This window comes from Manis pentadactyla, chromosome 10 (genome assembly GCF_030020395.1).
Source record: "Manis pentadactyla isolate mManPen7 chromosome 10, mManPen7.hap1, whole genome shotgun sequence".
Classification (NCBI taxonomy): Eukaryota; Metazoa; Chordata; class Mammalia; order Pholidota; family Manidae; genus Manis; species Manis pentadactyla.
In genome coordinates, this window is record NC_080028.1 from 15,402,572 (window position 1) to 15,546,750 (window position 144,179).

The window sequence follows — 144,179 nt, forward strand, 5'->3', positions numbered from 1 at the left end:
TTGATTCAATCAATTTGAAAAAGTTCAATGGGAACTTTGCTTTTTAGTTTCCATGTCAGTAAAATAAGGGCAAAAATAGTATCTATCTTATAAGGCTATTGTTACTAAGTGGCTTAAATGTTAGGTCTTTGGAACACTAATACATGTTCAGTTAATGGTAGTTATTCTTCCTTTTCATAATTCTATTATCAATCTAATCAGAGAGACAAATAGGCCAAATCTCACTGTGTACTAGTATCTATAACTCATGAAGGGCTATGGAAACTTGCGGAACAATAAATTCTTTTGTTGGGACAAAAGGAAAAGCCTTATACGAAAAGGAGTTTTGGGAGTGGGAGCAGGTGCAGGAGAAACTGGGGAAGGAGAACCAGCAAAGGGCACAACTTGAGCAGAGACACGGATGTTTGGGAACTCAAGGTGTATCAAGAGGACCATGGAACCTTGAGAAGGAGAGACAGGAGGTGAGAGTGGGCCAGCTTTATGGGAATAACAGGGACTTCTGAGTAGGCAAGCCTGAGTTCTGAATCCTGGTTCTGCCATATACCACCCAAGGCTTTCTGTTAAGTTATTGACTCTGTCTGGGTCCCTGAAAAAGGGCAATAATTTCACCTGTGCCATACAACCCATGTTTCCCAAGCCATCCCAAAGTGGGGGAAAAATGTGTGTCACCAAACTGTCCCAAACAATCTCTCTCTACTCTTTTCCCCTTGTATTTTGTGGAACCACAGACCAGTTCAGGCTATCGCCAACTAGTTCTGGAGAGCCCCATGAGAAATCAAGTCAGTATTCAGAGTCCTCTCAGCTGCCCGGAGCCGTGCACCACATCCTCCTCTTCTCTCTGGCTCTTGTGGACTTGTCTGCTTCTGCTGGAGCTGCTCTGTCAGTGCCAGTTTGAACTCTCCAGGTCTCACAGTTATTCCAGTAAAACAGCCCCTCTGACTACTCTCAGTGCAGCCCCCTTGTTTCTGGGGCTTAGGCATGAGTCAGAGATAGGGAATAATATTTCATGCTCAGAATCATCCTTTCCCCCCTAAGCCTGGCCCATTGCCCTGGGCCCTCTCCTGGGTGCTTACGCTCTCTCTTCCAGTGTTACACCGTGTGTGTGTGTGCGCGCGCGTGCACACGCACATGTGTACACGCACCATGAACCCATTTGGCAGTTCAGAAAAGCCTATAATTCCCTTCTCAGTGTCAGAGTCATAGATGCAGCTAATACTACTGTGGTTTGCTGCCCACAGTCTGGACAAAAAATATGTTATATTTCAGTTAAAGGTTGTAAAAATAAAGATATAATTTTTTCTTCAAATGTATGGATGTGCTGAATTCTACCCATATCCATGTTGGGATATGTGGACCCCTGATGCCCTAGATGTCTTTTATGCTGTATAATAAACAACCTCAAAACTTAGTGTCTTAAAACAACATTTTATTATATCTCACAGATTTGTGCACAGGAATTCAGGCAGGGCTCAGCTGCATGATTCTTCTGTTCCACCTGGTGTTAACTAGACTCACCTGGTGGCATTCGCATGGTGGCTGGTCTGATCTGGAGGCCCTTTAAGGCTAGACCAGAAATGGTATAGTGTCACTTTCACTTATTTGTCTAGAAGGCTGGCAGTATATGAATAATTAGAAAAGAGAAGAGGCAAGAGCCAATCATTTCTCTGTGCTCCTTCACCCCTAGTCATTTTCACCCTTGTTAACTGACATCAGGGCTGTAGTCACTGTCACCCCAGAGATGTCCTAGATGACTTTCCCAGGAATTTACAGTCTATGATTGTAAAGGTTGGGACAGAAGTATATGGAGTCCACACATGTATAAAGTTCAAGTGTATTGTACAGTGCAAAGTCGTAGCTGTTTGGTGGAATGGGATGGGGAAATCGTAAGCTATAGCAAAGAGCTACTGTTTTGCCCTCTGGAGAGCCAGTCTCTACTGAAGCCTAGACAAGGAGGGAATTGGTGCCTTACCCGAGGGTGGCGAGGGAAAGATTCTGGTAAGCTAAAGTGGGCTGGCCCCAAATGTCCTTGCTGTATGTTCCCTTGGTACTCTGAGTTGTAATTTCTGTGTAATAGGATGTTAAATTTGAGTTTTGGTATTTTGGCAAAGTACCCAAGGGTTGAGACCATCTGTGTAGTATATGCTTAGATATTGTGACATCAGTTTTTATTGAAAACAATTCTCAGCTCATCACCCACATGGAGCACATGCAGTGGGGTGTGTGTGGGGTCAGTAGAGAGGGGTTGGAGAGTCTAAGTAGTCAGAGTCAGGGAAGGGAGGGCTGTGCTACTCTTCTCCAAGCCAGAGGAAGAGGGCTTCTGAGAGTCATGTGGAAAAATCCTTGGCATTGAGGGGACTTAGTGACTAGAGAACAGCTCATGCCTGGAGAGTTTAAAGAGAGAGGCCGCCAGGAGCTGCCATGATGAGAAGAGAGGAAGAAGGACATGCTGGTGTGAGCAGTCCTCCCAACGGCAATGGGGGCCTGGACGGGGTCCCAGGAAGGGGAAGACTTGAGTCATCTGGAAAGGGGTCCTCATCCCAGAGATCCCTTGGGAGGCCCAAGGTGGCCCCAGCAGGGAGTGTCGGAATGGGATAGACAGCTGGAGGCAAGGCGTTGGGAGGTCAGCTGGGGGAGATGCCCACAGCAGGGAGTTACAGGAGGCCAATCCTGTCACTGGCAGAGGGAGTGGAGAGGCAGTCCTCAGGGGAGAAAGAACCAGCATCTGGACATCTTCGCCAATGAGGACATTCGGCTGGTACAGATGACCCTGGTGCCGTAGGACCCGCTCACCTTCTTTACCACTCTCTTCTCTCCTTCCTGCTCCCTGGGCCCTTTGCCCTGGCCCAGAGAAGCCTAAAGAAGCACAGTGCATGGGGGAGAGGGGCACGAATTAGCCCACTGCAGCTCCCAAGCCTGAGCAAGTCCCAGGACAAGAGGGGAAAGAGCTTTTTAACTGAATGAGAGATTGGAGTTTGGCCCTTGGCCTGAATGGAACTTTAAAAATCACCCAAAACATGGCGCTTTTCTTTAATACCTAAGAGTGACCAGGTAGATACAGGATCCATCTAAGATACCTAAGATTTCTAGGGAACACAGAGAGCATGTTTGAAGGGGCAGCAAAAAGAAACAAAAACTGCTTTCAGCTGCATCCAGCTGAAATGTAAAATGCAAAATGTGAAAATGTAAGCTGGTTACCTTTTTAGAGATGTTCTGTGCTGCTGCCCTGTGAGCTCTGAGGGCAGGATTCCATGATAGTGTGTTCTCCCCGAGATTCCTAGCACCAGGTACAGTGTGTAGCTCATAGTAGGTAGGTGCTCAGCAAAATCTTGTTTCATTGCACTGAACTCAGTTGAGGGGTTTGGACAACAGCTGGGTGAATGCAATGGCAAGTCTAGTGGTTTAGTGGGAGAGAAAGAAATCACCTTTTTCCAATTAGGATTCCAGTGAGGAATGTGTGATATGATAGCAAGAGGACCATATTGTTTGCTTGGGTTCTAGTCCTGACTCTTCTGCCATCAGGCTGGTTGCTTTGGGAACCTCACTAGAACACTCTGGACTGTAATTTTCTGGTTTGGAAAACGAAGATGTCAGTGGGATTGGTAGGTGGATTCCAAACAAGCCTGCACATGAGAATCATTTTGTGTGCTCTGTAAACATAGATTTCTGGACCCAGTCCTATTCCCATTCTGATTGGCAGGGTGTGGTATCTAGAATAGGGTCCCAGATTCTGTAGGGGTTCCTGGACAATTTTGACATACAAGTCAGGTTAGGAATCACTGGTTAAGATGACTATGAAGGTCTGCTTAAGCCTTTAAAGGGTCCTAATCACTTTCCTTACCTGAAAAATGGGAATAATCTTAGTATCTGCCCCATAAGGTTGGTGTTAGGCGAAATGATGCACGTAAAGGGTTGAGAGCAGTTTTTGGCACATGCTACTTACTCAGCAAATACTATCTCATAAGTTATAAAAAACAGATATTTGCCAGTAGAGCAGAACTGTCAACTTTTAAATTGGTTTTAAACCCACAAATATAATGCCAAGTCTTTTCCTGTTTTCATTTTATTTTCTTACACATTTCTAGCCTGGGCCATGCCCTTTCTCCCTGTCATGTGTTTGTAATTATTTTCTCTTTAAAATGTTTCCTTATCCCATCCCACCCACAGCCCATACTTGCATTTACATTTCCCCGTACTCTGAAATCATGGACATTTCTCACGAATTTTCTAGTTCTCAGGCAAACTTCCACAAGTACCTCCATCCCAGTGTCCCTGGAATGAAATGTTTTAGAAAGTCCCCGGTGTGCGAGGCAAATTTTCTGTAAGTTGCCAAGCAAGTGGAACAAGGACTTAGGTAACTGAGCAGGGTAACTTAGCTTCATGGTCAAGGCCTGATGGATAGAGGGCTTACTGCTGTTGTCCTGGTGAATGTTGATCTTGGTCACGCTCAGCTTCCCGGCTGGTTTTCATTGCATCCTGACTTGGCCAGAGTCACACATTTTGTGCTGGGCCAGCAGTTGTGCAATCCACAGCAGATCCAGTGTATTGTGTGTCTATTTTTAGATGCTGTGTCCTCTGGGCCATAGAGAATGGGGGTTCTGTGGTATTTCGCTGCTTCTCTCGGGCCTCCCTGTCAGGGAGCTGACCTCATTTTTCACTCATCATCAGTAATTGACTGCAGAGCCATCTCTGGACTTCTCCAGAACCATCTCAGTCTTTCCGCCCACATCCTCCCCTTACTGAGCTACAAGTACACAGCCTGGCTTCTTGGACAGAAATTGATTCTGGCCTAGGGCACTGCTCCAATACATTCCTCTCCAGCTGCAAAGAATAGGCCAAAGGTCAGTATATGCAAAATCTCTGCAGGTCCCTGCTTTTGATCAGCTGTTAAGACAGGGATGTTTAAAATGGAGAGAGTGGGCTTGGGCAGGCTTATTCCAAGGTTTGTCAAACCCAGGACAAGGCAAGTGGTAGAAAATGTGCTTTCACTCTCTCTGTCCTCACCTACCCCTTTACTTATCAGTATTGTAGCACTTAGCAGATTTCCTGGTGGGTTGCCTGTGAATTTGTCTGCATTTGATAGTAAACGACCACAGCTCAGGTGCATGGTGGGAGCTCAGACAGTATCTGCTGAATGAATTTTGAATGAGCCACATTGAGAACTCGGTCTTGTTCATGGTTTATGCTCAGTTTCACACAGGCCTTGGAGGGGTAGGTGCTCTATCATTGTGAATGACTGAATTTCAGCATCTGTGGCTTTGGAGTCTGGCAGGTGTGGTTTCAAATGCTGGCTCCACAGCTGAATGGCTAAAATTGATTAGTTTCCTTTTCTGAGTGTCACTTTTCTCATCTGCATGATGGAGATAATAGTAGAGAGCTTATTTTGAGTGTTGGATTAGCTAATGTACCAGCTAGTGAAGAAATTAAGTACATACCCTCAGGGAATCAGTGGTGATTTTGGGAGAAAGGAAAATTAAGATAGTAGAGCAACAGGGAGAGGATAGGAAGAGAGGCAAAGATAGGTAAGGACCAGTGAAGGGTATAGGATTCATCCATTTTTTTCAATTAGTAACCATTATTGGTTGCCTAGTCCACCCTCTCTTTCTGGATCAGGGACTTAGAGGTCCAGCTGGGGGGCTGCAGAAGGTTCCTGTCTGGCCCCAACATTCAGCCTAGGCCCCTCAAATCCACTGAGCCAGTCTCTGCTGGAAGTGGTTCTGGGACAGGAAGCAGGTCCCTGGGGTCAGTGGAATCCCAGGATGTGGGGAGGCTGAGCACAAACCCCAAATGCCCTGCTCAGATCTGGAAGACCAGGCCTGGTTACACCAAGGGGGATGGGCCTTCAGACTGTGACTTCTCCTAAATTCTTAGCGTCTGTAATTGGTTCTATGCATTCAGTGTTTGAAGTATGTTATATAGAATATTTGGCTGCTCAAAAATCTAGATAGTACCATGAGATAACAGGGCTTCCCTTTTATTTTGTGTATTCTCAGGAGGACTGTAGAAAGGGACTAGGAAGGGAAGAGAAGCATGTCTCTTGAGAAAGATTTAAAGAAATTCCTAATTCCCCAGGGAAACTCATGTAATAAAGGTTATACATGTTTCAGATCGCTCAGTGTCTGACACCTTCTAGGTATCCAATAGCCTAGCTACTGCTTTTCCTTCTGCGGGATTAAAAGCTGGTAAAAAAAAAAAAAAATCAAAATTAACAAAAGGGTCCTCAAGCTCCAAATCCAAATCTAAATCTCTAAATCCAGAAATATTGCAAAATTCTGATTTCTTACATTTGTGTCCAAGGCTCTGTTCAATAGCTTTCTGTTCTCACTGGGTGCGCCTCGAAGTAACAAGCTCAAATAATGATATGGGAAAATTTTCTCTCTCGCTCTATCGTGCAGCTCTCTATGCTGGGAAACGCACTGCATGAGTGCATGGAAAAGGACAGATGGAGGACTGGGAGCGGCCTCTCCTCCCCTGCCAAAGTGGAGCAGCCGGGGAGCAGCTGGGGTGCAGGGAGGAGCTCTAGTCTGGGAGCCAGGAGGCCCAGAACCTCGCCCTTTCTCTGCCATTGGCGATCTGTGTGACTGTAAGCAAGTTACTTAACTAATCTGGGCCTCAGTTTCTCCAGCTGTCAAATGCAGTTAATCAGAAGTAGTTGATCCAATTATTGCTGATTTTCTAGTAAGAGAAAGATACATCCCTACCCGCTACCACATAGCTTCCAGGGCTTCCACTGAGGTTGGGCATGGTCATAGACTCACTTTGGCCAATGAAATGTGGGCATACATGAGAGAGCCACTCCTGAGCAGAAGGTTTAAGAGCCATTAGGAGTTTCTTCGTTTACTTAACTGAAAAGTTGAGGATGGAAAAGAGTCAGGACTCCACCTCTTTTCATCTCTCAAATGTGCTTCCCCATGTTTGGTTTTATTCTCAGGCTTTATATGGCAGCAAGATAGCTACCTTCGCTACTTTCTCTACCCTTAAGCCCTTCTAGGTCCAATCTGGCCTGAAAGAGACACTCTTTTACCAATAGTGTTACGCAAACCCCACAAGAGGAGCTGCTCCCCAGCCTGGAGCCTGGGATGGGGAGGACACTGGAGTGAGCCACAGAGCCAGAGGTCCTCTGCAGCCAGCACAAACTGATGTCTCCACCTGATAAAATCCCCACCCTTCTCACAGAGCAACCTAGTGTTTCTGAGCTGATGTTTCCCCAGCTCGACTCTTGGAGGAGGAGCTAGAGGCCCTTTTCCTCAGATGCAGTTTCCACTGCCCCTGTATTCATTAAATCTTCCCTATGGAACCCAATGCCCACATTTCCTTCCCAACTGGGGGACTGGCTGGGGAAGGAAAGGTTTAATGAGATGCTAAAGACAGTCTCATTTTTCTGTATTTTCCTTGATACAAATACCTGATCATTTAGAAAAAGGGCTTAGCGGGGTCTCTCTCCAAATCTGGAGGAAAGGTGATCACCGACTGGCTGAGTATAAGCTACCTGAGGACAGGGCCCAGTGCTCTGTGTCCTGCTCCTAGTGTACATTAGAGATCCCACACTTTTTGAAGACAAACTGGTATGAAAAAGCAATAGTTAATGAAGGTTAAGATCTCAAGAATGAGAAACGGCAACGCCTGATTCTTGCTCAGGCCTAAGGCCTTCATTTGGGTGTTTTTATTCATCAAACCAGTCTTGCCTCTTTATGCCCCCTCTTGCTCCCACCCAATAACCTGTCCTAACTAAGTGGTTTTGTTTTATAACCTGGCACCAAGAAACGACAGGAGCCACAGACCTCCCAGTGAGTACCTGATCCTTATATTTTTTGAGTGAAAGGACTGCCAGACTCCATGGAGGGGCTGAGAATGCATTTATTCAACAACCTAAGAGGGAAGAGAATACTGGCTTTCATATATTTCCTTTTTACCACCCAAACGTTACAAAATAAAATTGCAAGACTGTGCAGCTTGTTTACACTTTTATCACTGGGCCCTTTTACTCAGGCCTCAGGGCATCCAGTCCAGTTGTGTAGCAATTTGGTTCAGATTTAACTAGGTGGCTCTTTTGAGGTGCCACTTTTGTTCTAGGCAAGCTATTGATTTCCTCCCTGAACCATGGGGCTCACCAGGTGATGTGGCGCTCCTTACACACTGGGTTACTGAGGTCTGGGGACCTGCCGTTTGTAGGGTAGATGAGAAGTCCTGGCAGGTGGTTGGTTTGTCCCTCAAGACATTTAAAGCTTTGGGAATAAAAGGCCTGTTTTTATGCAGGAGCCCAGGTTGAAAAAGACATATGCACCCCTATGATATGATATTGATGAATTGATAAAGCAGATGTGGTACATATACACAATGGACTATTATTCAGCCATAAGAAGAAAGCAAATCCTGCCATTTGCAACAATATGGATGGAGCTAGAGGGTATTATGTTCAGTGAAATAAGCCAGGTGGAAAAAGACAAGTATCAAATGATTTCACTCATATGTGGAGTATAAGAACAAAGCAAAACTGAAGGACCAAAACAGCAGCAGAATCACAGAACCCAAGAATAGACTAACAGTTACCAAAGGGAAAGGGACTGGGGAGGATGGGAGAGAAGGGAGGGAGAAGGGGAAAAAGCGGCATTACAATTAGCAGACATAATGTCAGGGTGGGGCACGGGGAAGGCGGTATGGCACAGAGAAGACAAGTAGTGACTCTATAGCATCTTACTATGCTGATGTACAGTGACTGTAATGGGGTATGTGGTGGGGACTTGATAATGGGGGGAATCTAGTAACCACGATGTTGCTCATGTAAGTGTATATTAGTGATACCAAAATGAAAAAAAAAGACCTATTTTTAAAAGTTAGGAGACTTACATTAACAAATATGGATTTCTAGCCTCTTTGGGAAAATTGGAAGGCCTGGAGATACTGGGTCCACTGTCCCACATTCCAGTGCCTGGCTGGTGCTGAGTATAGTGCTGCCTCTGTCAGACGGGCCATGCTTCCCCTCTGCCCACAGCCACCCCTCTGCCCTTTATATTACAAACCCTCCAGGCTTCCCATTTGCTTTTAGGACACAGATCAACATTCTTTCCCTGGCAAGGCCTGCACAGCCTGACTCCCACCTAATTCTCGGACCTCATCGTGTGCCAGGAATAATAGCAGCAAATACACACAGTGCAAAACATGGCCCAGGCTCTTCCAATCCTCACTTTACAAGTGAGGAAGTGAGGCACAGAGAAGTCAAGTAACTTGTCTAGTAGCACACAGCTGGGAAGAGTAAGGGCTGGGATTAGAACCCAGGCAGACAGCCCCTTGGGGACTCTGCTCTTAAGCACTCCATGCCTTCTCTGCATTCCAGTCAGACAGGTCCCTCGCACCACAGGCCGTTCCTCCCCCTAGAGTGCTTTTCTGTCCTTCCTCAACCTTCTTTACCCCTGGATTTCCTCCCAGCCTTCAGTTCCAGCTCACATGCCACCTGCTCAGGGAAGCCTCTGAGCGTCTGAGCCTCCAGTGCTCTTCGTTTTGGTTCCTTTCCCTCTCGAACAATGCTCTCCGAAGGAAGATTCTGTGATGGTGGAAATGTTCTATGTTTGTGCTGATCAGTATGGTAGCCACTAGCCCCAGTGTTGGTTGGGCACATGGCTCATGTGACTGAAGAACTAAATGGTTCATTTTGTTGAATTTTAACTAATTTGAAGTTGACTTTGAATAGCCACATGTGGCAAGTGGCTACCATTATTGGGTAGCATTTGTCCCACGCTGGGATCATACTCCTTCACTCCTGGAGATTAGGTCTGTGTCTATCTCAGTCACAGGCCATAAGCTTCACGGGCGTAGTCATGACACCTTTTGTTTCCCACAGTATCCTGGACTCTGGAGTCAGTGCCTGGAACATCCCAGATATTAGCTCAATGGACAAACTTCACAGCTTTTGTCTCCACCAGAGAAGAATGTGCCAGCCAGGGGCAGTCCGAGACCCAGTGGGAAGTGATATTGCACACTGCAGACTTTGGGGGGCAGAGCTGCATTTGAGTCCAGGCCCCAAAGCTTATGAGTTCTGTGAGCCTCAGTTTCTCATCAGGAAAATGGAAATAGTAATAATTGCTATCTCAGAGGATTGTTGTGAGGAATAAGTGAATAATTGTTAATAATGATAGTTAAGATTTATGGCTAGTTTACCGTGTCTTCTAAGAGTTTTCCACATATCATTTCATTCAGTCCTTTCAGTGAGCAGAGGCACAGAGGGTCTAGGTGACATGGGGACACATAGGGTGGCACAGCGGTGTGGCTGTGTTTGACTTTTGTCCTTCCCAGTGCTTGCTCTTAATCTTCGTGTAAAGAGTGGCTCATGGCAGAAGCCCTAGAATGTTGCCCACCCCTACATCTATCCCTCTTCCCCATGCTGCCTCCTCCCTGGTCCAGATGCAGCAACGAAACCCCCTGTTGGTGTGAACCCCTTCTGGGGTTAGCTCTGGGCAGCCAGGCCTTTGTGGGGTCCAGGTGGCTGAGCCCAGCAGGTCAGGAGGACCCCTCTCTCCCAACAGCTCCAGAGGTCCTGAGGCTTGGGGAAGGGCAGGGTGCCAGGTGTCCGTGAATGGAGTGGCAACCCTGTTCAATCTCTTGGGTGACCCTGCTGCTGCCCCTGACCTTCCATGGCTCGGTTGGTCACTGTGAGCCCCCAGTCTAGCTGTGGGAGGTCAGTTTTTCTATCCTCAGACAGGGCAGCTTTTATTTAGGCTCCTTGGAGATTCCTCTTGGTGGGGTTCAGACTCTGAGACTGATAAGGTGGGGGTGGGGAGGGGAGCAGAGAGGAGGAGGGAGAGGGGAGGAGGGAATGAGCCCTGTGAATGAGAGGTCAGCTCATTCAGAAACGAGGGCATCTGGGGATTTGTAGTGTCTTGGGCAGCACTTTGGCTAATGCTGATAATGAGAACTAACATTTTTCAAGCACTGGAATGTGCTGGGCATTGCTCTAATCACTTCACCCTTAAAAGTAGTTTCTATGATTTAACCCATCTGACAGATGTAGAGACTGAGAAACAGAAAGGTTAAGCAACTTGTCCAGGGTCACTCAGTAAGTGGTGGAGCCAGGATTCCAACCCAAGCAATTGAACTTTAGAACCTGTCTCTGTGAAATAAACCCAGATTATCTCATCACCCAAGTGCTCATTGGGCACCCCAATGATTAGCTGTCCAGGATACCCTATTTATTTCATAGCTGCCAGATCAGAAGTCTGGATAGGAGGAGTCATGAGAATTTGCTCAAGGAAATGTGACCAGAAATGGAGCTGAGGAAGAACCTGGCCCCTGACTTCTCCTTTACTCACATGTTAGAGAAGAACTAGACCTCTCCTAGGCTAAACAACCAGTATTCCACCTGTGTCATGACTTAATAAACTCCAGTGGCATCTCTCCGGAAGCATGTCCTGTGAGATGCTCTGGGAAAGAAGGGTCCAGAGGTGGGTGAAGTCTGGGCAGTGTGGTGGAGAGATGCACAGTGCGTATTTGCTTACTAAAGGCCAACTTCCCACACCAGCTTGATCATGGAGTTTGGTAGATGCTGGATTTAGTGGAACTTAGCAAGAGAGAGAGAAGGACTAGCTGCAGCTCAGGTTGGGAAGAAGGGGGTAGACATCAGATGAAAGTGGGAGGGCCTACAGCATGGGGGAAGGCCACGGTCTTCAGAGATGGGCAGACGTGGGTGTGGAGCCTGCCCGTCTCTGTGATGTTGGGCCACTCCTAGAGATTGTCGCCTCACCTGGACAACAATGGCTGTCATGTCTGTGTGAGCAGAGAGGAAGTCATTGAAACACTTAACACAAAGGAGTCCACTTGGCCGGTGACAGCTATTAATACTCTTAAAATAATTAACACCTGTTCCAAAATGTATTTTTAAAAAAGTTAGTTCTTTGGGAATTAATAGGTATTACTTGACAAATGTTTCTGTGGCCAGATAAGTTTAGAAAAATCTTCAGTGAAGCAAGGGACACAGATTTCTTCTGCAGGACTGCTCAGTGCCTTTAGTTGGGTTCTTATTCAACTCCATCTCTGGTCACATTTCTTAGGATTACTAATTCTCATTTTTTTAAAAGGGAAATTTAATTTTTCTATTTATTTTTGATGACTGTTTCCACTTTGTGTCCTCTAAGTCTTAAAGTACCTGGAATCTTTTGTGGTACTTTGAATGTTACCCAGTAAGGTATCCTGAGCTAAAGGGGTGATTGATATGTGTGTCGTGCAAGATGTCATGGGAGATAAACCAGCATATATTGAGTGCTTCCTACGTGCTGGTTACTTTACATAACATAATCTTACTATTTCTCACTGAAGTCATGTGTAACTTTTATTTATCCCCATTTTATAGACTGGGAAGAGGAGGCTCAAAGAGCTCAGGTATTCAAGGCTACCTAGGTAATTTACAGCCACACTGGGCTTAAAATCCCAAAAGTATGGCTGATTCTAAAGTTGGGCTCTTGGAGTGGCAGGTAGAACATGGACTTTAGGGAGGTTGGGAAATGAAAAGTAACCAAACAGAGAAACGAGAAGCTCCTGGGGCAACGAAATGTAAACAGAGGAGCCCCGAGGGAGAAAGGTGAGTTAGCATGGCCACAAGATTTCCCCTGGCTGGAGTGCTGGGGCTGGCCAGGTAACTGAATAAATGAAGAACAGGGTCAAGTTTTCTAAGGGTTGATAACCCCAACCTTCATCTAGATTAGGAGATGGAAAATGGGGGTAACTGAAAGAAATTGCCTATGTCAGCCTCTTTTGGCTGAGCCCTGGACCTTACATGTGTTACGTTTGGATCAATTCTGATTTTCCTGCCCCGATCTAGTCTTTTTTTCTGCTTTTTTCCTAATTTCTGAAACATAACTTTGGAGCCAGTTTCTGAGGAGACCTTTTTCATTTTACATGGGGTTGCTTTAATAATTTAGTATTACTTATTGTCATTTGCGGTAATCCCTTGAATATTGGAAATAAATTCTTTAGGGAGCTAAATTCTCCCATTATGGGATGAATGATTCTTTTTCTTAGAACAATGACATGGAACTTGGGAGAGGGAATATGGGAAGTGGGTTTGAAGCCAGAGTGTTCAGGATCTAATCCTAGCAGAGCTAAAACAGAGTTAGGACTGGGTGCACTGCTTGGCTGTGGGATCTTGAGCAGGTCTCTTTACTTCTCTGGGTGCCAATTTCCTAATTTGTTAAAGGGTTGAAACAGTTCATCTCTAAGATTTCTTCCAACTTTAATATTCTATAACTATGATCTCATTGTGTGTGCATGGGATAAATATACAGTAAAAACTCAGAAATGCTGGTAAGATCAGGCTTGGGGTGTGAGTCTGGGGACTCCTGGGGGCGAGGTCTGTGGGAAGACAAGGTCTCCATGACATCAGCCTCAGAGGATTAGAGGTGTTCCCCCCAACTCTGGGTCCTACACCATTCCTTCCAGACTGTGTGACAGAGTGGGTACAAGAAGGTTTGAGTCTCAGCCTGGTCAATGCTGGCTGAGTGACCTGGCCAAATGACATCATCATACTTTAGAAAAGTATCCCAGAGTTTGTGACCCAGAGTTAGGTTTGGGAATTCCAGGTACTAACCAACTCTCAGCTGTTTTCTACCTCTGAAACAGTTTCAAGTAAGTTATTTTCTTAACCTATGATACTGGACCAAAAAAACTCACAGACTCAAAATGAGGGCAAAGTGACCTAATGTGAATAGTGCTCTGTACACAGTGAATGCTCAATAAGAAAACACAAGCATGATGTAGGTGCTCAATTAATGCCTGTCTATGTACTCTGCACATATGACTGTAGCCCCCCACTCCTGCCTAACCCCGGGCCATTTCTGCATCGCTCCCCCGCCCCAATACCCAATTCTTCTCCCTCACAGATGTCCCTGTTGTCTGCTCTGCCTTCTCCTGTGAACCTTGGTCCCAAGGCAGCTGTCCTTTCCCTGACACCCGCCTGTTAGGCTGACCCTTGGGCAGGCCAGTGTTGCAGTTTTCCCAGCATGCTCCAGTTCCCTGTCCTCATTGTCTGAGACTGGACTTGCAATGTTGGGCTTTCTTTTAAACCAAACAAAGTTTTTCTTCTTTCTTATACTAATGATCCATTCTTACAACTGAAAATCTGGAAAGTAGGGAAAGATGCAAACATTAAATCATCACTATTCTAAAACTAAGAGCCAAATACAGTGACTGTAAGCCCTTAAATCATATTTTCTCATGTACTTGTTGTCTACTTGAATTGTTTTTGAACATAATTGGGATCATATAATTCATACAATTGTGTATCCTGATTTTTCCCATAACTTTATAAAGGCACTTAAGATATCACAAACTCTTCTTGAGTGCACCTAGTAAAGGGCATCTAATACTCCAACAAGATGGGTGGCTCCTAATTTCCTTAACTATTTTCTTTTTGTTCATCTGTGAGGCTGGGCTGGGCACTGTGTGAACTGTTGGACACTTAGGTTGTGTCCATTTTTCTGATAATATACATAGTCTTGGGGTGAACATTTTGTACATAATAAAGTTTTTCCCAAGTTTGAGATTCTCTTCTTAGGCTAGGTTCCTGGAAGTTGGAGGCAGTTGACAATGATTAATGGAAAAATCATAGGTCCCTAAGTCAGACAACTGGGGCCTGTATTCCAGTTCCACAGTTCAGTAGCTGCATGACCCTGGACAAGTCATATACCCTCTTAGAGCTTTGGTTTCTCATCTCTGAAATATGAATTAGAGAGACTTCCTCTCAAGATTATTTTAACGATTCAGTGATAATTGCTGGAATGAGGCTTGGTATTTATATTGAACAACCACAAAATATATCATAGAGTTTGTGCATATGAACATTTCAAGCATCCTTTAGGCTTTTTATCAATAATAGGTCAAGACATCTCCTGATTACCTTTCTCAGCCGTCACTCTGGGCCTGGGAATGTCTTAACCAGCCTCTTCTCTCTCTGTAGTTACCAGGGAACTTCTCTCTGAGGCCCTATGGAAGGAAGTTAGAGAACCAAATTATCTGCCCCCCTAAACTGTCTCCCCCGCTGGCTTCCCTTGGTGCCCAATGTCTTCGCTATTAGGGGATTCCTGTGGCCTAGAGAACAGCTCTGGCTGGAAGCCTAGAGGCAAGGGCTCTGGACTTATGATTAGAGGGTAGCGTTTGAAATCTGTCTCTGCCCTGGAAGATCCTGGAATGGAACCTCCCTGAATCGAGTCTCTTCTGCCTGGAGGGGCCAATGCTCCCTTTCCTGCAAAGCCGAGAGGAGCCGAAGGGGTGTGGGCAGGCCCCCGGCTCCCGTGGCGTCGGATGAATCTGACGAGGTTTGGCTGCAGGATTCCTTCACCTGCTGCTCTCCTCCGCTCAGGTCCCGCTGACGTTTGCCCTGTGGGACTCTGCCCCAGTATCATCAGATCTGAGTTTTTGAAAGATAAGCCCAAACCTCTGGATTTAAAAACAAAATAATCTCCCAAGTTTTAAATGTGAGCAAACTTCCTTTTCCTTCAAGGCTTCCTCCAGCTGGCCCCTCCTTGGCCCGCCAGGCTCCTTGTCGCCCACCATGCCCTCTGCATCTCTTCATCATCGCACCTCACCTTACATAACCTCCCATGGGCTGCCTACCTGTCTGTCTCTCACCTTTGTCCCTGGGTTACTTGGATGCAGTCACCTGGTCTGACTCATTCATTTTCTTTGGGCCTTGCACAGGGCTGGGCAATAGAGGCGCTCAATTAACTTCTAGAATGAAACAATGAGTCCATGACTGATAAAGAGACAAAGTGGGAGGATGCTGTGTTATGAGGCAGCACTTGCAAATTCAAGGACCAGGCTGGTAGAAACAACAACAAACATTTTTGAAGCTGGCTGTGCTTGAGACAATAGGGGCCAGTCTCCTTGTAATGTGAACAATCCAGTTTCTGCCCTATTATGTGTGTTAAGCTGCCCGAGAAAACACACCCTGGGGCTGCTACTCTGCCATTCTCATGTATTCCTAAATGGAAATGGATTATCCATCCCACTCTAAAAATAGCTACACCCATGTGTAAAGGTGAGAAAAGGAAACAGGATATAAATGACATCACTTGCTAGGGTAGCTAGGTTACTGGTGATGTTCTTTGTATTAAAACATTTGTTATTGATAAGAAGAATGATTCATTTACTTTGGAAATAATCGTGATCATGAAAAATGCAGAATGGTACGAAGAATATCATAACAAATATCCATAAATCCACCACTGTGAATACTGCTAACATTTTCTTATTTGCTTCAAATATTTTTATATGAATGAAATTATTAACATGACAGATAAAGTTGAGCTTCTCTTTTCCTTTCTTCTGGTCAACTTCTCCCCCACTCCTTCTTCTCCCCACCTTACCCACCTTGGGCCACAGGTTTAAGGACGATGCATTCAGTGGGTTTTCTTTCCATCTCCCATTTACACTTGGCCATGTTGTTATGAACAATAAAAATGAGACACAAAATAATTTTACTTCTGTATAGCCAAGCTTTCTTCCGTTAGATACCAAGATGAGAGGTCTAAAGTCTCAGTTTTGGGAACTAGAATATTCTAGTAGGCATCAGTAGGAAGAGCATGGTTCTTAGATGTAGGACGTACCTTACAGGGAGGACAGTGTCAGCCGGTCGGTGGGACTATACGTGCCAGCCACAAACAGAGAAGTGATGATCTATTTATAGTTTACAGCATGGTGCAAGTGCTGTAAATACCTAACCTCATTTAATCTTTCCAGATTAAATTTTCCCGTGGGGTAAGTATTTCATCACCATTTTACAGATGAGGTCACTGAGGTTTAGAGAGGTGTCAAGATATCCCAGGCCACTCAGCTAACAAGCACAGCAAAATTCGAACCCAGGTCTGTTCTACTTCCGCGGCCATGCGGATGAGAGAGTGACACAGGCTGCATGGGGCTTCCCGCCTGCTGGGCAAGGTTCCTGTTCTCATTAAACAGGACTACTATTTGGTGCTGTTTTCTTTCACTCACTCATAATTTTTCTGAAAATTCCTCTCCTTAGGGCAACAGTTTCCATCACAAAAGGTGATTTGTTTTGGAAAAGTTTGAGTAAAGCAGCTCTTTAGTTCTTGCTTTCCAGAAAATGGAAAAACACATGCTATTCAGTTGTATTTTGAATAGCTACTTTAAGATAAACAACACACAGACCTTCACATAAATTACTTCTTCTTTGTTAATCACCCAAATGCCATCCACAGTGTTTCCAAAGAACACTGTGAGTTAAGAAGGAATGTGAGTTAAGAAATTAAGATATCGAGTAATTTCTTAAACATATATTTTCCCTATGAAATATGTATCCTCTGCTTTAGAAAAATACATGTGTTAATTATTTCTCCACTGGGAGTTCTTTAATATTTTCCAAGGACCAGCAGACTTCCAGGTACCTTGGGAGATAGTCAGGTAGTCATGGTTCCTATTTATGGGACTTTCAACTTAATAATCTCCTAGACAGGCAAAGATACAGAGGAATATGAATTTCAAATACAAGGAATATGAGTGAATAATGGCCACTATTTTTGTATAGTGTTGTACAGCTTAAAAAGTACATTCACATGTAGTATTTTATTCTTAACCCCGGGGGAGAGAAGGGGAGTGTGTTATTCTGCTTTTACTGCATAGGCAAGTGGGATGTTCCCTGATTGATTGACTGCATTAGGTCACATGGCTGGCAAATGGCAGAGATACCGTCCACCTAAGGTCTTCTGACTCCTGGATCCATGCTCATTCCACAGGGAGATAGATCGACTGGGCTTTGGGTCCTGACTGATGCTTACCAGATGTGTATATTTGACAGGGGCTTATGCTGTCTAAGCCTCACATCTTCATCTGCAGGAGGAAGAGAATGCCCATAAACAGAGGGGAGGAGAAGAACCAGGGAGCTGAGGAGGAGCCTGAAAAACACGGATGTTCAGACTCACCAAGCAGCTTCAGCACACGGGGGGTCCAGTGGGAGGATCCTGGTGTGGCTCATGAAAAGCAAGTATGTGCTCTCTCTCTCCTTACTTTTTCTCCAGTTCCCCCCATCCCTACCTATAGCCCCTCACCCTGACTGTCCATTCTCTTCTTCCCCTACTTCCCCTGGCTTTCCATGCTTCTCTGGGCACAGGACACATAGTGGCCATCTCAGCAATTCCCTGTCATTTTGGTTGGAGCATCAATAGAGAAGAAACAGAATTTCTGAGAACCTGTTACAAACTTTAGGAAGACAAAATTCCAGTTGGCTCAGCTTGAGTCAGGGTTCTTGGGGAAGGGCTGTGGGGGCATGGGGCAAGAGGCCAGTAAGCATTTCACAAGCCCTCAAGTGCCAGGCAGGGTGCTTACTGCACGAGCGGATCAGATTGTTAAACTACTGTTAATCAACTGTGAGTCAGATACTGAGTCTTGCACCATGATTTCATTTCATCCTCACAGCAACATTTGGGGGCCACATTATTAGCCCCATTTTTTTTACACACGAGAAAGCTGTAGCTCAGAGAGATTATCAGCGCAAGGCACATAGGTAGTAAGAGCAGAGCCAAGGTTCGCACTCAGGTCTATCCGACTCCAGAGTGGACAACGTAACTACCAGGCAGTGTAGCCGGTAAGGCAGGTATTACGGTAAGACATGAATAAAAAAGCGAGTGACTCCCTCACTATTATCTGGAAGATGTGTGAGAACAGGAGAAGGTATAGTTTCCTACTCAAGCTTTTGTACAATCCAGTTTGCATTAAGGTCATTCCTGGGTCCGAGTTTCAAGCACTTTTGAGCCTGTTGGTACTTTGTAGGCTCTCGGACTCCCTCCTCCTTCAATCCCAGCCCCAACCTGAGGGGCGAGACTTCCTGTCCGCGCCCAGAGACACCCTGCCCTCCAGCCCGCACTGATCTTCCGACCTGTGCCTCTGCACCCCTCCGCGTAGGACAGCTGAACCGTACCCAATGGAACTGTGCCTTTTTTCAGACCCTCCTAGGAAGGCAGGTCTTGGAGGGCGAGGGAGACGTCTGTTCCCTGGCTGCAGGTACTCTCAGGAAGCCTTGGGGGTCATGGCTTCCTCCCCTGGGCCGTCCTCAGGCCCCTTTATGGGACTCTGCTTGGGGTGGTGGGGGCTCCCTGGCCAAAGTGGTAATAAAACCCTGGAGAAAACTTTTGTCCTACAGTAGCTAATAAGAGAAGGATTCCCTTTGGGGAGAGAGTTGGTTTATTTGGGAGAACACCGAGGAGACTGACTGGGGTGAGACCCCTGGAAGCTCATCCCCAGAGTATCAGGAGCCCTCCACAGTCATGGGCAGCCCCCTTTTCTAGGATAGGCACAACTTTGTCATCTTTTAAAATGAGCAAGAAAGAAGAAGCTTCTAGACATTAGGATAAGCAGCAACCACCAGGGAATGTCTTTTCTGTCCCTCAAGGCCTAGCTCCTGTGTCACCCCCTCCAGGAACCCTGCCCAGCTCTCAGGCAGAGTGAGACTAAATTTATTCTCTGCTCCCACAGTCCCTTATCCTTTCTCTTCCTGTAGATCTCCTGGTAAGTGAAATGTTTATTTTTATGTCTGGCGCCCTAAACTCACTTGAGCTCCTTGAAGGGTTAACTTCACTTTACTCGTGGTTGCATTCTTTAATAATGGAGGTTCTGAGCCATGGGCACAAGGCTGTCCAGAATAGTCATTTTCCAGCTTTCCTTCCAACTAATGTGGCCCTGGGATCAAGCTGGGATCAATGGGCTATGACTGGAAGTGAGGGAGGCTGTCTGCCTGATTACCCCTTTCTCAGTCTCCTTTGCTCCGGCTGGAATGGAGACGTGGGTGGCAGTGAACCATTCTGGACCATGTGGGTGAAGGCAGCATCTCTCTATTTGTTTTCTGGGGCTGCTGTAAATTTAGTGGCGTAAGCAACAGAAATGTATTGTCTCTCAGCTCTGGAAGCTGGAAATCCAAGATCAAGGTGTTGGCAGAGTTGGTTCTTCCTGAGGGCAGTGAGGGAGATTCCGTTCCAGGCCTCTCCCCTAGCTCCTGGTGCTTTGCTCCCATCTTTGGCATTTCTTGGCCTGTAGAAGTGTCACCTCAGTCTTTGCCTTCATGGTGTTCTCCCTGTGTGCATTTCCATGTCCAAATTTTCCCTTTTTTATAAGGACACCAATCATAATGACTAGGGATCCCCCATACTCCAGTATGACCTCATCTAAGCTTAGCTGATTACCTATGCATTGACCCGATATCCAAATTTCCAAAAAATAAGGTTGCATTCTTAGGTACTGGGGTTAAAATTTTGACATGCAAATTTTAGGGGTAGAGGAGTAGAGCTCATACTCGATATAACAACCGTAACAACCTCACAGTGGACGCTGGGCTGCGTCGCTCAGATTGACCTTCCAGGAACCAGAGAATTTATTTCCACAGATGCCAGTTATCAGCTCTTGCTGAGAACTGCCTTCAGGTGGAGAGTTTTCTGGTTCAAGGTCACATCCCTTCCCCGTGTGGGGGTGGGGGCAGCCAGTATCCAGTGGCGTGTGTGTGTGTGTGTGTGTGTGTGTGTGTGTGTGTGTATAAAGGTGCAGCCCCTCACCTCACTCAGACAACACAGGAAGGCCATTAAAACTTCAGAGTTCCCCAGGGTGTTGGCTGAGGCCTTGGTCATGACTACACCTCAGCCCACTGGGTTTCAGCCCCGGACAAGTTTGCTATGGATTGAATGAGACCAAAGAAATGACAATGGAATGTTCTTGGGGTGAAAGCATTTATATCCAACATTTTTCTCACAGTGGCAGGTCAATCACTAGAAACCCGTCCACTCAGAGCGAGTCTGCATGCAGCACCTGGTCTCTGCCTCTGGGCCTCTCTGCCCCTGCAGCTGTCTCAGTCTCTGTCCTTGGCACTGCCACCACTCTAGCCTCGTCTCTGCTCTCCTACAGCTGTGCCACCGTGTCGCGCAGAGCACTGGGCGGAGCTCTTTATATAGAGTCAATTGCCACATATTGCCCACACGGGTGCAGTGAGCTAGGCGAGAATCCGGAGCGGCGTCGTTAGTTCTTCCTGAGGGCAGCGAGGGAGAAAGAAAACTTTATCCACAATACCTTTTCCACAGGTATGGAATCTGCATTATCACCTCCATCCTGAGTCTGCTTCCTGGGGGGCCCAAACTGTGGCACACCCCAAAGAACCCCAAACAGAGAAGAGTCCTGTGTCCCCAACCCTAAGGAGCTGCCCTATCAGCCTTGTGCTGTTTCCACCCGGACTGTGATATGACAAAGAAAGAAACCTGCTCCTTGATTCAAGCTGTTACTATTTGGGGTCTCTGTCACCGCAGCAGAACCCTGTCCTAAGCACTTGCTGAGGCTGCAGAGGCGTGATTTTGCCCTGAACGGGTGACGGCACACCATGAGCTCTGGTGGTCCTTCCAGGCTGCTGTTTCCAGGATTCCCAGATTCTGTGAACATGCAGAGTGGGTAGTGGTCCCCAGATCACATCACTAGGGAAACTAAAAAATACTTATTTGGGGTTGCATCCAAGACCTCTATCATCATCGTGGTGGGGCCCAGGTGGCTGCGAGGCAGCCATCTGGGCAGCCGTCTGCAGATGGCATTTGGGACGCACTGATGTGGGAGAAACTCATTGAACTTTGCTTAGGGGACTTAGTTCCAGCTCTGAATGCCTCTCCCCGCCTCTCATTTTCTGGGCTTTAATTTCCTTATCTGTAACCCAGGACTAGATTACTTGGAAGTCTTTTACTCTGCCTACTTCAGAATGTTGCACGAGGCCAAATGGAGCCCAGATGAAGGACTTTGAGAGGTCAGTAGTGCTGTCTAAATACAGAAGGTGCCATGACCATGATTGGTACTGACATTAAAAGGCTGTTTTGGTCACAGGTTGTGTGAACCGATGCCTAACAGATGGTGTTCCTGTAGCGTTCCCAGGGGCCTTGTCACTGGGGGATTTTCCAGTGAATGCAGTTCTCTTTCAAAGTTTTGTTTTGAAACCAGAAGGCTAGTGAGGAGCCTTGGTTAATCCTGGGTGTGGGCTGAGCCATGCAGCCAGCTGACCATGGGGCTGGCCTTTTATGGAGGCCTGGCCCTTCGGTTGACCTGGGAAGGGAGGCTCTTTCAGTCCCCAAGACAGCTGGCCACGGTTGACCAAATGTGAGTTGCAGGCTTATTGAGTTCCCAGAAGTCCTTGGATTGAGTAGAGCTAGACTCTCTGCTTTTGCCTTGATATGCATTCTTTGGAGTTGGGCGGTGTGGGTGGGGTGGGGGGGTGTCTGTGCATGTGTACCTAAGCACACACAGGGAGAAGGGGAGGAGCAGGGAGAGGAGAGAGAGGGAAATCGGAGCACACTGGAGCTGGAGAGGACCTTAGAGCCAACTAACTCAATCTTCATACTGCCAGTCATAACACAAGGCTCAGAGAAGCTTAGTGTCTTGCCTAACACCACACAGCAAGTTAGGAGACCAGTAGGTACAGAACACAGGACTTTTGAACTTCTAGACTCCAGGCGGTTTACCACCCACAGCGGCTGCTGACTGCAGCCACCTCAGAGGCATCACAGAGCTGAGGAGTAGAGCTGAAGGGCCGGATCATTTGCTTGAATCCAATTTCACATCTCAATAACTGAGTCCTGCCTCTGGCGCTGCTGTATGCTTGTTAAATTAGCTTCTCCTCAGAAGCAGCCAGGGGCCGTGATTCGCTGACCCTGGCTGACCCTACTTTGAAATGCAGTAGAAAGCTGATTATGGTCTGGTGGGAGGGCAGCCGGACACCCTCTGCTTCTCAACGGACTCCCCAAATTGAATTGAGCCCTAGTCTGCCTGAAATTCCTCCATTAAAGGCCCTCTTTAGGTTTGCCTCTCTAGGATTTCTCTACTTAAAACCTAAGTACCCCTGGGAGCACAACACCTTTCCATCTGACCTGTTGTTGTTTCTCAGAGTGTCTGGGACCTCCGGGCAGGTCCCGAGAGGGTGCTGAAAGGGGCATGTGAGGAGGTGGGGGTGGGGTGGCAGGGAGAATATGGAAGTGAGGGCCTGGCTGGTGGGAAAGGCCTTTTCCTCACTGTACAACCCCTGAGGAGGCCTGTGGGGTCTGTGGGCCCAGCCCCTGCCTGGCTGAGGGGCATTTGCCCTTCTTGCTTGGTGATACTGATCTGACCCCAAACTTCAGCTAGGCTGCCTGGGAAGTGCAGGGTCCCCTTAGAAGTGGGCTCCCTTTGGCTCCTCCCACGGGTGGGAAGCAGGTGACAGAGAGCCTCCACACCTGAGCGTGGCGGGGCCAGGGGCTCAGGCAGAGGGCCAGCTGACACTTCTGGCCATTTGGGGGCATGGAAGGGCCCTCCACGGCCTCAGGATAGTCTTGGTGAGAAAGCAGGGGCGAGCTCAGAGCTCTGTTGGCCAGGGAGGAGCGCCAGGAGGGGTCGTTGCAGAGGCAGGGGAGGCCTCCCTCCTCCTAATGACTTCAGAGGAAATGAGAACATCTGACTCCTAAATACATTCACCCCCACACCGCCCCTGCCCCCTCCCATTGGCTCTGTCTTCTCACCAGTGGATCAGCATTTCTTTGAAAAAAGAAAGAGCATATAAAAAAATGTAAAGTCATGAATATCATTGAAACTGTAGAAATACATAAAGAAAACACAAAAACAATCACCAATAATCACATTGCCCAGAGAAAACCACTGTGAGCATTTTGATTTGTCTTCCCACATTTGGTGTGTGGGTAAGTGTATGTGTGTGTACATGTGTGTGCACATGTATGTGTGTGCACAAATGCATATGTATATGTGTACACATTTGTTTAGGTGTGCAGCACACACATGTATATGTAAGCACGTGCACATGTGTGTGTGTGTACATGTGTGTGTAGGTCCAACAAAAACAGCCTTCTTCCCCATCTATCTGAACCTCTTACAAGTGTCTGAAAAACTGGCAGGGAAGATCTAACTGAAGAAAGAGAGCATTACAGAGGAGTGAAAGGACTTCAGGAACAGACACGCAAGTGTGTGGTACTCTAAGGCCGGCAACAGCTAGAAGGGCTCGCCTCCCTTACATGCTTACAGATGCCAAGAAGGCAGAGGGATTTAACTTGGAGAAGCTACAGCCATAGAGGGGGTTACAGGGCAGGATGCACGGCAATCGAAGGCTGCAGAAACTGCCGGCGATAGGGCCCTTCTCGCCCTCTGACCCTTGCTGGTGCCTCCCGTTGGTCTCACCCGCTGAAAGCTAGAGGTCAAGGGGGACCTGATGATGTAGCCTACGGGGGCCAGCCTCCCCCGGCCAGAGAAATAATAGAATGGGTCAGTGTTGGGTGGGAGTGCAAAAAAAATAGACAACAGAAACTTCCTTCCCTGGGAAGGAGTGAGTGAGTGGCCGGAGAGGCTGAATTTGATGGACGAGCTACTCCACAAGTAGGTAAAAGTAGGTAAAATAGGTATGGTGTAAAAGTCTCGATGCCTGGCCCCCTCCCCTCCCCCAACTGTCTGCCTGTCTATGTATCTATGTACAATGTATACCCATCTCTAAATTCTTCTAGGAGAAAACTGTAGGCAGTATAGGAGTAATAGCTAAGGGCAGGCTTTGGAGCCAGACCACTTGAGCTGGAGTGCCGGCTGGACCGCTTAGCAGTTGCGGGAGTCTGAGCTGGTCATTCTGCCTTTCTAAGGCTTCTCTTAGTGGGACCACTGTGGGTAGGGAGGCTCAGATGAGTGAGTACACGTAAGGTGATTAGAACAGTGCCTGGCACATAGCACGTGCTCACTTTGTATGCCAACTATTCACTGACTCAAGAACTCATGAATAGTTGGATAACACTTCCTCCTGCAAAAAAAAGGGAAAAAGAACAAAAAGCCAGTCACTGGGTTATGGGGTGAGGCTTGTCCCCCTCTTCCCTGGTTGGCTCACCCCAGGCTGGGTTCTGTGCTCCCAGTCAGGGCCCCAGTGGTGACCATCGAGAGGGTCTTTCTGGCTACTTCTTTTCTAGTTCATGACTTTGACCATTAAAATCCTCTCTGGGAGGGAGCTATTCTTGCTGAAGTGCTGAGCATTTGTCAGATCTTAGCAGGAAGGGAGAAGACATTTAGTGGCTCAGACCCAGAAAGGAGAGAAAGGAGAAGGGAAGGAAGAAAGAGGAGGAGGAAAGTGTGGTCAAGGCACAAAGGGGACGTGTGAGTCGCGAAGACCAGCGCTCCTGGGGCCAGATGTGTCCTAGGTTTCCCCCCACTTGGCTGCCTTCCCGCAGGTCACCACTGTTCAAGATTCAGTGAGGTTCAGTGGGGTCAGCCAGGCCTGCCTCAGGTCCCTCTCTGCCATTTAGGTTGCAAGTCATGAAAAGAACCTCGGTTTCTTCACTTTTAAAAACCCCTCATATGTTTGCAGGAGGTTCAATGCAATGTAGTAAAGCATCTGCTAGAAAGCCTGGCACAAAACATGAAAGCAGCATATGGTCACAAAAAGTAAAACCAAGGGACCTGAATAGACATTTCACCAAAGACATACAAATGGCCAACAAGCACACGAGAAGATGCTCAACAGCAGTGATCATTAGTTAAGTGCAAATCAAAAACACAATGAGCTATCACCTCACACACATTAGGATGGGTATTATTTAAAAAACAGAAAATAATAAGTGTTGGTGAGGAGAACATGGAACCCTTGTGCATTGCTGGTGGGAATGTAAAATGGTGCAGTCACTGTGGGAAACAGGATGGCGGTCCCTCAAAAAATTCAACAGAATTACCATATGATCCAGCAATTCCATTTCTGGGTATATACCCAAGAGAAATGAAAGCAGGAACACAAAGAGATATCTGCACATTCATGCTCACAGTAGCAGTATTCATGGGAGCCAAAAGGTGAAAGCAATCACGTGTCCATTAATGGATGAATGGATAAGCAAAATGTGGTCTATACATACAATGGAATACTATTCAGTCTTAAAAAGGAATGAAATTCTGACAAAAGGCATAACACAGATGAGCCTTGAAGATGTTATGCTAAGTGAAATAATGCAGACACAGAAGGACATGCTTGAATCCTCTACTATGTGGTACCGAGAGGACTCAAATTCCTAGAAACAGGAAGTAGAATGGTGGGTGCTGGGGGCTAAGGTCAGGACGGAATGGGGAGTTCATGTTTAATGGATACAGAGTTTCAGGTGGCGGAGATAAAAACATTCTGGAGATGATGGGTGGTGGTGATGGTTGCTCAACAGTGTGAGTGATTACATCAAGTTCACTTAATGGAGTGAACTCTACACTCGAAATTGACCTAAATTGTAAATTTTATGTTATGTATATAGAGCCACAAAGAATGAACCAAACCAAACCAAGGACGTTATAATAACAGTGTTTTATTAACAGCAACTACTATTATCTTTCTGAAGGTGGGTCCTGTTTATTAACACTCTCGTCTTCCCCAGCCCAGCACAATGTCAGGCTCCCAATACATGAAAGCTTCAAACAAAACAAAACAAAAAACACTGACTGAAGAAACAAAAAGCAGGGGTGTTATAGAACTTTCTCTTCCTCTTTGTCTTCTTCATTTCCGTCTTCCTCAGGTCAGGTCCTGTGTCTTTTCACAGCTTTATTTCTAGGGCTCACCATAGAATTTTTTTTCAATGAAATATGACAACAGTTCTTCCTAAGAAAGGGTTTATCTCTGTCCTCCTTGTTACACTCCTAGAAATGCATCTTGAGTTGTATAAATGCAGCAGAGCAATTAAGGAGCTAATAAAAAGACAGCTCTTCTCTTCTGGAGGGGTCAGAGCTATCTGAGTCTATTGTGATAGAGCCCATTAGGTGAAAATCAAAAACTCTGGCACAGAGGAGCTAGGGTTTGGTGAGAGGACAGTAAGTGTCTCATCCCTTTCTAGAAATGCTGAGTCCTTAATCACTAACCAGAAAAACAGACAAGTGTCCTCTCCAAGATTCAAGTCACTTCCAAAGGGATGGGCTTCGTTTCCCTGAATTACATAAGAGGCTTTGTTTTCATTCCTGGCACTTTATTTTATTCATTGAGCATTCCTTTGAAATGTTCTTATTTCAGGAGACACAATAATCACTGCTTGGTAGACGAGAATTTATCTTAGGGTTTGAGAGCTGGTGTGTTAAAACCTGTGGGGACTGGAATGAAAGAACTGTTTTCCTGCTTGACTTATTTCCACGGAGTATTGGAACCACTGTGGCCCTTTCTCATATGGCGACCACGTGACAGGCTTTGGCATGAGAGCATGAAGGAAGATACAGAATTGGGGTCTTTGACCTAATTGACAAGGGCAGCAGGTGGGCTGGTTGTTGCCCCACTTCATCTTTAAGAGGGTCTCTGCGTGGTTACTGCACTTTTCACTACCATCCTGGGCATAACAGGGTTGCTACTTGTATTAGTTAGTTATTGCTGTGTAACAGAAGACTCCAAAACTTAGTGGCTTAAAACAACAGCCACTGATTCAGCTCAGTGACTGTGTGTGACTGGTTGTTTCTCTTATCTGGGCCAGGTGGGACTGATGGCTGTTGGGCTCATGCATCTGTGGTCAGCCACAAGATGGCCTGGGGGCTGGCTGGTCTAGGATGGCCTCAGCTGGTTTGGCTCATCCATGTTCCATGCAGCCCCTCATCCTCCAACAGGCTGGCCCAGTTCCTGTGGCTGTTGTCGAAGGCCTCAAGAGAATGGAAGTGAACAAGGTCCCTTGAAGTCTAGGCTTGGAACTAGGAAGACATCACTTCCACTGCATTTTATTGACCAGAACAAGTCATAAACCCAGATTCAAGCAGTGGGGAAACTGATTCAAGGAGGGGAAAGATTGCTGACTTTTTATGTGTGTGAGAACAATCACCATTCTAGCTTTACACATTTGCTGTCATTTGAGATATCATGTGAATGGTAGAAATAATGAACTAGCCATGTAGTACTAAGCCACGTTCATGAAATGTTGAGTAAGTAAATGAAAGTATTTTATTAGGCAGAGAAGATAATAGTAAGAATAAGATGCAATGCATGCCCTCAAGAATCCTAGAGCCAAGAGGCAAGACAGACTCATAAACAGATCATCCTAATACAGTGTGGTCTGTGTGGTGATAGCCATTTGTGTGGGGTATTGCAGACAATGCGGCTTTCCTCTTCCAGCCTGGCAGTGGGGTGGGGCATAGGAGAGCCAGAGGCAGGAAAGGATGGCAGTTAAGGGCATGGTTTCCAGCTATCTTGCCCAAGTTGAAGTCCAGTTCTGCCGCTAGCTGTGTGACCTTGGGAAAATCACTTGACCTCTCTATGCCTCAGTTCCCTTATCTTTCACGTGTGGATGTTAAGAGCTGTGACTACTTCATAGTAGTATGATTGAGTTTTAAATGAATTAATATTTGACAAGGGCTTATAATAGTGATTGGCACATAACAAGCATTATATAAGTGTTAGCTGTTATTATTAGTTGTTTTTAATAATTCGTAGATGTTAGTAGGATGGGGGCCTGGAAGAAGTCAGAGCGATCTAGCTGTTGGGGGTTTGGTGAGATCTTGCTCAATTCTCCTCCCTTTCACAGTGTGAGCTGACTGAGAAAAGGACACAGGAATCAGAGAGAAGTGAGGGAAGTTTTACCTACAGGTCAAGTTGGACTGGAGATCTTAGTTAGGGCATGGCCCTGTTCCTTTGCCACCTTGATAGATGGGGTTACTCACCTTTAGCAGGGGTAAGTCCTGCCCTGCTGAGTTCATCACAGGGCAGGAGGAGGGGAGAAAAATAAGTTGGGTAGTGTGCAGGGAGAGACCCCACATGGGACTGTCCCAATATCCCCCCTCCCCACTCAGAAAGCTGGGGGTTTAGTGACGGGAAGTCATCTCTCAGCACTGTTCTCTCCTGAAGGGTGAGGGGAAGCCGTCTTGAGAAGCGGTACCATAGAAGTAAACGGTGTCTCTGCTTATCAGATACTCATCACCTGTCCCCCTTCTCTGTGGGAGGAGTACACACTTCTGCCCCACAGATGTTGGCTCCCCAGTATGACCCAGTATGACTTGCACTGGACAATAGAATGAAGCAGAGTTGATCACATCCAGCCAGAGGCTTGCAATGTGCTCCCATGGCTTAGCTTCTTGAGCACCTGCCTCTGTCACGTGTCCCAGAGAGCAGCTTCTCTTTCCGTTTATGCAAGAAGACACATGGAACAGACTTGAACCTAGCCTGGAGCCTGGAGCCAAGCTGGACTCCACCCAGCAGAGCCTCACGGTCAGAGAGCACAGGCATAATCAAGAGGGGCTTATATTTATAAGTGAAGTGGGGAGTCAAGGATGTTGCTCTAAGCTGGATAGTTATACCAAAATTCATCCAGGGGGTATCTCAGAACATAGATTCACTGATCTACCCCACACATCACATAGCAGTGGTTTCAGTAAGGCAGACATTTCTCATGGAACCGTCTGGTTATAAGCAGTATAGGGAAGAGGGCACAGGTGCAGTACAGTTTGGCTGGGCTGCTGCTGTCCTGGTGTCCTCCGTCTATAGGAGTTCATCCCTGTGGTTCATTACGGCTCATCACCAGATTCACTTTCAAGATGGTGGGAAGGGGAAGATTCCATTCTCTCTAAGAGCACCACCAAATCTGCTCATATATCTTGCCCACACCCCATTCTCCAGGACCTAGTTACATGGCCAACTGGGCCACAGGGAAGACTGGGAAATACAGTCTTTATTCTGGGTGGTCGTATACTCAGTTCAAAACCAGGAGTTCTACAAATAGAGACCAAGAGGAGAAGGAGGGTGGTGTGGGACAACCGAGCATCCTGCCTCAGAATAACATTTCCTACCTGACAAGTCGTTCTGAGGATCCAGTGCCCTGATATGTAAGGAAAGCTCTGCTTTAAAGCCTAATATAACAGTTCACCTCAGCCTTGGTTCTATGAACCAGGATAGGAAAACCTTCTTATGAATTGTTTGTAGTCCAATGTTGGGGTGAAAAGACTTCACTTTGGAGTCAGACAGGACTTCATCATTTATTATTTGTGTGCCTTGGAGTGAATAATTTAAGGTTTCTGGGCCTTAGTTTCATCAAAGATAAATGGGGCTAACAGTAGTGGCCCGCTACGGTTATTCAAGAAGCACTGAGAAGATCAATTGAGACAATATATGCCAAGGATTTACTACTAAGCTGGCAAATTAGTGTTCAACAGGTTATCATTGTTTATATTTCTACCTTGAAGTTAGTTACTTGATTCCCAGATTGAGCTCTAATTGAATTTTGACATCTAATTGAAGTCAAATGTCAGAGAACCTTTCTTAGATGCCTCCCTAGCAGTTACCCCCAACCTCCTTTCTGCTTCTCTGTCTCCCACTATGGAGCCTGAATATGCCAGGTATTTGCTTTCCTGGCCTGTGTAGCTATAGTTATAGCTAAGTGGAACTATGTGACCAAATTCTGGTTGATGGGGTATGCTGGGAAGTATTTTCATCTTTCATAAAGGGAGAGAAAAACATATGAAGGGAGTTCCCTTTGTGCCCTGGCTGACCCCTCACCTTACCTCTTCTTACTTCCTTTGAATACAGTTGTATGAAAATGTGATGTCTGGAACAATGGCAGCTATCTGACCATGAGGTAATAACCCAAGGGATTAAAAAGCCAGTAAGCTAAGAAGTGTAGAGAAGAAGAATAGAAAGAGCCTGTGTTCTTGATGTCTTTGTTGAACCGCTGAGCCAACCTTGGAACAATTTACCTCCAGCTTCATGCAAGAAGCTCCACTGTTTAAGTCACTTTTACTTAGTTGTTTTGTTTCTTGTTTTGAAAAGCACTCTCATATAAATCCTCCCATTATAGGAAGAAGGTATAGTGGGAAAAGTGGAAACTAAGGCTGTTCAGAAGAATGTATCACACAATAAAAGGCTCTTCCCCAAAAGGGTGCAGCAGGTGCATGCTCGCTTAAGGTGACTGCTCTGAATGGGCACCAATCATTTTGCATTTATTTATTCCAATGTATTTATTAAAAAAAATCAGTCTCATTCCTTCATAGTTACACTCCTGGGCTTTAACTCAGCTTAGTTCAATATTTACTTAGCACCAACTGTATCAATAACATTAGTGACACACAGTGGAAAAGAGAGCCAGACACTACCTTTAAAGAGCTCACGGTCTCGGGGGTGACCAAACAGACAAACAGATGATTCCAAAAAATGGAAAGGGCAATGATGGTATGGAAATACAAAGGAGGGGAACCAGTCATACTGGGGGAGAAAGAAGGGAGCAAATCAAACCAGGAAAGAGAATATTTATTGAACACCTACTATGGGGTGTGTAGAGTGTATGATGATACGCTTTTAACTTGAAGTCCCAGTTGTGGGACCAACATCAGCAAATGAAGCCTGCCTTCCTCCCAGCAAGGACCACAGTTATCTATGTCGTCAGCATATTAAGGTAGCCTAATTTACACATCTATGAAAGAGAGATGGGTGGGGGAAACAGCCAACCGTGGCACAAATTAACATATCTAGGAAGAACATTAATTAGAGTTTGCTTGTTTGTACATAGCCAATCAGAGCAAGAGTGTGAACAGCAACACTGCAGGGACACCAATGGCAGAGAAGGAGCTCCTGGCTGCAGAGCCCAGGTACCCTCAGCTTTCAGAGTGAGAGGGCCCTTTGAAGATCTTTGGCCGGAGGCTCTGGCTCATACTCTGTGGGCATTAAGGCACTGATAAGGCCTTTTATCCCAAAGGATTGTGGATATGTGCATTAATGGGATGATTTAGTCTTGATAATTTAGATAATTTTATAGTGGAATAATTTTTAGTGTTAAATAATCCTAATTGTGTGTGTGCATATGTGTGTGTGTGTGTGTGTGTGTGTGTGTGTGTGTGTGTGTGTGTGTGTGTGTGTGTGTAAATTGAAAGTCCTCTGATGGGTTTCTACTTATGAGCCAGTGGAGTGAACAAAACACAGCTTCCTGTAGCCTTAGAACCCTGGAGCTCTGACAGGGTGCTTGTAAATGTGGACTAGGCCAGGTGCTTCTGCTAAAGTAACAGGGATGGATTTTGTTTAGTCCACTGTCTCTGCAATCCTGTCATTTGTAGGATTCTCTTGTGAGGCCAGAGCCACAGTCAAAGTTAGACCACAAATCCAAGAAAACACTCTCAGAGGACAGGGTTACCCCTGACCAACATTGCCATATGCCGCTTATTTGCAAAAGTGATGGGAAGTTCTCCTTCACCGGCATTGACATTTCTCAAGCTCATCTGTTATGTTTGAAATTCTGTAATTAGAGTTTTATCCTATTGGTTAAAGCCAAACAGGCAATCAGTGTCTTAGTAAAATACTGTTAAAAAGACACAGGCCCCACAAGGGGTCATTTCTGCTCAACCACGTCATCAAACCAGGGCCTAGTACTTAAACCCAATTACAGTTTCAACCTGCTCCAGAAATGTAGGAAATTTCTGGGCACCATCATTGATAAGATAATCTGTCACATCATAGATAAGCCTTCTCCATTTTCCCTTAAAGAAGATGGGGTCATGTGCATTATAAGACCCCCTGCTCTTCCTGCTAAGAGAAAGTGACCTTGCCTGAAACAAACCCTTCTTTACTTTTTCTAAGTAACTCCTTCCTGTCTATAAAAACCTTCCATTCTGTGCAATTCCTCAGAGCATCTCTCTACTTGCTAGAGGAGAGACTGCCTGATTCATGAATCGCTTAATAAAGCCAAGTAGATCTTCAAATTTACTTGCATGAATTTTATTTTTTAATAGTACATTCCTTGGGAGCAAACCTTTATGCTTAATAACCTCAAAAGTGATCTTCTCACATAGTCTCCTCTCTTTGGATGCCCTTGGCAACCCAGTAAGACAGGTGTGGTGATTGCATCTGCTTAATTGATGAGGAAACAGAGGGCCAAACAGAAGCCAGAATTTAAAACCTTGGCTTGAATTGTGAATTTCTATGGATGATGTAAGCTGTTGGGATTCACACTGATCATTTGTAAACTGGACACAATAATGTAATAGCATAACTGCCTTGGATATTATCAGGAAGACAGAAAGAAACACATTACTCTTGTGCTTGTTCATCTGTTCACATTTAGCAAGTGGTTCATTATAGTCCTGATCGGAGGGACAAAGGACTATTCAAGATGCCTGAGGAAAAATTGCTCCCCTAACAGTAAAAAATAACAATACCCCTGTTAACTGAGACCTGATGATGTGTCAACACAAGGCATAATTTAATACAACCCTCCCAAAATTATATTTATTAGGTATTGGTCCCATTTTGTAGATGCAGAAACTGGGGCCCAGAGAAGTTAAGCAACTTGCCAAAGGTCACACAGCCAGCAATGGAGGGAGCTGGGATTTGACCTGGACCTGACTCCAGAGCTTTCATTCTCAGTATACACAGCCTTTCGTACATTGGACTTTCTCTGTGCTTTATTCCCTTTAACTTTGGCTGGGTTTGTTTAGATAGATGCAATCGGATGCTGAAGAACCACACTGTCAAATGGAGGTCTGAGGCAGAAGGTAGGGCCCTGACCCAAGAGTTTGGTGCGACATTTTACATATAGGTTGAAAGAACACACTAATTGCAGTTTCCCTGGCACTTTATTCCTACGAGCTACTCCTGAAGGTGATGCCAATAGCCGGTGGCCCTGAGGGAGCTCTAGGCTGCCAGCAGCCACCCCCTTACCCAGCTTTGGAGTCCAGCCTGCTCCTTCCCTCGCAGTGCTTCCTGAGGAAGAGTACACGTGGGAGGGGCCCAGGGTGGGGGGACTCAGAGCAGCCAGTGCACTGTAGGGAGACTAGGGCCTGAGGGCGACAGGACCAAGACAGCCCATGGGGACAGGTAGAGGGCGTGGGGGCCCAAACTCTGGATAATTGCTGCGGCTTGCTGTGGCCGGGAGTGCCGCGTGGGCTGCTCACTTTCTGCCTCAGCAGCAGATTCCTGCTTCCCTGCACCGCCTCCCCAGGTGACTGCTGTGGTCGCTCTGTCAGCGCAGGGATCGAGTCCCTCCGGCCAGAGGCCGCTCAATCACCTGCCATCTGCCTGACGTAAGTGGCTGGTACAAGGATAAAGAGGAAGCCAGCTGGTAACCCGAGAAGGGCCAGAGGTGAGCAGCAGAGTGCAGGCCAGGAAGGGGAATGTCGGGTGGAAATACCCAAGGGCACATTAATTTCCCTAAATGCCCCTCGGGCCTATTGAAGGTACCAAGAATCCAATCAGCTGCCTTTTAAAAGAACTTTGAGGTGGCGGCTTGTTTTGATGGAGCAGCTGAAGCCAGTCTGGATTTTTTGACTTTTTTAGTCCTTTTTCTGGCTCTTCATTTTGGCTTACAGTGTTCTGTCTGGATGCTAAAACTCATGACATTCCATTCATTATAAAAAGGAGACCAGACCCTGCAGCCAGCTACAACAAAGCATTTTACAAGCAGCTTTCACAAACATGACTTTTTCCCCTATTTTGACAATGTTCATATGATGAAGGGTATCATTATCCTCATATAAAAGATGGGGAAACCGAGGCCCGGAGAGACTGTACAATGTGGTGGTAAGTGTGAAGGATGAGGAGGTGGGGATGGGGATCCTAGCCTGGTTCTAACCTCATAAATAACAATGGACTCAAATGTAGGCCACTTCACAGTACAGCGCGTCTGCATCTAATTTTCAGACTATCTATGCAACACACCTGAGTGGGGGTTTGACTGCTCATATGGTCAGTGACAGACCTGGTCCTCTAACTTCATATTCTCATCTCTTTCCATCATATCACTTCTGCCTGAGCTCCTCAAGTTCTCTGAGTCGCTATCTTAGGAGCTGGTCATGTTTTCATAAAGGGCAGAGAGTAAATGTTTTAGGCTTTGATGGTTGCATGGTCTCTGTTGAAACTACTCAATTCTGCTTTTACAGCTCGAAAGCAGCCAGAGATGTACACAAATAAATGGGCGTGGTTGTGTTCTAATAACTCTTTAGGGCACTGAAATCTGAATTTCATATAAAAGGTTCTTACTTGTTTGGCCAATGATCTGTAACATCTTCCTATGTTGACAGATAGTAACTGCATTAGGGAGGGTGAGGATTTAATGATATGGGTAGCTACTAAACCACTGTGTTGTATATTTAGAACCAATATAAGATTATATCAATGATACTTCAATAAAATGTAAAATCCATTCTTAGCTTGTGTCAGGCATAAAACTGGGGGTAGGACACGGAGTGCTGGCCCCAGTTCTATCTTCATCTATGAAATTGGGGATCAGTGGTATCTCTCTCTTAGAACTGTATGGATTAAATGAGATCATAGGTAATGTACTTTGCACCAAATACATCATTGCCCAGTGCTTGAGCAATGTGTACATTTCACACTGTAAGAGCACAAACTTGGCCTCAGTTTTTCCATCTATAAACAGGGAAGGTTGGCCACTTGCAGCCCTAACAGTCTATGATGTTCTGCCAAATTGCTTCGTGATAAAGAGCTTTGACAGCTTGCCTTCTTGTCCTGGAGACACTGGCAACTTCCTGGCTCTCCCTGGAATTTTTCCACCCAATCTTGATTCTGCCAAGTTCTTTTTTGCCTTGGCTCACACTGTGGTGAACTAGATTACTTCTGCCTCTTTCCTAGAGTTTTTAATGGCCAGAGACTCAGCCACTTGGTGGTGCTGTGGGAGATGTTTTTGTCATAAAGCCACCCACTTGTTTCTCTTGGAAAACTTCAGAATTAAAGGTAGGGACAGCAAATATGGTGCTTCAGGGAAAGAGATCTGGTTCATACCTGTGCATGTATTTCCAGCATTTGTCCACAACCTGTAAATTTGGGCAGTTGGGCCTGAGGTATTAGATATTCTGAGTGGGGTGCTTGGATTGAGGGGCCAGGGAGAGAGAGATCTGGTGAGGCTCCCTATTCACCCAAATTCTTGGAAGTTTCTCAGATGTCCCTTTCTGTCGTGCGGGGGAGAGAGTCAGTCTCTCTTCTCCCCATGGCTAACATGCAATTTCTCTTTGGAGCCATTAGATATACAATCAAATAGCCTTTATCTTTCAGGGAGCTGACTTTCTGTGATTTTTATAGAACTGCATTTTATGAGATGTGATGTTTGGATTCTAGCTGTGGTGTCGCCAAAATACTCGAGTTTGAATCCTGCAGCTCCATTTGTGATGTGAGCTTTGAGACCTCAAGTAAGGCCCTCCAGCACATCAAGTGAAATGTGGGGAAAATAAAATATCTAATCGCAAGTGAAATATCATTCCAAAAATAGAAGAGGCCACTCGTGTGAAGGTGTTCTGTAAACCACAAAGCCTGGGGTCTCCCTGAGGGCAGAGGCCATTTCCTATTAATCTTTATCCCCAGCTCTGGCACAATGACTCTATGATCATAGATGCTCCAGCAACATTTGTTGGCTGAATGAATGAACAGATGGATGGAGGGCATCACAAAGGGAAGGGCAGATTGGAGGCGAGCCGGTTTAATGAAGGGCTTCAAAGGACAAGGCTGGAGAGGGAGCAGGCAAAGCTTGCTCTTGAGAGGAATTTGGGGCAAGGGCTCGTCTGTTTGGTAGGCAGCTCATGCATTCCTCACCAGCTGGCTGCCTGCACAGCCTGGCTCCTCTTGGCCCCAGCTGCCCTGCCCTGGGCCGTCTGAGGCTTGGGTGACCGCTCCAGAGCAGGTGGGCCAAGAACTTCTGCCGTCACAGGCAGGCTGGTGCTGCCCTGGAATGCCCTGCCTCTCACGCCTGCCTTTAGAGCCTAAGTACCTGGTGACAGTAAACATGATGGCGTGGGGCCCTACACTGAGCTGCCCTGGGTCTTGGCAGGGCAGGGCTGAGGGACCTGTATGCCATGGTTAGAAATAACAAATAAAAACAGGACAGGTAAATATGGGCAGTTATGTAGGAAATCTAGACCCTGAGACTATTTTTTCCTGACCTAGTTTTTTTTGTTTAGGACAAAATTACTTGGGAAACTGTGTTGCTTTACATGGTTGTTACAGGCCCCATAGAATTAATCTAATAATATTATGATTTCAGCAATAATAAGAGCAGCTGTAATTTAGTTCAGGCTTACCATGTGCCTATGTAGGTCTATGCTAAGCACTTCATAGACACAATCTTAATTAGTTTTATAAGGTAAGCATTAATCCTGTAGGGTAGTATCACTCAACTCTATGAGTCATTACTATGATATTGATTTACAGATGAGGGAAATGAGGTTTAATCTTTAATTATTTACTGGGGTCATAGAACTAGCAGATGAAAGGGCTGGAACTCAACTATTCATCCAACTGTTTATTCATTCCACAAATAATTATTGAGCACCTATTATATATACCAGGTACTGAGGATTCATAAGCAAATAATATAGATAAAAAATGTTTGCTTTGTCTAGACAAACACAACAAAGAAATAGATTATTTACATTACAATGTACAATGCTGGTGAACACAATGGTAAAGAATGGAGGAGGGAAGGGTATAAGGTGCCCCAGTGGTAGGAGGGAAGAGAACTCAGGGAAGGCCCTGCAGATAAACCGACATCTGAGCAAAGAGGTCAAGGTGCTGGGCTGCTGAGCTTCACAGGTCAGAGAGTAGAACTTTCATGTCTTTAAACTTTGCCCAATGAGACAAATTGAAAATCTGGAGCTCAAGGAAGATGTCTATGGATTCACCTTTCCATTAAGTTCATTCTCTCTTTCCTGGGCTATACATTCCCAGAGTGAGAAATACGGAAGGTAAACTAGGGAGGAAGTAAAGGTAGTAAATCCATCCAATCCATTCATCTGTCTGTCCAGTCATCCGTTCATTGTTTATTTGGTGCCCATTACAAGCAATTTCTATACTTCTGTTAGAAAAAGAAAGTAAGACCTAGATGTATACATACTGTTGGGTACAGTAGCCACTAGCCACATGTAGCTATGAAGCATTTGAAATGTGGCTCTGTGACTGGAGAACTAAAATTTTAATTTTATGCAATTAACTAAAATTTAAATTACCCCCCCCCCGGATCAGTGTAAAATATTTTTCTGTTAAATACAACTTTATTGTAGCGCTAGGATTACATTTTGGTTTAGCCATTGCAACTTAGCTCTGAACTGAGATTTACTGTAAGTATAAAGTACACAATGGATTTTGAAGACTTACTACAAAGGAGGGATGTAAAATATGTCAATAGATTTTATATTGGTTGCCTATTGATTGCATATTGAAATGATAATATTTTACACATATTAAGCTAAATTAAAATACATTATTGAAATTCATATCTCTTTTTTACCTGTGTTTAATATGGCTGCTAGAAAAGTTAAAATGATACAGGTGGTTTACATTATGTTTCTATTGGACAGTGCTATTTTAGGCTTGACTATTGTGGAGCTCCTAGGCGACTGGGTGGAGCTGGGCTCATAATTGAATAATTGTCAATATCATGAAGTAAGTGCTATAACAGACCCAGGAACTCTGGGGACAGAGAACTGAGCCTTCAGTTCTCTAGGACTCCAAGATGAGGAGGAGTTTGTTATCTGAAGTACGGGAAAGGTGGGGGTCCCAGGCATTGGGCACAGCATGTGCAAATGCGGAGAGGCATACAACAGTGAGATATGCCCATGGGACACATGGTACTTGGCGGGAGGTGGTGTGGATACAAATCGGGAAAGAATCATGAGGGTCAGACCATGCAGGGAAAGTGAAACGAGCATCAGCCTAAGAGAGCTAGGCACGTTTGCTGGGCTCCTGTGTGCCAGCCAGTATGCCAGATGCTTACATCAGTTCATTCACTGACTGCACCCGTATTTGTTGAGTGCCTATGTGATATGCGTTGTTCTGGGTGCTGAATATATATATATAGTAAGGAATAAGACAAACGTAGTCCTTGCTCTCATGGAGCTGACATACAGGTAATAATGTCCATGATAGGGAGGAAAGAAAACAAACCAAACAGAGAAGGTGTGTGACTTGGGCAAAGTCTCCCAGCTGATGAACAGTGAGGCCAGGATTCTGGTCTGGGTCTTTCTGATGCTAATGCCAATGCTTTCCTTAACGTCATGCTGCCCTTAGTGTCAGGATAAGGAGTTTGGGCTTCGTCCTGAAGGCATAGGAGATCAGCAGACTTAGAAGAGGGAGATACAGGGGCAGATAGATCTGTTGTTTAGGAATGAACTGTTGTGACCAACCACATAGAGGAAGGTGGCACTGAGGAGCTACAGTGTTGTACTTCTGGCAGGTGCCTCTCCTTTTAGCATTTGTCGTAGCCACCTTTCCCCCCTCCCCAAATCATTTCCTTCCTTCCCGAAGTCTATATTCAATGTAGTGGCCAGAAGGAGACTTTTCAAAACCAAGTCTGAGTATGTCACTGTTCTAATCAGAATGGGCCAATGGCTTCCTGCCTGACTCAGAATGAAACCCAAAGTGCTCACATTATTCCACAAGGCCCTACAGGATTTGGCTGGTCCTCTGTTAACTTTCTGTCCCGACTCCTTCCATTCTCCTAGTTCACTCCATTTGCAATAACCTCCTCACTATTTAATGAACATGCCAAGCACCTTCCTGCCTCAGGGCCTTTGCACTTACTAGGCTCTATGCCTGGGGGAGTCTTCTCCCAAATATGCATATTATCCCCCAGATATCCAGATCGTACACTCCCTCACTTCTTTGGGGCCTCTGCTTAAATGTCATCTTATCAGAAAGACTTGTCCATACCAGCCTTAGCATTCTCTACCTACTTAACTGCTTTATATTTCCTCCTAGACATTTCCTTACCATTATCTGACATACAATACAGTTATTTGTGCATGGCTCATCATTATCTGTAAGCCTAATGAAGACAGGGACTTCAGTTTTGTTTATTTCTGTGTCCCCAGAACCTAGAATTGTGATGGGTCCATGATAAGCACTTAGCTAATAGGGTTATGTGCATTCACCCATTCAAGGAGCAAAATATAGAGAAGAGCTCTTTATATCTTCTCCAACCCATCCCAGAACCCCCATTTAAGCTTAGTGAAACCCAAAGGCTCTTCCATTGCAGCCCATAGGTTATTCCCTCCATGGCTCTAGCTCATCCTTGCATGTGACATATTTACTCTCTTGACCTCCTGGTGGCTACTCCTTCCAGGGTGGCGTGGTGGTATTTTCTGCTTCTGGAGTCCTGCCAGTACTTTCACTGTTGATGGGGAATTTATCACATTTCAGTTTCTTTTCTCAATAGAAACTTGCAACAATTCCCCACTGTTTTATTCCCTCAGGAAGAAGCTATCTTGTTTTTCAGTATAAAGTTTAGGACAAGGAAAACAAAGCAAATGGAACTGTGGCCAATTGTCTGCTTGTCCCATTGTCTTCACACGTGCACAAGGAATGGGGGGTGGGGGAAGGAATGTGCAAGAAACAAAACTGAAATCAAAAGGCGTCAACAATCATCAGTGCGGAGGGTTATCCGCAGATCACCTTGCCGGATGACGTCATTCCACAGAGAGGCCAAGGTGCCTGCCCAAAGGACACCCCTGTTACAGCAGGGGCTAGAGGTCCTGTCCCTTGTCCTGTCGTTTGTCCCCACACTGGGGTGGATACCCAAAATAATGCTCTTCCCAACAGGATCCTTCTGGCCAATCAGTTACCAGATAGATGAGAAAAACTATAAGTAAGCTCTCTATCTGGGTTATCTTTCAAATGAATCCTGTAATATCAACATATTCTGCTTCCTGGTGTCATTGATCAGCCCCCAGGAAAAGGCCTTCCCTTGTGTCTTTTTATACATACACAAAATAGAATACGAGGAGGAAGGTGGTAGATGAAATTAACAGCTGGCACTTATTGGGTGCTACTATGCATCTTGTGTTGTTCTTAGTGATTTTTTTTTACATTAACTTAATCAATCCTCAGCAAAAGACCTTGGAGCTAGATTTTATTAATGTTTGCATTTTAAAGATGAGGAAACAGATACAAGGAGGAAGTTGCCCAGGATGACACAGCTTGAAAGTGGCAGAGCCAGGATTTGCACCCAGCCAGTTTTGATTCTGGAGTCAATGCTCTTAACCACTATTCTTACTGTTTCTCTAGCTACTTAGCAGGGGTAAGAAACATAGCTTTCTGTTTTGATTTGTGAATAAATTTTATTTTTAACTTCCTTCTAGTTATGGATTCTACATTCAAAGGGCACTGGTTCTCCCAAGAAGTTTGGTGGCTGGAGGTCAACTGAATGCTGTGAATTGCATTTATTACCCACAGGCTGGAAGCATGCCTATCTTGTCCCTATGCATCCTCAGCCCCAGATGTCTGGTACGTAGTGGGAAAATAAGAATGAGTACACTTATTTCTTACTGTTTTATGACTATTGTACACTGCTCTTATTTGATCCCGGTAACATGTAACCCAGGAAAAACTAAAGGGAAAAGCTCTGGCTCCAAATATTCTGCAAGTAGACAGAGAATGTAAGTGGCATTTTTGGTTCCCACTATGAAGATGGTTGTTATAATCTTCCATTTTGCTTTTTATATCTAAATACACACTTGGTATAACCTGTGTTAGTTAGGGCAGTACTAGCTGCTGTAACAAATAAACCCTTTAACTTCAGGGGCTTAACATAATAGAAGTTAATGTCTTACTTGTGTACCAGTCCAATGTCCTGGTCAGCAGGTGGCTTTATTCCTCAAGTGATGCAGAGGCACAGACTTCATTTATCTAGTGGCTCCACCACTCTCTGGGGCTTTGGAGTTCCTCTGCTTCCAGCTAGGCAAAGTGGGGAAGGCACACCCGCTTCTTTAAACATGCTAGTCTGGAAGTAACGAACATCCCTTTGGCTCATATTCCATTAGAGAGAACTAGTCACACGGTCAAACTTGGTTGCAAGGGAGGCTGGGAAATATATCCCCAGCTGAGCAGCTGTCAGCTCTCCTGTGAAGAATGAGTATTTGGTGGGCAGCTAGCAATCTTCTGCCACAGTGAAGTAAATAAGCACCTTTTAGGTTGCTCTTTAATGTGAGATGTCTACCAGACAATACACTTAATAGCTTAGAAATGTCACAATCTCTGGTGCTTTCCAAAACCTCATCTAGAAAAATGGAAAACTAATGTCAACCAAAGCAGGCATTCATTGCTGTGAGCTGAATGGCAGGCACCTTGGGATAGGGATTAGAGCAGAGTATTAGAGCTACAGACTTGGGTTCAAATCCTGACTCAGTTACTAACAGCCTGATCACAGAAAACTTAACTTCTTTGAGATTCAGTGTTCTTTACAGCCAAATGGGGATCATATACCCACTCTGCTGTTTTATGATGATTAGAGGTAATATGTATAAATATCCTGGAAGACAGAAAACAATAATTGGTATTACTGTTTTCTGAACAAAGATTTCTCCAGAAAGCAAGCATTCTTTCTTTTAAACTGTTTGAAAATAGGAAGTATAATAAAGAACAAGTAATGAGCCTTACATAAATAAAAGTTGTAGGACACTGTGGATGTCATGCTTCCAACTGTGGATGTTACAGCCTCTGTCCTGTATCCAGAATGAAGACAGAAAGCAGAGTCTAATCAAGCAATGTGATTAAATTACTTATAATTGCCTGAATGCTAGTAGGAGCCATGGAAGATGAAAAAAATATATAATAAAAAGATTGATAACTATGATTTATTCAGAGTATACATCATATCCTTTAATCCTCATACCAGCCCTCACACGTTATTGTTACCACCACCAATACCACCCATATTACTACCATTGCCATTTTTCAGATGAGAGAACCAAGGCATACAGAGGGAAAAGAATTATCCAAGACAGTCAGTTACTAATGGTGGAACAGCAATTTGAACCTGGGGAGTTTGATTCCACAACTCAAGCTCTTTATCAAGAAGCCTGGGCTCCTGTTGGAGGAAATGCTTTATCTGTGTGAAAGCATGCAAGCGCCATGCAGGATAACATTGTGCCATTGTGCTGAAGTGTGGTGTAAATTATAAATGCTACAGGTATTCAGTTGGGAGGGGAACTCCCAGTGCTTGGGAATGACTGTGTGCCAGGCATTGTACTGGGTGTTTCAATCCTTCCCATTTAAGGAGAGGTAGCCCTGCATATGTGGAAGAGGAATACAAGCTTTGGAACTAGACAGATAGGGTTTAAATTCTGGTGCTATTTACAACCTGTGTAACCTCAGGCATATTACTTAACCTTTCTGAAATGGTTTCCTCAATTGAAAAACAGGGATTATAATAACTACCATATAGAAGAGGGTTTACTGTCATGAAATAGTATCAGCATATGGTAGGTGTTACTCATTCAACAAATAAGAGTAAGTCTCAGGCGCTTGGGAGCAACACTATCAGCCAGAATAAGCTAGGTTATGCTGCTATAACAAATGGTACCTGCAAATCTCACTGGCTTAACACAAGTTTAATATTTGCTCACACTATTTTTCCAGTGCAGGTTTGCTGGGACTGCTCTGTCATTTTTACAGAGACTCAGGTTGGTTGGGGTGGGGATCTATCATTGTTCTTCCACAGCTGTCAAGATAAGATCACCAGGATTCAACTTTCAGGATTGTCAAGACATGGGAATTTGCCCAGTGGTGATCCTTAACATTTCTACCTGACAGCAATACATACCACCTCTGCTCTCATTCCATTGGCCTAAGCAAGTCATTTGGCCACCATCTCATTTCAAGAGGTTGGGGTAGTGAATTCTTATCACATGCCTGGGGAGGGAAAGAACCAGAAAATATTTGGGCAACAGTTTTAATTACTACTATAAACAATTTGTTTCCCTGTAAAACAGACCCATATTTTAATAAGAAACAAGCTCTGAGAGGTTAAGTCATTTGACCAAGGTCACACAGCCTATACACTAGGCAGACAGGCTCAACTGGCAGGTTACTCACTCTGACTCTTTAATCTACATGATAATGTCTACAAACTTTGTGTAAGCACAGAATACAGTTCCAGGATGGGGGCAAGAAGGCCCTGTTAAGTGTGGACAGAATAGGCACTGAATAGACATGGCCTTTGTGTTTGTGTTATGCAATAAGCCGGAGAGCTCTTGGGACAGGCAGGAAGGGGATGCGGGGTTTGTGTCAAACATCAGTAGAAGAGAAGTTGGGCGGATACGGATACCAAGTACGAGAGAGTGTGGTAGAGGCACATGAGTGAAAGGTAAGATGCCTGCAGTGTTTCGGGCCATTCCAACAGCAGGGAGGGGCCCTGGGAAGAACAGGGTGCTGCTGGAGTCCAGGGTAAGGTGATAAGGGTGTTCAGAAGTGAAGACAGCAGGCATGCAGAAGGGATGAAGCTGGGAGATTGCAGAGGGTTGAGCAGGGCTCAACTGATGAACATGTTAAGAATCACCAGGCGATCTGTACAAGGCTCCAGACATTCTTCATACCTCACTCTTCCTATCCCAGTCTGGTATATTGCACCATTTATAAAAATAATCCCCAAAGGCCTCCTTTTCTCTTGCCTTCTTATTTTTTCCTTGCTGCATCCTAAGAGAAGCAGGCAGCCTTACCGCGGTGGGTCAGAGGCCCTTCCTGCCTGACCCTCAGCTTGTGCGGTACCAGTTGCTGTGACCATCTTCAGGATCTGGCCCTGGGAAAACTCCCAGGGCCCAAGGGGGCCAAGAGGCCTGCAAGCCGCCTCTTGCTCAGCAGTCCCGACCCTGCTCCACCCGAGGTCCCTGGTTTGCCCACCTCCAAAGGCAGCCTTCGCAGGCAGGGTGGGCGCCCAGCACCGTCCTAGCGCCTCTAGCCCCCATCTCTTCCATGCCCCCAACTGTCCTCCCTGCGCAGGCTGCCGGCCGGGAGTTCTGGAAGGTGTCGGAGGGCCGGCAGTTCCGCGGCGGGCCCCGGGTTCTGTCTCCGCGCCGCCCTCCCCGACTCCGCGTTTCTGTGGGGAGGGCGCGGGGCCGGGGTCAAAGCACCCCTCCAGGGACCCTCCGGGGAGCACAGCTGCCCCGGGCGGGCAGCCCTTCGCCAGCCGGAGGTGGGGGCTCCCGGGGCCGGGGGCCAGCCGCGGCGGGGCGGGAAGGGGGCGCCCAGCGGCTGACGGGGCCCGTGACTCACCGCCTGTAACCCAACACCCGCCCTGCCACCCCTCCCCCAGCTGCTCCTCCAGCTCCGGCCTGGCGGCCGCGGCGGCACCTAAAAGAAAATGAAGGGGCGCCTGGGCCCTTGGCGCCCCCGGCCGGATCGCGAGCGGGCCGCGGCGGCCCTGGGCTCCCAGCGCTCTCGCTCCTCCCGCCCCGGCGCTCGGCGAGCCGCCGCCGCCGCCCGCGCGCGAGCCGGAAGGAAGGCCGAGCGGCGGGAGCAGGCGGCGGCGGCGGGCCCGCGGTAGCTGTGGCGGCGCGCCCGGGGAGGGGGCGCCCGGGCTGGGAACCCCTCGGTCCCGTCCCGGCCGAACGAGGACAAAGCCCCCCGGCCGCCGCTGCGGCCTCCACGGCGCGGCACAAAGGGCGAGCCGCGACAGGCCCCCATCCCCCTCCCGGCTCGGGTGGCCCCGGGGGGCGGCCGGGAGGTGGGGGAAGCCCCGGCCGCGCCGCCTCTCGCTCCCCCTCCGCCGCCCCATCGGCCGTCCTCCCGGGAGGGGTCGGGGGGCGCGGCGCCCCGCATAACACTCCCCCTCCTGCGCAGGGAGCCGCCCCTCTCCCCTCCCTCCTGCAAACACCACCGCCTCCGCTGCCACCGCCGCCACCTCTCCCGACGCTCCGCAGCTCGCCGCGGCCGGTGGGCGGTGCGCGGACCGAGCGCGCCGGGGGCGCCAGATGTGCGGTCCCCGCGGCCGCCAGTGACCGAGCCGCAGCCGAGCGCGGGCGGACCGCCTCGCCAATGCTGCAGGGGCCACTTTGAGCGCACCCCGGCTTCCCTCGGCGGGGACCCCGACACCCCGAGCGCGGTGCCCGGTTCTGCCCTCTCCAGCCCGGCTCGCCCCGCGTTTGGACATGGAGGGGGCCGCTGCGCCCGCGGCCGGGGATGGCCCCGACTTGAGGCCGGGGGCGCCGGGCTCTCCTCCCGAGGCGGGGGCGGAGGCGACTGCAGCCCCCGCGGCGGCCCCGGAGCCAAGGAAGCCGCACGGGGTGAAGCGGCATCACCACAAACACAACTTGAAGCACCGCTACGAGCTGCAGGAGACCCTGGGCAAAGGCACCTACGGCAAAGTCAAGAGGGCCACCGAGAGATTTTCGGGCCGAGTGGTGAGTGGGGGAAACCCCCAGGGGCGCAGGTTTGACGCGTCTGGGGACGGGGGGCGCACGGGGCGAGGATCTCTTGTCCGGGGGCTCTCTTGCCGGCTCGGAGGCTCTCTTGTCCGAGAGGGGGCTTCCGGGGAACCCCCCTGACAGGCTCCTCACTCTGCCAGGCTCCCCGTGACTCAGGCGTGTCTCTCTCCGAAACACTTGTTACATCCTGTCTGCGCATATTTTGGGGGTTTTTATACCAGCCCGCAGCAAAGTAGTATTTATGATTTGCAAACACTTTGCAGTGATAGGACCGCCGGGGTCTCCCTCGCGGGCATGCATTCAGACCATGTCCTGGAATGCCTTATTGCTCTACCTCTGAACAGACCCTGGTGCTCCAAGTCCCGTGTCCTGTAGATGAATGTGAGCTCTGCCTCTGCATCCTCCCAACCAATACTCCGCATCCCCTTGATGCTGCGGGCGTTGCATGTTTTTAAGAGAGAAGGTTAGGAAGCAAAAGCGAAGGCTGCTGCATGCCTAGGGTGGTGACAGTTTTGCGTCTGGCTTCTGGGAGGACTGAAATGTCCAGGACCGGAGTAGCCTCACACATGCTGAGTTGCAGCCGGCTCAGTTGCACTGCAGGTCCTGGCTGTAGGGCTACTAAATTGCTTTAGGGGTCTGGCCCATCTACCCCACTCTTTGTGACAGCTGAAACCTTGCCAAGGTTCCAAAAGCATTTGCACAGCCTCAGGGAGCGCCTTGAATGCCTCGGAGTCTCTGCCGTCCGTTGTCCCAGACTTGGTTGGTTGTCATTTTCCTTTCTGCAGAACAGGCCCTTGAAATCCACACTGCTTGTGGCTAGAGGGCTGGGCTCAAAGTGACTGACTATTGCAGAAATATTTTGTGTGGTGTGTGGCAGAAAATTAACGCGGTTCTTTGGTTTGAAGCATATCAGATGTATTTTAATCGATTTAGGGCCAAAGTCAGGAACTAATTTTGCACTCCTTGTGTGCACTTTGGGGAGTGTTTTGGCACCCAGGGTTCCCTATAAACTTAACAAATGACCATAGGAAAAAAGTAAAATGAACTGTCGAATGGAGTGGTAGGTTGATGTTGGTATTTTTCTTTTGCATCTATCCAGGGACAATTCTGTTGAAAAAAATGGGGCACCAAATCAGAAAGTTGAGCCCCTAAATTCTCGAATATTTGGATGCCTGCCTAACTCCCTCGTTGCAAGCTTTGCTGTTTGGGTTGGTGCAGCTTTATCCTACAGCTTAAAAATAAAGTCTGTTACAGGTTAATTGGAAATTTGAGATGTTGTTGTATTTTTAAGCTGTCTCCAATAAACAAATTCTATAACAAGCAAGAAGTTGAGAGTTCAGTCTGGGCAGGTGCCCTTTCTTACAGGTTAAAAATTTTAAAGAGGAGATGATTGTAAAGATGTCCTTTGAGGTCTGCACTTTCAGGTTTCTGGAAGAAGAGTCAGAGAAACGTGCACTTCATTCATGTTTTTCTTCTAAGGTGATACTCCCTAGGCTGGATGTTGAATAAGCAAAAACTAAGCTTAGCTCCTTGCTCATGTTGTCTTAATAGCTTTTGAAGAATCGCGCTGGGAAGTTGAAGAGTGGAATAATGAAAAACAGACGCGGTTGGAGCTGCAGGTTGAGGATGTGAGCTTGTGAGGGGTTGAGTGGTAAGGGTGTGTCTGGGATCTTTGAGGGGACGTGGAAGTCTGAACGTTGGCACAGGCTGTGCGAAAGAATGGAAGCTTTTCTTATGTCAGACACCTTTCTGAGCCTCACTGGGGCTTCCTGTTACACGTTTGTTTTGCTGTCTGATCCACAGACTAGGTTAGAAGGAAAGGGATTGCAGCAGTAGACAGGAGCCTGCCTTTCTCTTTGGGTGGGTATCTTTTTTATTTGCAGAAACTCTGAACACTCTGTTGGAATTTCGTCAAATGGCCACTAGGGGACGCCCTGAGCACGGAAGAAGCTCGTTTCTCAGCCGCCAGACTTGAGTCCTGTTGTGTTATTGTCCAGCCCTCCTTCAGTTTCCCATTGTGCTATTAATTTCAGCTAGACCTTGTGTTTTACTTAAAAAATTGTATAAAGATTTTGAATCTGGTAGCAGATCCAAGGCTCAGAAGCTGGCAATCTCTAAGCTGCTTTCTACTTGATAGATAAGCTTCGAATGTTAGCATCACCACCTAGTGAAAACCTTGCTATAAGCAGATGGGAAAACTGAGGTAAGGTGATGGGAAGGTGTCCTTGGCCTAGAGTCCTCCCCCTGCTGAGCACATTGCTCACAGATGGTGTAAGAACTAAAGTGAGAAACAGGAATTGTCAGGTGGAAAATTCCTTTGCCTGGCTGAACAGAAAGTAAAACAAACACACAAAAAAATTGGTCAGCAAGTTGTTCTTGCCTGTATAGTGCTTGGTGACTCAGAATCTGTCAAGAACAGTAAGAAATGTTCACCTCAAGTATGAACTTGGAGTTTTCTTCTGGTTCTAAGGATGCACCATGTATCTACAACTTGCTTTTGAGGAGAATTGAGAGAGCACTGTCTCACTTCTGTCTTTGTGGCCTTCTGGTAGATTTCTGAAGTGATGTTTTATTTCTGTTTGCACCCATGCCTCGGATAGCACCTAATACAGAGGAGCAGTGGCTTTAAGCTGCTTTGCCAATGCAAGTGGCGCAAGTCCGGTCCTTGGAATGCTGTGGAGTCAGCACTCCTGTTGAAAGCAGCTCAGAGACAGAAAAGTGTTTAAAAATGAGAATGTTGTGGCTTTTAATCGCACATCTGGAAAGGCCTGCAGAATTAAACGGAACACCACACACCATCATCTATGTTCTGTGAAAGGCAGCTCAAATGCGAGTTGCAGAATCAGAAACTTGATGGCAGCTGGTCCAGCCCCCTGTGTGGTCCAGGCATCCTCCCTTCTTCATTCCCAGGGTGGCCTTGCAGTCCCTGCCTGCTCATGTCCATGAGACGAGGACTCAAAATGGCTCGTTCCAGAAATTAATAAGCCCAGCAGAGAGGCACTCCTGCAGACGGGCTAAGAGCCCTGGCTTACATTCAAATTCAAACCCATCCTCAAGCTTTGTGACCTCGCACAGGCTATATGCCTTTTTGAAACCTCAGCTTCCTCATCTGTAAAACAGGCTACTAATAATACCAACTTCATGGACGTGTTAGGAGAATTGAATAAAATCATCTATAATCTATATATGATTTCCTCAAAAGGGGAAATTAGCCAGTTTAGTTTCCTCTTTTAGGAGATTTTGCTTCTCATCCCACTTGGACTTTCATTTAGATTTTCAGACCATCAGAGACAAGATGCATTGAACGATTAGCCTCTATTACTCAGAGAGAGATAGGGGAAATAATCAACTTCTCAGGTTAATTAGGGAATGCTAGGTTAATTAGAGAAGCGGGCCCGTAAGAAGCCAAGACAGCCAGATTCTGATAGGATCTGAATGTATTTGTAAAGCCTTGAATTTGGGCTTTGTTTATTGTACAACTTCTGGTTTGATACAGCTTTGAGCAGTCCAATGAGCGGCACCCGTGTGGTAACAGGGCATGCGTTTTCTTTGAGCCAAACTCCCTGGACCTTCAGGCTGTACAAAATATTGCCAAAATACCAAAACCAAAACCAAACAACATTTTGGGGAGAGATGTCATGTGATCACCTCACTGTCAAGGGCCAAGTTCAGCTTTCCGTCTGCACCAGGTTCTGTCTTGTGAGCACTGTGAGGTGTGGTGGGGTCTTTGGAGTCTGTGGTGGAGGGTCTGGCACATGAGGGGCAAGACTGCTGGGCAGAGTGTGTGTCCCTGAGAACCTGAGCTCTGGCTTGGGTGGGGGGGCATCCTCACTCACAGAGGGAACTGATTTGACCAAAAATGGGGGTTTTATGCACTGGCCCAAAGTTAGTCATAGCCTGGTGCTGGAAAACTGCAGTTCAGGGGGGTAATTTAGTAAGCCAGCCTGCAGAACCAGGGGGTGTGTTCCTGTCATGGACAAGGTGTCAGGGGGGCCAGGTTGCAGCCAAGGCCCAAATCCAGTCTCAGAGAGTAAGGGACTGTGGCAAATAGGTAATCCAAACTTCTGATCCTGGAGGTGGGAAAAACAAAGCACAGAACTGTTAAGTGACTTTTCTGAGTTTGCACAGCTGGTTAAGTGACTGAGCCAGGTCTAAGCAACCTGATTCTCCATTTGGTGTGTTTCCATCATTCATTTAATACATCTTTACTAGAACAAGACATGATCCTCATTCTTAAAGAGTTTATAATCTAGTAGCAAAGACAAAATGTACTTACAAATACTGAACTAATTCTGTTCAGTTCAACAAAGATTTATTACTGCCTCCCATATGCTTCTCACCATGTTAAATACGGGGATACAGACATGATTAAGTCCCAAGTTGCTAACAATCTGGTGGAAGAGACAGTGTAAGCAGCTAGTAGGCCATGAGTACCTCTCTCTCTAGGACTCGATTATTTCAGGTGATTTTCAGGTTGGAATGTTGTTCACTGAAGGTTAGCTCATTAAATTGAATTTGGTCTTAGACGGAAACACCCACCCCGTGTATTGCCAGTGCTGCTGTGATCACTAGCAGCCTATGTTTTTGAGAGGCTGTGGTGATTTGCACTGACATTTTCTCCTATTTAATTATCATGATAACCCTAACTGGTGTGTACTCTGGGTAGACTCGTTTAATAGATGGGGAAAGGGATATTTTGGGCACACAGCTAGACAGTGTCAAACAAGTCTGGTTTGAAACCCCACTCTGCTGGAGAGATGAGGAATTCCTTATGTTGCACAGCTGGTGACCTCTGGATTGGGCATGGTGCTTTGCTCCTGGTGCCAGAAGACCAGCCACAGGGTGATTCTTTTCCTTGGGGGAGGGGGTTCTTGTTGCTGTTCAGGAAGGGGCCATGGCATGCTGTACGGCTAGGGAGGACAAGTGCTATTGAAGGTGACCTTGAATTTGAGGTTCAGAAGACTGGAATATAGGGCATTTCAGGCAGAGGCCAGATTCCAGGTTGAGCAGGCCGGCTTGCTCGGAATGCAGGGTTTCTGCAGGCACAGAGGGAGGCGAGATTGGTAAGATAGGACGGGGGTGATAATAATAACATTTATTAATAATAATGAATATTTCTTGAGTGCTTCTAACATGCCAGGTATATATGGACTGATTTAATTCTTCTAACAATTCTGTTATTATCCCATTTTTCCAGATGAAGAAACTGAGTCACAGAGAGATTTACTAGCCTGGGAAGGTTATACACAGCAGCAGGGCCAGGGTTTGGACCCAGGCCCTGTGAATGCAGAGAGCTTGCCACATCCCTCCTTCTAGGTGGGCTGAGCTGGGTTCTGATCACAGTGGGGCTCTGAGCCCATCAGTCCGATGTGCTGGCTTGGAGCAGTGAGGCCAGCCTGGAGGTGTTCACAAGAGGTGATGTATAAGAAGATAAGGATCAGAACCCCATTGCAGAAGAGAGATATGTCTGCCTCTGGACAACCATCTTTGCTGTGCCATGAGTATGTTGTAGTGAATCAGGTCTGGGAGACTCCATCTGGACACACACTGAGTTGTTTGTTCCTTAAGCAGCCTCAGATTCTGGAGTCCTTAGGGGGCCTTGAGAGGTCAGCTAGTTCACATGTCTGCCTGCAGGTAGAAATCCACCCAGGTCATGCCAGGATGTCGTGATCTTCTTTCTGGGAAGCAGCAGGAGATAAGGGTTGAGACACGGTGTCTTGTCTGTTGGTAAGCCCTGTCTAGCTGTGCTGAACCTACTGTCAGCACCCAGTGCCGAGCACACCGTAGGCCCTCAGCAAAGGCTTGTCGGATGAAACTGAAGTGAATTCATTGAGCAAGGGAATATTTTAGCAGATGTAGAGGCTGTAGGTCATCATCTCTGATCTCCAGGAGCTTCCTGAATTTTGGGGAAGAACAGTCAATGGCTGGAAATGAATGGCAGGTTATATAGCAAAGTCTGCAGCCCTAAGCAGAGCCTTCTGTGCACAAATTCTTTCTGTTACATTTGCTCACACCCTCATTAGAGAGAGAGAAAGACGTCTGTCTAGGGGTTGTCGGCTTCCTGGCCATGGCTTCCTGTCCTCAGTGGCTCCAGAGTCAGACAGCTTAAGTCTCATTTGTCTTTCCCACATAAAAGTCCTGGAACATCTGTAAGTTATGATTTGTGAAGTATCTGCTTTAAAGCAGAATGCATTTATCTTCACACTGGCCCAGACAACACAATCCGGTGCAGGAATGAGAGGATCCCAGCCCCGGGAATAGGAGGGCCTGGGCCGGATGACCCACCCGTGAGTGGAGTCTGGTTGTATTGATAAAATTCTCTGGAAAAGGCCCAGGAGCAGCCAGATGTTGACTTCTCAGTGAGAGTCTTTGGTAAACTTTTAACTGCATGATAAAATGGGGATAGGCAATCCCACTCCTAGGTCTCCCTGGAGAAATGCAAACACATGTCTGCCCAGAAATGTGCAAATGTTCGTAGCAGCACGATTCATGAGCGATCCTAAGTAGAAGCAATCCAAACGTCTACCCGCTGATGAATGGGTAAATGAAATGTGGCATGTTCATTTTATTTATGGAATAGTATTTATGATCCATTCTGTAGTTTTATTTATGGATTATTATTCAGCAGTAAGAAGAATGAAGTACTGATGCATGCTACAATGTGGATGAACCTTGAAAACATTAGGCTAAGTGAAAGAAGCCCGTAGTGACAGATCATATATTGTATGATTCCATGTTGGTGACATGTCCCAGACGGGCAAATCCAAAGACAGGGAACATAGATTAGTGGTCACCCATGGCTGGAGCGGGTTGGGAATGATTGGGGACTTCCAACTGCAGCAAAGTGAACTGCTAGTGGGTATAAGGTTTCTTTTTGGGTGCTGAAGATGTTCTAAAATTGACTGTAATAATGGTTGCATCACTGTGTGAATAAATTGGAAACCTCTGAAGTGTGTATTTTAAATGGGTGCATTGTGTGATATGTCAATAAAGCTGGTATTAAAAAACACCTGGAGCTCAGGGTGGTGGGTGGGGAGTGGAGATGGGGTGGAAGCTCATGTCTCTCGGGCCCCCAAGATTCCAACCTTGGGGTCCCCAGAACACTCATGCTCATCATGTAAGATGTGGGAAATAGTGTCCTGTGTGCCACAGTCCAGAGCAAGCCCAGGAACCAGACCATCTAGATCCACATTCCATCCCTCCCCTTGACAGCTGTGTGGCCTTGGGCTAGTTATGAATCTCCTTTAAACCTCTGTTTTCTCATCTGAGAGGATTCAGCGAGAGGATGTGGTGCAGCTGAACCTTTAGCTCAGTGCCTGGCACGTAGTAGGAGTGCAAGAAATATAACGCTGGCCATTGCTGATCTGAAAGGCACATTTGCCTGACTTAGAGAACTGCCTCCCTCTAGGTGGGTGGATTTGAAAAGGCTCCCCTCCTGGCCTGAAGCAGCCCCCAGATGGGTGGCTCCTGAGAACTGGATGCCATTCACTTCCCCTTCAGCTGGGTGCCCTGTGTGGGTGCCACCTGGGCATTCCTATTTTGCAGTTCTGGGGAAGGGGCTTTCATCATTCCTGTTAGCTACCATTTGTCACTACTCGGTGGCTGAAGATTCCCCATAACATAAGGCACAGCACACGTTGGGGGTGGCATACCTTTTTTCCTTACAATCTAGCAATAAGCCAGGTAGATTTAATAAGTGCTTACTAATGTGCTCAGGACTGTGGGAAATTTCAGAGGTGGATATGACAAGCCCTGCCTTTGAGATAACGAGCATTTGGTTGGGGTGTATACTTAATACATCTGGAATGATCTGAGAATGATGTAAGGTAGTATATAAATGAGGTGGAGAGGAAGAAATCACGGCTGTGGAATCAGACAGACTTGGGTTCAGATTCCTCCTGCCACTCGGCAGCTAGATGACCCTGGGTAAGCTGTACATTTTCTCCAAGCTTCTGTTTTCTCATCTGGAAAATTCATCTACCAGTGTCCTACCAAGTGGGACTGTGGTGAGAAGACAGGATTTGGAACCTTCCAGCCCAGAGCCTGTTGCATCGTAGGCACTTGAAAATTAGAGCTCCTGTCATTATTTTGGGGAGGAAGTACCAGCATAGAGTTCCTGCTGGTCTTAACTTGGGTCATGGCTCTCGCCACTTAAAGCCAGCCCACGGGTGGTGAGTGGACTAAACTGCATTTGCCATGTCCTTCAAGGCTCCTGCCCTCCTGTCCAGTCTCCCTCCTTCCTACTCCTCTGTCTCAGCCCTGTTGCCTTCAGAGCGTGTGAACTGACGTGGGCTTGACGATTTGTTTGCAAACACCTTGCTCTTCCTCCCCTGCAGTCTCACTCACGGTGATCCTGGCCTGTGGCCCGTGGCCAGCATGTGGTAGGTGCCCAGTGAGTAGGAGAGACGGAATGAAGGCCTGTGTGAGCAGCGCACCGGCCACCCTGAGAAGGGGAGTCAGCTCTGTGATGGGGGGGGGCAGCTTGCGCCCCCATCCTCCTTCCCTGGGTTACCCTCTCCTCGCCACCGTGCAGGCGGATGTGGAGAGCCCCCCTTTGCAAGCACCCCTTGGTGTAGCTCTGCTGCAGGCAGGAGAGGAGGAGGGAACCTGTTTTCCACTCAGGGCAGCTGCTCCCCAAGTTCTTTGGATCTTCGGAGCTCTGCGCCCCCTTAGCCCCACACTGTTACATCTTCCCCGGGAACTCCAGTCCCCCCCTGAGAAACCCTGGTGACCGGCTCTGCGCTGTAGGCAAGCTTCAGATGCAAAGTGCATTTGCAAGGTTTTTAAACACTCTCCCGGGGTTGTAAATCAAGTACTTTAAGAATTGTAAGCCGGAGTTAATGTATGTCTGGAAGAAACACCATCCTGATTTGCCTTTTCAACTCCAGAGAAGGATTACTCTCGGTTTGCTTTCATTAGGGATATCGAGAGGCAGCATGAGGTTTCCAGGCGGGAGGTGCTAAGAGGCCGCTGGGGTGGTTTCCCTCCTTCCCTGGAAGGAGAGGGAGCAGTGGTATTCAAGCGACTCAGGGCGCAGTTTGGCTCAAGGGCAATTTCCCAGTTTAAAGACAGGGTTGCTGCTTCTTTGTCTTACTATTTCCTAAGGGCCCCATTCCCTCCCGCTTAGGTCAACCTCCACATGTTCCTGTGGCTCGAAAGTCACAAAGGCGGCTGATTGCTGCGGGTTAGAAGGGGTCCCTGCTGGCTGTTGTCATTTCATTATGAATCGGGCTCAGCTCATGAATGACTCCCGCGAAGGGCCAAAGGATGCGCTCATACACCGATCCTCCACTGGATGGTGGAAGGGAAGGGGCCCATCCAATCTACGAATCTAAAAGGAGTCATGGGGTGGTTCTGAGCATGGCCTCTGGAGCCAGGCTGCCTGGCTGGAGAGCCCTCCTCCAGCCTCCTGCGTGACCTTGAGATGTCCAGCTTGGGTCCGTTTCTCCATCTGTGGAATGGGAGTGGCTGTGAAGATCACTGAGTTGTAAGTCGAGTTCTCAGGAAAGTGTGTGCCCACAGCACATCCTCCCAGTGACATTCTTGGAAGGGGCCCTCCCGGCACAGGTGGGACGAGGTCTCCACTGACTGTGTGTGTGGGTCAGCCTGGGCACAGTGCAGCGCACACAGAAGGTGCCCTGGTGTTGAGCCCTCTCTTTCACCGGTAAATTGAGGGGCTGAGACACAATGTTCTCCAGGTCCCAGTCAGCTCATAGGAAGAGAATCCTGGGATTCACTGCATGGAATTAGTGAAATGCAGACTTCATTTCCTGTTGCCTGGTTTTTTGCAAAAGGGTCTCCCTGTTGGGGGAAGGGCAAGTCTGTGAATTCAGTTCTCAAAACTCTTTTCAGATCGTTGGGTGCAGGCTCTGGCCGGTGTGAGGAGAATCTCCCTGCGTGGAGCGCAGGCCTGCACTGGGGTGGCCTTCTCAGCATCCTGCGTCGGACATAAATACATTCCTGGTCAGCCCGAGGCAGGTGCTTCAGAGGCAGATCCTGAACTAGACTCTGTGTGGGATAGAACATTCTTGCTTTCAAAGAACCTGCCAGTTTTCTTACCTGTAAAATGGAACGATGATGGTAGAACCCACCTCCTCGGTTGTCCTAAGGATTCAGGGATGGTGCCGAGAACACAGCCTGACATGTAGCCTGTTCTCAGGAAATGTTGGCTGTGATTATTTGGGATTTGCAGGAGGACGAGCCCATGTCTGCTGGGCTGCTGGGAGGGAGGGATGTTTGCTCATTCCTTAGATACTTTGAGTTTAGGGAGATTTGCTTTTGGTCCCAGTGAGGCCGGAGCCCGTGGCTGCCTCTGCTCTCAGTCGTGCATTCGGGTCTCCCTGTAGGTGACGTTTTTCCTCCTTGTGGCTTTAGCAGCGATGGTGGGCATTCGGCATCCAGGGAGAGCTCAGCTCCTTGAGGCTGGTGACATGTGGGGAGGAAGCAAGTCTGTAGGAATGAGGAAAAGACCAAAGAGGGGCCCTTTTCCCAGAGCAACAGATGTTTTTGGCAGCCATACTCAAAAAGAAGACTTGACTGATGTTGACTGCTCTTTCGTCCTTGAAGTCAACCAATCCGTCCATCCAGCTCACCTTGAGGGAGCGCCGTGTGTCTGCCAGGCCTCAGGGTTATCCTTAGACCCATCCACGGAGAGAGATGCTGGTGCTGTCCCCACTTCCCCAGAAGGAGGCCCAGGGCCACACCAGAGATAACTTGGGAATGATGGCAAAGATGAAAGTCACATCTTCTGAGCTCTCAGCTACAAGCCCCTGTAGCTTCCCAGCCAGGAGTAGAAATGTCTTTGTCATTTTTTCTTGAAGCAGGTGTTCCCTGTGCACTCCCAGGTAGCATGTTTTAATGTACGTACTCAGGTATTTGGTGAGCTCTTCCCGTCACTCGCCAACCCCATCTTCACTGCCCACACTTACCCCTTTAAGCTTGTGCATTGAAGAAGACAGATTCTCTTAGTGTGTGTGTGGGGGGTTTTTTTTTGCTTCAATCTCTCAGAATTTCATTCTTTTGCATCAAGCATAAACATTATGCCAACTTGACTTTCTCAGTGTCAATTTAAAAAGATGCCCACAAACTGAGAAACTCTTAGTGGTCCTTGATGCCGCATAATCACCTTGTATAGTTCTTAGGAAATTGGAAAGTGAATTCTTTTTCCAACTACTGGGAGCAATGGGAGGGAAGAGAATGACATGCCATTGACCCGGGCAGCTTGGAGCCCAGTGTGTGTGTGTTTGCATCGAAAGGCAGGGCAGTGATGTGCTGACTTCTGCATCTTCCTTTTGGTTAATTGATACCTGTTTCCCAGGCAGCATCAAATGGAACACTCTGGAAGGGAACCAGTGTGTGAGTGGACGAGCACACAGCTGGTTGGAGAAACCCTGAAGAGAAGAGGAATAAATGGAAATCTCCACTGAGTTATATCCACCTTTGTGAGTGTATAGGAAGGTCCAGAGTGGAAAGAGGATCCTTTCTTACAGTCATAATAGCAGGAAACATTTGTTGAGGGATGAGTGTGTGCTAGGCACTGTTCGACTACTTTACACACCTTCTCTCCTTTGAACCTGTGTTATTAGTATGTTCTTTTTGCTGCAAAAGAAGGAGAGTCTTCAAAAGGTCAAATTCACAGAGTGACAGACCTGGGATTTAGGGCTCTGACTTCAGGGTCGTGGTCTGAACCACTGGGCTTCCTGGCCTGTCATGGGTACAGAGCCTTGGAAGCTTTGTGGCTTCCTGCTTGGGTTTTTAACCCACACACTGGATGGTAGACCCCCCTCCCCCCAAATCCACACTTGAAGTTCAGAGAAACTGTCTCTGAGCTTGTGAAAATAGCACTTAGAGGAACTTTGTTCTGTGATCTCAATTATTCTGTGACTTATTTATGTCTTCCCAGTGCCAAGTTCAGTGCCTGGCATGTGCTAAGAATGCAATGACTACCTGTTGAATGGAGTATTATGAGTCTGGAGATGTTTTCAGGAGACTTGGGGGACCAGCCCCACCATTGCCACTGTATCCTTGGGCAAGATATGCACTTCTGTGGCTTCAGCTAGCTTATTGTAAGATGAGAGCCCTGGGACAGATTTTTGTTTTAGGATTCATTCTTCATTCAGCAACTATTTATTGAGTGCCTGCTGTGTGGCAGACAGCGCTGCGCTCTGGGCGATAGGGAGAGAGGGGCAAAGAGACTGATGGGGTTCCTGCTTTCTCAGAGCTTACATTCTAGCTCTTTCCAGAATCTGTGTTTGGTCAGTCTTCACAGTCTTGTCCCCCGATCGCTTCAAAGCGGCAGTGGCCGAATCCTCCCTTGTTTGTCTTCCTTTTTGCCAAAAAGCACATCCTATCAAGAAAGCGGTGTTCATCAGTTTTGCTCACCCATGTATCCCAGGTGCCTAGCACAGTGCCTGGTCAATAAATATCGGTGACATACATGCATGTCTAAATGAAAGATTGCAGTAGCTCTCTTGCTAATGAAATCTCAGGATATAAAAATTCTGGGGCTAAAGCCCAAGAAGCAAATGAAGGAGCAGAAATATCATGTTCTAGAAAAAAATACCATCTTTATAATGGCAAGATGCAGCCGAGATTGGGAAGGTTTATTATCTCTGCTGGCTGAGGGATTAGGGAGTCAGGCAGGATTCCTTGATTTTTTATCTGGTGGTGCTTTTTGCAAACCACAGAGAAAACAAAACAAAAACAAAAACTCTCCCACTCCCCACCCTCCTTTACTTCAAGCAGAAAAAGCACTTGCTTCTTAAAACAACTCACGAAGGAAAAAATTATAACAAATATTTTGCATTTCTCTGGTGGCAGCATGGTCTGAATTCCTTTCTGTCCCACAACGAGTTCTAATTTTATGAAATGTTTGGATTAGCCACCAATTTTCCGGTGGAATTTAGGAGGCTTGTATTTGTGCTTATGCTCGAAGCAAAGAAATCTCATAAAGTCCCTGCAGTGTCTTGGGCCCAGTGGGATGATCTAGCCAAGGACAGAGTGACCATCAACAGAATGACGGAGGAGAAAGAGATCTCTCTGGCAGCCGTGGACAGGCTTTGTGGATGGTGGTGTGTTCTTGAACTGCAGTCTCTGGGGCTTGGCGGGGCTGCATACCACTTCCAGCTGATCACAGGCTATAAAAATTCCAGCCCAAGTACAGTGCCTTGTACCTGACCTTGTTCTTTCAATTCCTGGAGCCAGAGAACATTAGGGCATCTGGTAATTGGGTGAGAGGCATTTGATAACACATGTTCTGTGCTCCCCCCAGCCCCTGCCCCCATAGCACATATTGCCTTGTGTTATAATTTCCAGTTGTCATATCTCATTCTGCCTCTAGACCTGCCCTGTCTGATATGGACATATGGAACTATTAACATTTAAATGAATTACAGTTAAATTGAAAATTTCAGTTCCTTGGTCACAGTAGCCACATTTTAAGAACCTGGTAACCCTATGTGGCTAGTGGCGACCACTGCACAGGGCAGAAAAGATCATTTCTGTCACCATAGAAAGTTCTGAAGGACAGCACTGCCGTAGATGCTGAGTTCAGGGAGAGCCACTGAACATTGCTTCATTAGCTCTTGTACGGGACACCTGTCACTATCTGTGATTACCTCTAAGCAACCTCATTCATCATCTTTTCCATATCTCCGGTGTCTAGAACAGTGCCTGGTATGTAATAAGCAGCCAATAAAGATTTTTAGAATGAACAAATGAAGTTGTCTGAGTCCCCATTGGTTTGCTTGTGCCTCACACAGAGTGGGTCTTCAAAAAAACCGAATCTGTTACTTCAAGTTGTAACCATTGCATGGATTCCTCTGATGTTTGTGGAGCCCATACTGTGTCAGGCATCGTGGGGGGCTCTGGGGTATGTGGTGATATGGAGCAAGCAGACACAGATCCTCTAGTTCAGAAACTTAACCATTCCAATGACTCTATAGTTTTCCGGGACCCTTCAGTCTCCTGGGTATACCTGTTAAAATGCACCCTCCTTGGCACCCATCCCAGGAAGTCTGATCCAGCAGGGGCAGAGGTGGAACTCGAGGCGACCTGGGTGGGAATTGTCAGCATTTTAACCAAGCCACTCAAGTGCTTATGGGGATTTGGGTTATTGTCTGTTCTTAGAGAAACACAATCTGGACAAAGGGAAGCTAGTTGCTGTATTCACCTGGGGATACACCACCCCACTTTCTTCAGTTCACACCTTCTCCTGTGGTTATGGGAAGACCCTAAGACCTTGGGGTCTTATAATGGGCCTAAAGCTTGAGAGCTCTGCCTGCTGTCCTCCTGTGGAGTATAGTAATCATAGCGAACAATATGTAGCAGTCATTGTGCCAGGCGGTAGACAAAGCATATCAAATCACTGACCTAAATTTATCCTCAATGGTAACCCTAAGAGGTACACGCCATTATTCTTCTCATTTTATGGTGGGTAAATTGAGGTACAGAGAACTAAGTCATGTGGCCACATTTTCAGTACTTGCGTGCAGGATTCAAACCCTGAGGTGCTGTCCTATGCTGCTCATGTCACTGGGCTTTGAGCAGCTAGCTGCCTCCCCAGTGCTGACTGGGCCTTTATATCCTTCTCTGCTAGTTCCTTGGAATCAAAGTTGAGGTGTATTTATGCAACGTCTGTTCAGGGGATTATTAGCACGTGTGAACCTTATGAGCTCTCTTGGTCTATAAATGTCCATCCCTGGCCTCAAGGAGCATAATTCATTCATTCATTTCTCAGATACTCCTTTGGGCCTACTATGTGCCAGCCCTGTGGTGCTTCCAAGTGTACCTGGCCTAAAGGGGGGCCAGAGGTTCTAGGCAGGGACCTCCCAAAAATGTGTCACACCCAAGATAGTTTTTCTTCCAGACAGGAAAAGCAAAGCAAATCTTAAAAACTAGTTGTTCCCTCATTTTGCTGCTGTGACTCTCAAGTTTTTACATAGTTTGTATAGAACGTGCCTGTTTCACTTGATAGGGGTGCTTTGTGTGTGTGCTGGGGTCCAACATAAGGAAGGACGTGCCCTCCTCCCCACCTTTTTAACCAGTCGGCAAGGCAGGAAACCCCTTAGAACTGGAATCTGCCCAGCGCTCCTGATGCACTTGGGAGAACCTTGAAAGAAGCAGAATGGTAGGGAGAGCCTGAGCGCTTCTGGGACATTGGGGTACACCTGCGTGACATACGAGAGGAGGCAGTTGCCACGTGCCGTCTCATTTCACGGCCACTCTGTGACATGGTAACTGTTATTCCCACTTTGCCATTAAAGAAGCCGATGTTCAGAAAAGGTAACTGATCTGTTCAAGCAATTGAGGTAGCACCTGAGTTAAAAACTAGGGTCCGTCTGACCCCACTGTGGACTCTTCCCACTATGCCACTGATTCTCAGGCCTGGCTGAGCATTAGACTAACTTGGGGACCCCTTAAAAGTTTTCTGGGGATGGAGCCCAGGCATCAGAGTTTTTAAGGAGCCCCCAGGTCCCTGTAATGCACTTCCGGAGTTAGAGCCACTGGCTGGAGCCTGCAGACTCCAGAAGGGGTTCCCATCAGTGTGTGGTCAGGCTGGGGCTTTGCCCAGGAAGGTGAGTCCCCTCCCCTCTCCTCGTGCCCAGTATGCTTTCTCCACCGAGAGCTGGTGTATCCAAAGCCATCCCACTGGACCTGGGCTGGGACCTTTTGCTCTGTTGCATCAGAGGCTGCCCGTAAACCAGCAGCCGACTTGTTTTCTTTTTAGGCTCCAGTCATAGCGACCTTTGTGTGTCTGTTTATTTCAGGGAAATAATTCCATCCTACAAAATCGATTCCCAGGGGGCTACAGAAGTGCATTTGGAGGGATGTCTTTTTAGCAGGATGACCTGAAATGTCCTCTTGGAAGAGGCTGCAGCCGCTGCTGTTCTCCCAGCCCCCGTCTCCCTTTGCCTGTGATATTGTCCTCTCAACCTCCTGTTTTGAAGGTCTCATTGTAATGCTCTCACACACCTCTCTGCGGAAGGCCTGTTTGTTCATCAAAAACCAAAAGCATCTTTGGAGCCCTTACCACCGTGGGACATACTCCCAGGCATTTTCTACATGGCATGTCATTGCATTTGGCCTTTCCTTGGTGGCGATGGGAAGATTTCAAGTCTGAAATCTGGGGCTTTTTATCTTTAGAATGGAAGGAGTTATAGACGCCAATTTACTGGTGATGTTGGAGAATGAGGTGTTCCATGGACTGTAGAGGCGGCTGGACTGGGGTAATTGACTCCACTGGAATGACGGTGGGTTGCTGGCTGACTGAAGAGAAGGGTGTGGGGAAGCAGAGAGCAGCCTTACAGCCCCTGCCCAGAGCCTCAGTCAAGGAAACGGGGAACACTGGTTCGTCTGGTGCTTTGCATAAGCGGGAAGACTAGTAAGTTATTATCAGCTCTAAAAAGAGTTGTCCAGGTAACAGAAGCTCACCCATTTAAGAGATCATTTCTTAAAAATTGTAGCCATTTATTATGGAAATCTTTCTCAAGTAAGCATAAACCCTATTGCCTTCTTAAAACAAAGTACCTTGAAGGTAAACATTTTCTTGGTGTCTTTGGGGGAACTTCTCCCAAATGGTCCTTAGTCCTGTGTTTTGGAGTTTGCATGTCCACTCTTTATAGTTTAGCTGTCTTCTCTCTCATCAATTTCATTCCTTTTGTGACCTTTTTAAATGATGCAGTTCTTCTTTTCTCTATAGCAAAAATAATTCATGCTCAATATTGAAAACTCACAAGACACAGAAAAGTTAAAGACTAAAGGTAAAGTTTGTTATTCTGTGTTGCTTCTATCAATGAGGCTGTTCAGCAGTTTTCTAGTTCCAGTTTTCCACATCCCCACAGATTTTTCTGTGACCAAGCTGGTTAGAATTGTCAGGAAAACTGTGGTGACCATGTGTAGGGGGCTCAGTGCATGGATTTGATGACATTTTTGGGGGTGGCTTCCTATGGGTTTATTTCCTATCCTCATACAATGCTCACCAGCTGAACGGGCCTGACAGTGTATCTGGTGAAGTCACATTTTCTCATGTAACAGGATGAGCCGTTTTTGGGGGCAGTAGGGCTGCCAGGGTCACTCAGTATGTGACTGAGCTGGGTCTCTGGACTCAATGGTCTGGTGTATTTCCCCTTTTTCCCCTCTTACCTGTGTTCTAGATTGTGGGTGAAGGGATGGGTGGCTTTGGGATAAAGGAGCTATTGCTCTGTTTGGATTGCTAAAACCGGGAAACACCTACACTTGCCTCAATTATCTGGGTTGCTCAAGGACAGATTTTTTAACTTCTTTTCTAGGAGAAGTGACCTCCTCTTCAGCATGCCAGACTCATTCTCTGTTTGAACATCAGTCTTAGATTAATACCGAGATGGACCCAGAAATACACTTGAAAGCAACTTGCCTTATTATCCGTACATAGCTTACATTTTATGACCTGCTTAAAGATGCAGGGAGCATAAATCCTAGGCAGGACTGGGCTATTTACTTGTTCGTCTTTTCTGCAGATGGGTTCCTTGCATCAGAGCCGGGCTGGCTTCAGATCTCTGCTCCAGGATATTTTAGCTGAACTGTTTGAGTCCATTAAACAAATGTAAGAGTTTTTGGGAAAGAAAGGCTATGTCTCAAACCAAATGTTTTACATGGAGAGCATCTGGGGAATATTGGTATTTGTGTGTACAGTACATCAGAAAGCAGCTTGGCGTGGTTCAGCTGGGATGTTTCTGGCCTGTGGTTGCTGGATTTGACAGTTTTGTTGTAAAGGAATAGTTCTTATGAAGTGTTGCCATAAAGGCGATGCTTGATCCAGGAAGGGGTGTCCTTGTTTAGCCGCACACTCAAACTGTTCTGATTAGCTTGCTGGCTGGTCTGTCCATGGCATTTGAACAGTTCGATATCTATTTTTGGGGAACTAGTTTACCCCAAGGCTTAAAAGAGAAAGGAAGCCTCACAGTGCCAGGGCTCAGGGTATTTCTTCTTGAGCCTGTGGCACCAAAGAGCTGATGAAATGAGGACACAGGCTGGCCCAGTTCACGCAACATTGGCCCCAGAAGCCAAGTACCTTGGGTTGAAACCTGGCTGTTGCCTTTATGACCCTGCGGGGACTGGGGAAGTTGCTTTTATCAGTTTCAGTTTTCCTCTCCTGCAGAAGTAGCCTGTCCCAGGAGGTGGTGGAGAGAGTAATATAGGGTGAGGTGGCATTGTGTACACAGAAAAGGGTCATTTACCCACCTGGTATTGCATTCACAAGCACAAAAGTGATGTGAACTAGAGTGGAACCCAGCATATCATCCAGGTAGGTTGTCCATCTTCAGTGATTTATCGATACTGGACCGGGTTGGTGGTAGTGAGTGGATGGATGAGAAAGAATCATTTTACAAAAATTAAGACTTAACACTATTCATCATGTTTGATTCTGTTCAACTCTGCTCTGATGCCAGACTCTTTCCCAGATGGGAGGCACGGGTGAACATGGCAGTTAAGGTTCCTGTACTGCAGTCTCTGTTTGCTATGCCTGGGGTTGGTTGGCTCTAAATGACCTTCCCTTTTGTTAGATTGTATGTTGACTGTGATCTATGTAGCCTGGACAATGATTAGTGTATTAGTTTGCTTACTAATTAGATAATAGTAACAGAATATCACAGACTGAGTCAATTAAACAACAGTAATTTATATTCTCACGTTTCTGGAGGCTAGAAGTCAAAGGTGCCAGCAGGGTTGGGTTGTGGGGAGGCCTCTCTTCCTGGCTTGCAGATGGTCACCTTCTTGCTGTGTCCTAACATGTCCTTTGCTTGGTATGTGCACACTCCTGGTATCTCTTCCTCTTATAAGGACATCAGTCCTTAGGATCAAGGCCCCACCCATATGATTTCGTTTAACCTTAATTACCTCCTTAAAGGCCTTTCTTTCCAAATACAGTCACATTGGGAGTTAGGACTTCAACATATGAATTCGTGGGGATATAATTCCATCTGTAACAACTGGTAAATATTTTATAGGTGTGAACATTATCTGGTAGAGAATATGGCTAGACTTCCTGCACCTTTCTGCAAGACAGGTCCAAATTGTCCCAACCGAACCCCCAATCAGCTGGGAAAAAAGGGCAAAACTCCACAATATGTAATATGGCTTTATTAATTAATGTAAAAATTATATCTGGATGGGTCCTGAAGACAGCATTTTGACTAGTGAAATAGTCATAGACTCATTTGATGGAGTAGATGACTGAGTGCAAGGCACGCAACATGAGTAAGCAAAAGGGTTGGTGGAGATACTGTCCTGGCTTCTTTAGGGTTGGAAAAATGAATAACTTGAGCAAAGTGGGACTCAATTCTGGTCTTATTTAGGAGTGTGAGACACAGGCGTGGAAACTGGGGGAGTCATGCATGGAAGGATTTCTCAGGGGAACCCACCTCAGCACACATACACCAGTTTGCTTGTGATGCAAAAGAACACTTTGCTGAGAAGGGTCTTAGAGACCCTGAAAGAGCATCTCCTTGACCAAAGTCTAGGGTCATGGGACCACCCCTGGGTATGAGGAGGGTAAGTATCCTGACCGACAGTCCCTTTGTGCCAAAGCCTGTGTATCTTCTGTCTCATCTCCAGTCCCACCTGCGGAGCCCTCCTGGACTTCTTGAGCCCCAACACAGCTGTTTGCTTGCTTAGTAACCTTGTTCTCTTTTCTCATGTTGAACCATTGACATCCCCTGATGGAAGTTAGAGGTTTTCATTGCAAGTGACAGAAACAGACTCTTGTGACTCATTCAAGGAGAAAATGAATCTGTAAGTTGTGGTGTATCTCCCAGGACCAGGCTTGGGAAAGGACAAAAGCTAAGGATGCCCTGAGGAACTAGGTAGGGGGATGACGAACAGATGATCTCTTCAGATTGTTGTTGGGATGAAGGCCCTAGCCATTCTCAGACCATTCTGAGGAAAGGTCTAACCAAACTCTAGGAACGTAGATCTACCTGCTGGCTTGGGGAGGGTGAGTATCTTGACTGACAGTCTCTTTTTCCAATAGGGGTAGTCCCTAAAGCAAAGCCAGGGTGTTCCTACTAGTAGAAGGGCAAATGGGTGCAGGTGAGGGAGGAGCCTTCCTATCCACTGCCCTTTCCAGTTGAATGGTCATGTTCTACAGGACCTGGATCAATGCCTTATCCAGAGCACATTTCCCAAAACTGCTTTCTGGAGAATTGACTCATTATTGCATCACTTTAGGGACATGCCTCCCAGGCCCTCCTGTCCAGTTCTGCCTTTTGCCCAGCTGTGTGGCTGGCCTCACAGAGGGCAGCAAGGAATACCAATGGATGTGCTTTTGTACATGGAAGTGGTTTAATATCAGGTTAAAAAAAGACTTCAGGTGGGGGCAAGGCCACGTGGCTTTAGTGGGGCCTTCATTCCCAGAGACTGATTTACCACACACCTACTATGTGCCTCTGATTCAGCTCACACTTATCAGACACCTACTATGTGCTGAGTACTCTTCTTCTCACTTTGTCAGTGTGGTACAGAGCTTAAGAATGTGGTCTCTGGGTTAAGTGAAGCCCAGCTCTCTTATTTATTAGTTGTGTGCCCTAGAGCAAGCAACCTCACCTCCCTCAAACTCACTTTATATTCCCTGAGAAACAGAAATATAATGTTTTTGGAAGAAATGAGTGAGGGAGAGGTTGAGCCGTTCAACAAAATGATGCTCAGTGCCTGGCATGTAGGAAGGACTTGATAACTAACTGGTAGTTATTATCCCTATTAGCTCTTGTTGTGGATTCGCTCCCAGCCCTTCTGGAGTGGACACTATTATTATCTCCACTTGAAAGAGGACCAAGTTCAGCCTCAGTGGTTTTTGGGAGAAGCAGGGAATCAATGCTTGAGAGATGAGCAAGTAAAAGAAGACTATGGACTGATGAGATGTCCTTCTGTGATTTTATGGTTTTTAAGGGTCCTTTCCCCCCCAGCTTTATGGAGATATTATTGATAGGTAACACATGTAAGTTAAGCTGTACAATGTAATGATTTATATATGTACTGTGACATGATCACCACAATTAGGTTAGTTAACACCTCTCTCTTGTCTGTGTGTGTGTGTGCGCACGTGTGCTGATAACATTTAAGATCTACTCTTACAAAGTTTCAAATATATGATACAGTATGGGTAACTATAGTCACCATGTTGTATGTTATATCCCCAGAACTTATTTATTTTATTTTATTTTTATTTTTATTTGTTCATTTTTTTATTGACATATAGTTGATAGACAATATTATATTAGTTTCAGGTGTACAACATAAATATTTTGACAGTTGTCTACAATATTAAGTGCTCACTCTCAGAAAGAATTCATCTTATAACTGGAAGTTTAACCCTTTGACTAACATCTCCCTATTTTCCCTGCTCCCCAGCCCCTGGCCGCCACCAAATCTAGTCTATTACTAAGTTCAGTTTTTGTTGATTTCACATAAAAGTGAGACCATGCACTATTTATCTTTCTCTGTCTGACCTAAGTCACTTAGCATAGTGTTAAGGGTCCTTTTTCAATACTTGGGGTCCATTGCAGCAACACCTTTTCTGCAAATGCTATACGCCAGGCACCTGCTAGGCACTGGAGATGTTGCAGTGAATAAAACAGACATGGTCTCTGTGGGATGAAGTCTACAGCTAATGAAGGGAAGTGAAGTTATGGAAGAGGACCTATCTGTGCATTATGGAGATATTATTGCATATGGACGCTCATGGCAGAGGATGGATGTGAAGGAGGTGGTCAGCTGAAGAAAGGGTGTGGAGGGATCCCGGCAGAGAAAATGACAAGCACCAATGTCCAGGGCCATGAGCATACTTCTCAGCCCAGGCTGCTCCTTGGGTTCCTGGAATGACCACAGACCCCTGCCCCAACCTCCCAGGACAGGAACTTACTAGTGATTAGATAAGGCTCACAGAGGCAACATGCCGGATGGGGTGGCAGGAAAGGCCCACCTGTGACTGAGCTTGCTCCTGGCGGGTGGGGGACGGGGGCCACAGGCTGTCATTGCTGGGGACTGTGTGTCTGGGGCTACAGGGACTTCTGTGACAGGCACCCTGCAGGTTTGTGGGACAGTAATTAATGGGCTGAGGAGCAGCCAGGTGGTTTGCAATGAGACTCTGGAGCAGGGACCAGCTTGTCAGCTCTCTGGGTAATGGGCAATGAGAGCTGCCCTTGGAAGGAAAAGGAGCTCTGGGCTTTTGAGGAGGGGATGAATGAGCCTCTAGGGACCAGACTGCCACCCCGGATATTGATCCTTCCCTGTCTGATATGTCTTTGCACATTCTGATTGCCATGAATCCATTTTCCAAAAAGAAGGATTCTGTCACTATAAAAATAACTTCCAAAGAATCTTCTTTTTCACTTACCTGTAAAATTACCCATGGTTAAAATATAAAATAACCTCCCCCTCCTCCCTTTTTGGTGTGTATGTTATATGTTTTACCATTTTAAGAAATTAAAAACTTGTTTTTTCCTTGTTCTGCTCACCTGGGTCAGCTACATTCAACTGACTAATTTCCTTTCCCTTTGGAAAACTAATTTTGTTTCTTAGGTCTTTTGTGTCATTTGTTCATTGTTCCCAAGGTCAGTGATTAAGTAGAAGCCTGAAATTAATATTTAAAAGCAGTGTTTTCAGTGAATTACGAAATAATGGGATAAAACCCTCCCAGGTATGCCTATTCCTATATGTATCAAATCAGGCTTCAATAATGGAACAAGGTTTGGACTGCATTGGGCTGAAACAGTGTCCCTGGCATGTCTGTGTGAGGACAGCCACCTAATGTGGTGAATAATGTGGGATCAATGCCATGCCTTCTCTACCATGCAGCCCTCCAGGCTTCACTGAAACAGGTCACAATTTTCCCGTACTCTTAGGAGTATCTGTCACTCCCCATCTTGGTGTATTAATAAGTTCTGGGGCTTTGCTCCACTGGGGCCACCTCAGTGTGAATGATAGATTTTTCTGTGACAGTCTCAGTTCTGTTGCTAGCTGTATGGCTTGGAATTTGGTTAGAATTCCCAGCCTGGAGAGCTAATCCCAGACTGGAGTGAGACTCAGAACTCATGCTGCAGCTCTCGGGCTGCTATTACCTTCATGAATGTGGGCCTGAGCTTTCACCTCTTTGGGACTCAGATTCCTCATCTGTAAAATGATGGGTTGGCCTAGAACACTCTGAGGTCTTGCAGCTCTAATATCTCCTGATGATAACAGTGCTCTTTATGCCTCTGCCACCGTGACTATTTGCCTTCTCTGCCGTCCATCCTCTCTACCCACAGACAGGATCCCCCCGTCATTCCTGTGGGGTTGGCTCTCTTGTCCTGCTCATTTGCAGATGAGGAAACTGAGCCTGTGACATGCTTTCCTGAGTACCTCTCTGTGCAGGGGGCACCTTGGCCAAGTTGCTGTGACTGATAATGCTGATACTGGGCTTCTTAGCAGTTCTGGGCTTGGAGGTTGATAAGTAAGAGTTGCACAGCCCTGAGCTTACCCAAGCCGTGTCACAAACAGCATCAGAGTGATCAGATGCTACCAGGTGAAGCTGTCTGACTTAAAGGTAAGCTCAGCGCTCTGGTCTGGCCCTTCCTCTCCCCTGCCAGGACAGTTTTAACTGGGACGAAAAGCTGCAGCTCTTTAGAATTCTGAGTTGGTGTTGCATTTGGCTTTCAGAAACATGGAAGTCCAAAAATAAAAAGCTGCTTGGCCCCGTGAGCTCGAGCTGAACAGCCTTGCATTTTCAGTCTGCTCTGGAGACATTCACTTTTACCAGGGCTGGAGCCCCAGCTTGTGTGCGGAGCGGGAGGTAACGCATCAGCCGCCAGCTTTCCGGGCCTTCCTGCAGCCGTGGGCCTGCCTCGGGCTAGGATGAGCGACGTGTCCTGTGGGAGCAAATCTTCCCTGAGCCAGGGGCAGATTATTTGGGTCACTGGGTCCCCTCAAGGAAGCAGCTTGTTTTGAATTCCCCCCTATATAGATGGGTGGCTCATTAATTTTCATGAGCCATGTAATGTTTAGTGTCACTGCATAATATTTTGAGACGTGGAACAGTAAGTGCCATCATGGCCACATTTACTCTCGTTGAAGACAGCAGTCGTCAAACCTCAGAGTGCAGCAGGATCGGCTGGGAAGTTGGTGAAACATGCTGCTACTAGCTTGTCTCCCCCTCCCCTTCAATTCAGTAGGTCTGGGGTGGGCCCTGGAATCTGAATTTTAGTGGTTGCTCGGTGGTGGGCTCACTACCCTTGGACGACTTGCTCTCTTGGAGAACCTGACCGTGGGCCCTGAGCTGGTCAGTCGCTTGCTTTTGGCATCGTCCCTGGTGTTGACTTTCCACTTGGCCTTCCTTTGGCCACTCCTTTGGTGCCTGCCCGGTCAGCCACGGCCACCACCTCATGTTCACAAACCCAAGGCCATTCCTGGAGTTTAACGTGCCCGCGATTTCTTAGTCATTAAGTCCACATCCCTTGTGGCATTGCCATTGTGAGTGATGACGGTCTTAGCTCCATCTTTGAAGGTGGGGGTTAGAGAGCAAGGACTGACTATAAAAATGTCCTGGGCCTCTCTGAGACCCTCCTAAGCAGGCCCTGGCCCCGTCAAATAAATATCTGATTTGCTGTTTAAATTCTGGAAATAGAAGACATTTTCCTTGGCAGGAGAAAAATCAGTATCATCTGAGGAAACATCTCTGATGGGGAGTTTTGGAAAAGAGAGGATTGAGAACTGAAGTACAGAGGATTATATTTTCAGAATCTCTTGGGAGATTAAAGGACTGGCGGTGGCGAATGGTGGGATGTCATTCTTTGAAGAAAGAGCTCTTTCTTACACATGCACATGCTGGCATTAGGGTGCCCCTCCTCAGAGCTGGTTGCTATAATTCTTGGCTTCCAACCCACTTCTGTCTGAAAAAACATCCATGTAATGACATGATTCGACAGGCGGGAGAGGAAGAGGCCCAGAGGCCCTGGGGAGGAGCTGGCTCAGGTCCCTGTGGGGCTGGTTGCATCATGGCAGCGTTTTGTCCTGAGTTGGCCAAGGTCCTCACAAAGATCTGGGGGTCATTTAATTAATTAGGGGCTTTGGCTGCAAGATGGTCCCCTGGGTGGCATCACCATGGTGAGGGCTGGCACAGCCTGAGTGGAAGCCCTTCAGTGATCCTGGGGAGCTTTGGACCCCCCGTGGCCCAAGTGGATCTGTGCCTTGCCCTGAACTCTGACCATGAACCAGACACGAGCAGGAGACCCTGCACTGGCCTCCAACTTGACCTGGCTGCGAGGGCCCCCGGGCCCCTTGGTAAGGAACAATCCCCGAGCTGCCTGTGGAACGTGGCTGGGTGTGAGGTCACACCTTGTGAGTGGCGGGGTAGCTGCCAGCTTCTGCTGCTGGGATTAGATCACCAACTGTTCTCACCAGGTGACGCTAATGCTGTGTTTATGGCGTGTTTCATCCCTGCTGTTCAGTCTCCCAGTTCCGCCTCCCAGGACCTCACTTATGAATAATCTGGTAAAACTTCACCTGCCCAGAGGGGGCCCTGCACGCTGGCCTTTGGGTACTGTTTGGCATCCTTGGAAAGATCCTGTCACCTGCCATGTTTGCTGTGCATCGCAGCTTCATCCACAGCCTCATGCCTCAGCAGTCCGTGGGCTCAGCCTGCCGGCATTCTTAGCACCCTCTCTTATAAGCTGTGTGCCCTTGGGCGATAGTTATCTTCTCTGTGCCTCTGTTTCTTCTCCAGTAAAATGGGGTTATAGTTAGGATGGAAGGAGGTAAGGCCCCCTGGCACATGGTTAGCACACAATAAATGTTAGTTACTGCTATTACTAAGAATACTGCCACGGAGTTAAACATGTTGGTATGTTTGCTGATGCCTTTAACAGATGAGAAAACTGAGGCTGTGAAAAAAAGCCGGAGGTTTCACCATGCCACCCCGCCTCCCCGTAGCCCCGCCTAGATCACTGAGCTCTCAGACCCGCAGCAGCCACCGCAGCAAAGGACGCCCAGCAGGCTGCAGAACAGGTGGCTCTTTGGTGCTTATTCAAGAAGGGAAAAGCTACCTCCACAGAAGAGGAGGCTGGACCTGTTACATTTAACAAGAGATGGGAATTGGCTGGGCTGAATTTGCCTCTTAAACAGACAGGCACCGCAGGGCAGAATTCACAGGTCCGCGGCCAGACCTGCTGCTGCATATGGTTTAAGCAGTAAACTATAGGGTGGCCTTATTTAAAAGCAGACCGTTTTATAAGGCACACGGTGCTGTCTAGACTTGAGAACATTTATGGAAGTGGCTGTTCTGTGCATGAGTTCCCAGCTCCAGTCATTCTGAAGGCAGAGTGACATCCCTCTGACTCCTGCAGGAACAAGTGGAATTTTCTTCTTTTTGGAGGGTGTATGATTTCAGACATCGGGTCATCCCTTCTTGCAGGGCTCTTTCCTTTCCTTACCTCTGTCTGTCTTTGTCAGCGTGAGTGAAGACTGAAGAGGAGGTTCTCTCTGTAATGCCAGCATCTATGCATTTCTGTGGCAGCCCTTGGCCACAAGGGAAATTACGTAATTATTTGTGTAGTTTTTGCTCAGCTGCCCTTGTCCCACCTTCCCTCCCACCTGGAGGGCTGGGGCAGAATCGTGTTAGCTCCTTGTGTAATCTCAGCACTGTGCTTCGTATGTGGTGGGCACTCTAAAGGAATGAGTGAGTTGGACAGAGTCCAGAGAGGCTCGAGTGGACGTCTTGCATCAGATTTTGGAATCTAAGTAGGGACATTTTATTCCTGTTCACCTGAATGGGCAACCATTAGGAAGAGATGGGGGGAAATGGTCCTGAGGTTGCTGTTTGGGTTCAAGCTGCTTATCCTTCCGTCTGATCTCAGATGGGGGCCGTGATGCTGATGGAGGGTGAGCGCCCACTGATCTGAGCTTCCTGACATTTCAGAGGAAGGTACATTTTAAAGACCCAGGAGAGAGAGTCTCTTGACCTGTCTGTACTTTGGGAACAAATTGGTCTCCATTCCCTAGACCTTCACTTGCCGCCCCACAAGGAACCAGGAGAATTAAGATTTGTTCCGAGGGTGAAAGGAAGGGTGGATGAAAGGAACAGGCTCTGCTTATGGGGGGCTCTCCCCGGTGTCACGGCAGACATTTACCCAGCGCCTACCTGGGCCGGGCACGTTCTAAACGCCCGACTTCGGATCCTCACAGGGATCCATGAGGTAGGTGCTTTATTTCCCTGCTTGACAGATGAGGAAACCTGAGCACTGGCTGTTTGTGCCGCTTGCCCATGGCCACACAGCTGGTGAGTGGTTTTAGCTAAGACTCAAAGCTAAGACGCTCACCATGAGGCAGTACTGCTTCCTGTGAGCTGGCCTGGTGTGTCCTTCAACTCCATGCAGAAGGCACTACCTTACCTTACAGGAGCCACATTTATAGGTCTCCTCCTCTTATAAACTACTCTTTAAAAAGGTGACAGCCATTCTTAGCTATCTGGCTCCTACAGAAACAGGGCACAAGTTGAGTTTGGCCACAGGCTGAATATGCAGCAAACAAAGAAGGAAGATGATTTCTGGTGGTGTGAGATGCCCTGAGAAGGATGCAATGGGGAAAGGTGTAGAGAGGGAGGGGGGCGGCCAGTAGCAGCCTTATCAGCTGGAGGGGTGAGGGAGGGCCGCCCCAAGGGGGTCGCCGAGCTGAAGCTTGAACGCTGAGGGTGATGTGAGGTCTGTGTGTGTAAAGCGCTTAGTGCAGTGTCTGGGCCATGTATCAGGTGCTCCATGGGTGTTGCTGTATTACTGCCCTTGTTACTGTTGCTGCCATTTGTCGTTCACCGCCTGCACGACCTTGGGTGACTCATCTCACGGCTCCAGGGAGTTGAGCCGAAGGGCTTTCCTCTGGCCTCAGCAGTTGCACAGTTCTAAGGGACTTCTAGCATTTGTCTCCTCCGGACTTCCCACCACCCTTTGAAACAGGGGGCAGAAAGAGCCCTCTTTACATTTCCAATAGGAGATTCACTGTGGGAGGAGGGGGGCTTTTGTGGCAGGGCACCACCACGGTTAACACTGTTGGGGCCCTTGTAGTTCCCCCAGCGCTGAGTGGGGTTTTATTGACATGTGGGCACTTTCTTTTTTATACTGGGCTGGAAGCACCCTCCCCCCCAACAAAGGCACTGGCAGCCTCTCATTCCATTGTTGGGGGGGCTCTGACAAGTGGGCTTATATTTCCAGCCCCCAGAATATGGCTACCCTCCCCTGACCCTGGATGGTGAAAGAATTTATTCCTATTGTCATTTGACAATAGGGCCTCCTTGAGGCCAAGTTCAGCCTGCTGGATAATCAAAGGGGTAGTTTCTTCCCTGGTCCATCTTTAGTTTATGGAAGAATGTAGGAGTTGGTCCAACAGCCACTCGCATCCTCCCTGGCCAGTATGTATGTGTTCACTGTCTGCTTCCTCCAAGAACAAGCTCCCAGGACTGCAGGTCCTGCTCAGATAAAAGAAGGCCTTCCAGCCATATCTTTACATTTGACAAAAGCATAGGCTTTTCTTGCACCACACTGAATGGGGCTGTCGCGAGGGCTTGGAGCCTGGCGCCCTGATGAGAAGGGGTCCTGCAGCTGGAAGCTCATTCATCTCTGTGCAGCCTCCTATGACCCAGCCACAGGGCCCACCCGCAGTCTCAGGGAGGGTGGTGCCTGCCCCTGGGTTTACAGCAGGCCGTCCCGTGTTTCCTGTCTGCTCTCTCCATTCCTCAGTCGCCCACGTGCGTAGGTCAGGTGCCAGAGAAATCCTAAATATCTTTCTATCGTACCTGCATGACGGTGCTGTTTGACCTGAGTGGTCCCTCCTTTCTTGCCCTAATTCCAATACCACTTCTCATCCCTGAATGATATCAACCCCTCCCTCCCCATCGGCTCCCTCCGCCCCTCCTTTTCTCCTTCCCTTTCTTTCCACCGACCACTGCTTGTCTGCCTGCCCACACTCAGTGTTGTCTCAGGCCTGCCACGGGCCAATCACTGTGTTAAGCATTAGTGATGAAGCAGTGAGTAAGATCCTTACGAGTGGAGAGTCAGGGAACGACTCAGATACTGATTTCATGACAGCTGGGGAGGGTTCTGCAAAGGAGAAATGTGGGGATATGCTAGGTCAGAAAATAGCAAAACCAACAGTAATGATAGCTTCCCCATTCTTGGGAAGTCACAGACGGACCGACTGTGTTTTAGAAATGTTTCCATGTGTAGTGCTTGCTGGGGACTTGGTGGAAATCCCAGGAAGCAAATGTTTGCAGGTGCGAGCACATTCCTGGTGAGACCGGCTGCCTCACCCTCTGAGTGTCAAGGTGGGGACAACACTGATAACAAGGACATCTTTCCTCCGGAGCACTCCATGCCTTGTAAGGCAGAGGGATGGTTTAACTGCCTTCCATCAAGGAAAAGGTGGTATAGGTGAGAGTCGAGGTCAAGGGAGAACCAGTTTGGAGGGGGCTAAGCAGGCTTTTTAGAGCTGGCAGCAAATTGCTTGGTGGATTTTCTCCTAACTCATGGGTACCTCTCCCTACCAAAGTAGTTTCTTTCTTCCTTAGAGCCAGTGCAGGTTCAATTACCAAGCAACTTGTTTATGAACAGAGATGAATCCACTGGCAAACATACTTGTCCTCATTAGTTTCCCATTGTCACTTAATGCCTTTTTATTTATATATTTCTTTTGAGTAATTGCTCTCCGTTGGCCCTGGCATCCTCTACAGCTTGGGTTTGCAGGCGACATTGGCACGGAGCTTTTGGAATAACTGGGGCTGGGCTGGGAGTCTAGCTGTCAATCCCAGTGTTTCATCCTGATTTTTCTCCAAAAGAGCCTTTTTGTCACATCACTTGCTATCGAAGGTGCCTTGGGCAAGAGGAAGGCCGTAGGAAGGATTTGGCTTCCGAGCAATTGCATAAACACAGCACACGGGCTGGAGTCCTAAACCCAAGTTTGCACAGACCCGGTGTTGAGAACATCATGCAATAAAGCTTGTTTTAGTTGTGGCTGCGGCAGCTGCCCGGGGAGCTGTGATACTGATTCCACGTATCCGTGGTTATTCATCGATACCCTGTAAACCAAGCTCTCCTTTTTCCTTTTCTCAGAGGATCAGGATTCCTAGAGTCAGTGAATCTGGCCGCATGAAGCAGCCTCTGTTTTATGAAAAAACCTCCACCATCCCAAACCTCGGCTGTTAAAACCTGATGTTTTCTGTTGTCAGGAGAAGGGTGTTTTTGCTATAAATGAAAGATGTGACAGGGGTATTTCGAAGCTTTGTTTTGGTTAATGCTGGTTCTGCCAACAAGTAACATCTGTATTTATTTTCCAAACTCCCCCAATGGCTGATTTGCATCTGTTTAGTTCTCTGAGTAACATTTCATTTCCTGACTTTATAGGTTGCTATAAAATCCATCCGTAAGGACAAAATTAAGGATGAACAAGACATGGTTCACATCAGACGAGAGATTGAGATCATGTCATCCCTCAACCATCCTCATATCATCAGTATTTATGAAGGTCAGTGATTTTTTTTCACCCCCCGTATCAGTTACCATCTCTCCTACCATGGGGTCTGCCAAGATTTTTAGGTAATTGCCTTTCTGGGTAGGAGCCAAGTGTTTTTCCTCATGATGCAGAAATAGCCGGGTGTTATCTCTCATTTGGCTACCTTGAATGCAACCAGACATGTAGCATGACGCGCTTTGGTCGTTGTTAATCCTGGCACTGCCTTCTTCTGGCTCCTTTCCAGTTCCTTGGCGGTTGCTAAGCAACCCGCCTTGTGAAGCCAGCATGTGAGACAGTCCTGGTTTCCAAAAAAATGGAAGTTTGCTGTGTGGCCAAGTAATGGTGGATCCATTAGAAATGTCATTCCCCAAAGCTGATGCTCTGGTGATGGTGCCAAGAGTTATGCAGAGTCAGGCTCTTTGAGTTGGGGTTTCATTTGAGCAGGTCCAGGGAACCCCGAGAAAGAAGCAACCGGTCTTGGTGTAGCAGACACTTCAAGTGGTAGTTGGTGTTGTAGAAGGGTGGGTGAGGAAGAGCTTAGAAAAATGCTCGTGCTTCAACTCTTTGGTCCTTCATGGGAAGAAATGGGGACTGTAAACTTCCCACAACTTATCTTTTTTTTTTTTAATATCATGTAAAAAACCTACTCAAGCAATATGTGTTTATTGCAGAAATGGTCATAATACAAATGTTAAAATAATTTTGGTTCTAACTCCCCATTTGATAAATAGCTCTCTAGCTATATTTATATTTTCATCTACTTCTCTGTATCTGTATGTGGTTTTTATCCAAAGTTGGATCTGTTTATACTGTTCTTTAGCTTCTTTTTGTTTTGATTTTTATACCATATGTCATCTACATCAATAATTATTCCCCTGTGAGGACATTTTAAAGGGCTTTATAGTATTCCATTTATGGACATACCACAGTTTATTGAATTTATTTCCTTTTGTCAAACATTTAAGTTGTTTCAGATTTCTGGTTATTATAAACAGGGCTTCAGTGCTTTAGTGACACTCTATGTACATCACTTTTACTTTCATTCCTGACCATTTCCTAATAAAAAATTTTCTAGTCTTGGACTTAGTGACTCAAAGTATTCCTCCAGAATATTTTAAAGGTCTGAATTGAGTCAGAAAAATGAGCCTATTTTTAATTTCTGGTCTGATCATAAGTTATGCAGGAAGGGTTAAGAGGAAATCAGATGGTAACCCTAAAGTTTTTCTTTTGTTTTAGATTTCTTCTTCTGGTTCCCTGCAGTTATTTTTGCCATTCTTTTTACTGATGTTTCTGTTTTTGCTCCTCATCCAGAAGTAAATGTTGGTATTTTGCTTTTTTTAAAGCTCACTTTTGGAGCCTGTGGGGGATAGGATTTTTTAGGTAAATTTTCATTCATTCAGTCATTTATTCATTCCACAACCATCTCTTGCAGTGATTCTGAAAGGGCATTCCATGGACCAGCAGCATCAGCATAAATTGAGGTTGATAGAAATGCAGACTTCCAGGCCTCACCCTAGCAACTCTGGGGTGAGGATCCATCCTACAGTCTGTGCTTTAACAAGTTTGGAACCACTGGTCTCTTGAGGGTCTACTTGTCATTAAGCAATGTACTAAATGTACTTAGAAACTTAAAGGGGAATGTGCTATGAATCTGATATTCAAAAAGTAATACAAGATATGATAGAGTATTATGTAGATATGTAGGCAACATAGTCTGGGACCGTGAAGGCCCAAGAGCTTAAGAGTTTTCCAGGCATCCAGGTTGGGCCTCCAAGGATTTTTTTTTTTGAGGAAGAACTGGGAAAAATAGGCTGATAAAGCAAACCTGAATATGCTTGTAAATGATGGGAATTTCAAGAAGTTAGAAGTGAGTAGAGATATAAAATGCAGTTGAGAGTGAGTTTTATTAAATTCTGAGCCATCTTGCTCCATGTGGCCTGGTTACCGTGGAATCTTGAAGGCAGTTGTGTAGGATGACCTGTACAGTGTGGACCAGTGTGAGCTGTGCGCTCTGTGAGTGCTGCTGTGTTTGGCATTTCCTGGGCTAGAGAAGGAGACTTCTTCATCAGGAAGACAGAGAGAGTGCTATTCCAGAAGCACGTGTCCACGTCCTCTCCTTAGGAGAGGGTCTGTAGTAACTGCAGCAACTGCCAGAGGTGCTTCTCCACAAGCATCATGCCCTCTTTACTCTGGGGGAATCTGCAGGCTGAAGGAAAAGAAATCTGCACCCCCTCCTAAGGCAAGGCCAGAGATGAACCTTAGTGGAATAACAGTCTATTTTCAAGGTCAGGTTGGCCTCAGTCCAGCCCTTGCTGGAGATTTTAAGAAGAGAAGCCCTAAAGATGGGTACAGCGTGATGATGAGAGCAACGTGCCATAGACAGAGATAATTTCCATCAAGGCCTCAGGTGGGAGCTTGGACCTCATTTCACAGAACCCTATGAATAGGTTTCAGGGAGTCAGGAAGGAGCTGGAGTTCTCACAGCAGATAGTTTTGGGGTACAGTCCCAAATCTACCACTGTGGCCTAGACATGAGACTTTGGGGAAGGTGACGGGCCTCTCAGCGCCTCAGGAACCACACCTGTAGAATGGGGTGACTGTTTTCTCTTTCCTAGGGTTGTCCATAGGATTAAAGGAGATGACACATGTTCTGGTCAGATCAAAATAGGTAATTATTGTGAAGACAGTATAGTCATTAAAAGTGGGGTCCTGGGGTCCACTGACAAGGGTATTTCATGAATGAGCTGCAGGGGGTCTATAAATCCTCTGGAACAGTATAGGATGACATTGCCCAATACAGAAACCCCTAGTCACAGAGAGCTATTTAAGTTAAAATGAGTAAAATAAAATAATGAAAAAAATGCAGTTCCTCAGCCACGCTGGCCTTATTTTAAGTGCTCAGTGGCCACCTGTGGCTGCGAGTGTCAATAAAGAACTTTCTCATCACTGCAGGGTAGGGCCATGCTGGTGCACGGTTTGATGTGTTAAGTGCATATGGGTTATTTTTTTCTGGGGAGAGGGTGCTTGGCTTTCATCGGACTCTCACAGGGATATCTGACCTGAAACAGGTTAAAAAAACTCCACTGCCATCAAGTATTTTGTGACCTGCAGGGTATCATACAAATAAAGGGTATTGTTTTTATCCAGAAAACTCCCAGTGACTTAAATATGGCTTTTTTCCCCTTTAATTTCTTAGAAATCTCTAGTTTCTGTTCTATTCTCTTTCCCTTCTCCCACGCAAGTTCTGTTTCTTCCTCGTCCACTAAATACCTGCGGAGGAGGGCAGCTCCCCTCCCTTCCCAGCGGGTGAGGAGCAGATCTTCAAGGCGCTATTCCAGCCCTTACACCTTGAACTGTGACCCTGCAATCTCCAGGTCTTAGGACTTCATCTGCTTCACTACCCAGGACCCTGAGACCCAACTCTGAGAGTGAATTAGACATCGTGGTGTCGTCTGTAGTACATCTAGTCTCACTGCGTCCCTATGGCAAACCTGTGGGGTGGGCAGGCCAGGTGTCCCATTTTGCAGTTGTGGCAACTGAGGCTCTGGAAGGTGAAGACCTGCTGGGGGTGTTAGCTTGTGAGGGTTGCCACAGCAACGTGCCATAGACTGGGTGGCTCACACAGAAATTTATTGTCTCTCAGTTCTGGGGGCCAGAAGTGCAAGGTCAGGGTGCTGGCAGGGTTGCTCTCTTCTTGGCTTGCAGATGGCTGTCTTCTCCCTGTGTCTTCACATCATCTCTCCTCTATGCATATCTGTGTCCAAGTTTCCCTTTTTTAAATAAGGACACCAGTTATACCAGATTAGGGCCCACCATAACGACTTCATTTAACCTTAATTATCTCTTTGAAGACCCTGTCTCCAAGGAGGGTCACATTCTGAGCTACTAGGGGTTAAGACATCGGCACATGAATTTGGGGGCTCATCACACTGGGTATCGTGGCTATTTGGTGGCCCTGGCAGACAGGTCTCACGACCTCATGTGTTTTTTAACTCTGCCAGGCCTCAGCCCTGTATTTGTGACCTTGTGTCTCGTTTTGCTGGCTCCGCAGCCCACCTCTCTGCCCCAGGTGTGTCTCTCAGCCTGGCCTTTTCTATCCTTTTCAACCCCAAGGTGTGGTAGGGGCAGCATGGTAGCAGCAGTGGGTGGGACCGCAGTCTGTGAGTTAATACACTGTCTCTCTGCTGCTCCTGGAGTGAAAGGGAACCTTCTCTCTGGAAGCCGATTGGTTGTTTGATAGGCTAATCAAGGGCTTTAGCTGAGTGCCAAAAAACAGGAATATGCATAGTGAAAAATCAGTGCCGAGGCATCTAAGTGGCTGTGTGGACATTAGCCAAGTGAATAAAACTATTAAGGAATATTACAACTTCTTTTTCAACAAGGACCTTTATGATTTAACACACACACACACACACACACACACACACACACTGTGTGTGTGTGTGTCTGTGTGTGCAGTGGCTGCAATAATAGCATCCACATGACAAAGCCATGAGGCCCCTGCCTCTGTATGTTTGGGAACTTGGGGCTTTCATTGAGGGAAGGCACTACCTTGGACTGTACAGTCCAGTGATTTTGAAATCTCAGTTCCAGAGGAAAACAATTTTTTTTAATTAAAAGAAATACTCAAGTGCTCACTGTGTGCCAGGCCCTCTTCTTAGGCACTAGGCATATGGGGTGAATAAGACCAGCTCTGGTCTCATGAGCTGACATTTGGTGAGTAGTCACATTGAACAGGTAAGTGACTATTGTGCTGAGGCCTGAATGGAGCAGGAAGTGAGCCTCTCGGAGGCCTGGGCATTCCAGGCAAAGGGAACAGCATGTGTGAGTGCTCAGAGGAGGGAAGGCACTTGTGTTGGTAGAAGAGACAGAGACCTATGGGGTTGTGGAATGTGGGGGAAAAGAGGTTGGACAAGTCCGTATTTTGACCACATCAGCCTAAGGAGGGATATAGATTTTACACTAGGCATAGGGGAAAGCAACTGGTTTTAAGGAGGAAAGTAGCATTTTTTAATTCACACTTAAAAATAATACTAATAATAGCTAGGAGTTATCGAGGGTTTACCCTTCTAGGATGTGTGCATGTATTATCTATCTCATTTAATTCTTATATCCATGAAATACAAACTGTTAACATCCCAATTTTATGGTAAGGAAATTTTGGCTTAGAGGCTAAGTACATTTTCCAGGGTTACACCAGCTAATAAGGGGTGGATCTGAGAGTTGAACCTGGTCAGCATGCTCTGAAGCTGGGGCTCCCAGTGCTCAGCAGGTCTTCGGTGATCTGCAGTGTACCCTAACTGTGTCAGCTGGGGGCAAGTGTTGTCCTAGACGCTGTGATACAGAGAGTTCCTGGGCTTCACAGCAGTCACTGTCTTAACTATGGGGGAGCATTAAATCCCAGCCTTGGGGGTATTGAGAAAAATGTTTCTGCATATATGTCAGGAAGAAACTTGGGGCCCAAATCTGGTCAATTCATAGGCAAGTGTCTTCTAAGCTGCAGTCCATGGAAATGAAAGTCATTTATTCATGATTCACAAAGCCCACAGGCTCATGAAATTCACTTCACTGAATCAACATTGCTGTTCACCAAATCTCAAAAAAAATTCCTTCCAAATGTTTATTTCTTGAAGCAGACCCTGGGGTGACTCTCCTATTGACCTGTGGGTAAAGGTGATTAACCCTCAAATTTGTCAGCTCTGTGTAAACACAAACCATAACCAGCTGCTAATGCTAAGTAAATAAAAGAGGATAAGAATTCACCTTCTAGCATGTGATACTAAGGGTAAGCTAACCTACAGAGAGAAGGAAGAAAGAAGCCTCTGGCACCGTCTCTGAGATGGAACCCTGCTTCCAGTCAGAGGAATTCTGTTCTCCCAGCAGGAAGGTAATTGACAATATGGAAAGGACAGCTGAAGGGACGTGCCCACCAGCGCTTTCTGCTGCGTTGCCTCAGATGGAAGAGATAAAACAGTTCGCGCCTGAGGTTCTGGTTTCAGGACCAGAGTTCAAACATCAAAGGCATGCTGTGCACCCTCGTTTCCCCTCTGAAAGCCTAGGAGACCCCAATCTGCAAAGCCAGGAGAATGGACATCTTGCTGCAGACGCTCTGCTGCTTTGGGGAACCTTAGCACCCCATCTGGTAATGGTCCCACGTATGAAAACGCAGAGTCGGGGGCTCAGAGGCCATTCGGCCTGGCCTGAGCCTTTGCTTTGATGCCCTTAGTTTTTGTTTCTGGAAATTTCTTCCTGGCACTGCAGGATTGCATCTCTTTCTTGGCCCTCTGTGTTGCTGATAGGCGAGAACTGGCTAATCCTTTCACCACCTCCTGTCTTAGGTAAGGCGCATCCTGGATTTCTGGGACAAAATAGGAAGTCTGTTTGGCATTTGTCAGCTGCGATCTCTCTTTGCTTTAGAAGAGGAGTTTCTTTAACTTAAAAAAAACAAAACCAAATACAAACAAACATGCCTCCAATGATAAGCATGTGAGTCTTATGCCCTCACCTGGTGGGCCTTAAACCTGCTGCCCGTGAAGAGACATACAAGAGTCTATATTCTAGAAAATTGTCCTAATTTCTACCATGAAGACACTTTGAATGAATTTACTATCATTAAAAGCTCCTCCCATCTGTAAAATATACATTATAGTATAGTTTTTCAAGCTACCTATGCCATCTGAGATTCTGATAGATCTTTCTGGAAGAGGATATCATTCTTGCCTCCTATTGAAGATCACTGCTTTAAAAATACAGTCAGAGATGCAGAGGCAAAACCAAGAGGACAGTGCCTGAAAAAATCCCATAGCCTATTGTCTTGCCAATGGGTTCAGCCCCAGGCAAGTTCACTATGGAGTCAATGAGACCAAAAAATAACACTGGAACGGTCTTGGGGTGAAAGGGTTTATACCCAACTTTATTCGCACGGTGACAGGTCAATCACTAGAATCCCGTCCACTCAGAGTGAGTCTGCAGGCAGCAAGCCTGTCTCTGCCTCCACACCCCGCAGCTGTCTCAGTCTCTGCCCTCAGTGCTGCCACCACTCCAGTCTCTGCTCTCCTGCAGCCATGCCACCATGTTGCCCAGAGCACTGGGCAGAGCTCTTCATATGGAGTCAATAACAATGTATTGCTCATGGGTGTGTAGTGAGCTAGCCGACCGGGGCCAGGTGAGAATCCTGACCATAGGAACCTTCACTTTATCCACACCTGTCTTGTGTGCTGCAGGCTTGGTGACAGGGCATTCTACCACCTGCCTTCTCCCCCCCCATTCAACTTGTGGCCGGGGAGAATGAGGCAATTGTGAGATGTTTCCATAGGACCCCACAGAGGTCCTGGAGACAGAAACCGTACCTGGAAAATAACCCCTTGAGAATGGCGGGATCCCGATAAGCTGCCTAGTAATGCATTTAAGCAGTGGCTTTTGGAGGGCGAATCAGGACCAGCAGCATTAGTATCACCTGGACCCAGCCCAGATCTCCTGAATCTGAAACTCTGGGCTTGGAGCCCAATGTTCTGTGTAATAACTAGCCCTCCAGGTGACTCCGATGCACTCTCAAGTTTGAGAACCTGTGTGTTAGAGAAGCCCTTGCTCAGTGGGTCAGAAACCAAAGCAGGGCTGCCTGCTAGCATCAATTATTTGGAAATACAGTACAAGCAGTTCACATTTTTCTTCTCAGGCAGATTCTGATTTAAGCCCTTTTGAGGGCAGCCGGCTGCTGAATTGATCTAACAAGGTCTGTTGGTCATTAATTTACCCACTGTTCTCATTCATTCTTTTACTTACTTAGTCATTCATTCATTAATTCAATCATTCATTCCTCTTACAAAAATTTATTGAGCACTTAACATTCCAGGTACTGTCTAATAAGGTAAGTATACATTATCCAAATAGGCTTAGATTTTATTGAGCCAATTGCTCTGCCAATTGCAGCTGTGGGACCTTGAGTTAGTGACTTAACCCTCTCTGAGGCTCAGTTCTCTTGTCCATCAAATGGGCCAATAGCTAGCTACTTTATAGATAAGGTTGTAAGGATTAGATAATGAATAAAATTGCTAAGCACAGTGCCAGGTACACGCTCAATAAACAGTACTGATTATTCCTGATGCAGTGTTTTGGGCTCTGTGAGGCCTTTTCTGGCTGGAGCAGCAGCCTCTGTTGGGAGGTGCTGGAGGAGAAGGTGAGACCAGGTGGTCTGGATCAGTGATACTTGAATGTAGGATACACATGAGAATCTCATGGGGCATTTGTAAAATGCTAATGCCTGGGCCTCACCCCTAGGGATTTGGGCCTAATTGGCCAGGCTGAGCAATATGGACCTAATCTTGCAACCTAGCAACTCGTCTTGGTCATTTGTCATCAGCGAATTCCAGAGAAGAACGGGTATCTGGCAGCAATCAGCAGTGAACAGTGAGTGATACCTCTGGGTTTGGGTTTACTTACTTAGCTATTTGGTTGCTGCCCTCATCAGGGACTCAGAGCCCCATGAAACAGTTTGTTGAACTTGGCAAAGTGGCGTATTATGCTTGTGTTTACTCTTTTGAACCCGTGGCGAATCGCTGAGCATTTTAACACTCTCCGGTTGCTGCCAGATTCATTAAGTTCCATGCTAAGTCTCTGCCGACTGGATCTAAATTAAGGACTCGCCCCTGTTAATAACACAGCATCGGAGTTTTCCTCACTTACAATCATATGAACAAGCTCTTCAGCTGTGAATCTGTCCAACCATGTTTTTAATGAGTTTCCTATTGAGTTAGCTGTTTGACCTTCAAGTGTATTATTTTCATTGTTTTCATTTGATTACACCCAAGTCATTTTTCCTAGAGGCTGGAGATTAGAAATAAAACAACTAAAAACTTAGTTCTGCTCCTTGGTTGTCCTGCCTCACCCTCTTGGGTTTCCTGGAATTCAGTATTTCCTAGTGCCTCCAATAAATACCACTTGTACTTGAAGCTAATTTTTAAAGGAAAAAAAAACATGGAGCCGTGTTGTCATTTAATATAAGATCTTTTGAAATTAACTGGGGTGGCTCCATTAATTTGTCCAGGTAGTCAACGGCATGCATTTAGGAAGGCTGGTAGAACATCGATCGCTCCCCACCGTGATCCCTGACAGTGGGTCCATCTGGTAGGTACAGCTCTGAGATTGAGGTCCATGCTTTGGAACACCACTGAGGACTGAGGCTCCATTAAAGAGAGCTAGGCTTGCCTCCTCCCCAGGCTTTGCTGTGATCCTTTGATGTCTTTGAATGTGGATTTACTCTCAGTTTCTATTCTCCCACCTTCCTCCTATCCCTTAAGTGCACAAATGTAATTGCAGGTGTGAATTCTGCCAGTGCACATACTTAGTAATCCTAGGCCTGATGCAGCCAGTCTCCCTTTGTTCTCCTTTCTTAAACTGAGGCTTGCTGCCTAATTCTAACAGGCTCACACATGTATGCTAACTGCTGTGAGCATCGTCACAATGTGGAAGACAGTCTTCGTCTTCAGAGATGGAGAAACTGAGGTACAGAAAGGTTAATTTGTCAAGGTCACTTGTTGGCAAGTGGCTGAGCCTAGATTTGAACCCAGATAGCCTGAGGTCTAGAAGCCAGGCTCTTAACCACAGCACTATGTCACCTGATGAAGAGGGGTGGGACTTAGAATTGGCAGGATACTCATATATGGTGGGTCAGGCAGCAGCTAGAAGCAGAGGTGGGATGACCACAGGCCTGGCTTTTCCATCCTGACTGGGACGAGCCCCTGCAGCAAAGGCCTTTGTGGGGAGGGGAAGACCAAGGCTGCCTTCACAGAGGGATGGGTTTCTATTGCTTGATTGTTGGAATTCAGTGAACATGCTTTTCTTTTTCAGAAGTTCCCTGTGTCAAGTACAAGAGCCTTAGCTTCAGCCTGGGTGGTTCTCAGATATCTGATCAATTGCCATCTACTCTCTCAGATTCAGAACGAGTGGGCACATGTGTATGTGTGTGTGTGTTTGCATGAAAAAAGGCTGAGACAGCAAGAGAGGGAGTGACCAGGGAGATTGGGGTGTGGTTGACAAGTGTGTGGGAGCCCATCACCTCAGAACCCTGCATGTTTCTATGGACATGACCCCAGGAATAGTTGTGGAAGGAGGGGGGAGTCCAATGGCCAGTCCGACACAGTGTCCTTGATGCCCTTTCCCGTGGGACCCCTCTCTAGCCTGGCTGTGTCCCCTGTCCTCCTGGGATTTGATATTGGGACCCCCAATTGGCACTATCTTAGCAGTGATGAATGGCTCTTGGCAAGCCTGCAGCCCCCCTTTGCTGGTAGCTTATACACTCGCTTGCCATTTCTTCCCCCTTCTGTGGAGCCCACTGCTAGCAGTGGGTGGCCTGGTTGGCTGGGGTTCTCCTAGAACATACCAACCCACATCCAGAAAGGGTTTTGGTTTAAGAAAAGACAATTAGCGAATCGAAGAGCCTTTCATTGTGTAAACCAGGAAACACAATGACTCAGTGCTGACCAGCTCACCTTGGGAGAGGTGCCAGGCTAGGTTTCTTTTCTCACTCTTGCCGTCCTGCTTGCAGACTTGAAGGGATCAGAGGACTGCTCAGAGGACTGCTCTGTGAAGCTGTGATCACATGAGGTGTTTGAAATTTAGTTCTGGGGAGGAAACTCTTGAAAGACATACCTTGTATTGAGGAAATGACCTGATTAGGTTGCAGACAATTCTTGCAAAGGAAAGATCACCCCATTTCCGAAATGAAAAACTAGCCACTTTCTGCGAGGATCCCACTGATCTTTAATTAAAGAGCACCCCTCAGGGGTGGAATGGTACTTCTGTCTGAGGCTTTAGGAAAGTAATAAAAATGCTGCCAGGTGGGGAGGCAACACTGTGGAAGGGCTGTCAGCATCCTGGAACTGACCGAGGAGATGGAGTTGGTAGAAGGCAAAGGCATTAAGAGCATTTTGATGGGTCCATTCAAGGCCCTTCGGCCCTTTTGCTTAAAACCAACAAACAAATCTTCCTCTCTTGAGGTTATCTGCAAACCTCCATTTTTTATACTCTGCTCTTCATGGGGCATTCTGCAAATTGGTTTCTACCCTCTCCCTTCAAGCCCATTTTCTTCCTACATGCCTTGTGTGTTTGACTCTAAAATGGCTGGTGGTTGGTTAAAATCCCAAGATCTCCTCACTCCTGGCCTTTCTTTTAGGCCAGAGCATTGTTTTTATAATACGCATTTTCTCAAGTTATACAAGTTGTGTTATTAACCCTGAGGCCAGCAGGAGGGAATTGTTAGGAGTTGAGTAATTAGCATGGTTGTGAAAGCCAGACACTCAAAAGGCAGAACTGGACTGTCAAACTGAACATCTGATGAAATTCAGAATTAATTTGGAGAAGTAGCTGTTGCTATAGCTACCAATCCCCACTCTCCCTTGAAATGGAAAATAAACAGAAAACAAGAGAAATAATTCAAGTTGGTGTCTGGGAAGAAGGCCCTTCTGCGGAACAGTAGAAGAAAACAGAGAGTTTGAGTATTTTAGGAAATGCTGAAACAACGGTAAAACCATCTCATGAAGCAAAGCCTAAGGCAAGATTTCTGTAGGAATCTTTTCAGGCTCATTCAGGCTACATCACCCATCTTTCTCTCTGATCATCTAGGTATGTAAAGTCTCTATCTTCCAGGTTAGTACTTGGTTTATTTTTTAAACACTTCTAGTTGTGTTTAACTAGGTTGCAACTCCTCCAGGACAACAACTGTGCCTTTTGCTGCATTTGTGTACCCCCTGTAACACATTGCAAAATGCTCCAGGTTGATTGCTAAATAAGTGTTTTCAGAAAAAGCAGTGGTGCTGGTCTCTTTAGTGAAGAAGGCTCTTTATTGAGTATTATGCAAGGATAGTAAACACGTGAGGGAGGAAGGTGGGGGACAGTCATGGGAAGAACATAAGCTTTTGAGCCACACAAGTTCGGGATCAAATCCTCCCTGGTTATCTGCCCAACAGAAATGTAAACAGATGAGCATCAGAAAGGCATCCACAACAACATTCACGGCACCACTATTCATAATGACTCTCACCTGGGAGCAACCCAAATATCTATCAACAGTAGAATGGATAACTAAACCCTGATACATTCACACGGTGGAGTATGCTACAGCAGCGAGAGCGAACAATCTTCGGTTACATGGTACATGGATTATTCTTACGGACAATTGAATATATCGAGCTAATGAAGCCAGGCACAAAAGAATATATACTGCATGATTCCAGTTTTAGAAATCAAAACTAATCTATGGCACCAGCTTATGTTCATCATATTCATAGTACTGGCTTATGTAGATCCTTGGGAAGATGGTTAGTGACAAAAAGAAGGTGTTGGGGTGGTGCTTGCAGGGTGCCAGCCATGTTTCTCCACCTGAATGCTGGTTCCCTGTTTGTGATGTGGGGATGATATGAATACCTATCTCATAGGATTGTTGGGATTAAATGTGGCAATCTACAGCATGCAGTAATTGTTCAATAAATGTTAACTATTGTTATTATAAATAAGCTTTCTAAGGAAGGAGAGGTCACTGTCTGGGAAGGCTCTTGGGAGGAAGTGAGCCCTGGACTATGTCATAGGTCCAGGATCCTGAGTGCTAGTCGGGCCCTTGTTTCCGGTGTGTATTGCTCTTGGCATTGTTTGGTCCTGCATCTGACTCTCCCCACAGAGCTCCCTGTGGGCACACAAGGCCTCTGCCCCTTCTTCCTCCTCTTGCGGTCCTGGCACCTGCCAACTGCTGGTGGTTTTGCATATCATGCCCCTGTTTCTGCCGTTCCTCATGCTGCTCTTCCTGCTGGCAAAGACTTCTTTCACTATCCCCTGTGCCATTCACCTAGTGGGTGCTTTAAAATGTGTTGCTTATAAAAGCTGGGATCTGCACCAAATGGCTGTGGCCCCAGTGTTGTAGGCTGACTCGAACTGAGCTAAGTTTCTATTCAGGGTTTTAAGTTTCCGGGTAGGCCTGGCATGTCAAGGGCCATAGTTTTCCTTACCGTTCTGGAGCCACCAGGCTTCTGGGTAAAACAGTCTGGCCAAGAGACACAGGTTTTCATTTTTCAAAAAGGAAACCCTTCCCAACTGGTGGAAAATAAGCTTTTGCTTAGTGACTAATAACATAAACACAGACAAGATTTCTGAGCTTATAAATAACCAGTTGTAAAAGTGCCCAAGGGAAGCGGCCCTTTTTGCCAGAAGAATGGCCAAGAGTGTTCCTGTCACCTCGCTGATAGTGACCTTACTGTGGGCAAGGAGCCTCGGGCCAAGGGTGTGGAAGCCACTCATTCTTCAGGGCCAATTCCCAAGGCCTTGCTCTTATACATTATAAATCCTGGGCTATTCTGGAAAAATAATAGTTGATCCCTAAGGTGCTTCCTGCTCGAAAATCCTGTGATTCTGTGGCAGCCACGTGTTTTAAAGAGCAATGTTGGTGGGGAGAGAAAAGTTTTAGGGTTTTGTTTTGCCAGAGCTGCCTAAGAGGCAGATGAAATAATTACGAGACTAGCTTCCATTTAGGGACCCCTGGCTAAGGCACTGTGCTGGAGGTGCTAGTCCTGTGAGCTCATGGAATCCCCTGCAACCCTGGGGGGAGATTGTTGGCCTCCTTTGACTGATGAGAGACTCAGGTTCAGGGGATTTGTGTATATGTACAATGGCATAGTGGCTAAGAGCATGGAGTGTGCGGTCAGACTGCAGGCCCAGGCCTGGCTCTGCCTTGTCATTAACTGCTGTACCCAGGCTTGCTCATCTGTAGGAAGAAGATACGCATAGGATCAAAGCTATATGGCATGATTCATGCAAAATGCTTACTAGCACAGTGCCTGTACATACTAGGCCTTCAGAAAGAGCTGCTATTCCCAGGAAGGACTCAAGGAGCTTCATGCATGACATCACGTGGCCTTGTTGGTCAATCACAGATGCTCTAAGTCTACAAATGTTATTTGCATTTAGCTAATCTAGGGTTACAACCAGGACCTTGACCATGATCTGGGCTGTTTCCTGTGTGAAGGGTGGGGGTGGTGTCCCAGGCCTGGCCGCTTGGACAGTGCTCTCACCTGGCTGCCCATCAGCCTACCTGCAACAGTGAGGAACCGCTTTTCTCACTTGGCTATCATCTCATGTACGCAGTGCTTCCCCAGGTGGCTCCTGGTGAGTTCCTCCAGAGTTAGTAGGAATGTTAAAATGGCCAGATCAACCTGCCTAACTCTGCGTTAGAGAAAGCAGACTTTGCGCGGGCCGTTGAGTATTAGCATTTTCCAAAAGTTTTGCCTGACTTTGACCATGGAACCCTTTTTTGCCCTCCAGATGATCTTGCAGGACCAGTGCTCCAGGGACCATGCCCTTGGGACTGATCCCCAGCCCCCTCCAAGAGCAGGCAGCAGACGAGCAAGAGTCAGTAGGATGAGGTTTCAGAGCAGGGGGTGGCCAGGGACGTGAGACAGGTGTGAACTGTGTTTGTCTCCTTGATACCAGGTCAGTCGGTTGGAAATAGTCACTGAAACAGTCCTTTTTCTGCATTAGGCAAGTGGCCCACACCTTCTGATCATCACTGGAATTCAGACCAGTGCCTTTGGCTTCCTTTAAGGATGCATCAGACTTTTTGGGGTGTGAGGTTCCTTGTTTATTTCCCTGTCAAAGTACTTTTCCTCTTCTTTCCTTCTCCCCTTTTTAAAATTAGAAAACCTGCTGCCCTCTCTAGGGCATAACATTCTATCATTTTTGGAATCTGAGCCAAGTATCCCAAGGCAGCTTTTCCAGTTTCCAAAGTTTATTGTTAATGAAAAGTGCATAACAGGCTGAAATCCCTGGCAGGATCCAGAGCTGCAGGGTACACCGAGGCCAGCAGACGCTGGAGCAGCCAATTTTATCTGGCTGTTCTTTCTCCTCCTTCCCGCCCTCCTCCTTCCCCCTTCTTTTTATCAGAGAGGTTTGGCTGGACTTGAAGGAGCCAGAAAGGAACCGGAGGGGCCTGAGTTTCTAGCAGCCAGTGGCAAAGTGTGGGAGGACAGGGGACTCAGGCCTGGGGGCATGTTCCAGTTCAAGTCAGTTCTCATTGAGTTGTCCGTGTTTCTGGCTCAGTGCTAGGCCCTGGGGTCCAATAATATCGGTACCAACAGGAATAGCTAACATTATTGGCTGCATGCCATAAGTGTAGGCCTCATTCTAAGCATTTAACACACTTGACATCAATAAACCCTCCCAACTAAGAAGTAGTTACTAATATTTACATTTCCCAGTTGACCAAACTGAGGCACAGAGAGGGCAAGCAACTGCCCCAGGGTCACACAGCAAGTAAGAGTCAGATCCAGGAATCCTACTTAGGAGTATCGGATTCCAAAACTACAGTTTTTACCTTTCAAAGTCCAGACTCATGGTCCAGGTAGCAGAAATGGACATGTAAACCAACAAATAAATACATGTAGTTTGAAAGTGCTATGATGGCAAGTATCGCTTAGTACAGTGCTGGCGGAACGGAGCAAAGTGGAAGCCGTATTTGAGTTCAGTCTTGACTGGTGGGTTGGAGTTTGCCTGGCAGGTAAGACAGGTGGGAGTAAAAGTAGATAGAAGAGCATGGAGGTGGGAAACAGCAGTGTGTGTGTGTGTGTGTGTTGGGGTGTGATTGTGAGAAATGGCAAACAGGCCTGCAGTGCTGGGCATAGGGGGCCCGGGAAGAAATGGCAGAAGCTGATGATGAAATGGAGAGGCAGGCAGGGGTCCTTCAGGGAGGCTCTTGGGTACCCTACAAAGGTTTTTATACCATACCCCTTGGGAATGATGGATTTTGAAACAGTTATTATTTGTCTTTACCCAAAGGCCATCTTTTTGTGAAAGCCCAAAGTATGAAACAGATAGCAGTGGAGTGGCTCTGGGTGAGGTAGTCCTGGGGACGGGAGCTTGTCCCTCAGGGCCTCCCGTAATCTACTCCCTTGGGCATCTGCCTGGAACTGCCAAGGACTGAGTCGCTCAGACTTTGAACAGGCTGGGGAGAGAGAAGCATGTACAAGCATCTTGGAAAGCGATTTCCATGGTGGTGTGGAGGTGGGTTGGGAGGGGCTGAGGCAGGGCACTGGACTTGAGGTGACTGCAGAAGTCCTGGCAGAATACCGACTGTGGCATCACCATTGCCCATCCACACTGTAAGCAGAAATGAATCCAGTCTCGTCTACAAGTTCAGCCAAACTGCCTGCTTGCAGGCTGTGCAAGTTTAATTTCTCTAGGCCTCACTTTCCTCATTTTTCAATTGGCAAAATTACAAATATTTCCCTGCTTGTTTGTTGTAAAATCTAAATGAATCAGTACATGTCAGGTAGTCAGAACCTTACAGGAGTCTGGCTCATAGTAAGTGCTATGTAACTATTTACTGTCATTGTCGAGAATACATTTATGATGTTTTGAGTTCACTCATTTAATGAATATTAATTGAGCCACTATGCCAAATAGCATTCTGAGTGCTGGGGAAAAACCAGGGAATGAAATAGACCAATCCTCATTTCCCTTTTACTGGGAGAGACAAAATAAACACACAGAATAGATGTGTAACAGGGATTAGAAAGGTGGGCCACATTTGGAACTTTGGGTTTTATTTTTGAGTGAGATGGAAAGTCTGGAAGGTTTTGAGTAAAGCGGTGACACATTCAGGCAGCCACTTTGGGGTCTGGAGTAGCTTGCAGGGTCTGGGTAGCTGGTCCAAAGCAAATGGCTAATTACTGGTGGTTGTGTTTGTTCTTAACCATCATCCCATTTATAGGGAGCCATTCCATGGGAGGGGCTCATGAAAAATGATAAAGGAAGTGGGGTTCTCAAAAAAGAGAAGCACGGTCCCCTTAAGTTGTAAAGGAGTGTCCTGTAATAATACTAATGATGTCATTGTCCTCCTGGCTGGAAAGCTTGCCCAACTCCTCATGACGTTGAATGGCTCACTTGTGTCCTGCCCGGTAGCTGTTTGCTCCCTGCTCAGTGACATCTCCATCATCCCCTGTCCCACCCTCTGTAGTCCTAAGTGTGCCTGTCAGATAAACAGGGTATTTGTGTATTGCTGTTCCCCCGGCAGTGTTTGAGAACAAAGATAAGATTGTGATCATCATGGAGTACGCGAGCAAAGGGGAGCTGTACGATTACATCAGCGAGCGGCGTCGCCTCAGCGAGAGGGAGACCAGACACTTCTTCCGGCAGATTGTCTCTGCCGTGCACTACTGTCACAAGGTATGGCCGGGCTGGGCCAGAGTTCGAGCCCCCCTTGACCCTTGTCAGGTTCTGAGGGTGATATCTGTTTGTTGCAGTGTATGTGGAGAATTTACTAAAATAGAAGGAAGAAAATCACCATCACCAATAATTCCAGACTCTAGGGATAACCCATTATTGGCATTTTTGTTTGTTTTCACCCTTTTTCCTCCTACTCCTAACATTTTGTATTTAAACTTTTTAGTTTTAATAATTCTAGACTTAACAGTGAGGTTTCCAAGATAGTACAGAGAGTTCCCATACACTCTCACACCCTTGCTCAGCTGACCCTGTGGCAACATCTTCCATTACTTTAGTACCTTTGTCAAGTGGAGACACCAACGCTCGTAAATTGCTATTAACAAACTCCAGGTTTTATTTGGATTTCACCAGTTTCTCCACCAGTGACTTTTCTCTGTTACAGGATCAAATCCTGAGTATGATATTGCATGTATTTTTATATTGGTGTCTTGCTTTATCACCCGGTGTTTTAATCTCCACATTTGCTTGTATTACTTAGAATTCTTTGTAATTGTTGTGATTGTTGGGCATTTATGGTGGTTCTAGTCTGGTTATTATAAATAGTGACTGACATCTTTAGACATTAACCTTTCTTCTCGTTTGAATAATTAAGAGCTATTACAGAAGGGACTGCTAGGCCATGGGTTCGAACTTTCCTGTGCTCCTGGTACCTTCCCTTGCATAGGTTACGTCCACATGGATTACCTGTATACACATTCATTTTGGTACAACCCACCTATGGGATGTACTCGCAGTACAGTCAGTTTAGCTACCCTGGGTCTCTGGAGAAGGAAATGAAATAACGCATATTTCCCAGCTGTATTTCAACCATTGTTGTTATTAATCATTTTAGTCCTGATTTTCATCCCATTCATACTTTTCCCTGGAACTGTTGTACCTGGAAACAGTCATTCCCTTGGAGGACAATAGTGACTTGAATCCAACATGACATCCAAAATAGAGTCAGCTTCGTTCAAATGACTGCAACATGGGCCTTCTGTTTTGTTAAATATTCTGGCTAATCGAGAATAGCTCTGTACTGAAGATGATTATTTAAATCTAAAATCTTAACCCATGCAAACATTATTTGACCTCTCTTTGCTGACTCAAAGGAAATTGATGATCAGATCATCCAGCATTCTGTATGTCATCCTCAGGCATCATCAGCACTACAGATTGTATGTTCATTATTTTAAGTGTGTGCATACTTGGGTTTTGTATGAATGGGGCTTTATTAGACTTATTCCATCTTATTACGAAAATTAGGAATGCAACAATGTAAACCAAATTGCTCCTGATATTTAAAGGTAAACAAAACCAGGTGCCTTGTATCTGGTATCTTTCTTTCAGGGCCTTGGCTTGTGCATTTCTGAATTCAAGGTATCCTTGAAGATTTAGGTTAGAACAAGAGTAGTAGGAATACATGTTTTCATCTCTACAGTCAGTGCTCTTGGAGATACTAGAAACTGTCAAATGGAAAAGAAAATAAACAATAAAGCACTAACTGCAAACATGCGGATTCTAAACTAAAGAAATATTGAATGAAAAGAGAATTTCTAACCAGTTGGTATGTGTAAAAAAGCAGCTTCAGTTGCAAATGTCCTTTACTCTGCATGATGTTGAAAACTTCCCCGCTATTTATCTGCCCAGCCCGAAGTAGCTGGTTCTCTCCACTTTTTTACTGTGCCCACCTGCCCCTTTTAAAAGACCATTGAGTTTTAAAAGGAATTGAGCACCCCCGTTGTTAACTGCTGTGCAGACCAAAAGCCTATTGGGTAAAGACTCCTTTTCACTTTTCAGGGGCTGTCCGCTTGTCAGTGCAGTTCAGCCTCCAGCCTTGCCAGTGTTTGCATGAATGGAGAGGTCACACAGTGTGGCAGTGAGTGACCTGCTTTGGACAGCCCAGTGGCTGTGGGCTCATTGGCCTCCTCCACCTTCACCCTTCACCCTGTACTGAGTCCTGCTGAGCAGAGAGGGACTTCCAGAACCTTCCCTCCCAGCTGTTTGGAAATACCCCTGGGAGTGCTTCTGTTATCCTCAGGACAGATCTGGACTGGTTTCATAGGTCAGAATAGATTGAGCCAGACCCCTTTCCTGCACTGGGGAGGCAGGCAGGCGGACTGGCAGACAAGCAAGATCCGTGAGCCCCACATTCTGAGTCCCCAGCAGAGAAATCTGTTTCTTCCCTGGGAATCACAGCACAGACAGACATTGTTTGCCACTGCCTGGGACTATATTGCTTTCACACAGTGGAATTACATTCCGACAAAGAATCCCCCTGCTGTTTTACAGGCTCTGGGGGAGAATGGATTCCAGTCATTTTTCCCTTAACCACACAGCAAGTGACTAATGCTGGTCGCTGGCGGGAGGCTTCATGACAGTGAGAGAGGTCCTGAAGGATGGCGGCAAAGACCACCGGGCTGGTGCATTTCTATAATCTGTCAAGTGCTTCCCTTTGTTCGCCCTCCTCCTTCCCCTCTCTCTGTCTCTCATCCCAGCCACTCCCATTCAGTTCCCTGCCTGTCTTCTCATTTCAGAATGGCGTGGTCCACCGGGACCTGAAGCTGGAAAATATACTGCTCGATGACAACTGTAATATTAAGGTAAAGCTCTTGCCTCACTGATTGATGTGCAGGGCCTGGGGATTGCAACTGGTGGGGGCTTCAGCTTCCAAGCTGCAGCCTCGAAATAAGGCGGCAACTTCCTCTCCTGGCAGGCCGATGGGGAGAGTCGCTGGGCTTAAGCCCTCATTTCAGTTCAGACAATTAAATTCAACAAGCATTTATCGGTCTCTGACAACATGCCAGACATTGTTCTTCCTGCTGGGATAAAAAGGTGACTAAAATATAGTTCCTGTCCTCGGAAGCTCATAACTACAATCAGCACCATAGAAGTACTTGCAGAAATAACACAGTGTGTATTTCATACCATATTTGCCCGATATCGCTTAAATTCGGTCTTTGCAACCCTATGGGATAGGTACTGTTATTTACATCTTTTCGGATAGGGGAACTGAGGCACAGAGAAGTTAAGTAACTTACCCGAGGTAGCAAACAGTGGTATGTAGTAGAGCTGCGCTTTGAACCCATGTCTGGCTGAACCTCTTCACTCGATTTGTCAGCAGGGCCCAACACTATTTTAGAGTTGGAACTCTTTCCCAGCCACTCTTCTGCCACTCCCACCCCTTGTCTCCTACATCTCCCTCCCACCCGCGAAACCCGCCGGGGAACTGGGAAGCTGGCCGAAACGACGGTGGCGGTCGCGCTGGGAAAGAGCGCACCAGCAAGGGACGGCGTTGGCTTCTGTGGGTGGTGTTATTGCTGGCTGCAGCTGGGGCTGGAGAAGGCTCCCCCGGCCAACGGGGTTCAAGCGCCTCCTCAGAGCACTGCGAATGTCCTTTTGATCACGTCTGCAAAATAAGCAAATACGGTTTCAAAACAAACGGAGCTCGCCGCATGGGTTTCATTATGAAGTGGCCTTCGTACTCCCGACACCAGGGGATCCCTCCTCCTGGCCTCTGGTGACGTCAGCGCCTCATCCTCACTCCCTGAACAAAGCCTGGGAATGACCTGGCCGCGTCCTCTTTTTTTCTGTTGTCGCTGTGCTCATTGGAGGGGTGCAGCCTGGGACGCTGTTTACCCCGTTCGGAAGGATGGAGTCACTCTGGTGTTTGCATTCTCTTTGCACATCGTGGTGGCAACCATTGGTCACCACTGTCCTTTGAGAGGCCCCTGGAAGACATGTCCGGGTGACCTTCTTTCTTTTCCCAGTGGTTTGCCTATGGTCACATATTTCTGGGTAGTCTACAGCATAAGAAGGAAACAGTTGGTCAGAGCAGCTCTTCCTAGGAACAGGAAGTGAGGTTCCCAGGGTCTCTCCATTTCTGGCAAAATGGCTGGTTTATTCTAGAAGGTGGACAGGCTGTAGCGTCAGAAAATAACATCCTGTGTGCCTTACTGGCTGTGTGACCTTGGGAAAGCCACTTAATCCTGTTTCCAGCTATACAGTGAGGTAATAGTCATGCCCCAGGCTTGAAGACTAAATGAGGTAGTTTGCATCTAGCTTTATAAACTGTTGCACACTGTGCAGTGAGTCAAGGTGAACAGTGGTGGCTTTGGAAACTTGGATAGCCTGGATTTGAATTGCAATGCTGATCCCTACTAATACAGTAGGTACTGAGCCTCAGTTTCCTTATCTGTCCAGTAGAGATGCCAGCTCCTGTCTCTGGGGGTGGTAGTTTACTTGTTCATTTTTGCAGTGAGGATTTTTTGAACAGTACTGTGTGCCATGCCTTGCACCCAGTCCTGGAGAGTCAATGACAAATACGTGGATTTTAGACCATAATATAGTCAAAGTACCTAGCATTTAACTCTTCATGTTCAAGGCACCTGTTTAAATGGCTGGCCACCAGAAAGGAAACTGAACAGGATGCCAGCTGTTCAGAAGGTGCCTGGATCCCGGGGAGTGGTGGTCAGACCATGGCAAGGGAACTGGGTTCTGGTCTGAGGGACACATTTTAAAGGTTTGTGTCATCCACCCTGGTTAAGTTTCTCTGCAGATTCTTCTGCCACCTGCCCCCAGAGCTCTCAAAATAAAATGCAGCCTTTACAAGGCCTGGAATGTGAGCCTCTGGCTTGGGGATTGGGTTCTGTGGTGCAGCGTGACCTCTTGGTCCCATGATTAGTCCCAGCAGTGATAAGGCACATAGCTTCCTACCGAGTCATAGAATTCCCCAATGAAGGAGAAGAATGGCTAGAATTCTGAAGGCTGGGAACAATGGGGCCAGAGCCCAGGAGAATGGCTCATTTGCATAAGCAATAGGGCAATGATGTGGGCCTCACCACTCCCAGGACGGAGTCCTTCCATCGAGGACCCCTGCACATTATGTTGGGAAATAGCAGACTCATAGAACATGATAAAATTAAAGTTTTGGCCATATCTTTTCTCTGTAAGAATTTCTACTTCTGGCATTTCCCAAGGTAGAACAGACACCTGCCTCCGAACAGAAAGCATACCTCGCAGTGTCTGACACTGGTTCTTCCTTCTGCTGGCTCCGTGATGCTGCTAGGATCTGCGAATCCTGGAGCTTGAGAGAATCTTGAGGGTTGTTTTCCAGTCTTGTTTTAATAATTATGCCCTGTAAAGTCTTAAGTGATGTGCCCAAGATAAAGCCCAGTGGGATCAGTATCCATTACATTGTTGTCTTTATTTCCCTGGAGTTTGGCGCAGTGCTTTGTCACACAGTAGGTACTTTACACTGTTTGATGTTAGAAAGAAGGGGTGACAGCCAGGATTAGGACTCACATACTTGACTTCAGGCAAATTCTCTTTTCCTCATCTCACACCCACTTCGAAGGTTTTTAAAAATGTGTCTCATCTGGTGTTGATCAGTCTTCCGGCTGGATCTGCTCAGCTCTTCCTGACTCAGCATTTCACTGAAAACATATTTAGAAAGGGTACTTGTGGCAAAGGCAGGCAGACACATGGCCGCAAGCTGGCCTCCATGTTCAAAAGAGCCCATATCATCAGTGTCTGGACAGGGGGAACATTAAAACGGATGCCCTGATACCCCTCAGTGGAATATGAACAGTGAGGTCCCTCTTGGGGGCTCTCTCTGGTGCCTCTCTAAATGTGGGTCCATCTTATGTATTTCAAGGGTGGAGGTCTTCTGCCCAGGGAATCTATAGAAATGCTACTGGTTTAACCTTGTAACCATGAAACCCTGTCACATGTTGCTGCAGTCGTGGCATGAGCCGTGTAGCTTGTTCCTCTCCCCTTCTCTGCCTGATGTTCATTTGCCAAGAGCACGTTTGGCATCAGAAACGATTTATCTGGCCACTAAGAGATGGTGTGGCTTCCAAAAATATTCATATAGTTGGTCATCAGAAAGAATGACAGCAATGTGCTTCTTTGGGTTGCATTCCATTCTGTATGGAGAAGCCCCCTGGAGCCTTCTCCACAGTGGAGTAAGCCTATGTCTACTAAAATAGACACCCAGCATAACATTAATTTGCAATTAATAAGAATGGGCCAGATTCACATCCCGCTCTCTGGGAGAATGGAATGCTGACAATTCCCATAGAAGCCTCCTGTAAAAATGTCTTACAATGAGACATCCATGTCTTACAATGACCCCAGGGCCAGCTGACCTCCCTAAAGAGGGCTGAGAATCTGGTGAGCTCTCAGAGCTCAAGAGTAGAGGGGCATAGGGGAAATGGCCTGTCACCCCTAGTGACAATGGAAATGCGGCTGTTTCAGATAAGAAAAGATGCTTTGAATGGCAGGGGCTACGATGAGACAGAAACCTCCTAGGCTTAACAAGACCAAGTAGGACAGCTCAGGATTTGGGCCTCTGGGCTTTGATTATGTGAATGTGAGAGCTCTGAATTCATGCATTAATTAATCCATTCATTTGTTCATTCATCTGTGTATGTGTGTGTGTACCTATCCATGCATGCCTGCATTCACTTTTCCATTCCTGCATATACTCATCAGCAAATTTTGTATGTCCTGTGGGCAATATTTATTGGACCACAAATATCTACTGAGTTCCTACCATTACCTGGCCTGTGCTGGAAGCTGGGAATTTAATAGTGAACCGGATGGCTGGGTCCTTGTCTTCTTCGGGCTCAGAATCAGGCAGTTGCTAAAGCACCAGTAATAATGAGCCATGAAGAGGATACAGAGATGAATGAGGAAGATAAGGTACCTACCCTAATGGACTTTAGGATTCTAGTTGAGGACACAAGCAATAAGCAAATAAATACATAGTGCAATTGGTGGTGAAGAAAATCCATGCAGGGTGAGGAGAATGGCAGGTGCTATTTAACTAGGGTGGTCAGACAAGGCCGTTGCATAGGACTTGAACTCAGATCCATAAAGCTTTCTCTAGTTTCCTAGCCTTTGCACACACGTTTCTTCTGCTTGGAATGCTCTTCCCACTGCTGTTTGCCTATGCCTCCTTTGAGTCTCAGCTTGAATGCCTCTTCTTCCAGGAAGCCTTCCTGATCCTTGTCCCTTAGCAGGGCCAAATGGCCCTGCTGTGTGCCTCACAGTACCCTGTGTAATATGTTGTGGAAGTGCTGAGCAGGAAGTGGTGGGTCTGTTAACTATGGATGGACCAGAAAGCCTTTGCTGAAGCAGTGGTGATTAAACTGGGTTTTGAAGGATGGGTAGGAGTTTGGTAGAAAGGAATGTGATGATGGCCTTCCAAGGGGAAGGAATAGCAAGCACAAGGACAGGGCATGGGGGCTGGAAAAGGAAAGTGACTTTTATTGAGCCCCTGCTAGAAGCCAGAGCCATGTGCCAGAACTTCTGCACACCTTACTTTGTGTTCTCAGAGTGTCTCCACTGGGCTGGGTCTGATCACCCCCATTTTACAGAAGAGAAGGCTCCCACAGCTAAAAACCGATGTGGCTGGCTGCATATTGAAGGCTATTTGACTTTAAAGACCAGACACCTGATAAATTCTACCCTCTGCTATTATCATCCAAATTTGCCCTAAATCCGAGAGAGTGTTACACAAGGGCACTTCTTTGGTCCTTTTTTCAGTCAGCCTTACCTTGTCTGTAGGCAGGCTGCAGACAGCTGTCCCTGGGAGAGACTCTCCAAGTGCTGACGGTGGCCGATGGCCAGGTAGCCTGAGGTTTGGTGGCCAGAGCAGCCATGCAGGGACAGTAGGGTTGAATGTGCTGTGAGCCTAGATGGGCTGTTCACCAGCGTCCCGAGAGGCTGCTTCTTGCAGGCATGCCCTCAGTTAAGAGCTTCCCCAGATCACTTGGGGTCAGCCATTTCCAGGCCCCCTCAAGAGGCGATGTAAGCTTAGATCTTCCGAAGATGAAAGCTGACCCCATTCATTTCTGCTCATTGTTCCACTCCCTTCCTTCACTTCCTGACAGCTCAGGAGCAAGGCTGTCATGGATAAAGCCACAGCAGTTAACTCCATGGCCGGAAAGGAGCTATGGAGTGTGTCTTCCTCTATGGGGTTACTGTCTTCCTGAAGAGTTACGCAGAAAGCCCATTTCCTCCTCCACCAGCTGGAAGCAATAACTCCCCTTTACGTGGAGCTTTATTGCCCAGGCAGCTCTTCACCGGCTTCACCTTACTGTCCGGGCCTCAGTTTCCTCATCAGCAAAACGGAGATAATAATGGTACCCCTCCTCATAGGGTGGTTGAAGGGACTTATTACATTCATATATGTGGTGCTGACAGAACAGTGACTGCATGTAGTCAAGCTGCTGTTACTATTATCTCATTAAATCTGGTTTTGCTTTTCATAACACCATGTGGGTGGTGCCGTTGCGACTCCATTTTCCAACAAAGGAAACAGACTCAGGTAAAGTAACAATTGCTCACATTTTTTGAAGGCTTACTATGTGCAAGGCATGGTTTAAGCTCTTTCCATCTATTAGCTCATATGATTTGTGTGTGGCCGTTTATATTCTGGGAGGTATAGGTTACATTCTAGGGGCTTTACACGCATCTCCTCCCATCCTCCCAATGGTTTATTACTACCATTTTGCAGGTGAGGAAATCAAGTGATGTGGCAGGCCCACCAGTCACAGAGTGTTGCCAAGTGCAAGGTTAGCTCCAGGTTACCTGGCTCCCAAACCTCTGATCTGTCCGGCTCTCTGCACTTCCTCTTAGATACTGTGAATGACTGTCAGACCACAGCTTATATTATCATTGTCATCAGCGTCTTTTCCCAGAGCTTAATCACCAGTGAGCTGATAACTTCCTATTTCATCGGGTGAATGCAGAGTGATGATTCAGGGATCTGAGGCTAATTCTTTTTTAAGTGATGTTAAGTATATGTAACTAGCATAAAGTTGGCCATTTTTAGGAGGGTGGTTCTGTGGCATTAAGTGCATTCCCATTGTAGAGCAACCATCATGCCACCGATCTCCAGAATTTTTGTGTCTTCCCAAACTGGAACTCCATTCCCATTGAACACTAACTCCCCATTCCTCCTTCTCCCCAGCCTCTGGCACCCGCTATTCCACTTCCTGTCTCTATGAATCTGACCCCTCTGCATGCCGCATATAAGTGGAATCATGCACTCTTTGCCCTTCAGTGCCTGGTTGTTTCCTTTAGCCCAGTGTCATCAAGGTTCATCCATGTTGAGGTGAGGTCAATTCTTTTGAAGTGTGAACAATCACTTCCTAGTTTATTTTTCTAACTCTGGTTTTCATCCAGCAGGCATAAAAAGACTCCAAAAATTCAGGGCAGGAGTACTGACTTACCAGGTTCCTTTTCAGAGTCCAGATAGAACTGAACAGCCCAGTGTGGGACATGGTTCTGACCCAATACAGGGCAAGGGAACAATACATCCCCAGCAAAAATGCAGAGCGGTTACCCTTCTAAGGTCACCAGTGTGTTGGCAAAATGTGACCTTAAGAGCAACGCCAGCTGCCCTTTGGCAGAGTCACCCGGTGTGCAAATGGTGTTCTGTTGCAGAGAAAGCGTCCAGGGTGCGAAGACTCTAATGATCGTGTCATTGTTCTCATCTCTGTGACCTTCAGGATTCGCTTATCTCTTAGGGCTCCTTCAGGTTGAAACCATTTGTGGGATTTGGTTGCTTTTGTTTTATGATGTTTAAAATCATTATTCCCCAAATTCAGCTGTCCCAGATTTTCCAGATTTCTTTTCTTTCTCTCTGTTCATGGATTTTCAAATAAAAACTGTATTTATTTGAAAGAGACCTTACATAATTACCTTAAATGGAAAACCAGTCTTTTTTTGAGTATCAGGAGTTAATAAAGTTACCTACATGTATCTAAAGGGGGGAAGCAGATCTTTATTGAGTTCCAGTTCTGTGCTGATTACTGTTTTAAGCATTTTACATACTTTGTGTCACTTAATTTTCACCATGACATTGTGCAGGTAGATTCTATTCCTACATCCATCCAACATGAGAAATTGAGGATTTGAGAAGTTTCATAACCAGCAGCTATTTCCTTTCTTATAGTTGATATAAGCTCCATATTGCATGAAATCTTACCGCCACAGTCTGGATTTAAGTGGCTCAAGGTGTGAGAGCTATGCATATGTGTATATGTTGATTAATATTGCTTTTCTGCTGAAGTGCCAAGAACATGGGCTAATCTACATGTCTATTAATCTTATGTCAGCAACAGTGACAGTTTTACTGGGAGAGGCAGATAAACATCAGTCTGCGAGGATGGGAGTGGGCTATAACATTAACACGCTCTCACAATGGCTACAGAGAAAGCAGGGATGCCCAGACTTGGAGATCTCTCGGTGAGACTGTGCACACGTGGGGATCTGCATGTGTTGGCGGTGGGTACCTCTCACGCATGCGTGTATTTGGAAGATCATATGGTGCTTCCGGTGCTGCAGACACTGCGGGTGGGAGGGCATGTATGTTTTCCTCTGGATGCGCTCTGTGCTATGTTGGTTCCTGTCTTAGCCACAGTCAGGGAGGATGAAGCCCTGGGACTTCTCAGGATGGTCCAGGGCTGCAGCCATTCTGTGCCAATTCTGATTGACAGGGCACACTTCATAAAGCTTCCAGCCAACTTCCTGCAAGGGACTCGGGGCCATGATAAGAAAGTGGAATTCAGGGCAATTAAGTGCAATCTGAGCCCTGAGAATGTGTTTTCTGAGGGGCGGCCATACAGCCAGCTGCGCTTTCAATGACATTCCATTCATTCAGGGACGACTTTTACAAAATAGGCTTATTCTGTGGGCTGCATACAAAACAGAGCCTCTGTGGCATTCGGGTTGGGCTGCTCTCTGGGCATGAGAATCACTCTGCCTGTATAAAAGCCTCAAATGGAAATCAGCTCCGGGGGTGGCAGAAGCTTGCAGTGGCTCAACTTGTGGGACTGGAGTGAATTTGCAGATTCCCCAGGGCCGTGTGCACAGCGGTTTGACACGGGGGTTTACATCGCTGTTTACTAGTTAACTCCCCTGGGATGAATAACCTCATCTCCCTAAACTTCAGTGTCCTTATCTATTAAGTAGGTTTTTAAAAAATTGTGATAAAGTATCCATAATATAACATTTATCATTTTAACCAGTTTTAGATGCATGGTTGAGTGACATGAAATACATTCATATTGTTGTGTGAATGGGGTTTTAGATGGAATTTGATTAGAGTGTAAAGTGTTCAGAACACTGTCTGGTACTTGGAGGTTGTTCAGTAAGGGGCAGCTAATTTGTTTGTTATTATTTTGCATCTCTTAATGATCTTGTGCTTTTTCACAATATACTACCTGCTCTAGAGACAGGTATTTCTTGGGTGGGGGCAGGTACTAAGCAGTGGATTTGACAAAGATGAAAGGTGTGGAACCTGCCACTTGCTTGGGGGACTCAGAATCTAACAGGCAAGGAAAACTTAAAAATATATATATTCATGCATATTATATGTATATATGTGATGTGTATATATATGATAATATATATGTATATATACAGGGAAGAGTGCTGCCATAAAGGATAATAAATAAAGCATGTCAAGAAACCAGAGAAGAGAATGATTCCAAGGTGTATACAACACACAGGAAGCAAGGTTAGGTAAAAATTTGCATGGAGCTTGAAGACTTAAAGGTTATAAAGCATTTTTACATTCATGGTCTCATCTTGGTTGATACATCTACTTTCTTATTATTCTCACAATTATCCTGCAATCTGAAACAGGATAGCAATCCTGGATTCCCATTTTCTGGTGGATAGATTGAGGCTCAGAGTAGCTAAGTGGCCTGCTCCATGTTACCCAGATGGCTAGGGGCAAAGTTTGGACTGAAATACGATGACTCAACACCCAGAGCTCTGGATCCATTTCTGGTTTTCCAAAGCGTGATATGCACATGGCCATGGAGGCAGTGTGATGTTAGTAAGCCCCAGACGGACGAGTTTCTGACTGATAGTTATACTTCAATGTTTTATCAGCAACATCAAGCCTCTGATTTGGTGGATATTTCTCAGGGCAAGTCCAAATTGAAGGGAAAGTAGGAGTCCGTGTAAGAAGTAACTTTAAGTAAGTAAGAGAGCTTGCAGGATACAGTTAGGGCAGAACTTGTGATGGATGCCAGGGAGGGCAGCTGGGAATCACTGGCTCAGTCACGTTAACTGGAGACACAGGACTGGATTGAAAATGGCCATCCAGCCACCAGACCCACCGAGGTGCCCCTCCGGCGCTCCAGTGCCGTGTGGTGGGAGTTGCTCCATTGCAGACACTTCCTGGAACACTAACAGGCCTTCCTGGTTCTTGCCTCTCTTCACAGATTGCTGACTTTGGGCTTTCCAACCTATACCAGAAGGACAAGTTCTTGCAAACATTTTGTGGGAGTCCACTCTATGCATCTCCTGAAATTGTCAATGGGAGACCTTATCGAGGGCCAGAGGTGAGTATGTTGCCTAATGTATATGGGGAGTCGGAAGGGGGACGTGGACAAAGGAAAGGGGGGAGGGGCAGGACTGAATCTGGGAAATATTAAAAAAAAAAACCTTTTTTTTCCTTGTACAATTATAAAGACCGTAAGGTACACATCATGTTTTACTGTATATACATACCATAATTTATTTAATACTGCCCTAGATTTAGACAGATTGCTTTCAGTTTTTCCCTATTAAAACAAAACAGACAAAAAACAAAAGACCCCCAAACTCTGCAGTGAATATCTTTTTGCATTATTTTTAACAGCAGGTATTTTTGATTAAGGAAATACATTTTAATTGCATCTTCTAATTCATGACACATGCCTGAAGCTTTCAGGGCCACTCTAAGAGATGCGTATGTGAAAATGGGTGGGTGGCGGGTGATTTTTCTCTTTTAAAAAGATGATTCTCTTTACAGAGAGATTCATCCACTCATTATCCTTTAAATAGCAGCTGCTCAGTGGCTTGAAACATTTGCTTCCAAATATTTATCTGAGAGGGCTTGGGGGCAGGGCTGGGGAGGGAAGAGAAGGAGGCCGAGCGCCTCTGCTAGTTGCAGTTAAGAGAGAGTCTCCCTAAAAGAAGGATGTAAGGGAGGAGCATAGGATTCAGTCTACAAAACTGGAAACTTGACACCATAAATTTATCATGGATGATGAATGCTTCTTTCATCTTCTATCATCTGTTTTTGAGGTTATAAGCTGGCAGCCTCTGATCTGGCCAGCAAGCTTACTTTATTTGGCCAATTTTCATTAGCCTTTTCTAAAACAATTGAACAAACATTTAATAGTTAGGAGATTTCACGTAGAAGTCTGGTTTCTGACTTGTCTTGAAAAACCAGAGGGCCTAACACCGCTGGGTCTACATTCCTACACGGCTGCGTCTAGCCTCCTGAGGCTGCCTGCTTAAGGCGGGCAAATGCTCACCACAGCTTGTCTCTAACACTCCACGTTGTACTCCCAGCAGGTTTCGTTGCTGCCTGGCTCCTATTAGCATTTGAGTTTGCAGCCCCTGATCCATCTGAAGAGGGTGCACAAGGAATTGATTCCTGGATAGGAGTGACGGTCCCAGTGTCTGGGTCGCAGCTCCATCACTGGAGTGGGACTTCTGGCGAAACCATTTAGCCTCCTTGTGCCTCAGTATTCTCATCAGTCAAATATTGAAAATAATCCCGGCCCTGCCTTTTTCATAAAATTATAGGAGCGAAGGAGATAGTCTATTTAAGAAAGTTCTCATGCTGTCTGGGGCTGTTGGCTTTGGGTTGGCATGGAGAGGTCAGGCTCTGCAGCAGGCCCCAGGCTGCACCGCGTATCAGCTGTCAGGCTGCGGTGGGAACCTGACTGCCAGGTGCTAAGTTCCGTTCCTGGGGTCTCTGGGGGTGGCTGCTCACAGACTGTGATGCTAATGGTTTGGAAGGCGTCCTGGAATCTGCTTTCCAGCTCTCATATGATGTCCCATCTCTCTGCTCCAGGTGGACAGCTGGGCCCTGGGCGTGTTGCTTTACACTCTGGTTTATGGAACGATGCCCTTCGATGGTTTTGATCACAAAAACCTCATCCGGCAGATCAGCAGTGGAGAGTACCGGGAGCCCACGCAGCCCTCAGGTGCGTGCCCGTGGTGGGGGGAGAGGCTGAGAGGCTGCGGTCAGCTTCCAGCTCTCTAGCTCACTCTTTCTGCTTCTGTTTTAATGTCAGGAAGGAGTCTCCTGCTTTTTCTCTTTCTCCCCTGTAGAGTTTTGCCTTTGGCAAAGCTGGCTTGTTAGGTTGCTTTGCTCAAATCTTGCCAACTGGAATTTTCAGAAGAAATGTCCTATGTGGCAGGCAGGCTAGGAGTCCTGTCTGCTTGCTCTATGCACCTGGGCAAGCCCCTTATTCTGTTTGGATTCAGTTTTTCACCTACAAATTAAACTTTTGGAAAAGGTAAGGTGGTCCCTTCTCTGTGTAGACACCATCACTAAACCGTGAGTGCCATGAGGGTGGCACCTGCTCTTTTCACCCCTGGCTGGGGATGTGGCACACGGGCATTGTTTCATTATCTATTGCTGTTATAATAACTCTATTCCATCCCTCGCTTCCCCCAGAACAAGCTCAGCGATTTCACCCATGTAGCCATATATCTCGATTCTGACCTTGCTTGGGTTTCCCCAGTGGCTGCGGTCAGAGGGCAGCTGGGCTGGGCTGGCTGTGGGACACTTCAGCCCTCTTCTATGTGGCCATCCTCTCCAGGCCTCTCTCTCCAGGAGGGAGCCTGGGCTTGTTACAGCCCAGGGCTCCCAATGCAGGAAGAAGCAGCTGCCGGGGCCCTTAGTGTCTGCACTTGGAAGCCAGATAATGTCATTTCTGCCACATCAAGGCAACTGAGGCCACAAGTTCCATCTCTTGATGGGAGAGCATCAGGCGTGGATGGAAAGTGTGTGTGCAGGTGGCCATCTTTGGAATGTAGTTAACACAGACACTTCATGTATATGCATACTACACACACACGCACACCCTGTTGGTTCTCATTATTTGCGGTAGTTATGTCCTATGAAGGTGGTGCAGACATTCGAGTTCATGAACACAGAAGCGTTGCTCCTAGGAAAAAGACAGGGTCTCAATTCCTGTGAGCCTCTGCTCACAATATTTCTGTCAGCTGATCAATACATAACCTTGTTTTATATATGTTTAGGTTTAAAGAGACCTTATTTAAAATACATTGTTGATTCATTAACATTGAACTCATTCATGGCTGACAGCACCGTAACTCATGTCTTAATGAGGCTTATCTGACAAACAGGTTTTCTCCATAAGGCACATCCCAGCCTTCCTGCTCTTGGGAACACTGGACGTGCTTTAGCACTAGGGTTGGGGCCATTTTACACAATAAAATCAACAGAAAGCATACAAATGTCAAAAACATGGACTGTATAGGCTGTGAATAGTGTACCTGTTAGCAGTGTGAGAGCAGAAACGAGAAGGCAGAGCGTCATTGCCTTATGTGACCTCAGCTGGGAGATGCATACATGTTGGGGGAGACTCACATTTTTGCCACTTGGTGAATGTATAGAAATGACCAAGAAAGTGCCACAAGTATTGATTTTGGGGTTAGTGAGTAGTGAGTAGGCAAATTTATAAATATAGAATCTGTGAATAATAGGGGTTGACTGTTGTATATGTATGTGTGTATGTATATATATATGTTTATACTTTGTGTGTGTGTGTGTGTGTATATATATATATATGTATTTGTTTGTTTTGTTTTCCAGTAAGCCAACCTGGTGGTGTTGTTTTTTTTTTTGAGAAATTTTGTGGTGGTCTTATTTACTTCACCAGTTAAGTGGCATCAACACAGTTCCTGGCACATTACAGAAGTATAGAAAATATTTATTGAATGACCATCCTGTTAGTTCTCAGGGGTGCAGCTCACCACCAGCCCCATTGCCAGACTCTTGCCAGCTACTCATTAGCCTATACATGTGGCAGAGAGGAGGTGGCACCTTCCCAGGATATATAATTCAGTTCCCTCTGGGGGAGCACAGTTTGATCTAAAAAGTCATTTTATAAGCTGTGAGCATCAGCTGGTTCCTGTGCCCTCCTCAACGTCCCTTTGGGGCTTTCCCCTGATTCTCCAGCAGTAGAAATCCGCAAATGGAATTTTTCAGACAGGCTGTAAAAGGATAGCAGATAGAGATCAGCTCTCTGATCTGACAGCTCGGCAGGCTACCACTTATGTCTGAAAGGGAAAGGAGGTGAGCTCGCTGGGTGTGAACCTGGCCATGGTCTGGCCGGGGTCAAGCCAGCCTTGGGGACGGCCCCTCTCACCGCCCAGGTGTGCCAGGTGTGAGCTCCTCTCCACCTTTTCTCTTTCCCTCTCTGATGAGGGGCCTTTTTCATGCCATCTCAGCCCCAGATTTCCTTTTCATACTTCCCCAGTGACCCTGAGCACTGCATGTTTATACAAGCCTACCTTTGGAGGACTGAGGAAAGCTGTGGTAATCTACATCTGTTTTCCCTGTTGGTAAAATGATACCCACCAAAGGAGTGGCGGGGCCTGCACGGGTCTGCTGTCTTTCCCCCTATCTTGTAAGGGTCTGAGCTGATGGAAAGCTCAGTATTCCTGTGGCATTCCTTCACTTGTAAGGAAAACACGCCAGGATGTGATAGAGCACTGACTGGCCTGTTGTTCTGCATCTTGATGCTGCTTTTGATGTACAGTCTGGAAGATTTTGGCTTCTGGCTCCAGAGTGTGGCTGGATCAGGACTCCAGTTGGAGTTTTCCTAAAGTGAGCATGTGTCCCTAGCCAGTCCTGGGGTGTCAGCCCTGTCAGGAAGCCAAAAGCTCCCATGTAATAGGGTCTTTTTATTGCTTGTCCCATAGATGCTCGAGGACTCATACGGTGGATGCTGATGGTGAACCCTGATCGCCGGGCCACCATCGAGGACATCGCCAACCATTGGTGGGTGAACTGGGGCTACAAAAGCAGCGTCTGTGACTGCGACACCCTTGCCAGCTCCGAGTCCCCACTCTTGGCTCGCATCATCGACTGGCACCACCGTTCCACGGGGCTGCAGGCTGAGACTGAAGCCAAAATTAAAGGCCTGGCCAAACCCGGGGCCTCTGAGGTCATGCTGGAGCGGCAGCGCTCGCTGAAGAAGTCCAAGAAAGAGAATGACTTCGCCCAGTCTGGCCAGGACTTGGTGCCCGAAAGCCCATCCAAGCTGAGTTCCAAGAGGCCCAAGGGGATCCTGAAGAAGCGAAGCACTAGCGAGCATCGCTCTCACAGCACTGGCTTTATCGAAGGCGTAGTGGCTCCTGCCTTACCCTCTGCTTTCAAGATGGAGCAGGACTTGTGCCGGACTGGCGGGTCCCTCCCCAGCTCCCCCGAGGCAGAGGCGCCAGGTAAACTCAGCCCCAAACAGTCGGCCACCATGCCCAAAAAAGGCATCCTGAAGAAGACCCCGCAGAGAGAATCGGGCTACTACTCCTCCCCCGAGCGCAGCGAGTCTTCGGAGCTGTTGGACAGTACCGATGGGAGCAGCATCCCGCCCCCCAGCCCCCCGGACACAGCCAGGGTGGCTTCCCACAGCCTCTCCTGCCGCAGGAAGGGCATCTTGAAGCACAGCAGCAAGTACTCAGCAGGCACCACGGACCCAGCCCTTGTCAGCCCTGAAATGCCCACACTGCAATCCTTGCTGGAGCCCGGCGTCCCCACTGAGGGCCTCTCCCGGAGCTACAGCCGGCCTTCCAGCGTCATCAGTGACGACAGCGTCCTGTCCAGTGACTCCTTCGACTTGCTGGATTTGCAGGAGAATCGCCCCGCCCGCCAGCGCATCCGCAGCTGCGTCTCTGCCGAAAACTTCCTGCAGGTGCAGGACTTTGGGGGGCTCCAGAACCGGCCCCGGCCCCAGTACCTGAAGCGGTACCGGAACCGGCTGGGAGACAGCAGCTTCTCCCTCCTCATGGACATGGATGATGTGACTCAGGTCTACAAGAAGGCTCTGGAGATCTGCAACAAGCTCAACTAGCATCCTGGGGTGCAGGGGCGGGTTGGGGTGGGTACGAGGGAGCAGTGGGAGCAATGACTTGTGCTAATGAGCTGGTTACCTCTTTGCTGGCTGTGATAATAGACTGAAAAAGGATTGGTGCCATTTCTCTTGGCCAGGTTTGCAGCCTTGAGCCAGCACCCACAAGGGAGAAGTGGGCTCTCTGCCAGCCCTGCCAACTGCCACTCAGAATCTGGGTCCTAATTGGCGTTTGCTTTCTGGCACCTCCTAGAGGACCAGCTGTCCAGGGGAGGTGGTGTTGGCCAGCACTTAGAGGGTGGGGCGGAAGCATATGGGAGAGGGAGCATTTCCCTAGAAGTCGTCCAGATGCTTTTCTGAAGGAGGGGCAAGACAGACTGGGGCCACCTGTTCTGGGTGAGGTCGGAACTTGCTCCTTCTATCCTCACATCAGCAAGCCTGGTCTGACTACATGGGGTTGACAAGTAGATTTCAGCAACCTGAGCTCGAATCTGTGATCAATTGATAGTGGCTGCTGGGTGTGCTGGTTCGAGTAGCCCAGGCACCTGGGAGGAGTACTGTGTAGTAATGGCTGCCATGAGGCCCGGAAGGGGGCAGTAGCACACAGGCCATGTAATTGCCATCCTTGACCTGGCTGGGCCCTGGGAGTGTCAGGTGAAGGTGTCCTAAGGTGTCCTGGGATCTATATTCTTCCTTTCATGCTGCTGGTGTGGCGTTTGTTAATTTGCTACTCTACTTTGAATGGAACACAGGGCCTTGGTCAGAGAGAGAATACTCTGAGCACTGCTAAGGATTGAGAGTCAACCCATGGTGATTTTTTTGGCTTCTTGTTGTCTGCCTCCTCTTCCCTGATGTCTGCCTTGCTCTTCAGCACAGCCTTCCAAGGGTGGACAGGGAAAACAGTGGTGGTGTCAGAGGTCAAAACTATGGTGTATAACAGAGCTTGGAACTCTCTGTGGTCTGCACAGATGAGTGGAAATTGATCCACACCAGCAAGGGGGCAAGCTTGTCGATTCCTTTAACATCTCAGTATTAACTGGAGTGCTCCCTGCTGGGTCTTCACCTGTGTGGGTGCTTTGAGTTGGATGAGATGTGTCCATAGGCTTCAGAGGAGTAGCTGGCTCAACATTGACCTATTTACTAATAGCAAATGGTTTCCCATCCACCAAGTGTGGAATCCTCAGACGTAGGTGAGTCTGCTTCTAGGAAGTTAGCGTGCAGGTGGGATATTTGGGTGAAGAAAGGAGAGCCAGGCAGAAGGTGCATTCCCCACACACATAGGTATTCTGTGTCATGGGTTTGAACTCCTAGGCTCTGGGGAGAAAGAAAGTTCTAGACATGCAAATGAAAAAGGTGTTGAAAGCAGAGTGGATGGGGAGGAAGCACACAGGAAAGAACATTTCCCTGGAAGTCATCCAGATGGTTCTGGAAGAGGCAGAAAAGAGATGTGACAGGACATTTGTCTTAAAATGTAACTTAACTAGTTATTTGACTTCTAGACACCAGATTACAAGTGACAAGATGTCACTCCCACAGTGGGACACCTTTTGGATGTGGGGTTTGAAATTAATGGTCTTATTTGGGAATGTGGGATGACTTGAAATTGTACTGGCCTGGGCAAATCAAAACCCTTGTTTCAAGATGGTCAATTTCTGATAGTCATCTAGAAATATAAGGAGGACAAATCTTGGGGGCATTTTTGGGAAAACCAACAGTTCATAAGGAGATGAGAAAGAATTTGCCTTAAAGCACTAACAGTGTGAATTAGAATGAAACTGTCCTTTCCCTAAGGAGATGGCTCCATTTCTCCCCTCACCACCAGCTCTGGGTGGGGGCTTGTGCATTCCTTCAGGTTGAGCTGAGTAGTGTATTATGGGAAGCATCTCAGTTTCCTTTCATTCAGTTCCACCTCCTTCCTGAACTCCAGCATAGGTTCAAAGGGAAAAAAATCTGTAGATAGCAAATTATGTGTGGGGTTTGTGTGGGTGCATGGAGGGCATTCTGCAACCTCTGAGCATCTTACTCCCTGTCTCACTTTATGCAACCTTTTCTGAACAGCCTGTATTGCTACGCTGCTGGTCCCTCACGCATGGCAGCTGGCCTCGTTGGTAGTTGTCAGTATGACTTCAGTGTAACACCTACCTACTGGTTGATGCATTTTTTTCCTTTTGCCAAGTGATTGCATCTGTTCAGTATTTTCCATACTTCTTATCTTTAAGTAAAAGTGAAACTATTAAGGAAAATCATTTTACTCTCCCCATCTCACCACCATGAAAAACACAGGTGTGTTCTCTTTTGTCAATAAACCTGGACAGTGGATTATGGCAAAGGCAGTCCTCCACTCAGAGGCAGGGATTCTGAGTTGAGTCCTGGTGTGCTGCTAACCAGCTGGTGGCCATAGGCACCTACAGTGTTTTGGGGGCTAAGCCTTCCCTTCAGTGAGGGCAGGAGGGGTAGATTTGCTGGTCCTGCAGCCCTGTCTAGGTCTGACATTCTGCTAATACCCTCAGATTCTAGATGCAATATCAATGCTGTCCTTTCGAGGAAAAGCTTGGAATAGTAGGAAAATCCCTGAAAAGTCCTATTGTCCCTACCAGCCAATTCCCATCCAAGGAAGTCATGCTTGATTAATTTCCATGGAATTAAAGTGAGAGACACTTTTATGATCCAGTGGACCAAGCAGGAGATTCGATGTCAGCTGTCCTGGTCCTTCCCGTGCCTCTGTAGGCCTTTCAGTGTCTTAGTTTACATGTCTGCCAAAGGAGTAGAATTCTACTTCTCTTTACAGGTAAATTTCAAGGCATGATCAGTTTTCAGGAAGTGCTTCAAGACCCCAGGTGAAATTACAATGCCGAGTGCTCTCTGAATTTCCATCCCTGTTGTAAGGTGCTGCTGCTTCAGATGATGGGGGGCACTTTGCAGGGTGAAATCCAGGTGAGTGTTACCCAGGCCTGTTGTCTTGAGTACAAATGTGAATGATCGACTGACTGCTTATTGCCAAACTGGAAATGTTCTGTAGGGATTTACTGGCATGGTATATCATTCCTAGAAGAAAAAAATAAGAGAGAGAGAAACTTGACTGCACATTTTTTTTTTAAATCCGTGTTGTGACTTTTATTTAATTTCTTTTTTTTTTTTTTTGGTAATAAAAAGTTGACTTTTTTATTTGAATTTGTCTTTTTTTAATTTATTGGTCTGAAAGGCATTTCAAAGGTATTATAATAATATATTGGTGTAATTTAATTGGTGCAACATGCTTTATGGCTCCAGTCAAAGTTGGTTTTCACTCATTTGGTTGGTTGGAGCCCAGAACAGCCTACAGGGAAAGAAAAGCTGGATAACCACCCAAAAGTTGTTTGTATTTTTATTGGAAACTGATTTTTGTTTTTTCTTTGTTTTCGTTTTTTTTTTGTTTCTGTTTTTATTTTTAAATTAAATAAATTGCAATGAGCTGAACTGAATTGGGACCTTGCTTCTTTCTTTGGTTATTTTTCTCTGAGTTAAATAAGTGACCCAAGAACTGTGAGGAACAAAAACCCACCCAAGTCAGCGGAAGCATGAAAGGGGGATTTATTGTATGCTCTCAGAGGAGGAAATGCAGCCGGAATTCAGCTCATGTCTATTTTTCTGCCTAACAAAACCAGGAACTGGAGAGGTAGGAGCCGAGAGGGCCACAGGCCCCTTCTATGCTCCCCTTTGCCTAATAGCTTTCTTCTCCTTCTGTAGCCTGCAGTTCTCCGCCCTCGTTTTACGACCCACCTTGGCTTATCCCGGAGTTTCCAAATGTACCTATTCTGGCTTCCGAAAGAGACAGCTGACCCTGTTCCTTCAGTCTGCACGAGAGACCCCCCAAAGTTTACTGCTCATTCTCTCTTCCCAGGCTTCAGCTTCCCCTGCCTTCCCCTTCCTCGGCCCTGCCCTGGTGTGCCAAAGGCAGATAATTGCTCAGAGTCCGAGATCAGCGGGCCATGCTTCTAATGGGGAGGAACACTGCTCTGTCTGTAAAACGGCATCCAGGGTTGCATTTTGCCATTGTCCCTTGGGCAAACAGACCCTGCAGGAAGCTCTTGGAAACAGGGATCGATAATAGGGTGAGATGTTCCTGGCTCTTAAAATAGCAAATGACAGCCAACCTTACCCTTGTATCAAACACTGGAGTCATGCTCTACAGCAAATAGTGTGAGGGGATCCATGCAAGAGAAGCCTAATTTTCCAAAGAAATTGCAACTTTCTCCCCTTGTCTACTGGGAGAACATTGGATGTAACATCATCACATGTAGCAAATGAAACTATAGGATGCCAGTTAAACAATGTATATGTTTTTAGTATAAGTATGTCCCATGCATGGGTCATGTTTACACTGAAAAAAAAAGTTATTAAAGTTATTTGAAATTCAAATTGAACTGGGCATCCTACATTTTGTCTGGTAACCTATCTGATGGGGCTTAACTGGCTAAATTGACCAGTACCGGACATGATAGAGGCTTGGGGAACACATGCTTATAATTGTGGCCTGCCAAGTTTGGACATGTCCATGCCTCTCAAGCTGGGCTGAGGTGGGAAGAATTCCACTTCCAGTCTGAGTCTGATGACTGCTGTTGAGTCAAATTGCTTTGCTCATTGGGTTTCAGTTTTCTCATCTGTAGAATGGGTATATTAATTGCTATTGAAACCCAATTCCAAGAGGTCTGTGAAGAAGGAATGAGAGAATTTCTATGAACTCACCCTGAGTGTAAAACTCATTATGAATGGGAAACCACAGTGCTTTCTTTACAGAGCAATATTCACTCCCTTTGAAGACAGGGCATTTATAAGGCCACCCCCTTGGCTCTTAATTCCCGCTTTGGTCCCTGCTGTTATTAGTAAATGGGCCTGTCAGTCATTTGCAGGGTAAGGGACTAAGGTAAAGTTTCCTTGAAAGTGAACTCCTTTGGAAAGACAATGCTAAAGCCAGGTGGAGGGAATAGCCTGTGTGTGGTCTAGAGGCTAGACCAAATGTGACATCTCAGGGGCAGTAAGGACACTGGGGTGGCTGGAGTGGCATAGTTTACATATTGTCAACTGGTAGGTTGGTAAGGTTAATGGGGAGTAGTCATTTTAAGGAGGAAAATTGCAATAATATTTATTAAGCTTCTACATGGTGCTATTTCATCCTTATAGTGGCAGATCCTAACTCAGACTACGTTAAGGAACAAGATGCATTTATTGCATGTCTCGGGCATAGCTGGATCCCGGGATTCAAGTGATGCCATTGACCTCTTTTTCACTCACTCACTGGACATGAGTTCCATTCTTAGGCAGGCTCTCTCTGCATGGCAGCATGATAGCTCCTGGTAGTAGCAGGGTTATGAGGTCTTTTTAGTCTATGATCCTGAACTCAGAGTCTTACTATCTGGCATTTATGTGCCAAGGAAGGACTGATTGGCTTTGCTGGGGTCATGTTTCTCCTTCCGGCCCAGTCAGAGTCCAGGCACAGATGCTCTGATTGGCCAGCCTGGATCCTGTGCCCACTGTTGTATACTTGAATGACAGCTTGTTCAGAGTCAGACTCAGGAGGACAGCTTCTCCAGAAGAAGGGATGCAGAGCTGACAAAACAAGAAGTTACACCTTTTGGGCCTCAACTTTCTCATATATAAAATAGCATTAAATAATATCTGACTTTCAGAATTATTGTGAAAATTAAATACAGTAAAGTACCTAATACAGGGCCTGTCAAATAGAAGATTCTTAATTTATTCGGGCAGTATCAGGGAACACAACAATATTCAATAATACTATAGATAAGAGATATATTTGTTAGGAAGATTTTAGCTGTAAAATCAGCTATAATATGAGGAAATCTAACTGAAACCAGTTTAAACATTACAGGAGCTTTATTAGCTTGTTATCTGGAATTCTAGAGATAAGGTAGATTTCATGGTTACTTAGGTCTAGTGGGACAAATGGATATCAAATCAATAAGCAAACATGCCCTCCCCCTACCTCCAAATTACAGATTGTGGTAAGTGCTATGGGTAGGTTGCAGAGATGGAGAATTAAGGGAGAGAGATACTTTTATAGAAATAATTATCAGGGAAGGCATCTTTGAAGAAGTGACCTTCCAGCAGAGGTTTAAAGATGGAGAACTAGCTATATGAAGAATGAGCATTCTAGGCAGAAGGAACAATATGTGCAAAGGCCTTGGGATCTTTAAAAGAGAGCCTCATGGTTAATTTCAGGTCTATTGGCATAAGAAAATCATGGTCTAGGGATTGTGGTGTTTTGTTAAACATATGCAGCCAAGTTCTAACATGGATCGGCTATTATCATTTATGACTTTGTGTTCCCTTAATTACAAATGGCTGCTTCCTTTGACAGGTGGTCCCCAGATGAGATGCATACAATTATGTGCAATTTTAAATGAGAATATGTTTCCATGCAGAAATTCACTGCCAATTTATTGAAATTTATGGAGAGGATGTTTAAATCACAGAATCATGCAAAGTTTGGTGCATGGAAGTGGAGCAGCAGTGATACTCAATGAAGACCTGAAAGTGCAGAGTAAGGTTTTCATGTAACAAAATCCACTGCATGCTGTCACAACTGTCCTGTTCCAGTAGGGAATTGTGTGGAAAATTAGGTATCAATTTTTCAAAAAATTGTGACAATGATTTTCCTAATAGTGAAAATTTTGCACTGTCCAGCTCTACCTGACTGGGAATATTCACTGTCTTGACCTGTTGATTTCCCTGCCCACTCCCTGTGCTAGTTTTCATTTGTGAATTAGTTTGGATGGGCTATGTTATGCTAACATAACAAATAAGCCCATAAATGTCAGTGGCTCAATATGATAAATGATTGCTTCTTACTCTCACCAAATCCAATACAGGTTGGGCAGTTTTCTTTGTCAGTTTATCTCCATGCAGTCATTAGAGGACCTGAGCATCTTCCATTCTGTGGCTCTACCATCTTGGGGTCCTTCATTTCTAGCTGTGCAAATGAGAGAGAGAGAGAACCCAACCTAACTTCCTGGATGGTCTTGAAGTCTGTCGTACTTCCAAAGTGGAAAATAAAATAGAATTAGTGGACACATACCAATCTTTTTCACAGCTTATATCTACATGGTGGGGAACCAATACAAAGAAAAATCATCCTTGTAAATATTGGCTGAGTGCTTAGTGAGTGGCAGGCAGTTTGCCTACCCTTTACACACATCATCTTCTATAGTGCTCCTCAAGGTCCCTTATCGCCATCTTTACAGATGAGGTAACTGAGTGCCGGAAACGTGTGGTGTCTTGCCCCAGTCACCCAACTATTAAATGTGTAAATTCAAATCCAGGCCTGGCTGACCAGCTTCTGAGTCCAAGTTTTTAATTACTGTTTTGTGTCCCTGGGGTGATCCTTCTTCAAGTCAGGCAACCTGATCATAAGCCCCATCCTGTCACCATCTCTGTTCATTTAACTGGCATTTTCCTGCAGGAGTGAAACAGATACCCTCAGGAATGCAGACACGTGCCTAAGTCAGTGTACGCTCCAAAAAAGTGGGGAGAGGAGAGCAACTGTCCCCTCAACTGATGCCTCCATTGGTGTCAGGTTCTAGAAGATCCAGTCTCAGCACATGGAATTAATAGTTGATTCAGGTTTTGTTTTTTTTAACTCCTCTAGAGTGGAATCAGATGGAGGAGTGGGTCTTTCTCCCATCTGAGTACCTGCTGTGGCTCAGAACTCGGTAGAGGAGACAGTAGGCCCTCAGGGGCTAGGTTTCTGTCCAAAGCTGTCTACCCCCAAACAGGGCTCCAAATACTCTTTCCTGTGCTGGTGTGCTTCAGGAGACCCTGCTTCTAGATGGCTGAGGGTTCAAAGTAACTGCTTGGAGCCATATGGAAATAGAATGTCAAGCTGGTTGCATGGGCCTGCGTGGGGTCAGGCATTGCAGCACCAACTTCCATCACACAAAAGGCAGAGCATTGCCATGTCTTCAAAGTCCAGAGCAGGGTGATGATAAAGGCACCATTCCAAATCACACTTCTAGAGGAACACTTCACTGTCAGGTGAAACTGAGGGTGAGGAGCAATTCATTTGGGAGGCATCTGGAGAAAAGGGGCACTAAAAAGTAGCTGTTCCGAGAAAGTTTTTCAATCTGGAATTTGTGAATCACTGAAGCTGAAAAACATCTGATTCAGCAGTGCCTAGGCATTCCAGAAGCTTCAGCCATCAGGCTTTGGAGTCCAGACAAAAGGATGTGTACAAAACAGAAAGCCAGATGCAAAACTCTGAACCAGGCCTGCTGGTCAGCTCCAAAGAGGCCACAATTGTGGGTTCAATCCCTGTGAAGTACAGATGATCCCTGGCAGTGGGAGCTGCTTAGACTGACTTCTCATAAACTCGTATAACTGGGCACCATGATAACAAAGTAGAGACAGGGAGGGCTTGGGAAAAATTGCCTTCCCTTTTTAGAGAAACAACTCATAATCACATGCTCATGTCTTCTTGGGATCCGGGAGAGTGGGATAATGTTGCCCATGAGGTTAAGTTGGATTTAATGAGAGTGCCCCTTGTTGAGAAGAGGATTCCAAAGTGAAGGGACAGATTAATAGAGACAAGACATCTTCTGGGGTTTCAGTGTGTCATCTGAGGTCTTTCCTGACATGCATCTTCCATTATGGCTGATCAGTAGATCTTGCAGATCTCACTCTGTGGGTTTGTCTTTTTATTTGTAATAGAAGGATTTGAAAAGCAGAAGTTTTGAATTTTGATGAAATCCATTTTATAAAATATTTAATGCTTTGTACTTTTTATGTCCTAAGAAATTTTTTACCTACACCAATGTTGCAAAGATTTTTCTGTTTTCTTCTAGAAGCTTTATATTTGTGTTTTCCTTCTTCATGAAGGTCTTCCAGTAACGTTTCTTCTAGTAAGCTGGTGTCAGCTGATGATGACTTCTCTCAGGTTTTGTTTGAAAAAATTCTTTATTTCAATTTTATTTTGAAAAGATTTTCTTTTTATAACATTTTAGATGACATACAATGTTGTAACATTTTCGGTGACATTTTTTATCTTTTGTTTCTCAAAGATATCCCACTCTTCTGGTTTGCATAGTTTTTGATGAGAAGTCTGTGATACTTTTTCTCTTTGTTCTCTGTGTGTAACAGGCCTACTTTTCTGTGCAAAATTTCATATTTTCTATTTATCACTTTTTTCATTAGCATTTTGTGGTTTATCTTATAATGGTTTACCTTGTGTTTATCCTTCTTTGGGATCATTGATCTTCTTACATCTATAGTTTATAGTTTTCATCAAAATCTGGATTTTAAAAATTGCCATTTATGTATTCAAATATTTTTTATGTTTATTCTTTTCCAGTTGCATGTATGTCCTGGAACTCCAGTTATATATATATCATTTGATATTGTTGACATTTTTGTGACAACGAGGCTCTGTGGACATTTTTCAGTCTTGTTTTCTCTTTGTGCTTTGTTTTAGATTTTTTTTTTTGGTATGTCTTCAAGTTCACTGATTTTCTCTTTGGTAGTGTTTAATTGGTTCTTAATAACATCCAGTGAAATTTTATTTCAGGTACTGTGTTTTTCATCTCTAAAAGTTTCATTTGGTGTTTATATCCATTCAGCAAGGTCTCTGTACTCTGGCTGGTAGGAACTTGAGTATTTTCAGTCTTGGTTGAGCTCTGAGAATTGTTTGGTTTGCAATTCCCTAGTCGTTGTTCTTCTTTTCTGTTATTTTTTATTTTCCCAGCTTCATAGCCTTTACCCTTAAATTTTAGCAGATTAGTGTTTAGCTACAGATCCAGAAGTCCCTATGCAGACATCTGGAGCTCTTCTTTGTATGGTGACCTCTTCTCCAATACTCTGTGCCCCCCAAATCTAGCTGCCTTAGCCTCCCTGATCTCTGTTATTTTCTATGTTTGGGGTTTCCCCTCCTGATGAGTCTCACCAGAAACTCCCCCAGGTTATTCTGGGTGCAGTTGTAGGATTTACCTTTATTTTCTTTTCTTTCTGCTGGGGATCATAGTCCTGTGTTGCTTATTGCCGAATGTCTGGAAATGATTGTTTAATATGTTTTGTTGTGTCTTGCCATTTATTTTTAATAGTGGGGCAAGGGGTATTTTATAGGAGTTTCTCCTTTATGGCTAGAAGTAAAAGTTGAAATTAAGTTTGCCCAATCACAGAAATAGTTGATGGCAGAACTGGGTCTTAAACTCAAATATGACAGACTTCAAAGCTTATGCTTCTATTAGCCAGATCCTCTTCTCCACCCAGACCCACTACCTGTAAAAAATGACTTTATTATTACATTCCAGAAAGAAGGCAGGTAAAAATCTAATCCGTGGAAAGCAAAATGGTTATTTTGCTTGCTGGTAATTCCAGTAAAAAAGGATTAGCCAGGGAGTTTGCTGTTGGCGTTGGCTACTTCTCAGAGGTGTCCTGCCAAAATGAGCTTTCGTTTATTTTCTTCCTTATGAGTGGGTGAAGAAAATATGGGGCAGCTCTTTATTTGTTCATTCGTTCATTAATTCTATCTTTGTTCATCCATTCAAGACTATTTATGGAACATCTATGTTGCAGGCACGAGGCTTTTCTTCATGTTGCGGAGTGAAAAGTAACTCCCACAGGGTTTCTTTAGCTTTCTCCTCCGTCCTCCCCTTGCGTACTCTCCCAATGCTTTAATGTGATCATGTGGGAAAGGCTAAGATGATGACGTTTTATGGATGTCTCCCTGCACTCTGGTGGAGCTTCTGCATGCTTCAGGAGAGAAGGTAGGGTCTCCTTCCTTATTAAAATAAATGCCAATACCCCTGGGAGGAATCACACATTAAGCCATTGTCATCTAAGCCTTAGCCAGCCCTTAATATTTCAGGAGAGATTTATTAAGTGCTAACTGAGGGTAAGAATGGAGAATGACATATGCCCCTTGGGAAATGGGACAGGATGAGAAAACAAGGGACATTCCCAGGGCAGGTAGCAAGAATAGACTCGAAATTTTGCCTCAAGCTGAGCCACTGAGGCATGTGTCTCATGCTTTCTTTGGTCTGGGTACCATAATAATAACAAAGTTGAGTGATAGTTTGTAAGTTATTACAGGTCCTCCCCCCACCACACTTATTTTTTCCTTGAAGTTGCTTCTCAGTAACCCCTGGAGGTAAACACTAAAACTCCTGAGGAAATGGAAGCTTGGAGAAAGGAAGTCATTCAGCTGGAAAGTGTATGGCCTGAATCTGAACTCAGGCCATCTAGCTCCAGTACTTCCGATCCTAATTCTGCCCTGTTACCTAGGCATGCAGAGTTGCTTGCTATGACTGAATAATCTCTGTCTTCATTATTTGTGCCATCCACTAAGCATTTTGCATGTGCAACGCCTCCACAGAGCTCCAGGTTTTGTGCTAAAGGTTCTCTGGGCCCTTACATGTCATCCAGATGTTTGCTGCCCATCTTGGGAATGAGTTCTTCTCCTTTGTGGCTAGTTGATTGGAATGGAAGGGAAAAGCAAGTCTGGCCCACTTCTGCCAAGAAATGACAAACAAAAGAAAACAACGATGTGCTCATCTTAAAGCTCTGCTCTACATCTGGGCAACTAAATTGGGAAGAAAGGACTTTTGAGGAAAAGCTGGAATTAAATGATGGTCTGTGTCAGAACCGCTGCTGCTGGAAAACACAATGCAATGTATTTGTAGGGGGAGGTTGCAATGCCGTTCCTAAGGGAGGCACCAGCAGGCCTCAGATGAGGGCTAGATGGGCTAATGCAATCAACGCATTTCCTGCTGCTTCATGATTTCTATGTCTAAAGCCGCACTATGTAGTAATTCAATAAGGCTGAAATGGCAGGAATGTCTGGCACATTTTTTGAGAATATGATACTTGGCTCATTGTGGTGCTTCAATGTCAGTATCTGGATATAAGTGAGACATAAAGGGACATGAGGAACAATTTTTGTTTTTCCTCTGTCAGCTTCTATGGCCTCAACTTATCAACATTATTCATGTCTGCATAATAGGTTATTTACTGAAGGCTTCTTGCAGTTTATAGTCTCTTTGAGAATGAGGAGGTATTCACTACTGCCCACCAGTCACAGTCCTCACAAGTAGAGGTTTATGCTTCAGTTCCTGGCTTTTCTTTTCCTCTCAATGTAATGAGGCTTTAGCTCTGTCCCCTGAATAATACTGGGTGGATCCTCATGGCTGCTTCCCCCTGTTAAGGCCCCAGGGACTGTTTGAAACCTCTTCCTTGTGTGTGTATGTGAGACAGAGAGGCAGGAGTTAGAGCGGGAGAAAGAGTGAGAAAGAGGAAGGGAGGGAGGGAGGGAGGGAGAGGGAGAGGAGAATGTATTGATATTTATTTATTTATTTACTTTTTATGTTGCTATCATTAATGTACAATTACATGAACAACATTATGGTTACTAGACTCCCCCTGTTATCAAGTCCCCCCCACAAACCCCATTACAGTCACTGTCCATCAGCATAGTAAGATGCTAATGAGTCACTACTTGTCTTCTCTGTATATACTGCCTTCCCCGTATCCCCCCTACATTATACATGCTAATCGTGATGCCCCTTTTTCCCCCTTCTCCCTCCCTTCCCACCCATCCTCCTCAGTCCCTTTCCCTTTGGTAACTGTTAGTCCATTCTTGGGTTTTGTGAGTCTGCTGCTGTTTTGTTCCTTCTGTTTTTACTTTGCTCTTATACTCCAGAGATGAGTGAAATCATTTGATACTTGTCTTTCTCCACCTGGCTTATTTCACTGAGTGTAATACCCTCTAGCTCCATCCATGTTGTTGCAAATGGTAGGATTTGTTTTCTTCTTATGGATGAATAGTATTCCATTGTGTATATGTACCACATCTTCTTTATCCATTCATCTACTGATGGACACTTAGGTTATTTCCATTTCTTGGCTATTGTAAATAGGGCTGCGATAAACATAGGGGTGCATATGTCTTTTTCAAACTGGGTTGCTGCATTCTTAGGGTAAATTCCTAAGAGTGGAATTCCTGGGTCAAATGGTATTTCTATTTTGAGCTTTTTGAGGAACCTCCAAACTGCTTTCCACAATGGTTGAACTAAATTACATTCCCACCAGCAGTGTAGGAGGGTTCCCCTTTCTCCACATCCTTGCCAACATTTGTTGTTGTTTGTCTTTTGGATGTTGGCCATCCTAACTGGTACAAGGTGATATCTCATTATAGTTTTAATTTGCATTTCTCTGATGATTAGGGATGTGGAGCATCTTTTCATGTGTCAGTTGGCCATCTGAATTTCTTCTTTGGAGAAGTGTCTGTTAAGCTCCTCTGCCCATTTTTTAATTGGCTTATTTGCTTTTTCTTTGTTGAGGTGCATGAGCTCTTTATATAATTTGGATGTCAACCTCTTATTGGATATGTCATTTATGAATCTATTCTCCCATACTGTAGGACGTCTTTTTGTTCTACTGATGGTGTCCTTTGCTGTACAGAAGCTTTTCAACTTGATATAGTCCTACTTGTTCATTTTTGCTTTTGTTTCCCTTGCCTGGGGAGATATGTTCATGAAGAAGTTGCTCATGTTTAAGTCCAAGAGATTTTTGCCTATGTTTTCTTCTAAGAGTTTTATGGTTTCATGACTTACATTCAGGTCTTTGATCTATTTTGAGTTTACTTTTGTGTATGGGGTTAGACAATAATCCAGTTTCATTCTCTTACATGTAGCTGTTCAGTTTTGCCAACACCAGCTGTTGAAGAGGCTGTCATTTCCCCATTGTATATCCATGGTTCCTTCATCATACATTAATTGAGCATATATGGTTGGGTTTATATCTGGGCTCTCTAGTCTGTTCCATTGGTCTATGGGTCTGTTCTTGTGCCAGTACCAAATTGTCTTGATTGCTGTGGCTTTGTAGTAGAGCTTGAAGTCGAGGAGCATAATCCCCCCAGCATTATTCTTCCTTCTCAGTATTGCTTTGGCTATTCAGGGTCTTTTGTGGTTCCATATGAATTTTAGAACTATTTGCTCTAGTTTATTGAAGAATGCTGTAGGTGTTTTGATAGGGATTGCATTGAATCTGTAGATTCCTTTAGGCAGGATGGCCATTTTGACAATATTAATTCTTCCTATCCATGAGCACAGGATGTGTTTCCATTTATTGGTATCTTCTTCAATTTCTCTCATGAGTGTCTTGTTTTCAGAGTATAGGTCTTTCACTTCCTTGGTTAGGTTTATTCCTAGGTATTTTATTCTTTCAGATGCAATTGTGAATGGAATTGTTTTCCTGATTTCTCTTTCTATTAGTTCATTGTTAGTGTATAGAAGTGCAACAGATTTCTGTGTATTAATTTTGTATCCCACAACTTTGCTGAATTCAGATATTAGATCTAGTAGCTTTGGAGTGGATTCTTTAGGGTTTTTTATATACAATATTATGTCATCTGCAAACAGTGACAGTTTTACTTCTTCCTTACCAATCTGGATGCCTTGTCTGATTGCCGTGGCTAGGACCTCCAGAACTATATTGAAGAAAAGTGGGGAGAGTGGGCATCTTTGTCTTGTTCCCAATCTTAAAGGAAAAGCTTTCAGCTTCTCACTGTTAAGTATAATGTTGGCTGTGGGTTTATCATATATGGCCTTTATTATGTTGAGGTACTTGCCCTCTATGCCCATTTTGTTGAGAGTTTTTATCATGAATGGATGTTGAATTTTGTCGAATGCTTTTTCAGCATCTATGGAGATAATCACGTGAGAACGTATTGATCTTAGTAAGAGAGGTCTTCTAGTTTACATCCTAGTAGCTTATAGTGAGTACGTACTCTGTGCTACTTGCACTTCTGTGGCGGACACCTGGTCTTTTGTCAACTCTGCATCACTTTGGGGAACTGTCCTTCCCAATGCACTGTGACACCAGTGGGGTGTCACTGAGCTGTAGCTGTCTTCTACACTACAGGGGTGAGCTTGTCTCTCACTCTAACTAGTTGGATTTCTCTTTCTTCTGTACCCAAAGACTGGTCTTGGGTTCAGTCCAAAACCCAAACAGGGCCTGTCAGTGCCATTTGGGTAATCAGGTGAGCATGTTGAAGGAGACGGGTTTGTGCATCTTTTCTTCTTTATTTTCTTTCTGGCATTACCATGCGAATGATGTAAACCTAGAGATACTAGTGGTGAATGAAGCCACGGGAGAAAAAAAAACAGAACTAGGAAAGCAAAGGAGATGTATACTGTAGCGCCATTTGAATTCCTGGGTACCGCTGGCCCTAAAGGAAGCGCCAACCCAAGACTTCACAGTTATAAGAGTTAGTCCCTTTTTTGGCTTAGTTTGATTCGGTTTTCTGTCACTTGCAATGGATGGATTCTTGTCTGACACAGTTTCTGAGCATAAAATGGGTTAAAAAGCCAAAGGAAACTTAATGGTACAGTGGTGATCAAGACAAACTTGGCCTCTGCCCTCACATTGTTCATGGTCCAAGGGGCTGTCATTTCAATGGCTGTATCAGTTAGAGTTCTTAGCTCAGACACTAGAAACAAGTTCTGGTTCTTCTATGCAGAAATGGAAATTATTAAAGGCTATTCAGCAAATATAGGACCTTCAGGGGGGCCAGACTTTGAGCCTGCAGGTGGAGAAACAGAATTCTGTTGTAAAACTTATGAGGCAGAAACCCCCCACCCGACCCTCCACTTGCTGGGCCAGGCCCAGTGGCCACAGACATTGTGCCTTGTACTGCTGACATCTGACAGGGTGATGATGCTTGGGACAGGCCACTAATGGTACAATATTTGTCACAGTTGCCTCTGAAATTGGGAGATAGCTGCCATCCCCCCCTTCCTAAAACAGACTCCATGCGGAGTCAGCATCTGGGTCAGAGCTAGGCATGGGTTTGTCTGATTTCTGGGGATTGGGTCACACGCCTGCACCCTAGTAGCAAGGGAAGTAACTACCAGGTTTTTGTAGTAACCTCTACTTTGCACTAACCCTCATTACATGGGGACTTCTTAGGACATAGGATGGCCTTAAGGATGTTAGGCAGACAGGATGATAAATATCCACAGCGTTGACCATATTAGGGAAAGTTAAGTTTGAACATGTAGTGCCTTTGGCCCCAACTACAAGACCTGTAGGATATGCTGCAAGGGAAGACCCAGGTTGGACTAGCTCTGCAAAGCCTATTTCCCCATGATGCCATGCAACCAATGCTGCTTCCTTTTTTCTTGCAAGTTACCTTTTAGTACAGTAATCATAACAAAAATGATGCAAAATTAACTTCTAGTTTGTTTTGTTAACCTTAAAAGAAAACTGTCAGTTATTTTACCTGTGAAGTGGGTTTATTTGGGAACAGCAGAGAATTGCAATTCAGGACAAGCAACCTGCGGCAAAACCACAAGCATGTCTGGAAAACAAAGCAGGGGACCAATCTTTTATAGAAAAAGGGAGGAGAGTTCTAAGCAAAAAGTCCATTGGAGAAAACTGGGAGTCACACTTGTGTCATAGGTGTCCATTGGCTGAGTTTTAATGGTCACTCATTGGCTGGGCTGATGCCAGGCTGTTGCTGGGGTAGGTACCAAATCTTCCCTCCTTCTATTGGGTAGTAAAGTGGCCAAAGAAATACGAGTTGTAAGGAGTCTGGCTTCCTTCAGGTGGGGTCTGTAAGTGACAAGGAATGGTAGGGTAGGCACCAGATCTCCCGCTACAGGCCTCCCCAGCTCCCTGTCAGTGAGGCTTCCCTTTAGCAATTTCCATAGATTTATAGGGTAATGAATGATCTCACCTTTTCTGCTCTAGGTTCTGATTGAGAAACCAACTCAGGTGTTAGCTTTAACATTAGCTTTGTTCCTGATAAAGCAAAATTAGAGAGGGTGGCTTAGATCCCAAGCCGCATTGGGGTTTTTGCTCCTTTTCTTTCGGAGTGAACTTGTCTCACAGTGAGAGCAGAGGCTGGATGAACACAGCCTCCCCCACACGGGGTACCTCATCTGAGACCAAGGGAAGAATAGGTGTTCCTGTGGGCTGGTGGCGAGCAAGGTGGTGGCTCAAAATGGCCTTGGCTGAGCTTGCCCTGTGCCCCTTTTCTGGTTTCACCAGCCAGACGATGACTCTGCATGATAGGAGAGAAGGGTAAAGGAGGGAGGGACATGTGTCCCTCTCACCAGCGTTCCCTTCTGTGAAGTAGGAAAGGTGTTCCCGCCTCCCCTTTGTCAAAACTCTCCTAATACTAAAATTAATTGGGGTCTTCTTCTGTGTCAGATGCGCTACTAAGCACTTTATAAAAATGACCTCATTGAATTTTCCTGAAATCCCAATGAAATAACATAAGAGCTAACACCTACTTAGTGTTTCCGTCAGGAAATTTTCTAAGCCCCTGGCATGTATTCATTAATGCCTCACCAGCTCTATGCAGGCTCCTGGCACAGAACAGATTAACTTGAGGAGATTTTAATAAAAGGACGATTTCCAAAGGTGTGGGCAGGATGTAGGGCAGCCTTGGGGAGCTGTGATGCCCAGGGATAGCGAGGAAGGTGTGAGGGGGCAGTTTCTGGGCTCTAGAAGGATGGGGCTATGCTGAGAGGACCTCTGTGAGTGGAGCTGTCACCACGGGAAGCAGCCCATGGTGGGGACTGTGGGCAAAGGCAGTGCCCTGTGCAGTCCTTCATCCCCAGCGCGGCCGGCCTTGTAGACGGTCCGTCTTGGGCCTGGAGCACTTCCTCACCAGAGATGAAGACCCTGTGCAACCGGTGTCAGTGTTATCGCCTTGTGTTGGAATATCGGGAGGCATTAGGAGAGCTCTTTTGTCCAAAGTATTTGTGTCAGATGGCACCTGGCCAACCCCACTGTTCTCTCTCCTCCTAGGGGAGGGGACAGGGTCCTTCTGCTGAGCCACAGGTGGGTCACATGGGTCCATTTTCTGCACCAGCCCCTGAGAGAGACCCGCAAGCCGCAAGGGATTGGCACCCATGGCTGAGGCAGGTCTGGCTCCGTCTCTTGTATGCGTAAAGCTTATTCCGTCCAGTGCTTGACTGCATTGCATTCGTGCCAATTCTGATACCAACACGCAGCCAGCAGAAGGGTTCAGAGCCCTCCCCTGGGATTGGTTCATCATTCGTGGTGCTCTGCCTGACAGTGACCTTGCAGAGGGGATATGAAAATGACTCTCTTGGCCTCACGCTTCTCCCTCCAGTAGCCCCTTGGCTGAACGTCAGCCGGAGCCAGAGGGCGGATTAGCCGCTGAACCTGATGTAGGTCACCACCCTCAGAGGGCCCAGAGCAGGTGGGGAAAGGTAGAGAGTATATCTGGAGGGGCAAATATGGGTTCTCCGAAGCACATGCTTTTACTGTCCCTATTTTCTCGATGAGGAAACCATGGTTTAGAGAGTTTAGATGGATAACAGGCCCAAGATGAAGAAGTAAAGACAGGTGGCAACTCAGTCCCCCACTATAAAGCACACACCCGTAGTGGTCATTCTGTCTCTGGAGCCTTTGGCAGCCCCTTCTTGCCTCTGGAAAGAGATTCACAGGCCTGTGTGCAGGCAGGAGGATGGAGCCTGGCATCAATTGGGTTTCTATTTTGTGCCAGGCGATGTACTAGGCAATTGCTCACACTACGTCTATTGAGATTGACATGAGTGATTCCATTCTATGGGTGAAGAATCTGAGCTTCAGAGAAGCTAAGTAACTGGCTTGAGGCCACACAGCTGGCTAAGGTCCTAACCCAGTTCTGTCAAATTCCAGAGTCCATGATCTTTTCACTGTATCATGGAGCAGGGACATGAGAAAGGGGGAATGAGATGGAGATAAAGAAGTGGCTATGGTGTAGCATCTTTGGAGATGGTAGACAGGAACAGAGGAAAATTCAGGTTGCAGTGACCCTCTTGTGCCTGGGAAACATAAGGCATGTGGGCAGGAATCCCAGGGTGCCATCTGGAGTTCTGTAAAGCCCCAAAGCAGACTTTACCACTGCAAAATTGGGAAAGCAGGCCTGTGCTGGGCTGCAGCTTCACAGGGAAGCATAAAAGCCTCGTGCTTTGGAAGCAGAGGCTGACATGTATGATTACGCAGCAGATGGGAACTGAACATCACGTGTTGGAGTGGGCGCAGCCAGCAGAATCTGACTCTAGCAGTGCTGTCAGAATGTTTGAGATGCTTCTCATCCTTGCTGCCTGACTGTCCTTCTACCCCCTTTGAGTTCTTCCTCCCTTTCTGCCCCTTGCTTCCACTGTTTTTTTGCTTTAGTTTTTGTTTTCCCGGGTCCCCTCTGCATCCTTCCCGGGGAGGTATTTTCACTTTGACATTCTTCAGGTCTCTCCAATTCAAGGCATTCAAATAAAATAACTTCCTCCCACCCAGCAAACCTGCTTCTCATCTTTGTTGATTTCCACTTTGCTTAATGGCACCAGATGCACAGAAACCCAGGAAGAGTCAGCCTTGCTTCCCGCCTTGCCTCCCTCTGTACTGCCCTCTGTGGCCAGGGGGTCTCTCCATTGGTCTCCGTGTCGCGTCTGCCTCTGCTGCCAGCACCCTGGTTTCACCCTGTCTTCTCTCAGGGGGCTGATTGCCCTGACTTCTCTGTCTCTGCCCCATTCCCTCCTGTACTTCCCTACTGCCTCCTGAGTCATCTTTCTAAAATACAGATCAGACCTCACTTGAAAACAGTTTCTAGTGATGCCGACAGTTTTGGCGAGGAGAGAATTGCAGGCAGTGCAAGACAGCGTTGGGGAGGAGGGTGTGTGGCTCACTTGAGGTCCCCACAAGATTCCAGTCCTGATGGTGAAATGGACTTTGAAGATGGGAGTTAGAATCCATTGACCTGAAGATGGAGAGATGACCCTGGCCTCCCAGGTGGGCCCAGTGCAATCACATGAACCTTAACAGCAGCTGAGGAAGGCAGAAGGAAATGCCAGAGATTCAAAGTAGGAGAAGGACCCGAAGGCTGGCTTTCGCTGCCTTGACAATGCAGGAGGCTACAGGTCGGGGAAATGGGAACCTCAGTCCTACAGCTGCAAGGAACTGAACCCCGTCAACACTCTGAATGAGCTCCGAAGTGGCTTCTTCCCCAGGGCTTCCAGAAAGGAATGCGGCTCTGTCAGCACCTTGATTTCAGCCTCGTGAGCCCCTGAGCAAAGAGTTCAGCCATGTCAAGCCAGGTGTCTGAATGACAGAGCAGTGAGATAGCAAATGGGTGTTGTTTTAAGCCTCTAAACTGTTTCTTTGATGGCAGCCCTAGCAACCTGACACAAACAGAAAGCTAATTCTGAGAGAGATGAACATGGCCTGCACACCTGCTGTCTACCAGGCCCCGTGGTAAGTCCTTCCTACCGTGTGGCAGACGGGGCTTCTAGGTGCAAGCGACAGAAGGGAACCCCAGCTAATGTAAGCAGAAAAGAAATTTGTGGAAGGATATGGGGCAGCTCTCAGAATATCTGGGAAGTCCGGGAAATAAGGCTTGGAAAACTGAAAGCTTGGGAATATAAAGGAGGCCAGGTGGCTCAAATCAAGCCACACCACGGAGCCAGTTTGCTGAGACCCAGCCACCATGGTGGAGCACGGCCTTCATGGCTGCTGTGCTGCTACAGCCGGGTCTGACCTCTGGCCACTGGGCACTGCTGTCCTAGCGAAGGAGGTGGTCCTGGTCAGAACTGCCGGAATGAATTCTCCCCCTTCCCTGCTTCTGTGGATTCTTACTGTGAGATTTGAAGTCTGGGCAGGTCTATCTGATTACTCTGGTCTGGGCCATAGGCCTAGAAGTTTCAGAGGCTGGGAACCCAAAAAATGACCCACAACACATGACAAACTGTGTTATATCATCTCGTTTAATACACATAACAACACATCAAGGGGCTACTATTATCTCCATTTAATAGATGAGAAAACTGAGGCTCAGGGAGGTGATGCCATTTTCTCGAGGTCCTGAGCCCGTTCCGGGCAGAGCCAGAACTTGAACCCATGTCTCCTAAGTCTTGAGTGCATCATGTGGGCTCGCCCCACTGTGACTCTAGAGGGATGAAAGTTGAGGTGCAGATCCCTCCTGGGAGAGAAGAGGCAGGTGGATCCTGCTTGGTCCTGGCTTCGGAGGACTGGGGTAGATGGACGGAGTGGGAGCAGCAGCCGCTGGACAGTTGTGAGGCATCTGCTGCTGAGCTTGGGGGTGGCAGAGCTCGGATTTTCTCTCTGTGGTCAAATATGTCTTCTAACAGCAGATCTGAGTCGGTCCCTTTTGTTACTGTTAGTGTGTGACACAGCCAGCCCTCTGTCAACCTCACATACAGAAAAGGGACGTGGGAGGCCCTTCTGGGGACACTGCCCCTGGGACGCCTCATTGTTCCCTCTTCCAAGCCACCCACACCGGACACCAGCTCTCTGTCCTCTTTGCAGTCCTGCTGCCTGGCATTGCAAAAGGAAGGGGATGGAGCCCTGAGAATCCCACCCACCAGGACTGGGCCTGGATATGGCAGGCACCAGCCACAGCGTCGCGTGGGTCCTGGGGTCCTGGTGTGCCCTGGGCACCACCTGCAGTCTCTCCTCCTGCCCTGTCTCTTACCTCAGCCCGGTCGACACCAGGAGGAACAGTACAACCTCTCATCTGGAGCCTGTTTCCTGATTGGGGTTCCTGGTGCACAATGATTAGAAGAGGTTTGAGTTCCTATGCTGGTGGGAGGGCCACGCTGAACGGAGAGGAGCCAAGCTCAGACTCCTTAGCTAGGAAACCCCAATTCAAAAGGGCCTTGGGTGGCTCCCAACAAAAGTCATCTGTGAGGGTGACTAGCAGCACTGACAAGAATTGGTTTCTTTAGGCATTTATTTATGATAAATATTCAGTATACAGACATATTCAATACAGATATAAATATACATTTAATATTTAAATATATATGAAATAAATATTCAGTATATAAGTATTTTATATTTGTTGCACACCTAGGGCTATGCAGCAGAGCCCAGGAATTAAGCACAAGGACATTGAGCTCCTACTGTGTGCCAGGCATATGTGATCTCATTCACTGTCACACCAGCTCCCAGTCCACTGCTACCTGAGGGTGTAGGATTGCCAGATTGCACTAACAAAAATGTAGCATGCCCTACTAAAATTGAATTTTGGATAAACAATGGATAATTTTTTTAGTATAAGTGTGTACCAAGCAATAAGGTCATGTGATAGGCGGGCAAAATCTGTTTAACACCTAGCACATAGTTTGTGTTCAAAAAGCCTAGTTTCCTTTTCCTGTTGTAGAGACTAGTAACTGCCCACCCAACTCCTGTTACCTATCTCTCCTCAGTATCAAACCCATGTTTCCAGCTGGATGTATCGTCCAGAATAAAAGGTGATGTTTCTCAGCTTCCCTTACTGGGCTCTTTGTTCAGAGAATTTGTAAATCCTACCCCTCAGCTCCTAGCACATTGTCATCACTAGTTCCGGAACACTCTCCCTGGTCTTATTCCTGCCCCCTTTCCCTACAGACCCATGTCCATCCTCTCTTCCTACCATCGGTACTCATTTTAATTCCATCCTTACATACGGGTGTGTCCTTGTAAAATGTTACCCCTGTATGTGTTTTTAATTTTCACAAATGGCATTAGGCTATAAATCTTATTCTTTCCTCATTTTCTCACTCAATACTATAGTTTTTTTAAAAACACAAATATTGTTAACAAAGCTACTGTGTGAAATTTAAGATTTCTCTGCAAAATTTTTGTGTTGTGGTGGTTCTTAAACTATATCCCACTGAGGATGAATAGTTAGATATTGTGTTCAAATTTTGTTTTTGATTTTGAGGTTTGTCTTCCCTACCTTTTGGGTTAACTTAGTTTTTGAATATGGAAAACATATAGTTGAAAAGACAAAACAAAATAAGAAATGCCACTCAGAGACCCTTCCATCCCTCCTCCTCTATCCTATTTCTTGCTCCCATACTCATAAGAGTAACCTTGGTTTCTGATTTTCTTTGTGGCAATATTTATTTTTGGTGAAAATAACACTTACATGTACATATATATGTATATACATTCTTATTTCTCTTTCTTATTACATGAAATGTAGCGTATGTATAAACAGCCTTCTACACCTTATTTTCTTTCACTTAACAATGTATCCTGGAGTTATTCCCAATCAGTATGTGAGATCTTCATTCTTTTTAAAGTTGCATAGTACTCCATTATAACAATATATAATAGTTTCTTCAACCAGTTTCCTATTGTTCAGAGTTCAGGTTCCATTCTTTTATTACTACTACAGATGATGCCACAGCTATTATCTCTGGCTTATGTTGTATTTATGGAGGGCATTTTCATTGTAGATTCCTAGAAATGGACTTACAGGGTCAAAGGATAAATACATCTATTTATGAGATATTTTCAAACTTTCCTCCATAGGGATTGTGTCAGTCACACGACATGATGTGTGAGATACTAGTTAATCTGCATTCCTGCCAATAAAGTCAACTTTCATGTTTTCAACAGTTTAATAGGTGAGTAGTGGTATCTCAGGATAGATTTAATTTGTGTTTTTTCCCTTACTATGAGTGAGGGTGCAGGTCTTGTCATGTGTTTCTGGCTGCTTGCTTTCTTGTTTTGCATATTAATACTGTACCCTTAAAATCTACCCTTGTTACTCTGGAGATGTATAGTTGTTTCTTTTTGTGGCATGGCATTCCATAGACCGCATTCATTATGTTTTAATTTTATTTCCCATGGTGTCACCCATAACCATAAACCATTACCATAAACTAGAAATTCTCTGGGATGTATGTCCCCAGGAGGACATATACACATTAATTTCACTCAGGGCTGACAGATTGCTTTCTGAAAGATCTGTAATTATTTACCTTTTGATCAACATGGCAAAGCGTTTTTACTTTTCAAATTCACTCTTTTTACTGATGAGATAATGGGGTCTCGATGGGGCATGAAGTTTGCCAATAAGAACCAGGATTTGAAGCCTTGTCCTTTAAGTCCATATTAATCATTGTTGACTAATGCCTTAGTCTATAAAAATGAATGAATTCAAGAAACATTTATGGAGTGCTTACTGCATAGCAAGAAAGGTGTTGGGTGATACAAAGAGGAGATAATAGTGTTGGGAGGAAGTTGACTAAATGGGCAAATGGCCACAGTCAGGACTTCCGCGTTTCCATCTACAAATGTGTGCATGTCATGGGATGGTCTGTGTGAACTGGCCAAGACAGCCTTTCTTTCTTTTCTTGCCCGAGTCTGAGCAGAATGAGGGAGGCTGGTGGTTTGTTTGTTCTTTTGCCTTCTGTAGAGTCCTTGCTAGTCACATGATCATCTTATGCATCTCTTTGTTTCCATATTTAGAAAGATTGGCCAACTTACTGGCCATACTCAGAAGCTCTTTGGGAAAGTTCAATCCACATATAGTTAGGAAAAAGAAATACATTTATATGAGCACATCCCCTCTGACAGTGTCCCTCGGGCCTATGAATTTAGGAAAACTGAGTTTTTCCTTTTACCGTTTTGTCCAGCCCATCACGTCCCATTTTCATTAGAAGCAACACGATTGGCCTGGCGCAGGGTCTCACAATTTTCAATGCCTGAGCACTTTTTTCTAATTTGTTTTTTCCTCGTGTCTTGAAAGATATTGCCTTCTGAACAGACCATTTGCTAAGTAATAACCAATTTTCTTTTCCTGCTGTACATGATTCAGATATGTAAATATTTCTGATTATATAGTAAAGTCATATTTTAGAAATGACAAAGGACCTGACAGCCAATCAGGGCTTCTAATCAGCATCTGGTAAGCAGGACCGCTGTGCTTGCTCTCCAGGGTGGGGCCCCCATACCTCAACTATATTTAAGGTCTCTTCTGGCTCCGTATTTCGATTCTACCTATATCTACCTATCTAACTATCATGTAGCTAGCTAGGTTTGCATCGCAGGAATTCTTTTGATGTTGTCTGTGATTATTATCAAATAAATTCAGTACTTACTTGATGGAAACAGAGACAAAATCTAAGAATGGTATTGTAGTTACAAGTTTGGACTGTGAAGTCAGACTACCTATGTTTGAACCCTGGACAGGCCTTTGCCAGCTGTATGACCTTGGGAAGGTTACTTCTTTAAACCTCAGTTCACCCATCTGTGATTTATCTCTAATACTCTTTCCTCTTACAGGGCTGCTATGAGGATTAAGAGAAAAAATAAGGGAGAAGTACCTGGTGGCAATACATGCTAGTTGGTCATGAGGAGGAGGACAAGGCCTTTAGAAGTGTTGATTTATTTTTACCCATGTTGCTGCTCTCACCACAGTCACTTAATTCGTGTTTCCAAGTTGTCCGTTAAATTCTGCAAACCTCACACTGCTTGTGTTCTTGAAAAATCTGGGCCTTTGGGTGGCACATTTCACCACCAAGGTTACTGAGTGGATTGAACATTTGCAGTTTGGTCTAGATCAGTGGTTTTCAACTGGGATGATTTTTTTTTCCCCTGAGGGGACATTTATCAAGATCTGGAGACATGCTGGGTTGTCCCAGCTCTGGAGGTGCTACTGTGTGAGTGACCTTCTAGTGGGTGGAGGCCAGGGGGATTGCTAAAATGTTTTACATTGCACAGGGATGTCTTTATAACGAAGAATTATCTGATCCAAAATGTCAATTGTGCCAGGGTTAAGGAATCCTGACTTAGGTAATAATGGGGGAAGAAGTCACTGGATCCACTTCGGCATGAGAAGGGGTCAGACCATCCCTCCGGTGTCTTGAGGATGGCATGGGCTTTAGTGTGTCAGGTAGGGTTGGGTTGGTAGCTGGAGGCTCCGAATCAGAGATACTTCATAGACTCCTTGCAGGAGGCTTCAGAAGAAGACTAATGTCCCCTTTGCTTTCTTAAAACAGGTTTTATTAAGTACAGATCTTATCACTGAAGTGGAGTCATGTGAACTTGAGAACAATAGCTTCAGATATTGAGTAGCCATGGTTTTAAGCACTTGGAGCATATTTAATGTTCTATTAGTTGATACTTTTGGTAAGAGGTGGCATCTTAAACTGGCTTCATCAAAATAGAGAGAATTTATTTGCATTGGGAAAATATTAGGCTTCAGGTATGGCTAGATCCAGGAGTTCAGGAAAGTTATCAAGTCTTATTTTCTCTATCCTTTGGATCTGCTTCTGAATAAGTTTATCTTTTAGGACAGTTTTTCTCCTAGTAGCTCTAGTTTTATAATCTACCTTCTTCACAATCTGAAGTGATTGAGATTCCTGAGAGTTTCAATAAAGGTCTCAGAATGAGAATAGATTCACATGTTTGTTTCTGAACACCCCATTGTGACTATGGCAGTTTCATGTTCAAATCATTCAGGTCTCTGTCAAATGCTCACCTTTGACCTAATGGTGAGGTCAGCTTCACAGCATGGCCTGTGAATGGGGGCAGGTTTCTGCAAAGAAAGTCAGGAGCCTGTTACCAGAAGCAGGGCATGGGTGCTGAGAATGAAGAACAGATGCTCACCCATTGAACAGATAGGAGACAGGCTAACTTAGACCAAGTGGTGAAGTCACTTGCCCAAGTCACAGCTAGAAAACAGAGCTGCCAAGCTTCTGACCTGGGACCTGAGAGAACAGAGTGGGTGTTCCGGGTGGGCAACATAGTCCCAGGAGGAAGGGAACAGGAGGGGAGAAGAGGGGAAGGGAGGGCAGGGAAAAGGGCTTCCTTTCAATCCCACCAATCAGGTTAAGTCACCCCATTTTCCCTGGGGTTGCTTAGAGGGTCCAGAGCAAGGTACCCCCAGGGAAGTTCTGGCTACTACATGGGGAGAAAGATCCTGAGGGGAAGGCAGGGCTCCCTGCCAGTGTTCAGGATGCTTGCTGATGCCGAGTCCTGGGCTGGGACACTCATGTCAGGTTCTAGGGAGGCTGGCTGGCCCGGGCCCTCAGATTATTCACGTACCACAGAGGTTTGAGGGAAAGAGCAGGGGAAAGGAGGAGGGACAGCTGGGGGGAGTGAAGAGGAGGGAGGAGAAGGGAACACACAAAGGCACGGAACCGCTAAAACCCTGTCCTTTCACCCAGGGTGGTGTAGTTCAGGGCATGTGCTTCAGAGTGACAATGTGGATTTAAATTCCAGCTCTGCCATTGACTGTGGGAGATAAAACACATCCTTTCTACATCATATTGCTCTCATTTATAATGTGGAGGTCATTACATCAACTGTATGAAGTCACCACGAGGACTTTAAAAGAGTGTCTGTAAAATGCCTAGAACATAATAGGTGTTCAGTGAACCTATGAACCAAATCCAATCGGCTTGTCATGGCCCACAAGCCCCACATGGCCTGGCCCCTCTTCTCTCTTCCACCCTGTCTCCTCACCTCTCCTGTGGTTTACTGCACACTGTGCAAATACACTGGTCTTTCCACTCGAATATGCCAAGCCCTTTCCCACCTCTGAGCCTCTGCATGCGCCATTCCCTCTGCGTGGACAGCTCTCCTCAGGAATTCGGCTCATGGCTCCTTCCTGTCACTAGGCTCTCCCCTCCAAGGACGCTGCCTCTCATTTTCCTTCCTACTCTTTCTCCCCCTCACGCACCCAAGCTCCTCTCTACCACAGCACACTGTCTTATTTTTTGTGATATTCATTATTATCTGGAGTCTTCTGAAATGTTGTTGTTTCTCTTCCACAAGGATGGAAGTTCCACAAGGGCAGAAACCTCCTCTACACGGCTCATGTTGGAGTCCTGGAGGAGAGCCTGTAGTTGGTGCTCAAGAAAATCTTCTGAAGGAGAGGCTGATGATGGTGATGGTGGCACTGACATTGGTGGTGAGGGGCCCTCATTAATCTTCTCCTTCCCAGGCTCCAGACATTTTCTTCTTTTCTGACCCACCTCAGCTCCAGAGGCTCTCCCTGTCCTGTGAGTCTCTTGAGGTTAACAAGCCGTATAGGTTGCAAAGAAGGCAACCCATGGGGTGAGCTCTCAGAAGGGGCGGCTCAGCCTTTGGGAGGAAGGCAGGGCCCCTGGGAGACAATGATGCGAAGAGTAGAGTTTTCTTGGCCTGAGGCCCGAGATTCTGCAGTGGGTTTATAGAATGCCATCCAGTTATTATCACTCGTTATTGAACATTTGCGTATCTCTCAATGTTGGCTAGGATATTTTACAATGCCCTTCATCGGATTTGCAGAGAGCTTTACACATGTTTTTTATTAGCTATCATTAACCTGGCGGGTATACCTGTGTCAAAAATTGGATTGCTTGTGTTTGGTGGGACTGGAATGCTTTTCATTCTCAGATGTCTGAGTTCACCTCAGCTGGTTGGATAACTATCAAAGAACAAAATGTCAAGGGCAGCTTTGGGCTCTTCCCCTGGGTTGGGGGTGCAGGGGATTTGATATGGGGCATAAAAACTCAGAGGCAATCGAACAGGCTCTGAAGAAGCTCTTGAGAAGGGATTCTGGCCACGGTGTCTGTGGCTTGATTGTGTTCTGGCAGGCCTCCCTGCTTAAGCTCGTGGTACTGCCGGCGCTCCTGGGGCAGCCTCTGTCTTTGGCATTGGACTACGAGCTTTCTAGATACTGCATCTAAATCATCTTTTTAAACCTTAACCCAGGACCTGGTGTGTAGTAGATACTTAATAAATGTTTCTTGAATATGTAAGCAGAATGAACATAAATGAATAAATAATTGAGGCCTCCCTAGTGTAGACACACATCATAAACAGAGGGGGCAGTCATCACAGTCAGGCCACCTACTGGCAGGGATTCGCTCTTCCTCTGTTCATGGGCTGTGGTCTCCGGGCCTTTCCCCTTTTACCCATACCCCACCTTCCCATGCTAAGCAGGCCAAGAACAGGAAGGGAGAGCCAGACCCTGCCGTTGCTGGCTTGCAGATCTCTCCCTCTCCCTCCCTGACACCAAAACCTAAGCCCGGGTCACAAAGATGAAAATGTTCTCTTCTTAACTGGCTGTCGATCAACTCCATGTACATCACTGTGTTGCAACGTGATTCACATAGTATCAAAAGACACATTTCTAAAATAATAGAAACATCCCTAAAAATGTTTTATGTAAGTAGCATGCTTCTTATAGAATAGTTAATAAATATAAAGAAAAGGAAGAAAATGGCAATATATATCTACCTGCAAGTGATCCTCACAAACAGTATAGAATCAAAGTGTACTACCAGTTGTAATAGTTAATATTTATAGAGGACTTTCTATATGCAGGTATTATTCTAATATCTTTGTATGGTCTAGCTTATTTAATCTTCGTAATAGCACTATGAGGTAGGTATTAATGTGATTATCTCCAATGTTGAGATGAGGAAACTGAGTCACAGAGAAGGTTAGAGAGGGTAGCAGAGGAGTAAGGCATGGCGCCCATATTTGAACCTTGGCAGTTTGACTTCATCCTTTCATTTAACAATGCCGGGAACATCTTGCCATACCAGTATTTTTTCTATAGCTATGGCTGTGAAGTTCTCTACGTATCACAATTCATTTAATCCAAGGCAGCAGGCAGATTCCAAATCATGTGCCAAATTAAAAAAAAAATAAAGCAAAAGGAACTCATGATCATTTTCATCCCCAAATTTGACAATGAGATGTCCCTGTATGAGTTTATTAGACAGTGAGGGCAGCCATAACATGATACCACAACCCGGCAACAGATGGCTATTGTCTCACAGTTCTGGAGTCCATTCAGTCCAAAACCGAGGTGTCGGCAGGGTTGGTTCCCTCTGAGGCCATGTGGGAAGGTCTGCGCCAGGCTCTCCTCTAGGCTTGTGGATGGTCGTCTTCTCCTCGTCTCTCTTCATGTTGTCTTCCCTCTCCTGTGTCGGGGTGTTCGAATTTCCCCTTTTTCTAAGGCTGTCAGTCTTACTGGACTAGGGCACACCTTAATGACTTCCTGTTAACTTAGTGACCTCCATAAAGACTGAATCTCTGAATAATATCGCCTTCTTGGGCACTGGGGGTGAGGCCTCCAACATGACTTCTTTGGGAGGACACAGTTCAGTCCACAGGAGTTCCCAGTCACTACCATGACATTAGTCCATATCACTTCTTTTCTATTTGTCTTGATGGAAAGACAGATGTTTTGCAATTGCAGCCTGCTGTGCAAAAATATTACAAAATACATTAAGGACTCAGAAAATTAACTAATACATCAGAAAGTCATATGCAGTGGAATTTCTAGGTCAAAGCATAAGAGATTTTTAAGGCCTTTTATATTCACTGACAAATTTCCCCCTGAAAGACTGACCCATAATGCTCTCAGGGCAACAGTATTCCTCAATGGCTGGGATTCTGTTCTATTACCTTCATTTACTAGGCCACGCCCAGCATTCTGTTAGGTATGCAATGCATATTTCAATGTAAAAAACACAATTCCTGTATGTATCATGTTTCATTTTTTTAAAAGCATAAATATATCGCAAATACTGCATGGGACACACTTACCCCACAAAGTTGTTCATAGTTTGTCTGCAACCCACATTTCACTAAACATCCTCTGTTTCTATTTGCTCAATTTGGCAACCCTATTAAAGCATAGTGTCTGGCAGGGAAGAGGGCCTACTCAAAGGTAATTTAAAAAGCAATTTATTTCTCTCTACACTTGCTGTTGTAGGCAGCTACCATTTACTTGAGCACCTCTGAATTCTCAGGCATCTTAGAGACATTATTTTTAATCTTCGCAGCAATTGAGGTCAGTATAATTACAGTTTACAGCTAAGGCAAATGATACTTGTGAGGCCTGTAAATTTATTGCCCCAGGCCATGTGGAAATAAGATTTGATTCCAGACTGCTTGCCTGCAGCATTCTGACCCCTGCTAGAGGTCTTGCTGCCTTGACTCGAAGGGGACTATTGATAGAGACTGTGTCCTGGGGATACTCACACCTGTGTTCCACACATATGCACTGAGCCCCTGCTGTGTGTTCTAAGAAAGAGACAACAGCACAAGCAAAGTTCCTGTGCCCTTGATGCTTCCATCTTAACAGGGAGGGAGACAATAAATAAGCAAATAAACAATCTGATTTTGGATAATGCACAGTGGTATAAAGAAAATGAAAGTCAGGTAAGAGGATGGAAACTGACAGGAGACTGGGGTCTGGTGGGACAGAGGAGGTGATCTTTGAGTGAAGATGAGTGTGATGAGAAGAATCGGCCAATGAGAGGTCAGGTGAAGAGCCTCCCTGGCAGATGAACAGCCAGTACAAAGGATCTGAGGCAGGAAGAAGCTTGAAAAGTTGGGGTGTGGGTATTCAAAGAACAGCAGAAGGCTGAGGCACAGTGGATGAAGGGAGAGTGGTAGAATGAGGCTGGGGAGTAGACAAGGGGCAGATTGTGAGGGACTCTGTGGGCATCTAAGGCATATAAGGCAGAGCCATTAGGTATTGTCCTCCTCATCCTCCTGGACACACAGCTAAATTACATTTCCCAGCCTTCTTTGCAGTCAGATGTGGTCATGTGACAGTTCCAGCCAACGGCACTTCCAGTGGCGCAGTACTCCATGACTTTTCTTCGATGTGGTGACATTAGATTCCACATGTTTAAGGTAGTGGAGCCATAAGATGGAAGGAGCCTGAATCCTTGAGTCACTACTTGGGAGATGAGCGGCCCATTGATGTGGAACACTTGTTTGGACTTTATATATTGTCTTAATCTGCTTGGGTTACTAAAAAAGAATATCATAGATGGGGGGGGCTTTAAAAACAGACATTATCATCACTGTTCTGGAGGCTGGGAAGTCCAAGATGAGCTGCCAGCTCTCCTGCAGATGGCTGCTATCTTGCTGGACCCTCTTATGACTGAGAGAGGGGGGCGTAAGAGCTCTACTCTCTTCCTCTTCTTAGAAGGATGCTAATCCCATCATGGGACCGCCACCCTCAGGATCTCGTTTAAACTTAATTACCTCCCAAAGGCCCCACTTCCAACTATCAGCACATTGGGTATTAGGGCCTCAACATATGAATCTGGGCAGGGGAATGACACAAATTTTCAGTTAGAAGAATATATACAAGAGGCAAACTTATGTTGGGTTTGGCCACTGAAATTTGGGATGTGTCTGATACAGCCACTGGTACTGTCTTAACACCTGGATAGGGAGCATGAATTAAAAAAAAAATGCAATGAGGCCATTAGAAGATTTTCAGCAAGAGCATAAGGCCATCCAGTTTAATTTGAGGCTGATTTAGAATCTCTGATGTAGTTTGTTAGCTTAGTGAGGGTGGGGTCAATGAGGTGAGTGAGAATTTCATGTCAGTGCATCTGTAATTTTCTCTCTTTTCACACTCATTATGCTATCTGGTCACTTCCAGAGGGACGTCAGGGCAGAGAGTGGGCGCCCCTGCTCAGATCAACTTTCTTTACTGGTCAAATGATACCAAGAGTCAGGTCTCCTGGTGGTCAGCTCCTCCTGTCTCCTTTGAACAGAACTTTTGATTCCACCTCGCGATCTTTTCCAAGCCTATTCCTTTCCTCTCCCACCTCTCCATCTCAGTAAAGGGCACCCCATCCACCTCATTTTTAAGGCCCCTGAACTTAGGAGTCATTCAGTTGTCATGCCATGACTGAC

The 144,179-nt window shown here is 46.2% G+C and overlaps 1 protein-coding gene across 2 annotated transcripts; it reads left to right on the forward strand.

Moving 5' to 3' along the window:
• Positions 1 to 17,825: 17,825 nt before the first annotated feature.
• Positions 17,826 to 115,189, forward strand: NUAK1 (NUAK family kinase 1). 2 transcript variants are annotated; one of them, XM_036891070.2, is made up of 7 exons: positions 17,826 to 17,980; positions 76,470 to 76,590; positions 93,629 to 93,780; positions 96,357 to 96,422; positions 106,068 to 106,187; positions 107,693 to 107,825; positions 110,578 to 115,189. In XM_036891070.2, the coding sequence occupies exons 1-7, from the start codon at positions 17,843 to 17,845 to the stop codon at positions 111,723 to 111,725; spliced, it is 1,878 nt and encodes a 625-aa protein (XP_036746965.2). In that variant the 5' UTR covers positions 17,826 to 17,842; the 3' UTR covers positions 111,726 to 115,189. The 2 variants fall into 2 exon arrangements, with proteins under 2 accessions (XP_036746965.2, XP_036746964.2); XM_036891069.2 differs by lacking the exon at positions 17,826 to 17,980 and adding an exon at positions 45,664 to 46,053.
• The last annotated feature ends 28,990 nt before the right edge of the window (positions 115,190 to 144,179 follow it).

Excerpts from the sequence above, each read along its gene's own strand:
- NUAK1 (XM_036891069.2), top strand. The coding sequence starts at position 45,802 with ATGGAGGGGGCCGCTGCGCCCGCGGCCGGGGATGGCCCCGACTTGAGG. Across the intron at positions 96,423-106,067 it reads ATGACAACTGTAATATTAAG|ATTGCTGACTTTGGGCTTTC; the intron begins GTAAAGCTCTTG and ends CTCTCTTCACAG. Across the intron at positions 107,826-110,577 it reads GGAGCCCACGCAGCCCTCAG|ATGCTCGAGGACTCATACGG; the intron begins GTGCGTGCCCGT and ends CTTGTCCCATAG.